This window comes from Gymnogyps californianus, chromosome 2 (assembly GCF_018139145.2).
Source record: "Gymnogyps californianus isolate 813 chromosome 2, ASM1813914v2, whole genome shotgun sequence".
NCBI lineage: Eukaryota > Metazoa > Chordata > Aves > Accipitriformes > Cathartidae > Gymnogyps > Gymnogyps californianus.
This window is the reverse complement of record NC_059472.1, coordinates 114,073,322-114,217,500: the sequence shown is the minus strand read 5'-3', so window position 1 is coordinate 114,217,500 and position 144,179 is coordinate 114,073,322. Positions and strand designations below refer to the sequence as shown.

General features: G+C 43.3%; 1 protein-coding gene across 1 annotated transcript; it reads left to right on the top strand.

Moving 5' to 3' along the window:
* The first annotated feature begins 89,155 nt into the window (after nucleotides 1-89,155).
* On the top strand, nucleotides 89,156-123,990 carry TBX20 (T-box transcription factor 20). Its single transcript, XM_050892075.1, has 8 exons — nucleotides 89,156-89,290; nucleotides 91,377-91,611; nucleotides 92,963-93,127; nucleotides 98,338-98,446; nucleotides 104,047-104,205; nucleotides 107,850-107,926; nucleotides 119,553-119,662; nucleotides 123,630-123,990. Exons 1-8 carry the CDS (start codon nucleotides 89,164-89,166, stop codon nucleotides 123,968-123,970), a joined length of 1,323 nt encoding a protein of 440 aa, XP_050748032.1. The 5' UTR covers nucleotides 89,156-89,163; the 3' UTR covers nucleotides 123,971-123,990.
* The last annotated feature ends 20,189 nt before the right edge of the window (nucleotides 123,991-144,179 follow it).

Genomic DNA, 144,179 nt, shown 5'->3' with positions numbered 1-144,179 from the left:
TCCCCTTGGAAGCCATTTATTTTCCCTCCATATGCACATCCCCCACACTTACTCACGCATCTATTTAATGTAAATAGAGTAGGTAGGGAGATAGCTGTGAGGCAGAATGTTGTGTTTTAAAATCATTGGAGACAGCAAAGTTATGCTCCCTCTCTTTAATAATAACAAACCAGTGCTTATAACTCTTATCAAGCAGTCTGCGCGACGTCTGCATCCTTTCACTAATTTCAACAAACCGTCCTGAGGAGTGGGAAGATTAGCTGTGGGGTTGTTTATTCTCGGTGGAGTTATGGCCATGTTCTCCTCGAGTGAGAGAGAGAGGAGGAAAATAAAATCTTGTTTGTATCTATCTCATCTGTCCTGTGTTCCTGCAGTGGGAGAGAATAACGCCAAGGGATTTAAGACGCAAGCAGATGTGGTGCTCTTCCTTGCGGTGCTTCCATGTTAGGGGGCTTCACAGCCTTTCGGGCTGGCTCCTGTACCCCAGCGGGCACGGCTGAGGGTGAATGGGTCCTGCTTCGGAGCAACTCACACCCGCATCCGCAGCTAAACAATTTCCTCTCGCGTGCGTGTTGCCAGCTTGCCTACAGGAGCCCAACCCCAAGCTCTGGCCCCGTTTCCCTCTCTCTTGTAAGGGAGCAAGAAAAATACTGTGGCAGCCCAGTCCTGGGTGCAAAACTGCTTCTCTCTCTGCAGCCAGAGAAATTGCGGGATGAGGAACGTTACGGCGACTGAGCAACCACTTCATTAAACATCCTACAAAACCCCACAGCGCCCTGTATTAAGTGCATGGCAGTTAATGCCTGTAATTAATGTGTGGACATTAATTACACGATCGGCATTAACAGAAGAGAACCTCTGTTATTCTTCTTTTTTTGCTTTTAGGCTCAAAAATTTACTATTATTTCCTGTGTTTCATAGATACAGATTTAGACCTCAGAGCCTGGATGTTCCTTGTGGTTTTTTCAGCAGGAATGAATAGTTGACCTCTGGGTTTTTTTTTGTTTGATATCTGAACTAAGAAACCAGAAGGAAAAATTGTTCAGGGTTAGCTTTGACTTAAATGAAAAGGAGCTAATTTTCTTTGTGGGTTCTCTCTCACTTTCTCTGTCTCTCTCTCTGCATGCTTATATGTCTGTGTGTGCACATGCACAAATAAACATATTTTAGGTTCTATTGCATGATTTTTGGGGGAATTCTTTTATAACTGAAAAAGTGTGTTTGATTTTGAAACAAAACGGCATTTTGAATTGAAACCCAACTTTTCTAAAAAGTAAAGTTCCTTTTGTAAAATGTATAATTTAGAAAAGAAAACTTTTCAGATATTTGGATCCATTTTTTCTGACCTTATTTGCTAAATTCCGCAGGGTTTTATAGATAATTTTGGTGAGTGTATAATTGCAAGTTTCAGTGATTACATTTGTGTGAAAACTTTGCTAAGACCCACTATGGATAACGATGACAGGGATTCACAGCTATCTTTTTCATGACAGATCTATAGACTAGACAGTGAAGGATAACTTTGAATTCAGCTTTCAAATCACAGGGGAGATTACACTACAAAAAGACATTGTAGACTACATATCGAGGGTGGCAACGTTGGGAGGCAATCTCAAATCAAAAGCTCCTAACAAGAAAATAAGAAAATGGCTTTTTGCTGCTAAACCTACTTGCACACATTTTTCTCTGTGAGCAACCTTGTTTTCCAGTTCTGCATTAGGCACAGTACAGAGTAAACCAAACTTATTGCAAACTTAGCTATAGCCCCGCCAACCAAGTTACACCAGATTTTTGCCAGTTTGAGCCTGACAGTCTCATCTGGTCTCATACTTGACTCCATGGAAACTCCGCCGATGTGTGCACACTTGTATAAGCGAGAGTAACTTTGGTATTCGTGTCTGGAGGTTATAGCAGAAACCTTTGCATTTTTGAGCCTTTTCCCTCTCTGGATTTTGCCAGCAAACAGCGGGAGGCTAGAGGCCACCGCAGACAGGCTCCACGTCCAAGCCCCCAGGCAGCAGCTCTCACCACAACCCGGGCAGGAACGAGGGCCTGGGGCAGGAGCTGCAGAAAGTTTGAGGGGTTTTTTATTCTTTTTTTTCTTGTATTGCTAAGGGAGTTTGTCTCAGCCGTGTTTATCTGGGGTGGAAGAGGAAGCTTGCAGGCAGCATGATGCATGGGCGGCGAGTGCCGGCATGATGTCATGGCGAAAGGCAACAGAGCCCAGCTGTGTCGCACAAGCTGCGGAGGGAGCTGCTGCGGTGCGGGGCGGCCACTTTATCAATTAGGTAATGTCTGAGGGAGATTGGGGGGGAATTTCATTACATTGTGTTGGGCTGTGCCATTGATGTGTTACCAAACATCTGCGAGGGACCTTGCAGTTTCTCAGGGAGCACGGGCTCAAGTTGAGTCATGCCGCCATGACTGAGCAGAGGGAAGGGGTGGGGAAGGGGGAGAGAGATAACTTCCCTCCAAAAAAAAGTCCAGGAGGGCTTCGCCCTTGGTGGACTTCCCATTGAGATCTGGGGGAGATGCTACTCTGCGCATTGTGCGATGGAGACGGCGGGATGAAGTGTTGTTTACATGCACCCGGCTATACTGTGCTGGTGGTGAAGGACCGCTAGTCCTGATGAGCAGATGTCTTTGGGAAGCCCACTAAGACCCTTTGTAAAGCCTTGGGAATCTTCCCCCCCCCCTCTTCTCTTTAGGGAAAGACCAAAAAGCCAAGAGCTGTGTGAGAAACAACATGGAAACACTGGTGCCAGCCTTCCCTTTGTAAATGGAAAGTTAGCAATTTGAAAGCAAACATATTGCTAAGGGCCAGCTCAACGCTCTGTTATCTCTCCTACGAGCATCTCAGAGCCACCATAAATAAATGACCTTTTTCTCCCAATACTCCCATCAGGAAGGTGTGTAAGCAGTCCTCCACTCGCTTCGCAAGACAGCATGCATCTCAGGGACGGTGCAGCCACCGTGAATCACCTCACTGGCAGAAGTGCCAGGTGTCCGTTCACTGAAAAGCATGCCCTGTAGATTTTTCTAGCCAGGGATACCTCAGGATCACGGCTGATTTTGCTAACCTAACCTCAGGGGAAGTGGCAGAGGAGCAGAACTCACTCCCACGGTTCCCGATCCCAGTCAGCACTGGGATCACCAGGCTCCCTGCCACATACATTGAGTCCCAGCAGTGTTAAACGATGCTTCACAAACACATGCGAAGCCATGTGCCCCCACCCAAGAAGCTAGAAAATTGCTTCAATTATGCATTTTGTTCCTGCCAGCTCGAGGAGGACACGTTTTCCCTCCTCCTGAGCACCAGCGAACGCCCAGGCGAGGGGGAGCGGCGTGCCTGGGAGGCTATGCAGGGGCTGGTCCTGCGCCCGCCGAAACTCAGCATAAATCAGGATTAGTGCTGTGGCATCTGGGGAGCTGCGCCAGCAGCGAGCCGACGCAAGAGGGAAATCAGGCCTCGCAGAGCAAGGCTCCCCGAGTGACATGTTTATTCCTGCCAAGTTCCCATCTTTTATCCCCTAAACAGAGCAGCCTGGTAAGCCTTTCTAAGTCTCTGGTATGCTAAACTGATACGGGAGCCCTGCTCTCGCCCCACTGGAAGGAAATGTGGTGGAAAGGGACTGGCGCTACATGTTTTGGCATCGCCAGCCAAGGCCCTCGCTGCCCATTCAAGCACCCTGAGGTGTCCTGCCATGGGGTCGGCTCTTTTTTTGGCCCCAGGCGCTGCCTGCAACCTGCTGATGGGGAGGGAGGAGGGGAGGGCGATGAGAAACTGCTGAGCGGAGAAAATGCAGGCCTCCTCGTCCTCCCTCCTCCCCCCCTCGCCAGGGAGCAATTGATTTAGGAGCTTTTCTTAAGTAAAAATTTCATCACGAAAGAGCTTTCTTCTGAGAGCCGCTGAGAAATTGTCTCGCCCCCTCTCTCTTGTTTATGTATATATATATGTATGTTTGTATGGAGGAGGAGGATGCGGCTTTCCTGACCCAGGTGGCAGGTACTTGAACTAATGGGTTTATTTGCTATCCTTGCCTGGAAAACAATATGCAATCATAGGGCTTAAGGTGGCACAAAAAAATGACCAAAGCATCGTTGCCGAATGTCTGAAAATTCCTCATGATGGATTACGAGGGATAATAACCTTGACCTTTCCTCCAAGGCTGGGAGGAGCGCTTAGTAGGTAGACAGCAAGTAGGTTTCCTAATGTTTTTGGCATTAGAATTTCAATAAAAATCAAGTAAATCCACAGGCTAAGGGCTACCCTTAAAATCCATGGTATTACTGAGATGATAGATAGGTTTTGGGTTGCTTCTGAATCCATGCTTATCTTTCTACATTTTAGACACAGGACGTAAGCGCTGTGTCCTGAGTCTTGTTCTTACGTGTGGATGCCTGAGCAGGGCCCTTCTGAAGCACCCAGATGTCCCACCAAGGTATTGGGGGACTCTGCGTCCTCTCCCGTGGAGTGCTTCGTAGGGTCAAGGCCTCAATGCTCTGTGTTGCACCATGATATTTAAAATATATTTCTAAAAATCTCTTGGAAAAAAGTGACTTCTATTGGAAAAGAACATGTCAAACCTGTAAGTGGGTCCAGGTCTACAAAACGTGAAGACATTCAAACTTCCTGCAGTGATTAGGGAGGTCTTGCCACACATAGAAAACTACCCACTGGGACATTAGTGGAGATACTCAATATTCAAAATTATAATAACAAGTTACAGGGACCCTACCCTGAACTAGACCCAGTAGAGCTTACTGGAAAAATAGGAGTTTTCATTAGAAAAATCTCCATTTAGAACATTTGAAAAATGGGTGTTTTTCTCTTTGGCCCCACAGGAAAATTAAGACAATTTAGACTGTGGAAAGTTCTTCTTTCCCTTACCTTCTTGTGGTTTTCCAGCACTAGCCTAGCAGACAAGAGTAAAGAAGTACAAAAAATATTTTTTCCCATTTCATTTTATTCTGTTGTTCTTTTCTTGCTTGAAAGAAGTCTCAAGGTATTAATTCTGATTCCTTGAAGAGAAAACGCTTTAACTGTTCAAAGAAGATGTTTAAACCGGAAATGTTAGTCTCTTTGTTAAAGCCTTACATTAAAAATTTATGTAATTATCTGCTTTTCTAGATAAAAAGAAAATAATCAGAGCAAAAACCTGCAGCAAAGCGAGCGTGCCATCAATACTGTGGAATGAACATCTTCCAAAATACCAAGTAATTTCAGAGCTTTTGGAAGATGAACTGTTTAACTGAACAAAGAATATTTCCTGAAAGAATTCATTGTCACTTAAGCCAGATTTGTAAGGAAAGCATGCCATAGAAAATGGCTTACCTCCAAGGTCTGTGCACAAAACACAGAAATAAAATGCACTACTTCTTTGTCAGTAATTGCTAGTTTAAGACAAAACGGTAGTACCTAGTTTATCCAAATCATTCTGCCTTTGTAGATGATTGTGTAAATGTATTCTGCTTTTTGTGAGAGTTTTAGGGAAGATGAGATTTAAATTGACAGGTAATGTACGCAAGTAATACCTAACCTGCAGCTCTGCTAGGAATGAACTATTAATGACTCTTTACAAATGCCTGGATATTGATACCAAAAGGTAGCTGGGACTAAAGCAGAGCACCCCCAAACAACAAGCAGGGATTTCCCAAAGCTCGGAGCCCTCCTTTCCCTTGTCTAGCACAGAAATAGTGGCAGCGGCTGCAGCCACCCCCCTGCATAGCTCTTTCCCTGCTGGGGTGAGCACATGCAGGTTTTGAGTGCACTTAGTGACTACTTACTTAGTGAGTATTTATTTAAACTGATCTGCTTTTGTAAACTTTCCTGGCAGTAAATTCATTATTTGAACTAATTGAGGAGATTAAACATAAAAGGACCGTGATACAGCAATTCGCTAATGAAGACTCATGTTAGGGCAAGAGTCTGATCTTCTTTCATTGTGAAGTATCGACTCTGCAGGATATCAGCTCCTACAAAACAAACCAAAAGGGACTGCAGAGCAGCTTACCCAGCCAGATGTTGACTGAGACCCCGGGGACCAGCAGGACCAGGAAAAGACATGTTAGAGGGCAGTAACAACATTTGGAAATGGCAGTTCAGGAGGTATCATCTCAGAAGAGATGGATGATGGTCTGAAAGACTGCCTAAAAAACATCTGGGAGTAGATACATATGACCCTGGCATGGCTGCATGGGCTGGGAAAGGAAGTGAGCCGAGGAGAAAATTGTAATGATTTTTTCCCAAAGAATTGCCCTCTGTCCTATCAAATTGACAATCAGTATTGATACCTGGATTCAAATACTAGGTTCAAAACTTGGAATGAATGTAAGTGATGAGGATTTCTAAAGTTGTAGAAAGGAAAAAAAATCATAAAGCAGGGAAATCGGGGGATTTGTACATTTTTCCAAGTGACGGACCAAGAATCTCTTTGCTTCACAATAAATTTGGTTCTGTTTGATTCTTTCCTCTCTAAAAAGCCCTGTCAGTAAGCCAGAATCAGCAAGATTTTCCCTCTCTCTGCCCTCCTGGGGCCTGGGTTTCCTGATGAACATGTTCCACTTGCAGGACTCTCATGTTCCACTGCAAACTCTTATATTTGTGCTTTCCTTGAAGATCACAGGAGCCATGTGGACTTCAGAAATGCTGCTCACAATAATAAAGCTGAGCAACAGAAGGGTTTCCAGAGCATGGGTCACAATTTGCTGTACTCTTGGTTTAAGAACAGTTAATCTAGACATCTCAGAATAAATATTTCTTCATCTTATTGCACAACATTCAATATGCAAACAGTTTGCACACGCATAAAGAAAGAGATATAGGAGCAGCTGATATAAACAATCCCTTCCTACCCGCTGCAAGGGAAAAGCTTGCACAAGCTCAAAGACCTTCCCAGCACTGCTTTCTTGACATGATTGCTCCTTCTCCCAACCTGGTGCTGCTCATTAAGAAGTGGATAGAGATTCCCCTGTGTCTGGGGACAAGAACTGAGAGCCAGGAGACACCAAAATGCCATGCCAAATCCCTGTCCCACCTGACCCAGGAGAAAGAGCATCTGCTCCAGGTGTCTGATTGCATCAACACCCATCACCTGTAGGAAAACTCCCACCCAAAGAGGAGGAGAGGGCCCTCCCTGCCTAGAGCTGGCCAGGAAGAAAGCAAGGCTACAAGAAGCTTGTGGTGACCAGCCTTTATCTTGGCCTTTGCTGAGAAAAGCTTTCAGGGCTTTGTGGAGCTAGATACTGAGGTGAGGGCTGCCACATGTTGTGCACAGGGATTTGGTGTGGTGGGTTCATTTGTCACTTTTGAGTATGAGCATAATGAGTGACAGCAGTGTGTTGGTCTCCCTCTTGTACAGGATGCCTAAGGTATATTGCATGCATGCCTGGTGTATATTGTTCTACTGTGCTGTTACTATAGCTGAACACAAACGGTAATATCAATGTGTTATCCTCCTTGGCCCTGACTTTGGTGCAAGTGCTAATGGCCACCTAAGGTGTAGAAAAGTAGTAAATGGTCCATGAAATGCTACTTGCCTGCTACCTTCAGGGATGGGGAGCTCTCTTGCGTACAGCTCTTTAATCAGTGTACTATTGAGTACTTGGGTTAAGCTGGTCCTTTGTCAGCCTTACTTCAGTCAGAATTAGGTCTTCTTCATTTAAATTGTATTTTACACAATGCAGGCTTGAAACTGTAGCTGGTCCCTTGCAATTTGTGTGAAGCTTGCTGGTGGTAGGTAGGACAGCTGTGAAGTTATTTATTTTCCAAGGTGACTTTCTTTTTTTTACCCTAAAGAAAGCTAAATATTGAGAAGAGGATAAAAAAAGTCTCCCTTATTTTCCTCCTGTTCTCAGAATTTCCAGAAGTCCTTTGCCTTCCTGGCCATATCTGCCCCGTGCCTTGAAATGCTTTTGCCTATTGGCTTGTGTGTGTGCGTGCACATATGCCTGCTGCAAATTTTTGTGTGTGCATATTTATATCTTGGTGGCTGTGTTGCCAAGGAGCTCTGAAAGAAAGCAGAGCTGAGATAACTTCTAATCCACCTTTCTGTGATAATGTGGCGCAAGTGAAAAAAGCCAGGGGTCTTTCTCCACTCTAGCTATGCTCTACGTTTGGTAGACTGGGGCCTTTAACAGGCACTTGGGACTTTGCTCTTTCTCTCTCTGTCTTGGGGCTAGTGCTTGGCAGGGGAGAAAGCAAATACCTGGGCAATTGGAAACTGTAGGCTTTTGCTTGAGGAAGATTTAGAAACTGCATGAATATTTCTGGTTGGATCTGGACAGATGGCCACCATCTTGAGTCATCTGTGCCTGCTGTCAAAGAAGTGCTCTGTTTAGTTTTCCTCGTCCATCCTTGTGGAAAAGGGGTCATGGAGTTGGAGGGGTGCAAGCCCTGCCTGAGCTGCTGTTGCTTTCCTGGTTAAGAAAAGGGACGGACACAAAATGATTGTACCATCCTTCCGTAGTTCCTGAGATGTGAAAGTCCCTCTCCTTGGTTTCTGTTCCACCGGAGAGTCTCTGGACTGTTCACAGAGGCAGCAGGAATCCAAAACAGCCAACGACCTCACGGTCCTTCCTTTCAGCATAGATTTTTGTTGCTTTTGCTCAAAGCAGAGCCTAGACTTTCCCTAGCTGGGAGAGTGCCTGGGCTGTTGGACTGTCTTGTAGTTCTGTGATTATTCTTCCTGCCTCTCAGAAACTTTCCTCTCGCGTAGAGATAGCCATGCTCAGACTGCAACGCCTGATGCTTTTCCCATACCCTCCTAAAACAGGTTTGGTTTTGGAGTAGGCATTTTCTGATGAAAGTGTTCCTCATCACAGAATTCCTGACTTGGCTCCTTCTGCATTCGTTACTTGTACATAATATAATATACTTGCTGGTAGCGAGGACTTGCAGAGCTGTTTTGCTGATATTGCCCCTGTGTAGCAAATAGAAAGAGACAGTTTGACAGAGAATCTTTGGAGGATAATTAATTTTTCATTTTGACAAGGGTTTCAATTAAGTGTGTTAGTCTTCTTCATCTTCTGGATATTATGAATAATGGGCCAAATGTTCCCATGGTGTAACTGCATTAATGGCCTCAAACAAGATGTAAACATATGCAGCATCTTTTGAAGTTTTGTCATCCATAGGCTTTTTAGGATGTTCAGTGCTTTTGCCTTTTCCATCTGCATTTGTTATCTGTTGAAGTTGGCTTGGCTTTGTGGAGTCTTATTAGACTCCAAAGGTAGATCTAGAATATGGAATGGCCACTTGGCATCTAACTTGTAGCATTGCTGATGGGATGATACTGTTCTGTAATTTTTTAATGTTTTTGAATGGATGGATGCCAATACAAAGGCAAGGCATCCATTACTGGTCAGTTTATTCTCAACAAAGATGCAAAGCAATGAACAAGCACAGGTAATAGTTTCATTGCACAGGCTATCATGAGGCCTAGCGCAAAAGACCTCAGCAAGGCATGAAATGGATTCCCTATTTTGCCATTATATAGTACTATTCTTGATATAAAGGATATTGCTTTCTTGAAAACATTATGACTTTTTCAGATTGAGAGAGCATGGGTTATTTATCATAAACATGAGTGACTAATTCTGCCACTTTCTAATGTTAGGGTATTTGGCTTTGCAGCCTTTCCTTTCCACCAACATGTCATTTGGGTTGTATTTTCCTACCCATATAGCATTTAAAGCATACTGAGAATAGTAAAATGGGATCATGTACCATTGCACTGATTTCCCTGCCTGCTCCCTGCAACAGGAGTGGGATCTGTAAAGTCTGTGCAATGGTTCTTGCACTAGCTGAGCTCATGATGTAACATACAAGAGGTCAGAGCTCTATTACTGCCATTAGGCTGCTAAGGGCACTAAGATGTTCACAGGCATCCCCTGACAGGGGAGGAAAAACAATACTTTGGGGTGCTGACTCCAGGCTCTAGCAGGCCAGTGTGGCTTCTCTTTACCCCTCCTGTTCCAAAACTGTTCCTTCCAGCTGCTGCTCTTCCTGCCTATGTGTCCACATCTGCTCCTGTCTTTCTTGTATCTCCTTTCCTATGCGCTTTCTTCATTCATCTGAGCTTCACCTTCCCCTCTCCTTCCTCCTCTCTGCTTATTCACCCCTCTGCACCTTTGTCAGGCTGCTCTCATTCTTCTCTGCCAGAGCATTAACAAGGGAAGCGGAGGGCACAGCACAGGCAGCTTCCCTGCTGTCAGCTCTCCTGTCTGGCTCCACGGAGGCCCCAGATAGACAGGAGAAAAGACTGCAGGAAGAATGATTGCAAGAAACATTTTGCTTGGCCCTTTAGCCCTGGGATGTTCTGTGGAGACAGCCTAATCCTGTTGAATGCAAGAACTGAGGGAGGTTAGAGCAAGGGACCATCAGGGATCTTTGCAGACAAGCTAATAGGTTCCAGCTGAGCATTTATGAACACTAATTTATTTTTGCAGAGGCTTCAAATATGGACAGAGGCAGAAAGCACATCCTTGATGAGACGACAAGCTACTTCCCAAATGCTAAGCCTCCACTCTCAAGCACAGGAGACCTCAGAGCTCTGCACGTGGCTGAGATACCCCTTCACCAGCTCTCCATCACCAAATTACAAAGTTAAGGGAAGTCTTACCTGAGGTGAGTGACAGAAATACTTCAGGATGGTGAATGAGTCAAAACTGCTAGCGAAGTGAGCCTCCCGCTAGAAAGGCAGCCTATGCACACCTTCTGATATTGCCTATGGGAGAACAGGAGGAGAATTATTACTATTTTTAATTCTCTGCATCTTTGTGGTTTCAGCAACAGTCCCTTCTCTATCATACACACTCCTTGGGTTTTCTGCTTGTTTCTCTTTTTGAAGCTGGTTTCTAAGATATCTTAATGCCCATCCCCCAGTTTCAGGCCTTCAGACGCTAAGGCAAATGATGCAACTGCTTTGTGCCCCTTCACAAGACTCTGGTGCTGCTCACCTGCAGGATGCTGAGCTCCCTTTCTCCTGTGGCTCGCACATAGCTCTTGGGACGTGACCAGCGCCTGCTTGGTCATCTCTGAGCCCATGCCTGTCTTCCTGCTCTCAGGTGAAGCAGCTGTGGTGGTGGTATCTGAAGTCCTACCTTGCTGCTCCTTCAGGCTTTCTTCTCAAGTCCTCTGCTTAAGTCTGATACCCGAAGTTGTCTATTCATGCTGCTCTGCCAGTTGATGTGCTCACAGGATGAGAGTGACTTTTTGTGGTGGATATTACAGGGTAATGAGAAAAGGTGGTGCTACGTGCCATCTGAGCTGGGTCTTTTGCTAACCAATATATTGCCTTGGAGGTACTGTGAGGGGCTGGCAGACTCTTACCTTTCCGGCTGGGAGTTTCAGAAGTCCTGTCTCGGAAAAATGTGGCCTTCTCAGGGGTTCCCATGGAGAGCTGAAGTCATCATGGTCTTTGCAGGGCTGTGAATCATATTGGTGTCACTCAAATATCTAAGTCAAGGAAGCTGTGACACTGCAGGCTCAGATCTGGAACCAGGGTTCTCCCCCTGGCATCTCTTTCTCCAAATCTGCTCACTTTGCTCGTGGTTTATGGGATGGATTCTAGACCACAAAAACTTTCTGAATGGAAATCCTGAGTGTATGAATATCTCTTACGTTGTGTTATGGAGCCTTTTGTACTGGATTAGTGTCTGAGCCTGCTCTGTGCCTGTTCATCAGAGAAGGCTTTTTATTTAAATAATTGTCCCCAGGATTTGTCTTAAGTGAGTAGAAATAAACATGTGCAGAGTTAGTAGGGGAACCCATTACTGTCTTGAATGTGCCATGCTGGGTGTCGTGAGAGGAAGAGCAGAGCCTGCAGAATGCCATAGCTCCACCATCTTCCTCCAGGATCATCTGTATTCTGGTGATACAAAAAATATATCATTAAAGATTAACTGAGTGGGCAACTATGAAAAATGAGGTGTTCAAATATTAAGAAAACCATAGCGAGAAAGTGGTGTTAGACTTTGTTATAGCTGTATTGCGAAGCAAATAAAACTTGTATGCTTGAGGAGAGTGCTTTAATGTGAAGAGATATTGTCTTTAGCTGAGTGATGCTTAAGTCCACTTGGTAAGACAAAAACCCTCAGATCTGCAAGAACGAAAAATTAAGAGTGTGTGTGGCTATATAATAAGTTTTTCTTGCAGCTGAGTAGTTGTAATAGAGTATCATGAAGTAGAAAACTGAGTGTTACATATTTTAGACCAGGATGGGAGAATAGTGAAATATTTATTAGAGGCTGGACAGTGGATCTATTTAGAAAAAAAAGAAAAGCTCTCCTTGGAATTTGTTTGACATCTGCCTGGTAGCTGGATCAATTCCTGCTTTAACAGCCCACACAGAGTGACACTCTGCAAACACAACATTGTCACCTGAACAATTCACTCAACAGCTCGCTGTGCTGTCAATCAGAGCAGACTCATTTCTCTTCTGAAAAAAATTTTTTTATACCCCCTCATTTTTTTTCTTTTGTCTCCAAGCCTTTGTTGATGTTGACAGCTCATCCTTTGGCCATCATTCATCCTGGCTACTGCAAACTTTGGAGAAAATAAAAACCCTGCTCCCCTAATCAGATTAGAGGGCCGGCAAATTGAATTCAGCCCCTCTCAGTGTCCCCTCAGCTGGCTGTCATTAGGAGCAAAGGCTGGCCCTTGGCAGAGGTCCAAACACCAGCTAACTGAATTTGAGATGCTGGAGTCCTGACAGGCCAACGAAGGTAATTGAAGAGCTGTGGGGATCTTGTAAAATTTCAGGCAGTGGGGATTACACTGGGGGGGAAATTTGGGACCCATCTGTAAAAAGGGACAGGGCACTGAAAAGCAGCTCTCCTCATTAAGACTGGCACAGATGAATAGAGGAAAAATAATGCAAAAATGAGGTTTTCAACATACTGACTTGTTTGCCCCCTTCTCTGCCTCTGTCTTGACTGAATGCCCAGATCTAAATATCATTGATTGGTTGTAGTTCAGAAGTGTCCAGAGGCCTCAGGCGTTGTGTAAACATGCTGAATTAGTAAATGCTGTGTTTGAATAATGTTAGTTCTTAAAATATTAAGAACCGAAAAGCAAGCCTACGAACTCATGTTTGGATTTATTTGCTGGAGTATCTTATCCTGGAGTCCTGTTCTCTTCCCTCCATATAACTTAGCCTTTCAGTTCAAGTCATCTTGCTTCAGCTGGGACCAGCTATCTCCCAGCAAAACTCTGTGTTGTCTTGGTCGCTGACATCTCTCCTACCATCACAATTTACTAAATATACCAAGGCAGAGGGAAACTCTTTTTAGCCAGCGTTCCAGCACTTGTAAAATGTTTACCAGCTTGGTAAAAATGTTTTGGGTTTTATCCACGTGCAAAGATGTTCTGATGGGGAAAATATTAATGTTCTGCTCTGTCAATACTTGTGGATTTGGGGTGCTTTTAGAAAATTGTCCCACCAGAGGATAGACACTACAGCTCCTGTAGATATGCCAGTGAAATACATACATTGAAATTATGAGTTAGCACTGAGAAACAATGCTGCTGCGCCAGGCTGCAATGGTTGCAGCAGACAGGCCTTTATAAAGGAGCCTCTGGGACACCTGATTCAAGCCCTGAGAAAGCAAGACTGGCTTCAGAAGAGCAAAGCTGGACCTAACTGGGCTCCTGAGCCTTTTTTCATCTAGGTGCAGCATGCAGAGCATGGAAGAGAAGAATCCCATTGTAAAAATGTCAGGTCTTTTTAAAAAGCTCTAAATTCCTGCTGAAATGTCTAGGTGGACCTGTTGTGCCCTGGGCACAACAAAGTAGCACAAAGTGTGGAAGCAGATGCCTTCCCTATCTGTGCAGCTTCCCCTTCCACAGAGGAGCAGGCTGATCTGATTGCATGTACCTTTGATCTGCTTGGTATCGCTTCAGTTATTGATATATTAATTGCATCCTTGGTTAAAAGTCATAATGTTCATAGCTTTTAAAAGTCCCTCTCTTTCCCTCCGCCCCATCCCCCAATAGAAAGATGTTTTGCAAAAGAAAACTCTGTTTCTAGGACTCCAGGGCTGACACTCTCTCAGGACACTTCATCTGTTTCTCAGCCCAAGCCCAGCTCTATGCCAGCTACGCAATTGCAGCTAAGCTACTGGTGCATATTTGGTCTCTCACCATTTAGCATTGTTATCAGCTGCTTCAGCCTCCCATCCATCATTCAAAGTACAGTTTAGGAAACCAGAATAACACAATATACATTATAGGCAACCTCCAGCTTCTGTAGACTTGCATAGCCCTAGGGAAGTCAAAGGAACTATGCTGATTTGAAAAAAACAAAATAAAATTCTAAGATCTTGTTCTGTTCATGCAGCAGCAGTATTATAAGTAGGACCAGAAGTGTAACCTATTGCTGAAATTGTTGACCAAGGTCCAACTCCCACTTGCTCAAACTTTGCCAGGTTATATCCCCTTCCAGTACTAAATGTTTGCTTTGGACTGGCTTAATATGATAATGGGGGATCTAAGACTTTTAGTTCTTCTGATCATCTGTGTGGAAGACTGTATGATGCCACATGATATTCCCGGTGTGCGCTTCCTCAGCTCTCCCTGTGATTTATAAGAATTTAGCAATGTTCTTCTACTGATGGCTGCTGCATAGCTGGGCATATACCCTGTGTACTGAATGGGCTCTGTGCAAGTGCACAGACTTAAAGATGATGTAACGTATTCGCACCCATGGGCTGATCTACGGGTCGCAGGGTAGCCATGGTTCTGGCACTTCCCAGAGTGCCAGTCCCACTTGTGAATGCTTAACTCCATGATCCTCCTCATGTCTGTTTCTTTCTATTTTTTTACTTTAGGATATGGGGTAATCTGTCGTAGTGAGGGGCTGAAGGGACGCAAGAAACTTGTTGGCTATCAGTTCAAGAGGGTAACTCTAAATAAAAACAATTGGAAGTGCTGAAGTTTGCTCTCTCTCTATAGGGAAAATGAGTCTTTCTGGAACATCTCCATCTATTGTAGGACATCTGAATATTCTAGGTAAAAGTAAAGGTTTCTGGTTAGATTTTTATTCTATTTTAGATTTTGAATTTATTCTGACAGTGTAATTAAGAATATAAAGGCCAGCTTTTTTTGGCAGGGATGGTGTGGAAAACAGCAGCTCTTTGCCACGGGTTTTACTTTGGGGGAAACATCTTTAACACGGTATATGCAGAAGCCATACGACCTTCATCAGTAGTAGAAACCAACAAGGGGCATTTCGGGCAGCTTTTAATGACCTGACAGGACAGAGAAGTCAAGTCTTCAGAGCTTAATCATCTGCCACTGTGAATCGCTGGGTTATGTGGAAGCTGAATTCTGCTAAACATCTTCAGTATAGACACAGAAGCCTGTAGATAGTCCCAGAAACTCATTGATTCCTCTTTGTTCTGATAGATCCAAAATCACTTCAGGATGACTGCAAAGGTCTCAATGTAAGTTCAGGTAATCCTTTCTGGTGAAGGACAGCCATGTCCTTAAATTTACCAAACTTGAAAGCCTGAGATATAGCATTGTACTGAGTGCTTTTCAATACTCAAATATGAGGATTTGCTCCCAAATAACAACATGCAATAATATCCCAGAGCTTATCCCTGTACTTGAATGCACTGTATTTAAAAAAAAAAAAAAAAATACAGCTTTTAAATCCTTTGGTGCTCAGACTCGAATGAGAGTCTGCTGATAAACTAAATATAGTTAGCGTACCCTTTTGTGCTGTTGAGGCCAGACTGTGTGACTTCAAACTATCAAATTGCCTACCTCCATGCTCCCCATAGATTGCTACCTCCATGCTCCACTGCCTTCCATAGATTGTACTCTACATCTAGATGAGCACTGTTTATCTATTGCACCATGTACTTCATACTTCCTTAGAAGAAAATCCTTCAGTCACTATTAAGGTTTTATGTAATAGGCTGCCATATAACTGTAAAATATTATTTGGGAAGACCAGTACTCAGAGCATAGAGCAAAAGAGCATTTTTTTTTTCTTAAACGTCAATATTTTTCCCTTTCAACCTTCTCCAGCCTCCTACATTTAGGTCTGCAAAGAGCAACAGCCCTTTGAATGATATGAAGCTATCTCTACCCCTTCAATCCATTACTACCACAAATAAAACCACTTTCGAAGGTGAAACTGTTGGTCAGTAATGGCCAAACTTGAAAAGGGTGCATGGACGTAAAGGAACTCTGGGAGGATTATGGCTGGGGTGCAGTTGCAGTGCCCCTGTGGAGCAAAGGGCTTCTGCTAAGCAGAATGCAAATGCAGTAAGTACCTGGCTGCCCCCAGTTCCTCTTGGCCAATTGACATACATGTGTATCAACTGGTGTATATTTGGGTTGTTTTTGTTTTTTCTTTGGACTGGTTGTGATGTGTGAGATCTCTAGCTCAGATGAGGTGAGTGCAGAGGGTTTGGGGATTTTTGTGTTTCTGACTCTGCTTGTGGAGCTGCTTGTTGTCCTGAAGTGCTCCTTCTTCTCTAAAATGTACTCCAAAAAGAGACTTGTCAGGAAGCTAATCTGTCATGAAACTACCTCTTCAGCAAAAGCTACCCTAAAGAGGAAACCGAAAGTCACTTCTTCAAGGGTTGTCCTTGTTTTCTAATCCCTCTTTCAGTTTGCATCTTCTGCCTGCATTTTTCATCTTCTAAATCTTGAGGGATACCTCATCTTATTATACTACATTTCTAATAGGCAACCTCTCCAAAGTGGCCTTGTGTTTGTTTGCTGTACAGCTGAGAGTGAGGCCTCACTTTGTCTAATGGTTTAATTATAATGTCAATGTGGATTCATTAGCATGACAGCTGTCACTGTAAATGGGTGAGCCGGGAGGCTTTTGGACCCCCTGGGGTCAGGGTAATTGATGTAGTGAACAGAATACTGTATTCACTGAACAATGGGACGGGTCTCCATTCTGACCCGGGAAGGGCAATCAGTGTAAACGGGGAATCGATAGCACCTGAATTTTCATCCCTGATCAGATTGATTCAACCATGTTAACCTCCACGTGCAGATTATGTTCTGCTGGAGCCTGGGTGACTCTAGCACACCCTGAAGGAGGACGGGCAAATGCTGATGCTTTCATTTTTAGTATAAATCTTGAGCAGACGCAAGAGCAGCTGCAGTTTTGCTCCACAACTCTGATCAGAGGAAAAGAGGATCTGCCCAAACATCTGGAGGCAGTTCTTTATGTTTGTTTTGCCATTGCTTCCCCAGCTCTTACTCTTCTTGACATCTATTCCACAGTTAGTCTTCCCTTGCCAAGCCTGCCTTTGGAAAATCAGCTAATAGCACAGTACTGCTCACTTTCCTTAAAGGATTTTGCCCATGGAGTAGCACAGTATTCATGCTGCCTTTGTGGGAGTTCTGGTAAAGGTTTGTGCTCTTTGATATCTACTACAGGTTTGTTCCTCTGCAGGTCCATCACAGATCTTCTGTTGATGTCTCTCCAAATGGAGTTTGTCTCATGCTGACAATTGCTTCCTGTAATATTTGCTCATTTGTTTGTTCTTGTCTGTTCAGTGTTACTTGAACATTTGACCAAATGTATAAGCAAAGAAATATTGTTGGAGACTGCAAGGGTTAAGAAAAATAAGGTGTTACTATGGACTCTGTAGGTGTTTTCTGGAATATTTGTAAGATAACCTGAATACTAAATTCACTCCTCTAACAATGGAAAGCATCGTTTAGGTCAGGTAAAAATAAGTTGAAGTGAAGAAATTGAATAAATTATACTTAAAGGCTGCAGTGATGCCACTGTTCTGAGGTATCTTTTCTTTCTTCCTTGACAGGGTAAGAAGTGCTCATCACCTTTCCTTCTTTCACTGAGAACAGGGAGAGGTGTACAGAGACTTTCTTCTGTCTTTCTTACAAAAAACCCCCATAATTTCCCATGAAAATGGAATATTCTTGTTTGAAATCATGCTGAATAATAAAAGTTAGCAGATGCATGGCAAGACTTTTAAACAGCTGAGAGTCTCCTTTACCCTCCAGCAGCCGTGGTTCTTCCCGCAGCAGGGAAGCTGTGTTCATTTGGGGGAAAAGCACACTCCAGCACGCATGATTCATTGCCATAGCCATGCACCAGCTCTGCTTATAGTTAAACTTGAGTTTTGGTCTCCTAAGGCTGACCCTTCCACAACTAGCTGAAAGCCTAATGTTGGAGAGCCCTGCCCCTTGCTGCTCCCTGCCTCCTCCAGTGCTCTGGAGCCTGGGAGACTCAGATGTGCTTACAGGTAGCTCAGACTACATGTCTGGAAATACAGAACACAGATGATGGGTGCAGGAGAACTGTCTGGAGGAAGAGAGGAAGCCCAAATACTTGGAGATACAAGTAGACAACTAACACCAGTACTGGGGAGGGCTGGTTGAAGTAGAAACTCTGAGGCCAGCAAAGCAGAGTGCAACAGGACTTGCTGACACTTAATGGACGTTAAAGTGCATAATGAGATGGGAAGGGGAGCATGTATGCTAGCGTGTGCCGAATGACCACTGTGTCACTGACTCTTCTCTCATGCTTAAGGTTGCTGCTTTAGCCAACTACCAACTAGCCCAAGGCCCTTGCTCTTGAAGGAACATCCCTCAGCTCCCTTGGTGGGGGTCACACACTCCATGCAGTGCAGGGCTGCAAAACAGAGCAAAGCAGGGGGGAGAGATTTGTTGTTAGGGGCTTCTATAAAGCTCTTCCAGCAACCTGCTTGTAAACACACCTGAGAGCAGGAATTGCATGAGGAATCAGTATACTTAAAAGAAACATTTTTCCTCGGTTAAAAATAAATTACACGGAACTAACATCCCAAAATAATCTTAATTTTGTATCTTTGGCATTTTCAGGCTGTCTTTACGATTTCTTAGTCTGAAGAAGCTCAAATATTGCTGGATGCTAAGACATATAGTGCACAGCTCTTTCTTTGCCCTCTTTGAATGTTGTCACCATGTGCCAAGATCTTTCTGCTCTGCAGGGACATGAGGAGTTTTGATTAGGGGATGTTGACAACTGGGGAGAGGAGGAGGACAGCAGAGTTCTTCCTCCCCATAGCCGACCAGACAAAGGTGGGATTGCTGAATACCACAGTTCCCCTTTCTACCTGTCACGCTATTCCTGTTAAGCCTGTACACTTAAGTACAACTGTTCATAACACAAGAAAGGCTGTACAAAAAATTCCCTTCCCAAAGTTGGGATTGTTTGTTGCTTGACAAAAGTCACTGAGAAAGGCCAAAAAAAACCCCAGAGCCTCTCCTACCTCAGGATGCTTAACTTTTCAGGGGATGGGAGGGAAAATTGATTGTCTGAGATAACCAAGTATCGAAATGGAAGTACTATATCTGGGATGACTATGTCAGTCCAGTCTCTCTGGTGGACTGCCCTGGCTCAGTGATGGGGGGTGTTTCACTTTGTTAACATTGTCTTTAACTGCTTATTATGCTGGCTTTCAGGGCATATATATAGGGTGGGTAACTGCTTTTGTTAGTTGGAAGTGTAGTAGCAGAACTAGATTTCAGAAAAAGTAATTCACGGACAAGAATATAGATACCTTCAGTAGGAAGCGATGTTACATGAGGAGTGCTGAATTTAAACCTAAGAAACAGCAAGTATAATTGCCCTCTAATTGAAGGGGGGGGGAGAAAAGAAAAAAAAAACAAAACCACAACAACAAAACACAAAAAAACAACAAAAAAACCCAACCCCAAACCAAAAAAACCACCCCCTTCTTCTCCCCACTCAAAACCAGTCCCAAACCCAAAATCAGCAAACACCTTTTCCAGACACTGGGAAGAAGTGACAAGTGACACTGCAGTTAATTTGCTACAGAGGAAGGGGAATCACTGCAATAAATGAAGATCCCCAAGCATGCGCAGAGCTAATCCAGTGCTGGGGGGATCATTGCTCTGTTAAAAGGAAGCAACTTCCATGATGAAGCCAGACTTGTAAAGTCATCAAAAGGGCATTCTCTGTGTCTTTTCCACTGAAGGTACCGACCTGCTTGGGTTTAACACTGTACATTGGAAACTCATGTTTAAGATAGATATAGTGGATATCAACCTGCACCTAGTTAAAACGTAAAAGAAAATTATTAATATTGATAAAGGGTAGAGAAAGGAGAAAGTAGGGAGAGAGGGCACAATCATATTGACTCCTGAGGAGGCTTGTGTGTGCACATGCACATGGTGTCGCCTGTTGGTTGCAGAAGTGCTTTTAAAATAATGAAATTACTTCCATCAGAAGGAGAGAGATGCTTGCATGATATGGGTTTTGGGGAGGAGGGAGGGGGAGCAGGGAGGTTTGCTTTTGTGATTTAAAAATATCTATGGCTGTATTTATACCAGCCAGGGAAGTTGTGTTGCCAAGTCTTTTAAGGCTTACAGAGGAAATGCAACACAAAGCAAGAAAAATATCTGTGGAAGCACTTTAGAATGAGCTCCAGAGGAAAAAAAGAAGGAAAAAAAAAAAAAATTCCAAATGCTGCATACTGTGTGGTCTTTAGAGAACTGCTTTGGGGGAAGGAAGAAGAAAGGCTGTATAAAATAAAAATGTACACACATACACCTCTTGGTAAACTGGCCTGAAGGTTGTGACCAAAAGCAAGAGACTTTTGAACTTTTCATTTTATTTGTTTCTGGAAAGAAGGGAGAGGGTCTGCTGCAATAACCCTCTTCCTATGTTTGTATTCCAAATAGTGTCAGGATTACAAAGAGCATACAGTAGGAGGAGATGTTTCATTTGGGGAAGAAAGGGGAGGAAGGGAGAACCCACCTGTGAATAATTTCCAATTCAATTAGTGTTTGCTGAGTAAGGTACTAAGAAGCCTGGGGACAGGTCCAGTGGGTTTGGTGATGAATGGCTCAGCTAGACCCCTCACATAAATAGAGGTGATAGAAGCAGCCCAGACTTGGGCTAGGGAGGTTTACAACTATACACCTGGTAGCATGAGTACTGAGAGAAAGCAGTGGTGCACTTAGTGATAGTGTAGTTGCCTCCAGCTTTCAAGTATCAGTCTGGGACATGGGGGGCCACACAGCCAGGTAGAGACCCGTGTGCTCTGTGTCATTGGGACTGTGCATAATGGGAGAAAGTCCCTCCAACAGCCCTTCTGCCTTTTCCCATCTCCACTAAACCCTTTTGTGATTCATAACCACTTTCTTCTGCTGGTTTTGGTACCAATCCAGGGAATGGTCTGGCTATGGATGAGCAGTATTGTATTGGTCTGGGTACCCCTGACAGTAGATGCATGTTTTTGAGAACAGTGACCATCTCAAACAGTCAAGAACAACTGGGCAAGTGAAACTTCTGTGCTAGAAGATCCTAACTAAAACATTTTTCCTCCACAATGGAGTAAGGTGCCATCTCTAATAACTAGATGTGGGCACGAAGTATTTTTGTAGCCTCCTGAGAAACTGTAGTAGAACAATTATTTCTTTAATGACACTTGCTCGTATATGAATTTGCGCTGCAGAAAAGAAATAATATCAAGTGAGTTTTTCCTCAGCTTGCAACCATTCATGGTTTCTCCTCTCATCCTCCATGCAGCTAGCCATCAGCAATAGAGCCTGCCATAGCTGATAGCTAAAGGAGCTACTGCGTAGCTGCGGTGCTAGTGGCTCGTGTTTGGCATTTGCTACCCAGGGTTCTGCTGTGCTGCCGATCTGTCGGAGAGGATAATGTGAGCCGCAAAAGCATGCCTAGCAAACCAGTCCTGTGGACTGGTCACCTCAGTCCTACTGCTTCAGTGTTCGAATACTAAGTTGAACGTACAGCTGACAGATCCGTTTTCTACTTTGCGATCCGTTTTCTTCTGACAGAAGCTGTAGATTTAATGTAGTATGTGACCTTTTTTCTACATCAAGCGCCTAGAAAAACATGTTTCCAGTGGTAAGATGGCCAATGTAATTGCACATGAGGCATAGGCAGATTGGCAAGAAATTCTAATTAAAAAAAGGATGTTATTCAAGTAACTACTGAACAGTACAAAAAATAAACTGACCTTCCTTTCTATTCAGGCTTCTTCTGACACTGTGACCCTTATGTAAGGGACTCTTGCAATAGCAAAATCTGTATTACATCAATATGTCACAGTCTCCCTGCCCAAGGATCTGGAGATGACATATGTAACCATATCTAACCTTACTCAGAGCTGGTGTAGACTCTCTGTTAAAAATAAAGCTAAGACCTTCTCTCCTCAAGTCCTTCATTCTTCCTTAAGAGTCCTGTTTTTATTTCCCCCTTTCTCCTGCGACTGCTAGGCAATCTCCCTGAAATCCTGGGGACTGTCAAGAGAAATGATGACATGTCTTCTCTTGCAAGTAGACCAGAAGTCTGCAGTGGCAGAGTCAGAGCTGATTACCTATCTTATCTCAAGTCGCTAGTCTCTAATTCAGGCTTTTTCAAACAACTACCAGTCCTGTTTTTTTCTGAAGCTACAGGTTAGTGTTTAATGTACTACTTTTCTGGGTCTTTGCCTATCAAGTCAGAAAAAGCCTTTTGCCATTTTGATCCCAGCTGGGAAGGGACTCAAATCAAAATTCAAAGTCCAGAGAGCCTGGAAAGTGAGAGGGTGAAGGATGGGGGACACTGTCTGTCAGTCAGGACATCTTTTTCTTGTAACCACCCCTGAAGCATGACAGGCCATCATTTATCAAATAGTAGATAAACTTCAAATCAAACAGAATTATGTTAAATTAACTTGAGAGGTTCACTTTGTCCTTGACCAGTGAGCTGGTGGTGATTATTTTAAAATGTGTTTATTTTTTTGACGTATAAAAGTTGGAGAGATCCATGCAAAAAAAGAACCATACTACTGAAGAAAGTCTTCCTTTGGCATTAACCAACTTTCCTCGATCATTGTGTTATGAAAGAGGTTTCAGAGCAGTCCAGTATCAAGACCTATCCATCCTCCATGACCCACAGGCCACCCCACAACGACGACAGGCAAATAGTGTCTGTCTGCATGACAGAGTACCACCTTACAGACATTCAGAGAGTTTAGTTCAGCATTACATCTTTTCAATGCCACAAGATAAGCAAATTGCTCTACAACTTGTAAGAGAGCTAAGTGTAGCTTGCATGGTCTCATTTTCAGAAATTCATGGTTATGGGTTTAGACTTCCTGGTGTGGTCACAGTCTGGCTGCTTAGAGAAAATGGTGTGATCAGTTGCCTTTTTTGATAGCATCTACCTGAAACACAGAAGCTGGTATGAAACAACAGGCAGTATGGTGGTCTACAAACCTGTTGTATGAACCCGTGGGCTGCAAGGCTAAATTTGGCCCAGTGCGTCTTGGTATCTACTTCTTACTGAAAAGGAACAGTCCCTCCTTAAAAAAAGCTGGGGGGCAGGTGGGGGGGGGAAGGGAACTGCTGGTGGAGCATGGAATAATTTTGCTTACCAGGAGGTGATCACAGATATTTCCTGCTGCTGGTCCTAGATTATTTCCTTATGTGGTAGTTCAAAGATGCTATGAAAACAGTAAACCAGCATGAGCAGTTTGGTTAGCATGATGAGCAAACTTCTCTGTGCATGCCGGTAGGAAGAATACTCTAACCTCTCCAGGTGATGAATCTTGAACTCATGCATCCATGATGCTACAGTCAGCACAGTGTTGCAGCAGCTTACTTTGTCCTGCCTTGCTCATGCACCAGTCCAGCTCCCATACATGCTGAAATCAAGTGATTCACTGTTTTTTTCTGAAAGAGACATAATTATAAAATCTGCCCTCTCCAGCTTGTTAGACTCAGGCATGATTGTGAAGTCTAGAATAGAATACAATATTTTCAGTTGGAAGGGACCTACAACAATCATCTAGTCCAACTGCCTGACCACTTCAGGGCTGACCAAAAGTTAAAGCATGTGTCATGGTGTCTAACAATTTTTTCTGGTACTAGTTACTGCAGAATACTGCAATCAATACAGTCACTAAAAGAAGCTCCATTGCAGAATGAAAAACATCACATTGCAAAGTTTGAGCAGAAAATTTCTCCAATGCAGATATACTTTTTAGATAAGCTAGGCTGCACCTACGTTAGCATATCAGTGTAGGGCAGGAGCGCTTTTGAATTCCATCTCCCACATGTCCCCACTTAGCATGCTTTGGTTTGTCCAGGGCAGTCCTGGAGGTCACAAACTGTGTTTCTTCTGGATGGACTGAAAGCAGAAGATGTGTGCCTGATGCGCTCCAGCTAACGGGTGCTAAGTCTGGGGGAGCTGGGCGAGAGCCAGGCTGAAGCACCTCCTAAGCTGCATGCAGTGTGGAAGTTGGGTTCTCACCACCACTTGCTTTGCTCTACAGATCCCCTCCTACTGCAGTGTTACTGCTTGCTAATGCAGACCTGGCCTTAATTTTCTCTAAGATTTTAACTTGCGGTGCATGTTCCTTTCACTTGCTTCAATTTTATTGCTTCAGTAATTTCACAGATCATTGAAACTTGACTGTCTCAATCCGTGGGTTGTTTTTGGTTGGTTGGTTTAGGCTTTCAGTGGCTTCTGGGGTTTGGCTGTTTTTTCTTTACCATACTTTTACCAGAAACTGGACATCATCTACAGCTTGTTTTGGAAGCTTATCAATCTGCTGCTTCTACCACGTTTCAAACACTTTAATAGCTGTTTCTATATTGTAGTATATGTTAATCAGTCAAATCTGCTCTCTATATCTAGCACAACATTTTTGTCTGCAGGCCTATCACGTGCCCAATTGTGCAGGAAACTTGCTCAAGGCAAAATCTCTGGTCAGGCAAAGCCACAAAGCAACTTAATGGTACATTTATCTGCTGATTTTTTTAGTTCATATAGAAAAAGCAAGGCCTGGTGGCTCTTATGCACAGCCTGGTTTTGTAACACTAGTACCGTCAGTTTTGTGGCTTCTGAGGAAAGCTCTACGGTGATCCCAATTAAATACATTTTCTGCTTAATGTCAGATTTAAAACTCATAATGATGTGTAACATAAGATTTATTGCTGTGTTTGCATCATTATTTGATTTATTGTGATTTTACAGCGTTGCTCGCTAATTCAGTATTGGTGCATGCATAATGGGTGGGATTTTCAGTAGGGACTGCTATTAACCTAACCCTTTTTCTGTTGAAGTTTATGTAGGCTTAAATCTGCTCTTAATAAAGTGGATGAGTCTCACTACTGATGACGAGGAAAGAGTCTTACCAACAGTCATGACTTTCTCAAAATCTTTCTCATTATAAATATAGATTCATCCTGTTTTCATCCCCAAATAAAGTACAACCAGCCTTCTATCCCGGTGTTGACCTACTTTGTAGCTACTACCTGTGTGCGCTGCTGTGGTACAAATAATTAACACTTCACATGTGTGTAGTTCTAGCTGTTTTATTTCAAGCAAACAATCTAAAGCCTACGACGTTTGGCTTGAATGCTCTTTTGCCAGTGCTGGCGTATGTGCAATATTTTACAAGCATGCTACTAATCAGCTTGTCCTCTGATTTATGTTTCATTATCGAGAGAGCTGAAACTGTTTAGATAATTCATGAGCAAGATACTGATGCTTTCTGTTAGTGAAATAAAAAAAAGATCTATCAGCATGTAACATGACTGTAAAATTAAGCACAGCCACAGCATCCCAAACCAGACCAACTGAATCATTGCAAAAAATGCATTCGAAACCAGCCTTTCCCTTCCAATTCCTGCGGTACATCAGGGAAACTTTCAGCCGCTAGCTGGTAACAATAGCATCAGCTCCTGACTAACTGGTGGGGAGAAGGAGAGGAAACCTTTGCATTTTCACAGTGTTGAGACAAAAGGAACATGACTTCTTGTAAACGAAATTAGCTCTTGATCCCTGAGCTGTCCCGGGACAGATTTGGCATGGGGTCTCTTGCCATCGTAGCGCACCGTCCTTACTACACACTGCCGCGTGACTGCTGTGCAAAACACTTTCCACCATAACGCTAAATTTTGTTTTTTATGACAACACCTACTAAGCTCAGAGAGGCACCAACTTGCGTCTGAAGCACAAGCAGCTAGTTTCTTGGCCTCTGCAGTGAGCCAAAGCCAATCAGTGCCTTGGACGAGCCGTCCCCGGACCAGGAGATTCAGCACTTGCCACTGCTCTGCCTGGCCGCTGATGACAGGTGCCTGTCACTCGGAGGGCAGATAACGTGCCGGGGATGACAGCTCACTGTCCCCACTCCGAGCCAGCAGCACCCTGGGGGCCAGGCGCATGGTGCGTCTCACCCCCATCTCCTCTGGCACAGCTGTATGGGGAGACTGCCAAGCCCGACTGTGGGATCAGGTGCCTGGGGCATTTCCCTCCTCCTTCCAGGCGAAGGAAAAAACATTGCTGATTTGTTTGGGTAGTCCCACTTGTACCCAAACTGTTGCTCTTACTGGCAGGAGCCCTCAAGCGACCTGGTTATCTTTATAATGACCTTACTAGTTGGACGACACGTTGTGCTTGCCTAAGGACCTAAGGTAGTTCATGTTTTAGTCGGCTGGAACACAGGTCTTGATCCAGCCCCTAATGGTAAAAGGAGTATTGATGTTTTCAGGCTAAGACCTTGAGATACCAAAGATTTTAGTACAAGTGTGTATCCTGATTGCACTTTCCCTCTTCAAAAAAACCCAAACCCTTTAATTTTCTCTGTCTTGTTCTATTTACCAGAATATCTGAATGCTTCCTCATGCTCTCAACCGTCATCTTACAGATGCTAATACAGTAGTTATTCAAAGAATTTCATTGGTTCATTTGTTAGACTTCAAGATTTTTGCTGGAGTACAGAAAAGCCGAGGTTTATATCTTGGATGCTGTACATAGGTGACTGAAAATGGATCAGCTAGTGTCTTGTTATGCTTTATTAAACCTTTGAGACCTCAGATGAGCTTGGGTTGGAGAATACGGTACAAGGACCATGCATGGAGTGAAGACCCTTCTTTTTGCAGCATCTTGTCAAGGTGTCTTTGCGCCATTACAGATCATGTGTTTAGTGCCCGGTGTCATTCTTCACAACCGCTCTTCAGAGTAAAATTCCTGCAAATTAAATAATCAAGAATAACTCCAAATGCACACTGATCTGAAGACAAATGATCCTTGAAATCACTGGGTATGAGATAAATATCACAGCATGTGATACAGTCAAGCGCTGAAGAAAACCCAACGGCCACCATGTGCTTAAATAACTCAGAGGATGATATGCAAATTCAAGCTAGATGTGTGAGGACATGGAAAGATAAGTTGTCACTAGGAGAATGGTAACCTGGAAATTTGTAGGAAAGTGCAGGGTTGCACCTGCTCACGCTTATATTGCACATTTCTGATGGAAAGAGGTAGGAATGTTCTTTTGGCTAAGAAGCGATGAATTCAAACATAAAATTAAAATCTGACAACTTCTTATAGAAAAATTCACCCTATGCATCCACTCTCCCGTGTTTTCTTGCCTTTCCTGAGGGTTGGACAAGCACTACTAGTAGATGCTAGCAAATCAGGAGAAATCCCAGTGTTGGGCAATTCAAACTACAGGAAATGTTGGTCATAAGCACTCTGTTGATGTAAATATGCAGGTCAATGCACAGCTGAGAAGTGCATTTACCCGCACTGTTACAAAGACAGGAATTAAGCTGTAACAGTAATGAAGACATTGGAGGGGTTCTGCCCTCCTGAAATCCCATGCTCTTGAGATGATGGTGCTGCTGTGCTGGGTCAGAGGTGTAAAGAAAACCCAACCTGCCTGGTGGGGTTTGGATGTCGGTTGCTGAGGCAAAGGCCCAGAGAGGTACTTGATCTTGGACCTAAGTGTGTAGGAGCACCTGGGATCTAGCTCTTTGCTTTCCTACTTGGCTGCAGGAGACAAAAACACAGGTTTTGAAAATGGGTGCAAGGGTAACAGTTCAAGACCTGCTTCTTCTCGTGGTGGAGTCAGTTACTGTGCTCTGGGTGATGTGGTATAGTTTTCTCACTCAGTAAAAGAAAAGTTCAGGCTGCTATAGCAACACAGGTAGTAGTCAGTTCCAGTTACCGCACATGTAACTAGCTGAGGTCTGCAGCTTTTCAGCCCCAAAACACATAGCTCCTTACATCGCTTGGCGCATTACGATCCTTCTGACCTTACCAGCCCCTGCAGTCCCTTTGGTGAGTACGTCTGCATTTTTTATTCCTTTTCTTCCAGCTAAAAACAACTTGAAAATATTTTGGCACTTCCTCCTCCGCAGTGAGAATTTGGCCGGGGTCACTCTGGGAATAACTATCAGCCACTTGCAAAAGAGCCCAACCTCTCTGAGCCTGCCTGTGAGCCAAAGCTTTTATCGGGGAAAGTTTAATTCTCTGTAGCTCTGCTGTGACTCCTTTTCCCTCTTGTTGCCTGTGCTGGGCTAGATGGTGTGATTTAGGACTGACACCTGGGAAGGTGGGGGTGAAGGCATCTTCCCTGAGGGAGGTGGGCAGGGAACAGCCTGGGTATGCTTTCTAGTCACACGCTGAAAGGATGTGCTGGAGAAATACAGCCAGGAGCTTGGAAGAGGAGGGGTACCTTCACCTCTGCGCTCCCAGCTATGGAGGAGAATGACTGCTGCCCTGCCAGGGCTGCATGGGTCGCCTGCCCCTTCTTCCTCAGACTTCAGCTCCCCCCTCCCCAAAACTCATCTTCAAAGTCCTTTGTCCAGTTGCACAGAGAAAGCCGTAAATCTGTACCCTTGTTTAGTGTGGCATGTACTCTGTCTCTAATCCAATTTCCCTTCTGTTTGTTCTCTGTACAGCCTCATTCGGCCTGACAGCTATTTAATAAACCTATTTGCTTTTCTTTGACATGAGGCAGAAGTGGTGGGTGTTGAAGAGCCATAAGGCCCTAGTGGACAATGAAACCCTTTCCCACTCAACACTCTTCCAGCTCAGCACAGATAAATTGTGTAGAACTGGGAAATTAACCCATCCTATCTTAAAAAAAAAAAAAAGGCGGCATTCACAGGCTGGTCTGCAATCGATTCAAGTTGGTTGATTCCCCCTCATAAATGAGAAATGCTCTCTCTGTCTGTTGGTGCAGATCAACAAGGTTGTAAGATGATTGAAGAGGATCGTTTATGCACCTTCTGGCTTCTTCACCTACAAGAAAGCAAACCATTCAGGAACACTTGCATTTTAAATAACATCCCACCTAAGATATGACGGAACTAATTACTCTGAGAAGTTTAGAGAAACTAACCTGTTAATTTACCCTCTAGGAAGATGTATTACAAAATGTCCAGCTTAGAAACCTTTCCATTTGGTTTTCATTTATCATTTGTGTGCTCACCTTTCTCTGCATGCTTCTCCCTTACTGTAATGTTAGCATGTGGAGCACTGCAGCAGGTATCTTTCATGCAGGCTCAATTTGCATGCACGTCCTCTCCTTAGGGAAGGGAGGAGAAAAGGTAGTTGGACCTTTTATGGCACAGCTGGAAGACACACAGACTCTGCAGTGGTGAAGATGATAGAAGATTAATATTTAGCTATATAGCTACATTTAGGAACAAGAAAGATTTTTCTTCTGATGAACTTAAAAAAAGAAAAAACAGCAGAAGTTTTAGCTTACTAGCACTCTGCATATTAACTGAGGCTTTCTTGGTCTTTATCTCTTTTAATGATCTGGCATATATATATATGTATGTATGAAGTTCAAATGTCAATGACCTAAATTCCAGGGTAATGGAAAAAAAACAAATGTGGATTTTGAGGCTGCTTTTCTTTTGGATCTTGAATATTATGTAGACTTATTGATGACTAAATGACAGATTAAGCAAGTAGAATATTCCCTGCCAATTATTCCAGCTATTTAACCTGGCTAGCTTTTCTTAAGTGGACTTCTGTATCGTTGCCTGTAGACTTTCATTTTGGAGCAGGGCCTTACTGAATTAGATGCTGTATAGAGAGGAGGTCTTTCCCAAAGAAGCGACACAGAACATCCACAAGGAGCCATTCATCTGACAACCCAACCTGAAACTGATATATGTTGTAGTTACGAGGTTACTAGGAATCTGAGTGATGCATGGACTTAGCTACCGTTCTCCTTTTTTGTTTTTTATATATTGCATCATTTCTGATAGGCAATGAGCAAATTAAATATCCTTTCCCCATGTCTCTTTAAACTAACACAGCAGGTATTTTGATTCTTTTGACCTTTGCTTCAAAGCCACGTGTTCTAGTCTCTGCTTGCTCCCTCTATGCCCTCTTCTAGACCCCCCAGTCCACATCTCTTCTTGAAGCAGACCGCTAGCCCCCATACGGATTGCTGCTGGAGTAGCAGAGGAACGTGGTGGTTCAGAAAGAGGAAGGTGCCCTAGGAAAAGAGGATGCATGGAAGGGTCTAGAGGCAGAAGAGGGTTTTAAGAGAATTACTTTCAGCCCAGCTTTCCCTATCCTGGGTCCGTTTGCTCCTTCCCTCAAGCTGTTATGCATTTTGCCTGCACAGCTGAGAAATTTTTACTTTTGCCTGAAGTACTGCACCTGATACCTAATGCAGTACGCCAGTGGAGCATTACCAGGGGTACAGAGGGCACAGCGATGTGCCAAACAGTCTGCAGAGGCATGCGTTGCTGCTTCCTGAGTAGTCATGGTCAGCTGTAAGTCCCACCTTCTTTCCCATCAGGCTGCCCCAGCAGGTGTTTCCCAACCTGCATTTGCAACTTCAGTTGTTCCTGAGTGCAATGTAAATTGCCCTACTGAGATGTCATAACAACCCTATTGATTTCAAGAAAAATAATATTTTTAAGAGTTATAATATTGTAATCTTGCTTGGCAAATGATACCAATAGATATGTGTTCAAAGCAGCACCAATACTCTTCAATGGCATTGTCCCTGACACTTACTTTTTATAGCTAGTCTCAGTCCTAGAGAGGATTTGAAAAGACACCTGAGAAGTATTCACTTCCAAATCCACAACTACAGCTACTCCAGGACACCTTTTTTTTTTTTTTTTTTGAAGTTGCTGACTTGCTTCATTTTTATTGCGATGGGGGAAGGTCAGCACCAGCGGGAAGGGGTAGCGCTGCTCCCTGATGTCATGCGGGAGTTATATCAGCTGTGGCAGCACCTATCCGCAGTGAAAGGCCAAGTGGCAAGCTGAAATATGTTAGAGAAAAGACTTGCTGGCAGATTGATGGAGAACGCTGACATATTTCTGTAAACCACAATACAAAGGGAGTTAATCAAGATCAGGAGTGTCCGTCTTCTTGAGAAGTCGTTTCCCACCTCGGTTAGCTGGTAGTTTAGGCAAATGTACACAATGGTTAGCCCCCCTCAGTCTGAGTGATGCTTTCTTGAGCAACTCTCATGCTCCTGCCTTCACTGAGCCTCTCCGTGATGGTGCTGCTGGCAACTGGTAGACTTTGTCACCAAGCCAATAAATCTTTATTGACAGGCTTAGCTTCATGTTTGGTTCAAATAACGTCCCCTCTTAAGGCAGAGAGGAAGAGGAGGAAATATCCAGGCCCAGCATGCACAATGTCTATCAGAGGGTTGGCAGGAACTTAATTTCTCTTTGTTACATTGATTGCCACATTTTACGAGGGAGCCTGTGCATGTCTCTGTTGCTGGATTAGTCTCATTTGGGATGTGCTTTTTTCTCCCCCTGTTTGTATGCTCATTTGGTGTTTCCTCTCCTGGCATGACCAATGTCCTAATTCTGCACTGAAGTCTATGTGAGCTCTTTGAAGAAAAGCAATGTCTTGTACAAAATGATGGAAAAAACCTCCAAAACTAGTGATCAAGAGGGAAAAATGAGCCTTCAGGCTTGTAAGCCTAAACAAAGGCAGGCAATAAACATGTGGTAGAAAGGGTTGATTTCTTTTAACCTTTTTACTGTAGTCTCTGATATTATCCAGCATAGGTTACAGCCCTTTTGTTTTTCACTCTCTGGATTTGGCAGACCTTTGCTCCCAGGCTGCAGTAATGTGTTTTTTTCCACTGTCTGTTCTCCAGTTTTTGGTGTCCCTCGGCATAATGAAACTCTGTGGATTTTCTTCCTGCCTGACAAATACCCTGTTATTGTTTTGGACCACACTGGAGAATCTTTACAGTGAAAGCTCTCAGTAGTAGCATGCGATACACTGACAAATTAAAGTAGCACGTCTCCAGGCCTAGTTTCTTTACCTTGCAAAGAGCAAATTGAACATTTTTTTTTCTTCCCTTGGATCACCCTTTGATGTTCCAGAACTTAAACTAGAGCAAAATCACATTTTTCCTTCCTTTTCCATCCATAATGGGAATTCATCCAGCTGTGCTAGGTGAATACTCTGGGTGAATGTTGCAGCTAGGCATAAAGGCTGAACTGGCTGCCAGCAGCAGGCACTGAGACTGATCCACTCATATAGAAGGGGTGGTCTGAATTACTCTTATCACCCTAGGTGAACTGAGATGCTTTAATAGTCCCAGGTCTAACTCAGGCAGCTATCGTAAGCAGCCTGCCCAAATAACTCATACAACTACTTTTTTAAATTGCTAGTCATCAAATTAGGAACTGTAGAAAGTGATATGAATTCAGTCAAAAGCTTCCTCTTTCCTACACCCTATATTTTGAGCTATTTCGTTATCAGGTATAAGATAGGAATTAGTAAAGTCTACCTGGCGGAAAACTAGCTTGTAAGATAACATGTTTTTGTGCTGGGGAAGGGGTTTGTGGGTCTGTTGTAGGAGAAGCTGGTGCTGATCTCTTATCTCTGCGTCTCTGGGAAATGCTGCACAAGGACAACATCAAGGTATTGCAAGGAACAAGTGTTTTGCAAATGGGGATGTAGAAAAACACTGCTGTGGCTGTGACAGTACGGCGTCTGTCCTTGTGACATTGATGGCTCTACAAGGGATGTCCTTGTGCGTGTGTGTGGCTCCATTTGGTATCTGGAGGAGCAAAGGGGCAAAAAATCTCTTCTATCCTGCACATGGTGCCTTTTTGGTTGCAGACCATAAAACAGGAATACCATCTTCTGGTGTTGGGCCCTTTTGAACGATGGATTTACACCCCTGTGCTGAGCTTTCTTGGTAGCACGGAGAACGTTTTGGCCAGGCTGCTGACAGACATAGGGGTCATGGAGGTGGTCTTGCAGTGAGCAATTCAGCCATAGCGGTGCCTCATTAATTGCCACTGCTAAATAGGATCGGCGGCCCTGGAGTCTGCAGGCTTGGCTCTTCCCTTCTTTGCACCACATGGGTCAGGAGCCACTTCACTGCGGTTACTAGTGACACCAACATAACAGTCGCCCCGAGGGAAAATTGGGCCTCGAGTTTATTTTTCCTTAATGAATTCTTGATTGCCAGGTCAGGGAATATTTTCCGCCCCTAGCGCCGGGGTGGCGTGCGGGAGCATGCCCCTCTGTCTGCCCGTCCACCCGAGGGAAGACACCGAAAACACCAAATTAATTCTGCCCACCTGGAAGAGCAGCTCCCTGCCAATGAGATTAAAATATCACTGGCGCTAGACGTTAGTCCCAAGCATATTTCTTTTCTGTCAGCAAAATATTCCCCTTTTGCCCTCTCTTATCTCCCAACTTCTCCTCGTTCCAGCCCCAGCGCCTTGTTACGGCCGGGAGTGTGAGGGCCTCAGATGAGCCACCTCTGTGTCCCCCCATCCCACCTCTGCCCCCCTTTCAGGAGGTCTCGGCACTAATTAGAAGTGTTATTGCATTGCAAAGGAGCGGCGTGGGGCCGTGAAGCATTTGGCACGCCATGGGGTGAAGCTGCCGGGGCTGCGGTGGGTGCCAGCCACGGAGGATGCTGGCAGCGCCCCGCCATGCCTGCGTGGATGAGACAAGCCTCATCTGGGGCTGCAAGGCCATGTGGAAACCACGTAAAATTCAAAATAAGCCCCTTTTCCACTCTCTTTGTGGGCTAGAGGCAAGCAAGCTGTTTTCTGGTACCCATCGAGGCTGCCTCGTGCCTGGTGCTGCATGAGCCGGGCGTGAACATGTTTTGGGGACAACCTCTGTGCATCAGCAGGACAAAATTGTCACAGTAGCTTGCAGGAAGAGGAGCTCAGCTGAGAGGCGTTTGATTTGTGCTGGCAAGAAGTGGAAGATATAAATGTTTTCATGAAGAGACAGCAGCACACGGGCGGCTTGAAAATGCAGGCCTTGGACTCCAGAGATAGTTTGAACTGGGAATGAAACTTTTGAAATCCTTTTTTCCCCTTCAGCCATTTCCTTGTTAACACGTTGACCCCAAAATACTGGCAATACTTGAAAGGGCTGGCACAGCAGCGCTCAAACACAGGACTCTCTATTATTTCAAATTTATGCCTTAGAGCAGCAGAGATTCAGCTAAGCCTTTGAAGCATCACGTAGCCTTTTGCTTGAATCTCTTTCTTCTGTTGGGAGGCTCTTTGGTGGAAGGCAATAACGAGGATGGCTCAGATGCCGAGAGGGACTAATGCAACGTTGCAGTTGGCAGAGTTTCTCTCTGCTGTAAAAGAAAACTGTCTGCTCGATGCAATACCACCGCAGTCCTACAGGACATCAGCTGTATAGTGATTGTGTATTGTTATGTGCTAATAGCATTATCCCAAGGGGACTGTTAAACAAAAGTATATGCAGGTAACTTGAGGTGACTCTTGTCATCATCAGAAGTTGAGTGTAAAACGTTTTAATCTGCAAGTGTAAGTTTGCAACCCTGGAAAGCAGTGACCAGGATAATGCTCTGGTACGCTTCTAGCAATTGCAAGGGGTCAGACATTCAGAGCAAGATTCAAAGATGAAGATACAACAACCTCAGACATCAGCTTAAGCCCCCCCATGGAGTTTCCTAATGTTATCTCCCCCGAATGCTAACCTCAGGCACCCCGTATTTGCCTTTCCCACGGTATCTAGAGAAGCAGCCTGGGGAGCAAGGGATGAGGCTGCTCTGTCCCGGAGCTGGACATCGCGTGCTGCTTCCTGTTGAAGCAGCGATGCCGTTCTGCTCTGCATCACCCTTACCTCGGTGCCCGACCCAAAAAGAGTCCCTTGTGGTTTGGCAAAAGGTGAACTTTGCAAGAACCCCTTTCATCTGAGAGGGCTGAAGAAGTTTTGCAGCTTGGTTTAACCGAGGCTTTTGCTATCAACTGGCAGAACTTGCAGCCTTTTCCTGCCTGGCAGTTGCAGACAAGGAATTGCTGATAGCCAGTCTGAAATCTGTCTCTTGCTCTGAGTCGACTCCATAGCTACCTTGTCTGGCACAGTTATAAGCTCCGGGAGATTTATATATTTAAAAAGGAGGAGAAAAAAAGAAGAAAGTCTGGCCTAACCTCAGAGTCCTATGGGACTGTGAGAGGAAGCAAACTGGAACCCATTTTCCTATTTCTTTCTTGACCTTATCCGAGAGCAGCCAGCCTATCTGTAAGTGGCAACTGTGGAAAATGTGCTCTGGCCACTTGGTGTGAAAGATAGGCAAGGCTCCTAAAAAATCTTCTCCGCAGCTTATCACCTTTCTGCTGGCTCCACAGCAAACTAGTGCCCCGGTGCAGAAGGAAACTGGCTGTCTGTAAGGCTGGACAGGGCCTCATCAACAACTGATAAGCTCCCCTGTGAACATTCAGGCTCTTCAAGGTTTACTGTCCTTTCAAATACCACAGAAGCTCTAGCTGGGCAGATTCGTACACACACACGTATACATCAGTGCAGCAGATATTTAATGTCATGCATCTGATTCTCCCTCGCTCTTTCTGCTATTTCAGGGATACTACTCCTGTTTTGTGTGGATGTAAATGCAATAGGTCTGCGTAGCATGCTTTATAAAGTTGGATAGGGCCATTTAAAGATAATTCTCCTTCTAGTTCCCTGGTCTTAGCACAAAACTGCAAAAATTCACCTTGCCACTAAAATAGTAGTAGGAATAGAAGAATTGGGGGAGTGCACATTGTGGGAAAGAAAACAATACCCGCAAACAAACTGAGGCCTGGAAGTTGTACAAAAGGTCTAGCTTATTTTAAACTGGGCCAGGGAAAGTGTGATAAGCCATTGCCCAAGTTTCTTTTTCTGCTATAGTTTGTGTAAAAGCAGAAAAGTAGCACTACAAAGAGCTGCTTTTTAGTGGAACATGCCTGCCCAGTTTGGGGAAAGCAGTTGTATAGCAAGTTGGCAAAAAGCAGATTAAAATGTGCTGTTGTGTGAAAGGAGCAGAGGGGTGCAAGGAGACAGTAAAAAGGCAACACACTCGCTGAAGTTCTGATTTATATTTTGAAGAGTAATTCTGTAAGAGAAGGCTTGATTTGGTCATGCTGAAACTTAAAGTGAGCTAAAAAGCAGCTCTGTTGCTTTGGCAGCACTTTATATGCCAGTCTTTGGAGTTACCACTTTCAAGCCAAGGTTCTCTTCATGCAAAAGGCTTAGACAGGCACACTTAGTGGACAACTGTAAGTTATCCTACATATACGTGACTACCACTCTCATAGAAAACTGCAGCAGACTGGAGCGTGGTGAACAAGAGGGCTGGCTGTCTTTGGGGGAGTCTGCTGAATGCACTTTGATCAAATGCTTTAAAACATAGTTAATACACAACTGATTTATTCTCACCAAAGCCCAGAGCCTCAGGGTTTCTCTCTGCCATTTGGCTAGGGAATTATTTAGATCAATGTAACTTATAGATCTGAATATCTAACAATTAAACCAATTCTGTTCAATAAACAAGTAAACAAAGCTACAGCAAAAGATGTAAGTTCCCCATAGGGCATTTTCAATGTTAGATTGCCATTGGAACCACAAAGCATCAGACCTCAGAAGTTTTATGCATTCAGATCCAGAAAATGCTAGCTGGGATAGCCAGGTACATGACTTTGTGCCAAAATATGAGTATTTCTGTGCTTGAGATACTGCAGATACTGGGTGTGATTAGTTGTTAATGAAGAGAACAAAAAAATGGAAGAAGGGAAGAGAAGATCATTATGTGAGATGGAAACCCTATTGGGCAAAGTTTAGTCTCAAAGCCAACAGTCTTTGTGCGCCAAGAATAACACTGTAAAGAAAAAGGACACAGAATTGCTGATTATTGCTGGTATTGCAATGCCAGCAATTTTTGTATGGCTCAGGTAAGTAAAGTATGTGTCGATCCTTTTCTGGTTTGAGGTTTTTGTTTTAAACCCACCAGCAAAAGGCATTCAAAGCTAAATGGCAATGTATTTATCTGAGAGGACGTCTAGTAAAGAAGCTGGGCGAAACACAATGTAATCACTGGATAAAATGGATCTGCAGTTGCACCATTAGGGCACTTCAAGGTGGTTTTGCAAAACTGCTGTTACTGTCCCTCAGAAACCCTTGCTGTTAGGAAGATGGTGAAATTTTAGTAAAAAGTGTTTATGCTCCCACTGTAACAGAAGCTAACACAGGTGTGTGTATATATATATATTTAAATGGAATGCAATCATGACAAATAAGGAGATTGAAGAAGGAACTGGAAGGTTAAACTGAAGTGCATGGATGTGTACTTCTGTATTACGCACAAAAGGGATATAATGTGTTTATATTACAAATTAGGGTGGTCAGTTTTAACAGGTGATCTTTTTAGACTTTTAGAAACAATTTGGCTGTTTTGGCTGTATAAAGAAGCAGAATAACAGCTGTAGCTGTATGGGCATGTTGGCTTTTTTTATATGTGATTAAAAAAAAAAAGCTCAAGATCTCTCTAACTCTCAGAGTGTACAGGTGCTCCTGTATCACATTAATGTAAAATAATGTCACACTGAACATCTTTATTCTATATGGGGTTTTGTAGATTTAATTCAGAATAAGGCTTGGCATCGTGGCATGTAGTCATTGTTTCAGACGACAAAATCAGTCATACAATGATATCTCACTGATGAGCAAAACATAAGTTGAATGAAGGTAGAACAAGGAATCCCTTTTAATCCCATGTTAAATAATCACCATACATAAATTTTCTAGCTGCCGAAGGATCAAAAGTTGGTCCTTGTCTCCACCATTTAAAAGGTGCATTCGTTTTCCTTGGTCACCACAAAAACTACACAAGAGCATCTGTTACCTACTGGAATTATATGGTGGAGGGAGTTTGGGTTCAGCCCCTTCACCATTATGTTTGTTAGGTTGGAGTCTTGCCAGAAACCTCTGGGAAAACACTGGGAGAAAGACCCAGTCTGTGCTTCAGGGTTGTAAAGCTGGCTTGCTGCTGGAGCGCTCAGTAACCCAAAGTCTTGGTGGATGCCCACTGGCAAGCACCATTTCCTAAAAATGTGTGGTCCCTCCATCCTCTTGAGACTGGGGAAACTCTCTCTTGACAAACCTCCCACGCTTTGAGCCCCTCCTGAGTAAGGGAGCTGCTCACCCTGCAATGCACACCATACATACCACATGGGCGTGTGGTCATGCTGCAGTGCGATACAGGCGACGCAGGCAGCCGAAATGGTTTGGATCCTGACTGCCATAGATGTATGTCCCTCCCTCCAGGACTTGCTGTGCTAATTAGGGTCACATGCAATTCTCCAGCAAATGTTTTGCTGGCTTTAATGCTAGAGGAATTGTCTGGTGGTGTTTTCAGGTCATCTTTCCCTGTTTTTCCCTATCTTGAAAAGCTCCAGCTTTGCATCTCCGCTCATTTTTCTCCTATGCATCCCCTACCTGGCCCCAGCTGGCATCTCTGTGGTCTACTTTATGCACGTAACACAACAAAGTAGGGAAAGCAATTTGGGCAGCCAGGCAGCTTTGAGGTTACTTGTTAATGCATCTATTTAAAGCTTTACTTCTCGCAGATGTAGGGAAGCTTATTGCCATTCAATATAAACAAACATATCCAACTCATTCTCAGAGACAGCCCCATCGAATCAATTCCTGTTAAGCACTTGCCTGCCCTTGTGGCACCAAAATAAAAATAAAACATAATTAAAAAGCAGATTAAGCCAAAAAGCTTTATAATACAGGTTGCAGCTTGCCAAGCGCGGCCCCTGGCAGATTTTTAGGGGCAGTGAATTTTAAAGGCCAAGGGCCTTGGCTGAGGATGTTTTGCCATGAGCCTGGAAAGCAAGCTGAACTGATGCATTCGGTCTGGCTGCTGGGAGGAAAACCATCCCTCCAGTGATCCACTGCCCCACAGCGAGAGCGGTGCTCTCAAAAGGAAAACAAGAAAAAGAGAAGAAAAGGAGAAGTTCAGCACTGCAAATTCCCCCCTCCCCCTTCATTTTTCCCCCAGTTGGGCAACAGCATATGGGGAAGCTGTGAATTTGTCCTCTGGCTGCTAAACTACTCCACTTCTCCCTTTGGACCAGTTACAACATTTATGAAGGATGAAGTTTTATAGAAGAAAATTGTCCTGCTTCCTTAATGAGGGTGATCAGTGTGTCTGCTGCTTTTTAAGAAGACAATAACTTATTATGTTAAGTCTGTGGGATGTTTTTTTGGCTAGGGAGAGACGTTGTTCACTGCAGACATCTGATTGTTTGCTATGGTGTCCTGCCTGGTGTCAGGAATGATGGGGATCTGCTGTTTCAGGGAGAAAGGCACTGCTGAAGCAAGACTGATCTGTCAGCATAGAAACCCTGTAAAGTGGGGCTTTATCCAGAGTCCACTGAATAGTCCCACTGGTTTTAATCATACTCAGAGGACTGTATCTAATGTCCCTTGAAGCAGATGACTCTTCCTAATTAAATTAATGTATGCATTGTTGCATTTGTGTGAGACTAACATGCCTACATGATATACAGTGAAGCAAAAGGGCACACACATCTCCATTACCCCTCAAAAGCAGATGTAGTAATAGGAATAAGTAACTTTAATGTCTAAACTGTACTTAGTTTAAGTACATAAAATGGCCGGAGCAGGGACTAGTCCTTTCCTCTGTGTCTGCACAGCCCCTTCCATGATGGGTGCCAGCCCCAACAGGCAGGCATACATGATACTGCGCTGCTGGGGGTGGAAGGGGTGTGCTGGTTGGGGCGGTAGGAAACGAGAAAACCAAGGGTCTGTATTCTACTCTTCTTTCATCACCTGTCTGTTTTCCCACCAGCCAAGTTAGGAGAAAGTCAAGGGCTTTGATTGCTGGGTATATTCCATTTTCATTGTTACGGGAGCGTGTTTACATGTAGGAGTGTTTAAGGTTGTCTGTTCTCTCTGCTTCGTTTCTCCAGATGAAATGTGGAGTCTTTGAAAGCACAGGACATGGTTTTGGGGGGATTCAGAGAAGCCAGGTGAGGCTCAGCTTGCTGCCTCTTAGTAGGCCCTTTCCCTGGGGTGCAACAGGGTGATGTTTTACTGCTGCTTGGCTCTGCTTTAGCGTACTGCTACCTCTGTATGCTTTTCTTTTGTAGAGTAATGCCGGTGAAAGACAATGGTCCATTTTTTAGTGTGTTACAATAAATAGAGAGCAGCTAAAAACAGTCTGGTAGTGGACAGAGTGAAAGTAGTTGGTCAGGGTGAGTGGTGAACCCAATTTTTTGGCATCCTTGCTTTCAAGAAGAACACAGGGCTGGAAGCACAATATTAGGAGTAGTGCATCCTAGTCCTAGCTGAGCATGGGCAGGTGACCTCCTCTGCCTGCCCCTGGCCCACTGAGATGAAGGTATCTATTCATCAAAGACAGGTTTGGCTAATGGTAGCCTAGCTGCACTGTAGTCACCTACAGTGACTTGCACCTCGCTTAAGTACCTATGGCTCCTGGAAAGTAGATGCAGAGTAGGAGCAGGACATCTGTGGAGATGCAGAGCAAGTCAGTGACCAAATGCACAGGGTGCTGGGCAGAGATTTAGGGAAGTCCAACATTTTACTCCAGCTGCTGCCACTCTCCTGCCATGGTCCTGTGAGAGGCTCAGCTGTTTCCTCCCTCGTCCCACCCTTCCTCTCTTTTGCCCATTCAGAGAGAGAGGCAGGGACTGGAATAAGCAAGTCTTGACCCTGCTGGTGCTAATAATAATAGCAGCGATGACAGTTCAGCCCAGCTGACACCCTGTGTGAGTTAAGGTAAGTGTGAAGCCTTTGTATGTAGGAGTTGGACTGGGAGAGGCATCCTCCCCGAGGATACGTCTTTTTAAAATACCTGGTGCTGGAAGGAATCTGGTGTGCTCTGAAGGCAACATGCTTTGGCTGCTCTGAAGCATTTTTACGAGGCCTGGGATAAATCAGCTCTGGAAAGTATGAGTTAGCAGTAATCAGAGGAGGGAGGGAGTTCTATCCAGGATGTGGGAACTGCTGCAGACTGCAGCTTGCTAATGCGGTAATAATGCGCCAAAAGAGATTTCTGTGGGTCCCACGGCAGTGGTCCTTCGCCCCCTCTGCAGAGAAAAGGCAGCACATGGCCCTGGCACCCTGGGGAGCTGATGGAGGGTCCGGAGCTGCCCGTGCCCGGCAGCTGCCCCATTGAGGAGGAGGGCTCCTCTGGCTTTGGTTGGTGACTGTGGGGCTGATGCGCTGGGCTCATCACTGAAAGGGTCAATGGGGGCAGTAGCAAAGGTCAGACAGGAGTGAGGGGAAGGAAGAACAGCAGAAGGAAAGGAGTGGTGGCAAGTGTCCAAATTCCAATATAAAATCAACTACATTCACACAAACCCCCAAACTGACACGTTCCTAGCATATTGGGCAAATATTCAAAATACAATGGTGCTGCCTAGGCTCCACTGGACTATTGAATGTCAGGGATGAAAAGTTTGGGATCTACAAGGTACCTTGATTTACATTTTTAAAGGCATATGGATACTGCCCAGCTAAGCAAAACCCATGCCCTCTTTTGGGCACCCAGTCTCTCCTGTGTCAGGAAATACACATTGATTGCGCTGTAAGGAGAGCACAGCTGATGATGAGGATGCTCACTGCAGAGTGGAGAGACCTGTCTGGTGGTGTCCGTGCTAGCGTCTATTATACACAATGTGCTGGGTGGTAGCAAGGAGGGAGCAAGAGCCCCCTTTCTAGAGTAACTCAGGGCTTGATGCCAGGGACTGTGGTCTAGCTCACCCATCCTCACTGCCCATGGAGGGGTTCAGCAGGGAATGCTGGTCCTTGGGCTTCCACTTCCTTGGGCTTCCCCCTCCTCCAAACTTCTCGCAGACAGGGAAAGTGCCAGTTCCTGGTGCTTGAAGTCCGAGCGCCCTGGGTCATCCTGTCCTACAAAGCCCCAAAAGTTTGTGGATCCAGACATGTATGTGCCTAGGAAATGTAAAAGAGCTCCAGCTGGAGCCCTGATGCCAAGTGATGGCCCCGATGCACATTTGTAACTAGCTGTGCTGAACTGTAGGCCAGACCTCTGGGAAACAGGGTGATCACGTACCAGGGGAGCTATCAAGGAAAGCAAGCTGTGACAATAATGTTTGGAAACTACTCCAGGATGAAAGACATGCTGCAGATTAGGTATCTAATCAATCTACCTTTCCACACTGAGGCCATCATCTCAGGCCCCAGTTTCTGCACAAGTTAAAGGATCAATGCATTCTTCAGGTAAATCCCCAACCTCTTTGCTATAGCCCTGTGGACTTTACTTTTATTTCGTTACTTGTTAGTGGCAAGCAAAGCCACGTTAATTCTATGTACATGATGCTGAACCAGATTCCTGGTGAGATAAACTTCTGTGGCTTCGCTGATGCAGGCCAGCTGAGGATTTGGTCTGCCGTTTAGCAAGTTTTTATGTGAAAACACTATTTGGAAGCGCCCTTTGATATTTCCCTTGGTGCTGAGCATATTACATAGCAGGAGTTATCTGAAGATTAGAGTAGAAGTCAGGATTTTTGTGCAACTCTTACAGCTGTGTTCTTTCTCTCACAGTATAAAACGCATCTGTATCATTTTAGTTTTGGAGCAAATGTAGGCTTTATTGGACGACGTTGTCCGTGCTGGAAGGGAAGCCATTGGGGACAAGGAAATTTCTGCTTGTGTAACGATTTTGACATGTCAAAATTGCAACTCTATCAGTTTTGGCGAGCGTGACTCAGACCAGCGGTGACTGGAAGTGGAACGTGATAATTATAAGGAAAAGGCCTGGAATACAACAAGATACTGCAGAGCGACAGGCAGCCGTATGGGATGGGGAGGGATGGGGACACGGACGCGTTCCCTGCCGGCATGTGGGATTCAAGTGGGAGAAGAGCTGATAAGTCCGCTGCAGCTCCGCCACTCTGGGCTGCCAGCGTCAGAACGAATGGCAAAATAAACATTTCGGCATGTGCACGTGTCTTCCTGGTCTGGAGATACCCTGCGGTAGATTTAATTCATTTGGGGTAAAGTTATTAGGGTTTCTTTAGAACCACAGACTCTGGAGCACAAATAGCCTCTTCAGACAGAAGCGCAGTCGCATTTACTCAGTAGCCGTCTCTTGTGTAAAATGACTGAAGGATGTAAGTGTTCTCAAGTGAGGATAATCTGCACTGGTACTAATCATGCAGCATCACCTTACTCCTTTCAAAGTCCTCTGGTTTTGGTTCCTGTGGCTTTAAAAGAGCGTGTTTCAAGACCTTTCTTGCTAAAGACCCATAAATTACTTAAGCAAGGTCACATGAATGTGGTTCTTTGCATGCTAAAGCGGTTGCAAAATAAGCATCTTCAGACCATAAATATGTGAGTTTAGGCTCATCCTGTCTGAATTTTAGACCACGGAAGACCTGGGACACTCTGTAAAACTACCAATATTTACATATTAAATAGAGAGTCAGTAGCCACAAAGAGTAAGTAGGATAACTTAAACAAGTTAACTAAACATCAGGCTCAGTCAAAATAACAAATTAATTTCTACAAGGCTCTGTTAATGAAGTATTCAAGGACAGGAACAGAATTAATATCAGTTCTTAGATCAAAGCTGGTGTCCTCCTCTGCTGGAATTATAAAGTTTATTGCTAGAAGTAGTGATACAATTTTGTAAGGTATCTATCACACTACCTTCTGCATGCCATTTATCAGAAATAAATTAGCATTATGCATTGTTAATAAGGTATATATTAGGTGGACTGAACCTTGAAGGAGTTGTAAGTAAATAAGGAATTTTAATTGAATGTGGATTTTTCTGGTTTGGTTCAGTGGCAACTCGTATTTGACCTGGCAGTTCAACATCTTTATCTGTGAGTTGAAGTAAAATCATAATCTGGACATAAGGCAAAGACTGTCTGAATGGTAAAAGTTAGGAAGACTAAGCAGTGATATAAACTGGTCTGAATGACTTGGTAAGCACAGCCCAGTGAAATGAAGTGGTACAGTTAAAACACCAGTTTGTATACCTTAGAATAAGAAATACAGACCTCATCTACAAGAAAGGAGGCTGTACCCTCGAAAACAAAAGGCTCTACTGGTTATATTGGACCAGAAGGAAAGCAGGGGATTGCAGTGTAATACTCCAGTTCTCTTTGCCAGTAATGCATGCATGAATAAAGACGTTACTGAGCTCTTCTGTGGTTGGGACCGGTGAGAACGATACTGAAATACTGCAGGTTCAGCAAGTTCTGCTTGTAAGGTGTATTCCCAGAGAGCACAGAAACAGCTGTAACACAAAATCAAGGGTTGGACAGAAATTACTTAGATGGAGCTTCTTATGCGTGTTTATCCTCCATAAAGGTCCTCCAGAGAGGCGTCTTCACGGGAAGAGAAGGTTGAACACCAAAGGGCTTTACAGTCCAGTGAAGCGAAGCATAACCTGAATCTGTGGCTGGAAGCTGAAGCTGGACAAATTAAGCTGAAAATAACACGTGTTTTTATTAGAGTGAGCCTAATCACTGGAACACACTGGGAGCGGAGGGGAGGGTGGATTCTCTGGCTCCTAAAGTCTTTACATCCAGACGGATGCCTTTCTGGAGATAGTCTTTAGCAAAACACAATTTATTGGACTCGATGCAAAGGTAACTTGGTGAAATGTAATGACCTGTGATATATAATAGGTCAGACTGGATGACAGAGTGGCCCCTCCTACCTTGGAGCATTACAAATCTATGAACACTTAAACTTTAGGAAATTATGACAGCAAGCTGTAATATTTTTCTCTGCTGAGATTTCTCCAAAGCTCCTAAATAAATCAACTTATACTTAGCTTGCTAACCAGCATGGTGCATGAACAGATTTTTTTTTTTTTTTAAGATATGTTGGGGATTTTTTAATCTTGTTTTTTGGAAGAATGGTTTATAAGATTTCTTTTTTTTTCTTTTTAAGCACATTTAAGAGGCTCTAATGCTAAAGCTTTCCAAGAGCAAGGAGAATCCATATGTTGCACATTAGGCCTCACCAAGCTATGTCACTTCTGTGTGTTTGGCTTTTCAAAACACTTCCTGTAGCAGTTTGCACTTTCCATATGTCCCTATATTGGCTCTAACTTCAACTTTACCATGCTGTAGGCTGCCCATACTTTGTCACAAATTTTGTATAAAACATAAGATTTTGGCAAAGCAGGCTGATACAAGAACCATATTCTGATAAGAGGGAGCTGTTAATCTACACACTTCTCACAACGGTGGCTGGGGTCAGGAATCATCTATCGCATGCTTTCCCTCCTCGTTTGAAATAATTGATTTGGCATTATCAGTAGAGCCGCACTTCTGAGACTGTGTGTCTTGGAAGCTGCTTCTCCACGGCAGCCTCTCCTTGGAAGACTGTGTGGGGAAGAAGGGATGCTAAATATAACTAGAAGAGAAGGTATTTGAGTCCCTCATTGAGGAAGCAAGTGCTTAACTCTAAACAGGTGCTCAAGTCCGTCAATGGAACATAAATAAATGATCTGCAGAAACTTTGCAGCATATACTTAAACATACCCCTGTGCTGCCAATCCTAATGAGTTACGGCTTCAGTCTCCTGAAGCACTTAAGGAGCTGTGTAATTCAAAGTGCAGGAGAAGTCCCTTGACTTTAATGAGGTTGTTTGTGTACTCAAACCCATCCACCTCCTAAGTGCAGAACTGGAATAAAGTGCCCTGAAAAGCAAAAGGAATCAAACTGGGAGAGCATGGTGAGCACACACCACTTATTTTGCTGTCCTGTATGTGCTCATCACAGCAAATAGATCCACAGGTCTTGGGAAGGATGGAGGAGTGTGAGGCCTTCAAGTGTGTTTTTCTTTTGGGAAGAGTGGAGGGGCTATTAGAGGAGGAAAAAAAACCCTCATATTTAAACACTTTACAGCAATTTCAGGAGTAAATAAAAACCTAAATCTTAACCTGGTGGAAACAAACAGGAGTTTGCCTGAGATACTCAATGATTTAGCTGTAAGCAGGGAATGAACTGTCTCCTAACTCCTTAGGCAATGGATTGATGGTTGTTTGGTTTGTTGCTAAATAGGCAACAGTCGTTGATTCACTTCTTGTAATTCTTCCCTTGTTTCTCCTCTCTCCACCCTATAGTTAATGTAATTATTAAAAAAAAAAAGTAAAAGAAAGTTTAGCTTTTTTTTTGCAGAGATTATTACTCCTAACACTGCGTTAACATAATCTCACAGCTGACTGAACACTACCCTCTGACCTTTCTTTCCTTGGGGACAAACTCAGGTTTAATTGACGTTTGTGTCTGTGGGCTCTGCTAGGGAGAGATTAGCAGTGGCTTAGCTAAGTAGTATTTAAATGTTCACTAATGTTCCAATGGATTTGTCAATTACAATCTTATTAAAAATTGATTCAAAGATTTCACTTTTTGGAAAAAAAGCAGAGATGTCAGAGCTGATTCAATTTCTCAAAAGGATTAAAGAAAAAATCAAATCTGCTGTTACGATCTTTTCAGTCATACTAGAAGGCAAGGAAAATATTTTTAATTGTAAATGGCCCATATGTTTCTCAAGGTGCAAATATGTTTACTTGTTGCTGGGTTGAAAAATTTGAGGATGCACAAGATCTCATTAGGACTATTTGGAAATATTCACACTTTAATTAGTTGTGTTGATGTTCTACTCTTCCAACAAAACCTTTATGGTTTGAAATACTAGAAGAATCTTCCTGATAAATTTAACACATGACGTTAAAATAATTCTATTTGTAATACAGGATATCAATCTCTTTAGTGTTGCTCACGTTGTACATGGTAACAACTTCCACTCAGTGCACTGAGTGCTATCTATAACAGTTTTTAGCCAAGGAGTTTCAATTTCAAACTCAGTCCACAGTTCATACAGTAAATGATGAAGGCAGCTTCTGGCTGTGGAAAATCTTTGGCTGATCAAAACAGGCACAGCTTTTATAAGCTGAAACCCTCATTCTGACTTGGTGGATGAGGGGAGGTAACATAATAAGATAACTTGCTTTGAACCAACCTTCTTTCAACCCCTTTCCACTAATGTATTTCAGCATACAGAGCAAGTAAGCAAATATATTAAAGTTGGATTAAAGTTTGAAATGTGGTGCCCTAAAGGCAGTCTTTAAAGCCATCTCGGAAGCCATCCATATACCCTAAATACACTTGATTTGACTTTTTTTTCCAAAGATGCCACGGTATTACAACAACCCAGCAGGTTCAGTGGGAGTTTCAGCCACTTAGGGGATACACACGCAGAGGAATCTGCAAATGAAGCTAGTTTATTTGGAAATGTAACTGTGGATTTGGGAACTTGGGAACTGTGAGGAAATATTGTCACGTGCGTTAAATGTTCAAGAATACTGGCATGATGGGGAAGCCCTAGTTCATTGACCTTCCATGACAGCTCTAAGTTGAGCAGCAAGAACGTATGATTATTTTGGGGGGTTTTTTGGCTCATGATTTAAAAAGGAGTTAATCTGTATCAGCACAAAATTGCTTTGTTTACTGCCTAATGAACAACTAAGAAAAGATGCTTTGGATTGAACTAGTGAAGAGAGTGTTTTTAGGTTAACCTGAAACAAACTGACATTTCATTTTCAAATGTTTTTTTTAAACTTAAGCAAAGAAAAGGTAGCCCAAAGTGTCAGAACAAAACACATACTTTTAGTATTCTTTTTTTCTAAAGCACTTAGAAACTAATACCAATTTCAGAATTGTTGTAATTTACCCACATATTTTTCTTCTGGTACTTTTTTTCTTGCTGAGCTCTGTTTCCAAGAACCTGTGTCGCTTTTGTAAAGGGGCTGTAAATTCAGAAATGCCTACATGATTTCCAGTCATCCCTGCCACCCCCAAGTCTGATGCCACAGTGCAGACACACTGACTCATTTGGGTCCTAAGGGTCAGTAGGTAGTTTCCAATGGGACTTCTTGGGACCTCTTGGGACCTCTCATTAGAGTAGAGAGGTTTTCACTGAATTTATTAGAAGAAATTCTTGGACTACAAAGGAAGAAGGGAATCACAAGAGCTCCTCTTCTCACCCCTGAGCAGTGGCGCTATCTCCCTCCTTCTCTTCTCCCATCCACCACCTTTTGGGTGTCCTCTTCCCCCACTCCTCTTCACCCCTATCTCATGGCCTCCTTCAGAAAGGGCAGTATGCTCAGGCTCACAGGATGCATCAGCAGGGGTGTACGTAGCACACAGGGGGTGCAGACCTGGGGAGACCCAACCCGGAATCACTAAAACTCTCTGCGGTCCCTGACCTGGTGAGATACTACGCTCTGACCTTTCCAAAACATCCCTCTGGATCCCAAAAGCCATTAGTTACAGTTATCAGTGAAAGAGTTTGGTGCTGAGTTTGAGATATCAAACCGGAGACAAGGGGAGAGCAAATTCAGAGAGAAAATCACCTCTGCATCCTACGGGGCTGTCTGGCATCGAAAGGCTCCAGCCCTTCTGCTGGAAAATGGATGTCTGAGGTAGTCCCAGGACATCACCCTGCCTCCCCCAAACCCTGATACCGTGGGTGTTAGAAAAAAGCCTTGATAGGGGGAAATGTAAACAGAGAAAGACATCTGGGGACTGTAGCCTACAACTGTGTTTTGGCACTGCGAGCCAAACTGCAGCCTTGGCGCTGCAAGGAAGATATTTGCTGGGGTCACTGCTCGCTGTGGGCAACCAAATGGGGGCAAGTATCTCCTGTCTCCACTGGCTGCTAGGGGATGGGAGCAGGGGCGAGGGGCAGTGGCATCACTTAGCAGCCCAACCAGGTTTTGGGGAGGGAGAGGACACCGACACCAGGCCATGGCTCTGATTGGAGTCATCAAAGGGACACAAGCCATCCCCAAATTCACACACTGCCTCCTGATGCTGTGAGTGCCCAGGCAGAGAGCCCAAACCACTGCTACCGCATCCCCGCAGGAGCTGTGGGGCTGGCGGGATGTCATATCACACCCACGTGTCTTGCCCAGAGCCTGCTGCTGGCAGGGGAGGGATGGCAGGATGGAGCAGGGCATCCTGACCCCCTGCCCAAACCCCAGCTCAGCTTATCAGTGCATCATTATGGGGTGGCAAATGTGGTGTCAGTGGATGGAGAGCAACTGTGTATGGCCAAAATGGAAATAAATGGAAACGGAACAACTTTCTGTAGCAAGTTGACATCCCTTGAGAACAGGTAGGAAAGAAGGAACTAGACTAATTTTGGTTTGTTATTGCTTTTATAAAAAGCATTTGCTGACAGTAGTAGGGCATGTAATGTCTGTCTCTACTGGATTCTCATATCTGTTCTGCTCATTGCCTTACAAAATAATAGAGACTCACCATAATTCCTTTTATCTTGATTTTTTTTTTTTACTTGAGAGGCCAACGTGGCCTTGCTGAAAAGACAGGAGATGGCCATTTTTGTTAAAAGTGTATGCTGAGGGAAATGAATAATGAAAGTATCAGTTGTTAAAAGCTAGATAGTTTTTATACTGTTTTGTCATCTTTGTTCCCCAAAATATTTGTAGTATAAGGAAGAGCCAGCCTACTTCCTGTCTTCTTGCGTAATATAATGTATTACCCTTAATGCTTTGTCGATAAGAGATGACTGGCCAGAGTTCATAACAGTCCCACAAGAAATGGGTCACTCTATCCTGAGACTGGGCAGGAGGGGGATGACAGCTGCATGAGGCAGCTTATCTGCACAACCAGAGGAAACTGATAAGGTTATATAGCCAAATTTATTCCTAAGGAATAAAAACAGTAGGTATCCATGTAGCCTAAATCTGAGCGAGTAAAACACCGGATTCCAAAAAGGACATACAGTAAGAATGTATTGAATTAAGTGCCAAATTGTGTGTAGTATCGATTAGCTAATTTAACTGACACATCTTCAAGCGTACTGCCCAATCCTTTTTTACGGCTGAAAGCTTTGCTTTTTGGTTCCACCAGGCCATGGCATGGAGCCCTACTGCCCAGGTCAATCTCTGCTTCTGGCAGCTATCAGGTAACACGTGCAATCAAAAAATAATCATTGTCCAGTCTGTGGAATTAAACGGAAAAGGTGGAAAGACAAAATATCCCTTCCTGCCTTTCAGTGAAGCATGGTATATTTTTAATCAAAGTCTTTTAGATACAAAAGCAAGCACGTTTCATTTTGTGAAGGCAACAGGAAGAGAGAAAGCAGGAAGGCTAGCGAAAGGCTAACTGACAGATAGGGATCACCATCCTCTTCATTTTTGAATGAATAAGTATTGTAAATGACATTGAAGTAAACCTGAAGTCACTTTTATTCACTGAAAGCCCAGCCCAGAACACTGAAGTTATAAACTCCTGGTCAATTAAATTGGCTCTCAATTGAAGCAGGCTTCCTACGTGACTTTAAACGAAACTTAAAAATCATCCTGAACTAGAAATTTGACCTGGAATATTTCAGTCTGTTGACATTTGTGAGTGCCCGAACAGTGGCCTCCTGCGTACGAAAGGTGGGCAACCCCATCTCCGACATACTGCTGTGTACACACGTGTGCACCAAGTGCAGGGTACTGCATGGAAATAGACTCAGCCAGCTGAAACCATATGGTGCGGGGATGAAAGCTCATAAAGGATGTCGTTATTTTAGATAATTTCACAGAGATTTTCTGCTTGGCTGAAGGCACAAGGAAACTCTCTTGCTCAGTGTTTTGCACAGCCAAGTGTTAAATCACCTCATATCAGAGCTGAACCTCAACCTCATCCCTGTTAATCTTCTTGATTGGTTAAGTCCTTGCTTTCTGTCAGAAGATCTAAAATCTGAGTGTCAACGATCAGCACGTGAAGATTTTCCAGCAGAGAAGAGTGCCCGCCTTTTCCACCCCCTTTCCTCTGCTGCTGAAGGGAGGGAGCATCCTCTCTGTTATTTGCACTCCACTGTTTGCTGACTGTACAACCAGCCTGAGCTGCAGGTATATCCTTCTAACACTCACTCCCCAGCTGAACGAGGCTTTTTACTCATGTACTCCTTATTATTCACCTATATCAAGTAGTACTGGCCAGGAAAACTACAGACTTCCTTGGGTGTGTGAAGATACCAGCCCTGAGAATCTGACATCGTTGTTAAATGAAAATGGTGCTATGAAGAGAAAACAGTCTTTAATCCCAAAAGCCAAAGGTGATTCCAGCTCTTATTTGTATGTCATTGACAGAATTTACCATTTCACCAAAGGCTAAATCCTGGTCTTTAATGAACAGGACCTGGTTTTGGCTCCTAGGTGATTGGCCACCCTTGTGGTTAAGAGATGTCCTCCCTAGACTGTGGAACCACTGCTGCAACCATCCTAGGAGTCACACTGTGGATCTGCAAGGTGAAAGATTCCTCCCTGCCCACCTCGCACTGGCTAATGCTTCACCCATCCTCAAAGCATTCCATACAGGGCACCCAGGTTGCCTCCCAGAGAACATAACCATAGCAGACTCCTGCCCATGTTGTGGGTCTTGTTCCCAACAGCAGAGGAAGTGACATTCAATTAATTACAAAGATGTTTTCTTCTTACATCAGACTTCATGCCTTCTTGTCCATCAAATCTCTTAGCCAGCCACTCTGTGACTTAAGCATGCTGTCTGACTGGCACCTTAGCCACAGGGTATTATTTCAGTTTTCTAATGAAATGACTGAAAGATTTATAAAATGAATCAAGAATAACAAAAAAGGTATGGTGAAGCATGAACAGGCGAATGAATATGGGCATTAGGATGATTGATAGACGTGTCTCAAATACTCATATCAACAAAACTTTGGTGGTGTAAACAGACCATTAGCAAATAAAAGCAGGATGCTAAAAAGGTTAAAGAGGACAGCCACTCAGGAATCAAATGAATGTTTGAAAGTAAGGTTTTGCAACCTGGTCAAACAGACTGGAAAGAAACATCAACTCCCAATACACAGCAAGACTCTCTGGGACCACTCTTGTGATGTGCAGCCATGTGAGATTCACTGAATGCAGAGGTTCATCTATGCAATTACTGTGCCTAGTGATGATCCTACTTTCAACCACAGTCACTCCACTGGATGCCTCGGTGAATAAGGCTGCCAGAAAACTTGCTTACACAGTGTGTAGAGCACCGTTTCCCTCTGTGGGCTCTTTCTTGCAGCTTATCCCCACAGATCTGACAGAACCACAGCGGAGCTTTTGCAGAGTAGCTTCAGCCAAATTTGGAAGGCATGCTTCTGGTTAAAGCTGGGATATTTCACGCAGAGGATAATGTTTGCACTGAATGTCAATGCGCATTTTGGTTTGGTCAGGATAATGCCTAGCCAGTGACCTTATTCAGCCCCAATTAGCTGATAACTGCCAGGGAGTCGCATTCCTCATTGTTAGGAGTGAACAAGGCAATCATGGGAGAAAGGTAGCAATAACAGGAACAGCTAATTAGACTGTGAGTGGTGCACAAGGCAAAGAAGGGAGAGAGATGTGAGAGTTTCTAGATGGTCTGGCTGCCAGCTGAAGATGAAGTAAGGATCTGGAGCCCAGGACACAAGCATAGGGCTCCAGTCAAGGTTCAATTCCCTCTGCTTCTACAGCCTTCTCTTCAAAGCCCTTCAAGCCCATTTATGCTTTGCAACACAGCATCCTTGCAGCGATGCTCAGATAGGCACAGTCTCTGTGGCACAGCACAGCGTGATGCAGAGGTGCCAGCTCTGGTCCTGAAATGACGGTGGCCGGGTGACCGCAGTGCCCTGCCTGACCCCACCGCTCCACTCCTGGGGAAGGCAGCGGTCCTTTGCCGGCAGCAGCCCAGTGCTCTCCCACAAAAAATAGTAGTGCCCTTTTCCCTGTGCACTGGTGGCACTCAAGGATTGATACCACAGGGAGATCCGGACCTCGGGTGTTTTGGGGAGATATTAGGAAAGTGGCATGTTTTGTGGGAGCCCATTCCAGCACCTTCAAGAGATGTGGAGTTCCCTTGGGGACTTTGTGTCCCGCAGCATTTTAGTATCAGCAGCACTGATATTCCTCAGATTGGAAAAACACTTTCTGAAATACACGTTTTGAGGTATTTTTCTCTATTAAATATATAGATCTGTAGAGCAAAACTTCATTTGGAGAACCTGAGGAAACTGTTCATACTGCCAAGATTTCTAGATGAGGGGAAATACTTTGGTCTAATCCTATTGCCACAGTCATGCCTTATACTTCCTGCACAGTCCTTCCAATTCTAGTTTGTTCTATGTCACTCAGGAGAAAAATGTATACTTATTCCAGCTTAATCATGCCTACAGAAATACCTAATCACAGTAGTATAATTCCACTGAAATTATGAGGTTACTGACATGCCTCTCTACAATTCCCTTACCTGCTTTTTTTGTGTGCCTGCAGAAGAGTCACTAACAAGGCATTTTTTAAAAATATTTGCTGTGGGCTATATCCCGCTCTCACTAATCTTCCTAAAAATCTGGTAATTTCTATTAACGTTGTTAGAGCTGACCTGGACTTGTATCTAGGCTGGATAATGGAATTTGACCCTCTCCATCTATAGGAAATGTGGTCTTCCATGTACTGCTTCAGGGGAACCGTATTTTCTGAATTGGATGGTGGGTATTCCAAGTGAAAATTATTGATTTGCTACTGCTCAGTGCCCTGCGTGCCCTGCTTCATGGGCCAGTCTCTGTGCATCACGAGAGACTGGGGATCCAGCCTGGAAAGCATCGATGGTTGAAATTGCAAGCTCTGTGAGGCAAAGACTATTTTTTATGTAAGCCTGCACAGGCTGTAATTGGAGAGGATCCCTGATTTTAGCAGAGAACTCGGGGCATTACTGTGAGACAGATACAATAAAGTGTAAGTCGTTAGGCAGAGAAGATAAAGCGCCACTTAAGGAAACCACTGACAGATGGGAGTGTGGCTCTGCAGCTCCAAGCAGGGAGAGGGTTGGGTGCTTGCCTCTTCTGCCGCTGAACCTCCTCACAATGCCTGAGAATAAAAGCCTCATGGCATAATGGTGGTGGTGATGACAAGGGTAATAAGACTCATGATAATAAGGACAAGCAGGGTTTCCATTTCCATTACCAGAGCAATCGATTGGGGTTTAAGTTTTTTTCTTTTTTTTCTTTTCTTTTTTTTTTTTGTCTGTGTCATCTAAAGCAAGTTCTGTAAGGGCCACGAGATAAAACCCTGAAAAAGGCCTTTAAAAAGGTCTTTGGAAGCAGTGTGGAATTTTAAAATCTAATCTGTAATTTAGAGAATGAAAACTAATATAATTGGTGTACAGTCCCTTTCCATTAGGAGGAGGATACTGCCGAGTTGTTTCCTCTCAGTATATGGTAGATTAAACACACAGGTGAATTATTTTCTTTTTTGTAGTTTCCCTCTCTGGGGAATCTGTGTTTGCAGAGTAACAGATGCAGCTTTTGGCCTGTTACACACACACATATATTTTGCTCTCCAGGATGGAGAGAAAAATTGCTTGTTCAACAGAGATAGTTTTAAAGCTACTATAATCTTGAAGCTGCCTACTTGTTTGAGAAGTTGTGGCACCTTGCTGCTCCCAAGAGATGTGGGCTGGAGCACCGGGTGGCCCCCCCCCGGCACAGCAGGCTGGCACGATCCCCCCTGATCCCCCACAGCACTCCTTTGCCAACTTCTGCAACTACCAACCCTTGCAATAGATAAATCAGCCTGGCAGAAGATTAACTAAGAGCAGACCTCTGTGCTGCGACCACCAGCCTGGCCTGGCCTCAGCTCGAGCCTGGGTGAGCAAGGCGCGGGTAGGGACTGTGAAGGGAAGAGGTGATGTGCGATGCTTGGGGCTGTGGAAGCAGCCAGGGGTTGTCCTGGAGGGGCTGCTGGCAGGAGCGTCGGTGTGAGCTGGGGGTGGGGGAATAACCTGGCTGCTGCTCAAGGTAAAATCACGTTTTTCCTCTCCAGGAGCTTGGAGCCAAGGCTGAAACTGAAGTGCTACAGAAATAATCCTTGCCCAGAGCAGTTGGCTTTGTTTCAGGGTTGAAACTGTGAGTCAAAGATGCTTTTATGTCAAGGCTTGGTTGAAATCACTCACTGTGGTCTGTTTATTTTAGCCTGTGGCTGGGAGGAGTGCGGTTCAGATGGGTCGTGATACCTGGGAGCTTGAGGATGAACTTTGCTTCCAGACCAAAATGCCTTCTCTGTGCTCTGCTGCCTGTTGCTCACGTCTATGAGATGTCTCAGGTAATGCCTGTGTACGTTGCAATGCTCTGACTGCGTGTCACACAGAAAGCAGTCATAAGCTGTATCTTGTGAGGGTTCGTTAACGATGCAGCTTGCTATGTTTTCTCAAAAATGTGATATACTCATCCATCAGTCACGTGTCCGTGTAGACAGCATTGTATCTGGAGGAGAAAACTAGCAATCATTACTTATTTTTCCTCCCTCCATGCTATCAGCTGACCAGATTGTATCTGGAACAGCAAGCCTCAAGCAGATGAAATGAAGGAGAGGGAGGGAATTATTTGCTAAGTAAGCATCATGTTAAAATAACCATCTTTTCTCATTACGGTAAACAAGAGGCAACCTTTGTTAAGGTGTGTAGTTCACGCAGGACAGGGCAGACATAATAAATATTTGGTAGCATGGGATTTTTCCAAGTCACAGAGAAAAGAGAGTGCTTATCAGCTGAGAGAGAAAAGCCAAGAGGTGCAGTGGGGATCTTGCACAGACAAATAGAAATTTTGTCCCTAAAACAGAAGATCTGACATGAAAAAAACAGTACTGAAAGAAGCTTTGACATGAAAGCATTAGGTGTAAAACTTGAGGCACTTATGCAGAAAGAAAGGCTTAGAAACAAGGGGCATTTGGTTGGGAAGAGGTATATAGCGTACCTATAGACACAAACCCACATTACACACGCCTTCCACCTCATAACCCCCTTACACACCTAGAGGACTGCCTTGCTGCCTTCCAGGAGATCAGGAAGAAAATCTACAGCCCTTGAAATGGAAAGCTTAGAGGCTGGGATTTCAAAAGAGCCCAGGGAAACTCAAAGCCTTGCTTCGATTAAATTCCAATAGGATTGTTGTGCCTCCATCAGTTGGATGCCCCTGGAAATCTCAAGCTGCAGCGTTTTATTGAAACCTCTTACACACATCAACAATATGCTTTTGCAATGCTCGTTAAGCCTACGCTTTTGCAACACGTTATTTTTTCCCCTCTATGAAACTGTGACTTAATGCATAGTAATGGCATGTCAAAGGCAGCATTACAGCTCCAGTCTTGAATGCAATGCTGAGTCTCCTGTCATGCATGGAATGTAATTACCATTAAGGTTGAAAAATGAGGGAGATGAACAGTAGTGGCAGTTTTTCTCAAGTTTACATAAACACTGGCTGCAAGAAGAGGGCAGAAACATTAAAATCAAAGAGTTCCTGTCACATCAGCGCTTTAAATCTCTAAGCGGCTCCTTGAAAATCATCTGGCCTCGGTGAACACAAACAACCGATAAAAGCTTCAGTTAAGGTCTGCTCTTATCTGCTAATTTCAGGGCAGTCTTGCCCTTTACCCACTGTCCCTAGGAAAGTAGCGATTTTGACACTTTCTCTCGGCTCGCTAAACTCTCTGCCTTAAGAATAATAATAACTAGCTGGAAAAGAAGTAAAAATGGGGTTGAAGGTGTTTGAAGAGGAAAACCCTGTATCACTCACTGAGCAGCTGTGGGGAAACACTCCCCGCGCTTTGCCTGTGCATGCTGATAGTTAAAGACTGGGTGATAGAGGATACCACTCATCTCATTTCTAGGGCTGGGTGTCATCTCTTGGGCACAAAGCACCAAAGCCTGACCCAAAAGATCTCAGAAACATGGGCAGCACCTCTCTCCCACCAGTTCCCGAATCAGTCTGCAGGGTTCATCTCCTACTGGAAGCTCCAGAAGACAGGAATGCCTTGGGAAAGAAGAAGTGGCAGAGATGTTTTAAGGTTTTTTTCCCTCGAGTCGTGGGGGTAGTTCTTTCCCTTACTTGCGCGGAGTTGACAGGCAAAACGCAAGCCCGCAGGTTTCAGGTTTCATTAGGGACCTGAAGCTCTCAGCAGGTTTGCCAGAGGATGTTTCAAAGGTACCTTTTCTGCATGAAACTGGGCTGATTTATTGGCTCTGTGGTTTTATTGAGCGTTTTTGGCTTCTGTTTTCTCTTCTTTTTTTTTTCATGCGAAACCTGATGGCTTAAGCTGGGATTTGTTTTGTGGCTTTGATGAATTGAAGTCTCCTCATCCTGCCAGTCTTAATGGAGCAGCGCTGTAAAGCACTTTGGGTTCAAAACCCCACAAAATTCAGTGCTGGTAGAAAACGCAAGTCGCTCATGTCTGTGTCTCCTGGATTTTCTGCCTTGCTCTCCCTCTCCTTTCTCGGAGACCAGCTCTGGGCATCGGGCTGGAGCCATCAGCAGGCAGCAACCCGAGCTAACTCGGCCTGTGTCTTAGCATGGCCCTTTCGCTCCCCTAATTCCTGTTGGCTGCTTCCCATACCCAGCAAGAATGGGAGCCGTGCCACAGAGATACCCCTGTCAGAGCCTCATCATGCTGCGATGGAGAGGAAGAGAGAAAGAAGAGGGCAGGAAAAAGAAGGGAAAAGGGACACCCCACTGGCAGTCTGCTCTCCAAAACCCTGTAAGGTCTTCATGGAAAGAGGTAAAATGGCGGTCTTCTCCCTGACAGCCATTTCCTGCTGCCATTGCAGTCACCAGTTTCAGCGCTTGCCTGAGCTTTTATGAAAATGGTCCTCTTGGGTCCAAATGGGCTCTTCTCATCTTCAAAACTGAGTCAGGTTAGTTTAGTCTGTGTGGAAATTGTAACCAGCTGCAAATGGTTTATCTACCAGCGACAGAAGAAACAACAAGAAAAACAAAGAATAGGAAAGTTTAATGCAATCTCACTTGCAGGTTTTGAAACTAGTACTCATTTGCCACAAAATAATCATGTGTTTTTATAAATATCTTCTTTTTCATGAAAACATTGCCTTTTGTGGCAAAAGCATTTTTCTTTACAAAGACTTCTCCCCACCAGTGTCTTGCTCAGCATTTGTTTCTGAGCTGACAGAAATTTGTAAACCCCAAATATTCCAGGGAGGAAAGAGGATTTTTTCCCCACCTCAAGTCTTCCAGCTGAAGGTTCTAGCTGAAGCCAAACTGAAGATTTCTTATAATACAGCTAAGTCTTGAAATATTTCCATGCTCTTCTTTGCTTATCAGAATTTGGATCTCCAGATGGGCTAGAGATTCACGCTTGCAGAAATCCTCTCCACAAAGCACAGGATGAGTGCCGTGCCTCATTTCTTATTCTAAAAAAGGCTATAAGCCCTTAATTAATAAACCTTTTGGGGTCTGTCCCATGGTACCCGAGTGCAGCAAGCAGAGCAAGTCTGGGGATGGTCACCAGGCTGACCCAAGAGCCCAGGTCACTAGATGAGTCCATGGTGATGAGGCAGGTCCACAGCCAAGCCAGGACTTCTAGTCCAGGGGTCGGGGACAGGGATATACGAGACCGAGCACGGACGTACCAGCGACGTAGCTCAGGCAGAGACCAGGGGTGGGAGCCTGAGCCTCAGTGCAGCTCAGGAGGGAAGAGGAGACCTGTGGAGGCTTCTCAGGGCCAGACCCCCAGGATGGAGCAATCCACCCAGGGCCCTAGCACGGATACACTCATTCTTTAAAGTTGTGGACAGGTGTTTGCAGTCCTAAACCCTGGAGAATACTCTCAGTACTATAAATCATTCAGGTATTCATGTTCCTCAGTGATAGCAATCAATATGAACAACTTCAGTGTTCATTGCCGGTGCTCTGGCAGGACTTCATCTAACCTTAACCCCAGTCAGGTGGGGGAAAATGCCATCTATTAAATATTAACTTAATGACAGAGTTGGAATAAACGTATAAATGTAAAAACCGCAGCACTCAAGTGGATTTGAAAACACCCCAAGGGGCAAGTATTCTTCAGTACAAGTGAGACAAAAATTGAATACTCCAGAAATGGTGAGAATGTTCTTAAGAGTACAGTCCTTTTTGCAGTGTCACACAACTAAGCCAGACTTTTATCAAACCACTCTGGTGATAAAAGCCTGGAATTGAGAAAATCAAATAGAAAAACTAAAAGTGGGAGGAGGGTGTTAATAAAGTCTAATGTGTAACGTGCTGTGTATTACTTTTTAATCAAGTTCTATATGTGGCCACAGTAAAGAAATATGACGAGATTCCTCCGCTAATACTTCACATTCTTATTGGTGGTCTTATTTATTCATGCTGTGTTTTTCTGAATAAAAGCACAGGGGGTAGGCGAGAAGAGGTGGGAAAAGCGGAGAGGAAAAAGCAGAGACCATGCTGGAAAACGAAAAACTCCTCTGAGTATTCATCCTTTATGGAGCGCATTCTGCATTTCATTCCATGTGTGAAAACAAAATGCAGTTCTCCTGTTCCCCAAAGTATCAGTGGACAAAATGGGTTTGACTCCTTTAAATATAATGGAATGAGATCATTCAGGGGTTTTTTTCCTCTTTCACTGAATTTTTCACTTTACTTGTACCCAGATTAATTTATGCCTCTGTTTAGTTGTAGACAATTTGGCCATTCAGTTTTGATCATCATATAAACCTTTGACCCTTGATCTGTTTTGATATGTTTAAAGAGATATGGTCTAGCAGCTAGAGAAGGTGTTATTTTAATTAACAGCTATATAAAAAGTTCGGAACTTTCCTAGCACAACAGTTGCAGGATTTGGACCACTGCTTCAGGGTTATCTCCGCCAGCTAGAGTGCAATGCATACAGAAGGATGCATTTCACTAGCTACCTCAAGCAGAAAGGGATAAGCTCCAAACTAAAAGGAAACCATTATGCTGAGGATGATTTTTGCAGTCTTAAGGATAGCAGATGACACAATTTGCATGTAGTATCTCAGCAATTAGGCTCTGTAGCTTTAATCAGACACAGAGAGTGAGTGCAAAAAGAGAGATTTTACGCTTTGGTGTGTTTCTTTGAGTGAATTCTCTCCTGCCATGTTAAGTGCTTTCTGGATAGCTTCTTGCAAAGGTTAGAGTGATGGAGTTTTACTGGTATGCATATTCAAAGGAGGCAATTTAGGAATGACTTTGACATGACTAAAGGGAAAATCCCTTTATGAAATGCTAGAGATGCTTGCACATTCATTGTTCTAATAAGCAGAGATGGTACTGTGTGGCTTGTCTGAACAAATTAACCCAAAAACTTGTAATTTCTTCCACTCATATTTGTTGGTCTGATAAAGGATAATATCTCCTCCTACAAAGATTGCCAAATTAGTACAGTTCAGGCACTGAATATCAAACACTGGCAAAGGACTTTGTGATAACTGAGAGAGATAACCTTCTGGAAATAAAGGCAGCAACACAAAAGGCTGTTAGATTTTTTTTTAAAGGATGAGTATTTTAAAGGAAATTATAAATTACCAGCAAAACTAAACTGTCTTTTTCCATATTTGTTTCATTTGGATTTATTTCTCTATTAATCTGTATGATGTTTTAAAGAAAAGACATCAAAGAATACAGTGGTCTGTAATACCACCTATAGATAAAACCACAGAACAGCCCCTTTGCTGCTCTGTGACCCTGCTTCAGCCCAGACTATTGTCCAGCCTGTTAAATGCCGTGTCACCTGCATGAGATTGCTTATGGCACAGGGCACTCAGCTGCAGCATTTTTTTTCGCATACCCTATCTATAATTATCTTTTTTGAAGCTGGGTGTGACATTGCACAGGTAAGATACTTCATCACTCACAAACAGCTGAAAGTTATTATTAAAAAGTCCAAGTATACATTATTTGTCATTTTATCTAAGGGTGAGTGAAACATAAATTATACAGAAACTTAGAAAAGGTTCCCTCTCTCCCTAAAAGCAGTTTGCACAAACGTCTATCTCCTCAGTTTCCTGGGAGGTCATCCCTATCTCACAGTTTGGAGAGGTGAAATAAGTGCAGCTCTTTTAGAAGGAAGAAACAAAGTCAGATTTTTTGGTTCCACAGACAAGTGTCCTCAATTAACACTGACAGCTATTTAATTTCATTTAAAGTAGGTTGGTTTAAAATATGATTCTTATCTCTCCACTGCAGGATGGACTAAGTCTCTCTTTTAGAGTCACCCACCAATGGGTATTAGGGGAAGTCGGTTACATTTCTTTCTACGGAAACCTGAGCTCCATTAGCAAAATATAGATTTGAGCAGATACGGACCCAGCATCTGGCCTCTTAGAAATAAGATAAAACTGTGAGGAGGGAATTAGAGAAGATCCAAAGCCCATTTAAATCAATAGGGAGGCTCCGTAACCTTCAGCAGGTTTTGGATCCCACTCTGAGAGAATAGAACTTGTTTACCATAAAGGAAGAAATCATTGTCAGTTCATTAAGGCCTTGATTTTGTTTTTCTCTAAAATCTCTTATTTCTCTCTCTAACTGTAACTGGCTGTCTTAAAGAAAACAGGCAGCAAGTGATGCCATGGTGGAGAGGAGTGGATATTGTCTCCCCTAAGAGGGATGTGCCTAATCTTCTAACGTACTGGTCCCACCCCAAATGCTGCTCAAATTTTAATTAAACAATGTGCTGCCCTATGTGCTGATCTCGGGTTGGTAGCATAATAAAACCAACTACTGCAAAAAAATTATCTGTTTTGAAAATGTCTTTTCAAAGTCATGGATGCTGATGTGTAGTGTTTTGGTTAGTTCAGTTTTGTGGGTTTCTCATTTCTCAAACTTTTTTTTTTTCTTCCTTTTCAAAAATTCACTAATGTTATTGGTGGAGACTTTTTGTTAAAACACAAAAAAAATCTGAGGAAGCATAGGGTGGAAAGAACAACAAATACCTTTCTTAGCCAGCTCTAGACAGGCCTTTAAAAAGCTTTAATTTAATGAAGTGAGAACAGATGATGCTGAACTGGTTGCTAAGAAGGTGTCATGTAGCATATTGGGTTATATAAACTCGTTGTTTGTGGCAATTACAAGATAGCTTCTTATCTCTGGGGATGTTTAACTCCTGAAACATAAAGCTTGAGAGCACAGCTACTAAATTAATGTTTATTGAAGTCTCCTGGGCAGTTTTACTGAGCTATGCTCAGCCAGAAGAAATACCCAGGTCCTAGGCCACTGGTCATTGTATGTGATGGCCTCACAACAGCCCCCTAAGACACCAGGAAAGCTATGAGAAACACAGTCTCCATTTCTACCAAGATGTGGGCACCACCGGTGAGGGTTCCAGCAAGCAAAATCCACTGGGTGGTCTCAATCTAGACCACAGTTTGCCATTTGAGTAGTCCAGTTCTAGGTGGCAAAGCGGTTTTTTCTCTATCGCTAATGAAGATACAGAAGAACAGCTGCAGTACTGCTTCAGCTCTTCTGGATAAGTGAACATGGTGAAGCTGTCTGCCACCATTCACAAATAGCACCTACACAAACCTTAAAATCAGTACCTAGCATCCCTTCACCAGGTGTGGAGCTACCACACCTGTATACAAAGGCATGCCTCCCTGCATAGGAGAGCATACTTGGTGTGAAGAACCTACTCAGAGCTCTTAGGTGCTCCTAGTTTCCTTCTAGGTACTCTTGGGCAGGTGTTGACCTTGCTAAAACCAACAGGGAAGAGTGATGTGACTGTTTCCTGGTTAGTAAGTGAGTGGACTGTTTTGCTCCTGTTCAGTTGGAGGTCCTTGGGCTGAGAAACAACTGCATTTTCTATGGAGTTAGTGGTATTAAGGAGGGAAGGGCCATGGAAGACCACCACTTGCTTGTTGGAGCTTGTACTGGTGAACGGAGAAGCAAGGAGATTCCTGGAATAACAGGGAAGGGGGTGGGAGCATAACACTAATAACTCAGCGAAATATCTAACTTTTCTGGGAGCAGTCATCTACTTCTACATTCATGCTTCTTGTATGTGACAGGCACTAGCATACAGATACTGCCACCACGCAAGTGTACCCACAGAGCATCTCCAAGGATGGTTATATGCAGGTAACCCCTCCTTGCTATGCTGTTTTTTCAAGCTGGTGCTATGTTGGTCCTCCCTTTCTAAAACTGTCCTTTTATCACACGAGGTGCTTGCAAGCAGTGATGTTATAGTTTCTACAGCTGTGGTTAACAGGCTGTCTAGTGCTCCCGGGAAATGTTGGTTAAAACTCAAGTTGATGCTGTATGTTTTAACATAGTCTCCCATTAATTACATTGAACTGAGTGTAGCATGGAGGTTTTGAAAAGAATTGTCATTAAATGGAAAAAATAAACAATTTTCTGGACCTCGGAGTTAGAACTTTAATTGTATTACGATGGTAAAATCATGCACCATTTGAGGTGTCTCTGCTTTCTAGTCAGAGTGGTGGTCTCATCCAACCTACTCATCTCCCACATTCCTTCTTTGTATATTTTTTTAGGGTATGTTTTTGGGTGAAAGAAATGCTGCTGAAGATAGTCTTAAAAAGAGATTACTCTTTGGTTTTGGTCTGATTTTTTTAGTTGCTAAGTCTTAATTTAAAAAATTTAAAACATAAAACTACTATTAGGATTAAATTGTTTTCAAACTAAAGTATTAAAAGAGACAGTGACAAACACAAACTCTAAAGGGCTGTGGTTGGATTTATATGCTATAGAATTACACTACGTGCCTAGTTGTAAAGATGATGAAGGCTTTCCTTACAATCAGTTTTACACCTGCTTTTCATGCATTTAGTAATTGTTAATATAGGCAATAGGACACTACTAACAGGCTTTTATAGCATCATGTTTAAACAGCTAGGTGGTGATAAAGAAATGGGAAAAATATGTTGGTAAGGGATATAAAAGTTTTTTTTTTTTTTTTTTTTTTTTTTTTACTTCCATAAGCATAAGTATTGCTACAGTGAACCAGACCAGAAGATCCATACAGGCCAATACTCTGTTAGCTGTTCTGCTATGAGCTGGCTAGACAAATAGAGAGGGATCCTTTTTCTGGCATATTTTCCCAACTTAGAAACATCAGTGATTTAAGGACCGTTGTTTCTTGAATATGCACTGATGGATTTATCCTCTACAGATTTGCCTAATTCTTCTCTGAACCTCTTTTTATACTCCTGGCTTTCACAGCCTTCTGTGGCAATAAGGGGGTATGTGGTGAGTTGTAGCTCAAACGAGGTTTTTTTCAAGAGCTCGTTTGGACCAGTTGTCACGTCATACAGATGCTCACTTAACACTGTGGCGCTGGGTTTAAAGGTGGACAGCGAACAAAGCTTTGCCTCTCTGAGCCTCTTTCGCTAGCTCTGCACTGCACGAGGTGTCCCTCCACCTGCCCCAGCACCATCTCCAAAGACAGTCATGGCTTAAGTTAACCCACAGCCGTTAGTTAGCACAGATCATGCTAATCCCCTTTCCTCAGCTTGCTGCAACGTGTGTACCAGGGAGCCCCAGGATGGGCCTGGGGGTGTGGGATGGCTCCTTGAGACTGCAAGGGATGGGAGCAGGTGAAAATGAGTGTTCATCAGCACTTGCCTTGTCACCAGCGCTTGAAAACCCTTTTCTGCACTTGTTTAAAAAACGGTTCCTCGCACTTACTTTATGCTATCCTTTACAATGTAAGGATGGCAGAAATGAGCTTTACAAATAAGTGGTTTTGTATTTTGAACTACTTTGCCTTTTTCTGCGTGGAGATGTTCAGAAGGTCTTCAGGGCCTTAAGCATATCAAAGTGGGAAATGGAGACCGGCTTTTCCAATGTCACAGTAGTTGTTTGTGCTAGTGGAGGGTGGGGACCAAAAGAAACGAACAAACAGACAGCTAAACAAAACTCCCAAAGGTACTCCAAAAATAAATTATTTTAATGATAAACATCATTGTTTCCACAATTAATTTATTATTTCTTAATATGAAATAGTCAAACGTTCATTAAGATCCTTTTGTTAAAAGAAATGTTACCTTTTAGGACATGTTCTTTGTAGAGATTCACATACAAAGAGTCTGCTCACAGCTTTTACATCATTTTGAAAGGATCTAAGTATAGAAATCCACTCACAACCCAGATTTCACTTTGCAGTTATCAGGGCTGGGGCGGGGGTGTTTGTTGTGAACACCACAACATGTTGGTTTTCTTTGAGTATTAGTTAAGACCAATTGGGGTCAAGGGGGAATGGTTATTTGTTTTGGTTTTTTGCAAACTGTTGTTTTGCTATAACTGAAATGCATGCATCATCTGAGTTAGACTGGTAAATGATGAAATGTTAGAATTTCTTGGATAATGGGAAGAAGTTTTTTTACAAGACAGTGCACAACATGAAAGATACCTGAAACTGCTTGGGAAATTCTGACAGATCTAGCTTATGGCCAAGAGATGTTGGAAAGGCTAAGATACTTTCAGCTTGTTAGAGAGGGAGAGTGTCCTGGTAGTCCAGTGCAAGAAAAAACTAGATGGAGTTCTGTGTGTCCTGGACTCCTAATGAGGGTCTGCTTATCTCAGCTAGAGATAATCCCATCTCCTCCTGATTCAGCATGAGAGACTGGGTGATGGGAACTCATAATCTTCTACTTCTCAAACCTCCTGTCCTAGAGTTCAAGTACCCCCAGTGCTTCTAAGGTCTCTGACACTTTTCCAGCACGTCGCTCCCGTTCTTCAAGCTCCTTTCCCATTCCCAAGCTGTTCTGACCCAGAACTACCCCTTCCCTCAGAACTATGACCTTTCATCACCATCTACCCCAAAGTCCCCTCAATCCTCCCAACTCCCTTTCCTCACCTTACCCATTTTGTATTGTGGCAACCTTTGAATAAAATTGTTGGTAGCACTGTGTTTGGTTAGCTCTCCTAGTCTCTTCCTCTCTCTCCCACAGTGATTATATCTGATGACTAGGTTTTCAAGTATTCACACCCAGCTGTCTACAAAGGGAGCTGTTACATGTTGAAATATTGCTATAAACCTAGTCCAAATAGGATCCTATTCTAATGAACAAAGGAAAATGGCATGAATTTCCTCCTAATAGACGAGCGATTGTGAGTTTGGGTGTGTGTACTCGTGAACATCTGGTAAAATGCGATTTGGTGATGAAAGCTTCCTTCACATGGTCAAGTCCCAACAATATCACCCACTGTTTAGTCTAAACTTTTATTTCACTGAGTGCTACACTTTTGCTTTCAGTGACCTTGTACATCAGTCAGAGGGCATGCCACACACACTGCTGTTTCCACTCTGAATAGGAAGGCTGAAGTTGAAAATTTCAGGTTGGAGACTCTGCCGCCCCGATGCTCTGTCCCCATTGTTGTGGCTAAGGTTGTTATTGTGGAGTAATTATTATGTTGACAAACTAAGCACTGGGCCGATGACCTCTGCAATATCAAGAGCACTGTTTTCATGAGACTCATTTCAATAGACATTTGCAAGTGACCTCAAACTGCAGCAAAGATATCCTGCTGTTCTTTTGTGTTTTAGATGGTCTACATAGCGCGTGCATGATGCTGAAATAGATTCCTTCCACAATGATCTCCAGGAGATCTTGATTGTTGTGTGTGTTCTGATGTAGCCCTAATGATGGGACCTAAACTGTTCTTCTCAAAGCTGTGTCATAATTGCACTTTATTTCCCATCACCTTGTTTTGTTTCATGTATGTGAAAGAGGGAGAAGAGGGGAAAAAAAATACCATGCCATCTATACTCTGGTGTTTTTGTTATAACTGTTACCTTGAACTCTGGTACGTGAAGAGTTGTTGTTACAGATGTAGGAACTCTAGGACAGGAGGATACCAGCATCCAGTGCTCTGTCTTTTTGCATGTGTGCTTCTGATCACTTGATGCAACAGAAGCTTTTACAACCATACAGTCGTGGCTGCACTCAAGTTAGCTGTACTACTCAATACAGGCTGTTGGGACATTATCCAAACACATGGGAATAGGATGCAAGTAACTGGTTCTTCAACAGATGAGTAGGAGATTACCACTGACTCTTAAAACTGCTTCAGAAAACTAAGAAAAGCCATTATTTTGTATTTAAAAGGAAAAGTTGAAGGGTCAAGACGTAACGTCTGATTCAAGGCTTCATAAGGGCTCCCTATGACAGGATTTGGAATAAGGTCTTCGATCTGAATATAGACTTGATGTAGGACAGTGCCTTCTAGCATTCTGCAAGTCCCCTCTTTTGTTAGCCAGCACTTCTTGAAGACATGTGGGGACAGATGTCATGGCTGAACAGTGGAGCCTGCTGCTTTGATTTTGAAAGACTGTATGCTCAGAGGGAATGGGTACACCAGGCATGACACTTTGTGACCTCTCTCTTACATGCCTATTATTTTTTTAAAGACTTTTCTGAAATATATTGCTAATGCACCTATTGATAAAGTTCTGTAGTAAAGTCTCTTGCAAGTCTGTGCTGATGTGAATGCAGAGGAAGGTGTTGATGAGATAATATTCCCCTATTTCGACAAAGTCTAGACCACGAAATGTTGAAACCCCATCATTTAAATGACAATAGGGCCTACTGCAGATGCAGTCAGTGACAACGAAGCTGTTCTGCTGCTAATGTGCTAAAATAGAAACCCTGTGCTGTCAAAGTATGAAAGCAAGGATGTTTTGTTACTTCCAGTGTCATGACTGAGAGGTGCCTGAGGTGAATTCTTGCTTGCGCTATTCCTTTTGTTCCAGACCAGACAATCATCCATAGCAGAGCTAGAGATGGCAGCAGGAGAAAGATTGCATGGTCTGTTATATGGTAGGCCTTAATATATATGCTTGCAGCAAGTTTGAAAAAGTCTGCTATTGAACTCCCAAAGGTTGAAAGACCGAGATGACCTTTTTCTCTTGAGATATCACAAGAAAGCAGGACTGGATTAGTCGCCCTCTTACCCACACTGGTATGCTATTAAAACAGCAATGCAAAATTATTTTGAACTGCTCTAGAGAAGTATTAAGAAAGGTTTGGGGTTTTTTTATATGCATTAGCCTCTACCTATGTCACAGATTTTAAATTGGGTTGGACCCGTGACAGTGCTTCGCTTGTCTGGACTCTGTCTCCTTTCTCTGGCTTCTCCCACCTGTTTGTGGAGTGCACTCTCTCTCTTCCTTACTTGGACAGTCTCACTGAAAAGGGAAGCATATCCTACACAGAAAATTTTTTATATGCCATATCTTGAAAGAAAATTTGAAAATCACATTATAAGTGCTGTGTAAAGCCCTAAACCCCTTGTAATTTAGTAGTGACTTTTATCAGGAAGCTGACGTTTAGCATACTGTACTGATTAGTACATGTTCTTAGCGTATCTCAAAAACATTTCAAAAGCTGGAATTTCATAGATCTTCAATAATTGCTTAGTTCTTGTTCAGCCAGTTGAACTTCTGCAGAATTAATTTCTTTGGAGGTTGAAACTTTCTATCTGTATCCCTCCCACTTGCCTATACTTCCAGGCACTAAGGTGGACAGAAATATTATCTGTGCTGTGTCCAGAAAAAAGCTTTCCAGTTGTCCAAATTCTACTGAGCAGCAAATTAAGAACTGGAAGATATGTAGGTGTGTGCGTATGTACCTATGTAGAACATATTTAATTGAAGGATGTCGGACAAAAGGAGCTGAGCAGATGACAATCACTACTTTTTCCAGTAGAGATCCAACAGAGATTTCCAGTAGAGATCATTGCTTGGGGTTTCTTTTCTTCTTGCTGTTAAAATTACAGTCAGGTCTTGTTCGCTCTTTACCTCCAAGACATGCTGGATAGTTGAAGTCCTTCTGAGGCCATCCTGTATGAAAACAGACCAAGAGAGTCCTCACTTGGCTAAAAAATCTCCTGTTTCCCTCAGATGTCTATGCACAGTGTGGAGGAAAGTCTGTTAAAGTTGCACAACACCAACTTTTTCAAGTCAGGTTCTGAGGATGCTCATATACACATAGGGATTTCCAAGCTGTCTTCCCCTGAAATCACAAAGCTATGGCTTTGCACTCCTGAACTCTTTTACTAAAATTAAAAGCATCAGAAAGAAAAGGGGAAAAAGTCCAACCAACAAAATCGAAATCTTTCTTCCTTCTTTTGAAGAGTTGTCACGCCTCGATTGTAAATTAGAATTTTAGGACTTTAGAGGGGAATGGAGCATTTGGCTGCCTCATTTCATGCTAAATCAGAAATAGCATAAGAGAGCATTTATTTTTCAAGGAACGGAACGGGGACTACTGCCCAGAAAACTGCCAGTTTTCTCCTGCCTTTGCGGCCAAGCCCTTGGGCCTCTTTCATCTCAGACCCTGCTATAATTGTAACACCTGCTCTGGAGCTACACTGAGAGCTGAGCCGATAAAGGTAGCAGTTTGCAGACCTGAGCACACTGGAGCGCCTTAGCTTTTTGGAAGGCCCTGCTCTCTCTGGCCCAAATCCAATACACCACTTAGACATCTGCTTAACTTTAAGCATGTGAGTATCCCCTTTGAAGTCCTATGTATATTGTTTTGCTGGACTGAGGTCAATGAGCTCAGTACCTTGCAGGATTGAGCTCCTGAATGTCAGATTTGATTAAATGCTCCCCCTCTCTTCCCCCGCCCTCTCCTACCATGAAAGCCTGACCAGAGCTAAAACAGCCTCAGGAAAAAAAAAAAAAAAAAAAAAAAAAGGCAGCTGGTGGGAAGTGAGCCTGGCTCAGCTGTGGTAGCTTGGTCTTAAATTGTTGCAGATCTAACCAGAAGAAAAGCAGAGCAAAAAAAATCCAGTCGGAGATCTGGTTAAAAATTAAACCTTCTACACTTTCCTAAGGGAGCTGCAGAATCTCAGCTAGAAGTGACTGCTTATCGATCATGCTGCCTTTTCCTCCTCAAACTCTTCGTGCTGTTGCTTCAAGAGTATGACCGCGCATTTTATCTAACTGCTCCCTGTTAATTGTGCTCCTGCTTCTTTTTTCCTGCGACTCCCAAATGTGCTCTCCGCAAGCGGAATGAACCGCGCTCTCTCTCTCCCAGTCTGTTCCTTGTCAATTCGCATCAGTTTAAGGTCAGGAAAGCTAACGGGGAACAAGGCGCTGCAGCATTTGAACTCAACCTTGCTTTCCCAAGGAACAAACTGACAATTAGTACAGGGATCAGCATCAAAAAAGAGCAACCCAGCGTGAAGCCTGTCTAATTAGTCATATGAACGGAGGGCTTCCCCTCCACTTCCTCGGGAACACATGCCTGTCAGATCTGATACAAAGAGACTTCTCTCCCTAACATAATACTGAAATCAGGTTGAGAACAGGTAGCCCTGGCTGAATCGCTTGTTTAAGCAACAGGAGGCTTAGCTGCAACATCTAGTTGCACGCCTGTATCCACAGTTGCAGCGTGCTTATGACCATGTGCTTTGCAAGTGATTGCAGGATGTTTCTTTCCTTGCAAAACACGGGGTGGGGGGGAAGGCGTTGATCTTGTTGCTAATCTTCTCGATTTAATAACACTTCTTGTTTAGATGGAAAAATGAGCAAAGGGAAAAATCAGAGATGAAAGCTGAATGACAGTCTCCTAATCTCAGAGAATTGTACTGGTTGAGAGACTCCATGTGTCTGACTTCTCTTTTTTTTCTTCTTTTGTTTTGCTTTATGAACCAAAACATGCATTTATCTCCTACAATCTGCAAGACAAAATAAGTAGCAGTAACACTTTGTGATTACTGTTAATTTTGCCATAGTATCTGGATAGTGGCTAACAGCTTGAGCTGAAATTAAGATCCTGTTGCATTGACTGTGAAGAAAACCAAAGCTCATGCAGTCTAACAGTTTGTCTATACAGGAACACAAAGAAAAAACAAGCCAAATGAACTAGAAGTGTATATTTCATGATTAAACTCTATTTAAATTCCTGAGTCAAACTCCTAATTCAGAGTTTAAAAGTCCTTAATCTGATTTTGTTGAATTCATTTTGGCAGTGAGCAAATGAGATGAAATAAAAACTACCTTAAACGTGTCCTGGAACTTTTCTGATGTGGGCTGCAGAATATATGTGGCATGCTAGCAATTCTGAATTTTCGTGTTGTTGTTGAACACAAGGTATGTTTTATACTGGCATGGCTTATTTCTGGAAGGAAAAAGGAATAAACTAGTCGGATATAATGGGCTTTTGCATGGAGGTAAAGAAACATCTGCATAAGGGCTGCATGCATATAATAAGTAAAGAAACCCACCACCACTGCCACAGTCTTCTAAGTACATCTGCTGGGTCTTCATGATAGTGATGTGTTGCAACAAGTCCCTTGGCACTGGTTTCTGTACAGATCATAGCCTAGATTGGGTTGGGGTTTTTTTTTTCCCCTTCTTTTCTTTCTGTAGCCAAAGTGCTTTATGCCTTCGTTTCACTGACACGACTGTTCCATCAGACAGAAACTCTCTGTTCCTTCTGTAGGGGCTGCCAAACAGCCATCAGAGAAGCTTTGCTCCTGCAAGGTACTTCAGGCTGTTTGTTTCCAACAGGAGACTGACAGCTGCATCTCCAGATGGGGATTCCTGGCATGGCAGGAGAATGCCCGTACCAATCCAAGCATCTGTATTCAGGTGGCTCCTTTGTTTATTTACCAAAAAGGAGCATAGATGTTTTCTATTTGATACAGCACTGGGCTGAGTCTCAGGAGACGTGCATGCACTTCCTACTGTGGCATTTACCTTCTGGTACTTCAGAGGACAAAGCTGAACGAATTTGTGTAGTTCTTCCTTTCCTACCTATCACGATAATACGCTTATTTGCAAAGCACTTGAGTTGTACCACCAAAAAGTGTGATAAAAGGCCTTTTCATCATTACTTATTGTTATTACTATTAATGCAGAAGCACTGGCAACTGTAGCTTCAGCTAAGCATGAGCTCACGGGGAGCACCACTGCACCTAAGCAGAAATGCCCAGGAACTGAGACTCTGCAACTGAGGTCTTTGTTTCCTCACATACCAGAGAAAGGGGAAAAAAGAAGAATGATTCCTCTGATATACTGAGTGATACAGGAGCAATGCCACATGCTTGCCAGTGAAGCTGCATCTCTTTAGTATTCAGATGAGCACTCCCTGCTTCCTTCATGCAGATTCTCTGTGTATTAATTAACTGAAATCAGATGCTTGGTGCTTTTAGCAGCTTGTGTTTGAATAGACACTTGGTGGCACACTTTCTCTGAAGAGTGCTGTGGGATAATGTAGCTGTTTTGCTGGAGTCCCTTTTTGTTATCTTCCCTTGTCCTTGGCATGGTGTGTTCTTACAGGCTGCCAGCCTTGTCCTCTGGCTTTTGCAGCTTACCTGGAGAGCAAGGGCAGCTGTTTTTAAGAAACAAACAAACAAAACGCTTCCCCACAGATCCCTCTTCAGCTCCTGAGAAAGAAAGAGAATCGACAGCTACAGTGTTCTGCAGGTTTCAATGACCATCTGTGTGGTCCAAGCTCTGCTGAATTTCACTGTGTTCTGGGATTGCTGGAAACAAAGTCCTCTGGTGGACTTCTTGGTCATCCCTTCCTACTACTGCATGGCTGCTTTCTAGAAGGCACAATACTATTCAGTATTTGCATATACTTAACAAAACACTGTCAGCTTTTGCATTAGCTGGTCCTGGTGATACATATTTCTATTACACTCACACATAAGGAGGAATCGCACTGTATTAAAAAAAAGGTATTTGTACAAGTAGTAAGAAGATAATATGCTTTATGATTTTTCCTCAGACAAATATTCATGGCTTATGAATGGTATTTACCCTGCTGCCCTTGTTATATGAATACTTGCCTAATACTATTGCTCAACCATAAAGCTTGCATTTGCTTCCAGCAGAGTTCAGTGGCGTGAGCTGGCTAATACCAGCATCACCTCTCTGTGAATCTGCATTAATGAGTCATTAAAAGAAGAATTGTGCGTACATTGCCCTGAAATTTTACAATTTGACATGGTACTCTGTTGCCTTCCTGTGCTGGTTGAAGATGCTGGTTGAAATGTGGAAAAAGTATGGGCAGTACCCAATGTCTGTTCGACTTAGAGCTCTGATCATCTTTTCCTCATGCTGCTTCTACCAGCTGGCACTTCAACAATGCAATGGACTGCACAGGATTGGGCACAGGGCCCACTAATTAACCAGCACTAATGACCACTACCAAAATCTACTGCCATTAGAGCACAACTGTAGAGAAATGGCCATGGTGTCAAGTCTTTCATATACTTAGCCGTGGACAAGAACTGAGGGGGAGGGGCAAAGGGAACAGTGGGACAGTAGTATGTTACATGTCAAAGATGCATGTCACATGATGATGAACTGGTAACTGGTTCCCTGGTGCTTTTTTTCCCCTCAGCCCTGCAAGCAGTACTTTAATTAAACAGGCTAGTTTTCCAAAGCCATCTTTTCTGCTCACTCTCCTTACTCAGTGTATTACAGCATTGGCTGCTCTGCAAAGCTCTGAGGACTTCTGTGAAGAGGAAAAGAAACAGCAGATTTGGTTCCCAAAAGCTCTAAAGCTCCATTTGAAACCAGAGAGCGAGTCAAGCCTTCCCATCATTCGCATGGGAAGGTTTCAGATGATATAATAGTATCTTTCTCATCCTTTACAGCTCTGGTTCAGGGCTGTTAGCCATTTCAGCAGTGTCCCTCTGAGGGAACACTAGCGATGCTGCTGACTCACAAAAGGCTCCACTTCCTTGACACATTGCAGTGACTGCAAAGAAAGCCTTTCTCCATGTGAGCCATGCTGCAGCTCAGCCTGGTTCTCATTATGTTCCTCTCCATACCATTATACTTCTGCATAGACGCAGTACCCACCCAACTGGGGTCACGTCTGCTGCTAACTATCTGCTGACATATTAAATAAGTTATATGGGTTTCTTCACTGCTGCCAAGGGCAAAATATTCCCACTTCTACAGTATTTCATTATCTTCTTTTTTTTTTTTTTTTTTAACCAGATGCTAGTCAAGCTGCAAAAAGCAGGGAAAGTTCCTGAAGTACTGTGATCTTACCTTATTAATGCTGCCTGTTTTCCTCCCCGGAAGGATAGGATATGAAACAACGGGGAAGCCAGGATTTCTCTACTTGGGTCTTTTGCTTTTTGCTTCTTCCTGCCCTCACCTGACGTGGACGCTATGCAATTTGCTTTCAGTATCTCTTTTAATTGAGAGAGGTCCAATGTAATGAGTCACCTGCAGGACCTTCATCTTCACCACTGAACACATGGGCAGTTTGCAAGACATCTTAATGTCTCTTCCATAGTTTTTTGACCCCGAAGCACTGTCTTTGTTTATATAACACAAAACAGATACGCTTCGTTGTTGTGATATTACCATGAGGGAAACTATGCTTGTTGCCTGTTTCTTAAAACTGGCTTCCTTAAGGAAACAAGGCTGAAACAATTCTGTCTGTCCGTCCCACCCCTCCTCCAACAAAACTTCTGAACTACTTGGCCAATTTCAATTTTTCTTAAAAATAAGGACAGGATGTCAATGATATTAAATGTATATTTGTTTTGTGAATATAGACAGACTAATACAGGAGGCAGAGATTCTCTTTATGCCTCCAATGATGAAATGGTGACTTGGTTCTCTTTCTTATTACATAATTATTGACATCGCAAACTTTATCACAAGACATAAATTCATGGGTGACCAGCCTTCATAGATTCTGCTACTTTATGCAAAGTATTTCTTCATGTCCCCTTCAATAGCTGCTCCTGAGAAATTGTACCTAAATTTGCACATACTGCCTGCCCCATTGTATCATAGAGGAACAGCCTGTTCCTCAGTAAACCCAGTATGGGGCAGACCTATTAGTAGCCTTGTTCCTCAAGCCTAGGAAGTGGGTCTGGTTTCCCAACACAAAGATTTTTGTGCGATCTGACATGTTCTTCCTTGCTTTGATTACACAGGTTTATGCGATTATTTCATTTGTTATAATCTTCTGTAAAAAAAAAAAAAAAAGAAATTTGGTAAATTCAAATTATACCAGAGGGGCTAAAATTAACTTTAGCTGTGTTGCATGTGCTACTGGCTCATATATAATAGTTTAAACCTCTTCCAGTCCCTGGCACTTGGATGACTAAACAAGCTTGTTAGGAGGTTCACCATAAGCCTTCAAACAGGACCACACCTAGACACGTCTAAAGCTATTTGGTATCGGCGTGGCACGTTAATATAAAGTCTGCTGAACAGATAGTAAATCTGGTTTCTGTCTTTCCTCTTAAGAAGGTAACCCAGCTTTTGTAAAATCTGGGTTCCATATGCAGAGCCAGCTATGAAGTCTTTCCTTTCACAGGAAAAGCCTGCACCAGTGTCCTCAAGTTTCGTCAGCTCTGTTATGTCTCTCATGTCCCTTCCTTCCTCCCCAGGAGATTCAAAGTACCAGTGCTTTGGTCCGGCCTGCCTCTTCTTTGCTAGAGACAGATGATGATAAGTAGGTTTCATGTCCCTGCTACCTGTTAATAAACAGAGGCTCAGGGATAAAAGCAATGGGCATGTTGCAAGGACCTAGATAAAAAGCCCAGTGAGGAACCGCAGCTTCTGGTGTCAGTTGTACAAGTCAACGAAGAAAACACGACCGGGTTACGGACAGCCTATTGGTATAATTCACTTCTAGTTTGGCTGCAAAAGAGTTTGTTGCAATCCTTCCCCCTGATTTATGGCTCTGAGGAGAGGTTATTTTAAGATACCAAGAACTCAGTTCAGGAATATGGTTAACTGCTGAAATGACCCCGTCTTTGCTAGATCATGTATGGCATGTTTCCTGCGGATAGCTGAGCTAAGTTCACCAGTGACTCTGAGTGTTAGCAAAGCTCCAGCTGAACAGCGGCTTAAGAATATAAAATGGTGACACACCGCAGGAAGAACATTGCAGAATGATCACTGTTTATTAACTCCTCTGGATCTGGGGCTGAACGTGATGACGTTTCAGCTTTACCTCAAAGCTTATGTGCTCTGAGAGAGAGCTGGCATTTCACAGCAGAAATTGCTTTTCTTTAAAAAAAATTTAAAAGTAAAATGAGAACCAAAGTGAGTTACAGATGGCAAGGACTGTAGGCTGCCAGTGATGGCCATGAGATAGTATTCAGATGACCTAGGCAGTGCTTGAATAAACCGAGAATTCTTTTGTTTAAAAAAAGACAGGAAAGAGAAAAGATGGCTTTCAAAAGGGCTAACCCTTCCTTTCTTTCTTTGCATGTACAACCTCCCTTCTCTACCACTGTAGCTCATGCAGCTCTCACTTAGGTGCTTCAGATGCACTCAAAAGTTGGTTCTTTTTGGTTCTCAATTTTCTGTGAAAGTCCTCTCATTCCCATGCCAGTTGGTTCTCCAGCCTTCAGTGTGATGCAGCTTTAAGAATGCACACTTGTGTCAACAGAAGAAAAACAGGGTAAGCAACAGGGATACATTAGAAATCCCACTCTCTGTGCCGTGTCTGCTTCTCCAGCCCCCATCACTACCATCTACACCGCTGTCGGTGGGACAAGTGCATGCTGCTCCTGTAATTCCACCATCACCACCATTGAAAGCACAACAGACACAGATTTTCAGGCAAAAGAGCACAGTCTAGAGACAGACAAGAAATACCAAGGTTAGCATGTTATTCAAAACTGTATATACTCAGGTTTTAGTGGGGAAGATCAGCAAAATAATGGTGACCATTGTGTTGTGCTTGTGACTGCAGTCTGTACCCATTCAGTCTTCCAGTGCTCAGGTCACACATTAGAGAGGGATCGGTCACTGTGGATTAGCACATGTCATCCATTTTAGTGACAGCAGAACTAAGTAATACTCCCTTTCCTGCAGCAGTCGGTGGCTTCTCTAAAGACATTTCCAAATTCAATTGCTGTTGGGTTAATTCCTCTTCTCTTATATCATACTGCAAACTGGACAGCTGCCTCAGCTGGTGTCTGAATCTTCAATAGAGAAGAGGTCAGCAAAACTATTTTTCAACATTTAGCAGATATCTACTGAAACTGTCAATTTTAGAAAGCTGATGGCAAGTTGTTTGACAGATGCCAAGTGGTAAGAGCCCAAATATACTATTGGGAATGTTTATTTGTGGGCATAATCTCCCCTGTCAAACTGAAGAAAAGGATACCATGCAGGTTGCAAATATTAAGTGACATATTTCATACGGCCTTTCTTTTGCTGAAAACATAAGTGCATGTTAAACATAGAAGTGCTCTTCCCAATCCCTAGGAACACATCAGTGCAAAAGGCTCACAACCCTTTGAAACTGAACTTAGGAAAGAAAGTGTTCAAACATTGGTTGCTTTGATAACAAAAATATTTAAAAAGCTCTCTGAAATATGACCTAATTGAATATGATACTGTCATCGGCTGTTAGTGAGTAGCAATGCCAGCTTTAAGAATAGACTCTGTCTTTTCCTTTGTGAAAGCTCAGACAGAGTCTACAAATCAAGCTGTCTTCCAAATGCCCTGTTTTATAAGCAGTACTAATATCAGCTCTCTATATGGCGCTTTTAATCAGCGGACTCCAAAGCCTCTTATGCAGCAGGCTGGTCTCATCACGCTTGTTTTTGGGCAAAGCAAAGCAGGAACGTAGAGCAGTTGCAATTCTGGGCTAGAGTCTAATAAATTCCGGTCTCATGTTCTAGTTACCATCGCATACTGATCGAGACCAAACGTGGCATTGCCAAGGAAGGGTGGAGGCATCACCTGAGGTACAAAGCTGTCATTACGGCTGTAAAAGTTTAGCCGTGCTTAAGCCACTCTTTTTTTCCCAGCAAGTATTTCCACCCCTGGGACTTAATGCCAAATCTTCTCAACCCTTTGGTCTTAATTTTCTTTCCATTACTAAGTGTCAGATATGTCTGTTTATTTTCCCAAAATTAACCTTGGTTTTCCCTTTTTGATATAAAATACATGTTTCAAAGTACTCACTATATTATGTCCAGGCTTTCCACCCCTCACCTCTGCTACAGCCTACTGTACACCATTATCTTTCTTTTACAGTGCCAGCCTCGGTTTTACGATCCGCTTAGTAAATCTATGTAATTTATTCTGGTAGGCTAAAGGGAATTTTCTTTTCGATTCTTATTTATTCTAGGCCTTTTTAGGATATCCACACTAATCACAGTGAACAGTTTTAGTATTTTGTGCACTATATGAAGGTAAATATCACTTTCCACAGGATCACTTACATCCAAGTGTTTCAAACCTAAGAGACAAGGTTTGTCTTAGCACTGGCACTCACAGAATTCCTGGTGCAAGAAAGAAAAATGTATTAAAACATTGCTTCTTGTACTGTACTTTGGCAGCTGTCTTTGAAAGATGCACGACAAGGTTCTGTACTCCATACTTGCTCAAGAGTTTCTGTAAAAGAAAGAGGAATATAGACTTAGGTATATAAAAGGGGGCTATGCCATGGACTTTTAAAGAGAACCCACTCATTTCAACTTGTGTGAGACCTAAGCTCTTGGTCAAATCCTTAACTTGCCAAAAAGTGACAATGTAAAATACGTTTTTAACTTGAAATATATTATTCTAACCTATTTTAAATAATAATTTCCATTAATGGAAAAATGTTTCAATTAATGAAAGAGATTTATTATTTGACAAATATTTTTTTACTTTGATTCCACGTACCGATGGAATTGCAGCCCATACCTTCAGGCTGATTTTCATCAATCCCTTAATCAAAGAAAGATCTATGAAAGAGAAAAAGAGAGAGTGTTTAACCCTAAATTTAAGAGGCTACTGTGGAGGCAGAGTAAGTCGCTGGTTTGACTGGGCTAGGCTTAGCCCAGGCCTCAGCAGTGGCTAGGGGTGAAGACAAGGAAGCTAATCAACTACTAGCGTAACTCAGGCTGCCCTTGCTACTAATCATCAACTACATTGTGGTGGGATTCAGCTGTATTGGGTAACTATAGACATATAGAAAGGCTGATTCCTGCTCCGAAGACCTCACAGCCTCGTCAGAGGCAGGGGCAGGCCAGTGGTGGATGGAGGGGCGGGTATGCCGTCTTCCTCTCCTGATGGTCGCCTTGCACAAGAGGAATCCCTTCTGCCTGGCAGTCTTTAAACAGCTCGCCATTTACCTTCCTAATGCTCGGCCAAAAGAGCACACTGGACTGCAAAAGTAGTTCAATCCTTGTGTAATAAAGAATCATCAAAATAAAAGCCTGGGAGCGGTGATTTCTCTGCCGTGGAAAAAATAAGATGCATGATAGGTAGTAAGTGGTGTCTCTTTTGGTGGAAAGGAGCTGTTTTTACATCTTTATACTTCCCATTGTTTTTGTCCCTAAAATACCCAATTTACATTTGCATTTATAAACTATATCTATGATTATATTTATTGGTTATTTACTCGATATGTACTGCAAGATATTATTCTATCAGTTGAGTTACGTTTGCTTCATCCGTGTTTCACAGTAACAGCAGTCACAATTCTGTTGAATTTTGTAAACCTTTCCAGTATCTCAAAAAACTCAGCCCCACTTTGTATCCTGTAAGAAGGCTTGAGGCTAATACATTATTTACTTTCATTTAGCCATATTTTAAATTAACAGGTTTGGGCACTACAAAATTCTAAATGTTCTTCATGAGCAAAAACTACACATTCATTTATATTAAACATAAACTGTTATAATCTCGTGTCTGTCGTAGGGAAATGTTAATTTCTATGTCACCCAGAAGCCTAACTGATTTGTATTTTCACTACCACAATTGTTATTGCTGAAAGCTTTAAAATCAACCATGAATACTGTACTACAGTCAACAAGTTAAGCTCTAAAACCAGCCTAAAAATCTCGGAGAGGCTTGGTAATGTTGAACTGAAGTATTGGCTCAAGTTCTTCTCTGATCCACGCTAAATGAACTGTTAACTTTAAAGGGGCCAGATTTTCACCTCTGATCACCTGAAAGCTGATGGCAACCTACCTGGCTTTTAGCCACATTTTATGGTGCAAATTCCAGGTTGATTGGTTTCCTCGCTTTGATATAAATAATGGAAGCAAGCTGGCCACTTCTGCAAACCCGCGCTTAGCTCGCTTAGCTCGTACAGTTGTCTTCACGCCGCCGAAATGAAAACCCTTTCGGTGCCAGCCTTCCAGCAAAGCGTATGCTGAGAATTACACTAACTTGTGAATTGCTTTCCCCCGATGTTATTTACGACCACGTTATTTCGAATAAGCTTAGTTTCCCTCTGCAAGCTTAGCTGTTGCCAGATAAATCAGCAGCATGTTATGGGTACTGAAATATGTTTTCCAAGCCCTAATCCTGAATACTTTCGAAATTGCAGGCTTAAAAAAAAATAAAATAAAAAAAATTCCTTTTCATGCCAAAACACCCCCAATCCTGTTCCCCATACTGTTAAAATAAGCAAAAGCGATGCCTTTCACCACGCCACGGTGTGGGAATGCTTCTCCCTCCGTCCTTACAGTGTGGAAATAAGCCAGAAATATCTGGCAGCCCCGCCTGCGGTGCCTGATGGGGTCTGGCAGTGCGGCCCTATCTGCGCGCGCTGGGTTCCTGCGATCATGGCTGTAAGGCTTCAGACAGCAGAAGGCTGCTAGAGCAGTTTCTTGGTGACAGCAGTGCTGCTCCCAGACCGTATAACACGCTTTATTACAAGCTGCTCTCTATGATCTGGGACAGTTGTAAATTACGGCGCTTCTTCTCACTTTCTGAGCTCACTAGGCCAGAAATGAAATCTTCTTTGTTCTACATTCACCTTATATCGCCTTGTTTTCTAACTTTTTTCTTTTCATTTTTTTTTTTTTAAACTACCATTTTCCTTTACATCTACCAGGAGAGACGTGGGATACAAAATGTAGATGCATCACTGAGCAAAAACGGAAAAGCATCCAATACTGAATTTTTTGGAAAATGGCTGATAGTCTTTTTTTAATTCTTTCGACTGCCGGCCCTCAAAGCCAAACTCGTTGTCTTTGGGCGTATTCCTACTGCTGTATGTTCACAGAGGGAAAATATGCAGAGGTCAGCAGTTTCAAAGGCAGTCTCTAATTTTAGGTTCTTAGCTTTGGATATTTTGGGACAAAGCTTTGGACACAACAAAAGAAGTGTCAAGGAACTATAAATCTAGATGAAGTAAGTAACACCCAAGACATCTCAAACTGGAGACCCAAAACCAGAGACTCTTCTATTTAAAAAAAAAAAAAAAAAAAGTTTTAGCATTTGCCAGAAAATGTTTTTTCTTAGTCCTTGAGGTTTCTATCCTTCCCCACACTTCCCGCTATTCCTATTTTCATATCGCCATTACAGGCAACTCTGAAATTCTCCTACCAATCCAAGGCCTGCAAAAGTCAAGGGAAAAAATTGCCCTTTCTCATAATGTGCATGTGATCATCTTAAGATTGAATGCTGTGTAAAGTCTGAGTTTTTTTTTTTAAACCAAAAAATGCTCCTTGAGACTTTTTTATTTAGCTGAATGTGTTCTAAATACTTTTAATTAGCAATGTATTGTTTAGTAATATCTTTTAAATATGCAATTTTCAAAAAAATTTAAACAGCAAACAAAAGACCTATTTAAATTCCAATCGCTTAATAAAGCTCAAAAGTGCTGATTTATTAAATAATTTTTTGAAAATTAAATATGAAATATGGAAAAAGTCAAGAAGGCCTGAAAGAAAATTAAATTAAAACAGGTTCACTTAAAATACATGTCACAGATACAAACAAAAAAAAAAAAAAGAAATTAATATTGTTTCAGGAGCTCCAGTACATTTTCCAGGCAGTCCCACTGCACAATCCCATCACTCGGTAGCTAGAGATTTGCTTCAACCAACAAACAGTTGCAGGGACAGCTCTCCTGGAAACTGCAAGCTCAAAATTTAGGAAGGACCGCTGTACCTGATCAAAGGAGAGGGAGCCATCGCAATCTTGCAGTCTGCCAGGAACTGCATCTTGATTTCCATCTTCAAGTTGAAAGTCAAGAATGAGCTCGGTTCCGTCTCTAGGACAGACAAACAGACAGGCGTACATATGCCTGTCAGGTCATGATAACTTCAGTGAGACTTCAAAAGTCATGAACTAGAAGAGATTTTTCAGATGCTCTGGCAAACAGCTTCCACATCACTGACATACATTTTTACATCTTTAAAATGAGCACTGAAATACAAAAGTCTTGTTTTCCACTAAAATTTTGGTCCAAAGCAGTAGTTTCAGCTTACAGTAAATCTTGCGCTGTGGCAGACTGTGGGTTGCTTGTATTGATTCATGGAAGGCAACTAAGAAAAGCACCACTGGGCAAGTTTAAATGTATGGTACTGCAGACGTATGTGTATAGATACGTATATCTACACACACATATTTTTCATGTTGAATAATATTCCCATCCACTAAGTAAGCAAGTCACATTTTATGGTTTATAAAATTTTGAAGTGTTCTGAAATGCTTTTGTGTGTAAAGAAATTAAAAATGCTTTTTGTGTAAAGAAACCGGGCAAACAGATCCTTTTGCACGCCATTGAAACGCAGTCCCCTCCAACGAAATAGCTGGACTGTAAATAGAAAATTTTGTGTTCTCTGATTTTTTTTTAAGACCTCTGAAGGAGCTTTTCTGAACCTATCCATCCCTCCAACACGCCAGCCTTTCTGCTTAGTTCTGCCAGTTAATTCAATGCATATTTCCTCTAACTCGGCAAAACAGGTGGAAGGGCTCTTAAGGACCTTGGTTTGAAATTGAGCATGAAATGGATGTATAAATATAGAGCGTTAAAGACCGTGTGGCTTTTCATAACACCGCTGACTATTGTTTTAAACCCCAAAACCCAAAGCGGGTGCTTGGTCACTGCAGGCGCGTGGTGCGTTGCATAGGTCTTGGCTGTTCTGTGTGCTGGTGGGGGTGACTTGTTTTGCTTTCGTTTTCAATTAAATGATGTTGGAAAAGCTGAGCAAGACAAACTTGCATGTTAATGAAATTGTTTTTTTTTAAAAAAGCTTAAAAAAAAAAAAAAGGCTCATGACTTCTCGTACATGTGATGTGAAAGAGGGCAGAGGTCCCTCACTGCATGGAGGCAGAAAGGCCCTGCTGCCTCTCCCTACCCCATCTCGCCATGGGGAGCCCAACCTTGCCCTGGACCCCCCTCTGGTCCAGGGCAGACCCCCCCACACCCACCCACTGGGGCGGGATGAGATGCTGGCCGGCCGCCGTGGAGCATCCCTTTCCCAGGGGTGCAAGCGCCTGTCCCCGCCGGGGGGAAGGAGGCTACCCCCCCGGGGCAGGGGGAACCCCTGCCCCGGGGGGTAGCCTCCTTCCCCCCCGGCGGGGACAGGCGCAGCATCGGCAGCCGCAAACCCCTCATCCCCTGCCTGTTTGCTGCCTGCACTCGGGGAGGCGCGGGCGGCTGCGGAGCTGCCCTCGGGGAAAGCAGCCCGGCTGGCTAAAATGTGCTGCCTGCCACAGGGAGAAGTAACCGCCTTGGATAACGACCTTCGTGGATAGTCGGGGTGCTAATAAGCTCAGGCCGGAAAAAAAAAAAACAAACCACGTTTCGTGCGTTCATTGCAGCTTTCCCGATGGCTAATCTTAAAACCTAAGGAGGTTTCGCAGTATTTGAATTAAATGATGACGGCCGGGGTCTTGCGCTGCTTGGTGGTGCTTCAAATTATAGCTGCAGAGCGTTGGGAGTACAAACCCTTAGTGAAAATTTCGTCAGCTTTTAGTGACGGTTTTAAACCGAAAAAAAAAAAATCTGTGAAGTACCCAAACTCGGATTTTTTTTTTTTTAATAAAAATGTCATCGCTTCCATTAAGCGTAAACTTTATGTTTACGTGGAAAATACAGTGTATTTTCTGCACATGAAAGGGGCGTTAAAGTCTAATCGCATCCAGCTGACGTGCCGATGTGTGCATATACATATCGCACGTTTGAATAGGTGTTTACACGCCTATGGATGCACCTATACTCGCACGTTTGTAGCGTGTGTGCGTGCGCTCGTAAGCCTGCACCAGAAGCGGATTTGCTATATGGCTCTGGATCAGGATGGATGTGTTTAATGATCCTCCTGGCTGCGAGATCTCCTGCGTGTGTGTCTGTCCGTGTGTCTGTGTGTGTGTTGAGCTATGCCCGGCCGTTCGCGCTCTCCGTGGACAAAGACGTCTCCCGTTCAGGAGTGCAGCAGCCTGCAAAGTGTGAATAATTTTCAGCGAGGAGTTACACTAAGTGGGAAAGCTTTTAGCACATTATCCACTGGCAATTGGACTATAATCTAATTGTCAACCCTCGGGTCTTAATAGAGCCTTTCTTTTTCCGCCATTGGATTTGCATCTGGGAGATGCCTAATGGGTTTAAAAATGCCTCGCATTTTGCTCCAGTAAGCCACCTTCTCGGTGTAGGTGACATTGAGATGTTTTCGTTGTGAGATTGGATCTCGGGTACCTGGGCTTCTGCCTTGCTGGCGCGGCTCTTTTCGTGAAGGGAAGAGCGTGAAGCGGCGGCGAGGGGGGAGATGCCCCCGCCGCAGAAATAGGGCTGGGAACGGGGGTCGCTCCGAAACCGGGGAGCGCAAGGAAAGGGTGAATCCGGCGGAGAGCGCGATATAATTATGTGCAGCAGAGGAGAAAGAAAGCCTGAAAGCAGAGCTGGTAATCGCGTGAAGTTGCAGAGGAGCAAAGCCGGAGCCGGGGAGCCCTGTAGCCATCGCTTTGTAAAGTAGCGATGCGCTCGCAAGGCATGAACGGGCGCTCTTGCGACCCTGCCCGAGGGAATAAACGCGATTCTTTACATAGGACAAGCTGTTTTCATCTACGGGGTGTGGGGGGGAGGATAACAAGAAGAAAAAGATTTTAACTCCTCCCCTCCCGAGGCGGGAATGCGTTCAAGCCACAAGCAGCACCGCGGGTTACCTTGCAGCGGGCGGTGCGGGCTGAAGGGTCGGGCACCAGCTCCTGGCAGCACCGGGCGAGAAGCGGTTAGGATGGGAAGGCGGCAGTGAGGGTCTCGGCAGCGGCACCCCGCACCCGTAGGCTCCCCTTTAATTAAAGGGGAGGGGAGGGGGATGTTCTTGCCCTCTGCACAGGCGAGGGCTTCGGAGGGGAGACGGGGAAATAACGGGGGAGGAGGGGTGGGATGCAAATGCCAGGTTATCCCAAGGGGCGGCCGGGAGAGGAGCGGGTGTCAGCTCAGCTCGGTGCTCTGCGGGGAAATAGCAGCCGGGGCCGGTTTCGGGGCACAGCCCCACGGGTGCCACCGCGGGGCTGCGTACAGATTTGTCTCTGCGCCGTGAAGTGTGCGGCGTGGGGGGCTTCTGCGAGAGAGAAAAAAAAAAAAAAAAGAGCGGTGTCCCCTCCATCACTGCGCGAAACAGTTGCTTGAAAACGGAGCGTGGTCCCCCGCCCGGTCTGCGCCCCTTTCCGCACACCCCGCCCGCCGGGGCTGCCGCAAAGGCGCGCAGGGCCGGAGCTCATGTCACCCCAGCAAAGGTGCACCTGAAATCATCCCTCCTGCTCGGCAGGACGCTAGGTTTCCTGGCGGGTTTCTGCAGGTTTCTGTCCCTCGTGTCTCGTTCCCGTCGTGATTTTGGCTAGGTGAGAAAAGGGCCGGGGAAGAAGCGGCGTTCATCGTTTTCACGGGATCAGCTTTTCGCCTTTGCTTTTCAGGGATCACAGACACGTTTTGGAGGGGGGCTGCAAGCTCCCTGTTTGACACCTGACGGTGAAACTGAGATCTAATCCTGATTAAAGCTGGTAACTGAACGAGCGCGACGAGGTATGCAGCGATTACCCGCAGCGATTACCCGCACGCTGGTTTTTGCCAGAGCACAAGACAGCAAGGAGCTTTTTACGCAAAGGAGGGTGGAAAAAAAAGGTACTTTGGAAGCATAATGAAGCCTAATGAAATGGCTCTGCCATTTCATACCAGACTGACACTAGCGACAAACACATGGATTTGCTAGATAGAAAACAAAAACTCTGCGGTGTAGATGGCGTGTTCTTTATATGCGGATAAAGAAATAACGGAGGATTTAATTTAAAGGGGTTCATACAAGGCAACCGCCCTGCTCGGGCGCAGCAGGGTTTGTACCTCTGCTCTCGGAAGCGGGGTCGGTACAGCGGGGACAGCCGCTCTGTGCCCGGCTGCGGCGGGGACCGGCCGCTCCGGCTGGCATCCCCCGGCAAGGGCGCGCAGGGGTTTGTCAATGACATCCCCTTGGTTGGGAAAGCAGAGGGGGACCAAGAGCACTGGGGTAGTGGTGTGTCCCCTCGACACCCCCACCGCCTCTGAAAGCCCCTCCATCCTCGGAGAGGGCCATGGGCAGGGGCGGCAGAGCAGCCCAGGTGGAGCCGGTCTCTCTCCCCTTTCCCACTCGAGTCCCAGGATCCGCGTGTCTCCCCGGCTCGGCCCCGGCGGGGGAGGGAGCCGCAGCGAGGATTAGGCGGCAGGAGCCAAGCCCCATTCGTTGCCCACGGGGGAGGAGGGGGTGCTCTGGACGTCTAGACAAGGCTCATTTCCTTATCGGAGGCGGAGCGAGGGGAAAACTAAGAAAATAAAGATTCTCGTGGGATAGAGCGAAAGCTTGCATGGCTTAACTGAGCAAAGAAGAGCCATCCCGTGTTGGACATACCCCGTTTAAAATAAAACAAAACGAAGCCCACGGTTTCTTCCCACCCTGGTATTTGATCTCCAAGGTACGAGCAGGGACCCGCAAGCCCCCAAGGCCGGTCCCTCTCCCAGGGGAGCAACCCCCTGCCCGGAGGCGATCGCCAGCCCCGTCCCCGCTCCACGGCCGCGCCGCGGCCTCGGTCTCCCCCTCTCCCGCGGAGCCGCTCCGCTCCTTTCCGCGCCCGGCCGCGCCGTGCCCCCTCTCACCGCGCAGCGCTTCCCCCCGCCGGGGCCGAGTCCTTCTCCCCCAGCTAAAGGCAGTGACCGGTCACCCCGCGGGGCTGGAAATCCCGCGGCGGAGGCAAAGCAGAAAGGGGTCCGGGCTTTGCCGCAGCTCCCGGGGCTGAGCCGATCCCCGCATGTCGGTGTTTTCCAGCCAGGCGCGGCCGGCACCGAAATACCCACCGCCCCCCGCCGCCCCCCGCCCCTGCGCCCCGACGGGCCGGGCACGTCGGGGGCAGCCCCTGCTAGGGACAGGTATGTTACAACCTGGCTGCTCGGGGAGGGAGATAAGCAGGGGGAAAGGGAGAGCTTTGTTTTGCAGGATCTGCGCTGTTACTTTGACGGGAGCTTGGCTTTTTTATTATCCTCATTTGCGCGGCGCATAGAGGAGGTAGGAAACCAAAGGGGACTTAGGCATCCCCACCACTACCACCACCACAGGAAGGGTGAAGAGAATAATCCCCCAGGCTAATTGTACCCTCCCTTGTCTTTCTTTTCAGGCAGGCCGGACCCTGCTTTTCAGGTAGGGCCAAGGGAGCACAGGGCCGGGACCCCGGGACCCCCGTCCCGCCGCCGCCGCCGCCCCTCGCACGCCGGGAGCGGCCCCAGGAGCGGGGCTGCCCCGCAGGGAAACCAGGCTGTTAAAAGGAGGGATGTCCCTCGGAGTAAAGCGGTAAAGCGGTTTGGGGGCTTTTTGTTTGTTTGTTTGTTTTCTTCGGGTTGATGTCGGGAGAATCGTTCGTCTCGTTTTCGCTGTGGGAAGAGGCGATGCTTCGTGAGCTGACCTTGGCGCTGCCGGGTCTCCTGGCTCCCCGGCCGCGGGGGCTGGCTGGGCTCTTCCTCTGCCCCCCTCTCCCCCGGCTTACCCCTTAGGCAAGACCGGGCCCCCAGACCACTGCGGGCCACACTGAAATCCTTAGCCCGCTGCCAAACGCTTCAGGCGCTTCTAAATATGCACGTCCTGTTTGTGATAGAATATGTGTATATACACACACTATTCTATCTATATATTCTCTCTATTAGCAAATTCAGGTAATAAAAGGGCAAACCGCGGCTGGTCCTCGCTCATTTCAAAGCGATAAGGCACTGTCTCGTGTTGCCCACTTCACTGGCTGTGAAGGGTGACCCAAATAATTGTTTCTTCGTATTGATTAATTCAAGTTCAGCAGGGATAGGAGTGGCACAGATCTGTACCTGACCGGGGGTAATCCTTCCAGCAGCACGCCTCTTGGCACAAACCTGCGTATTAAAAGCCCCTCGGATTCTGTTCTAGGTCCAGAAGTCGGAACTTTAGTGACAAATTTGCGTATCCTCTTGAGTCGTTTTAGCGAGCGAGTATTTTCAGTCCTCTTTTTATTTAAAGGACGTTAGTTAAATTCCCCGCTTTTTTATTTATGGGAGGGTGCTTACATGATGTGTTTAAAAAAGTACTGGCGAGCAACTTACTTAAATCACTGCCTTGGAATAATCTGCTCGTTGGCACCATCAGCCCGTCCTGTTTTTCTCTCTGTCTTAAGTGCTTGATCAATACCATCTAGTTTGGTGGAGCCGATGAAACGGAGTTGAAGAAAACCGTGCGATCAGTGGTCCACGCACCGGCTTGGCGGGGACGGGAACCCAGCAAGGGTCTCACCTGGAGTCGGTAGGGGCGAGTACATCTGATTGGGATGACAATATTTGGGATCCGGTGCAGGAAAACCAAGCGCACGCTCAGCCTTAAGGAACCTTCTGTCCCAGCAGAAGGCACGCAACGACGAAAACGGCTGCTTTAAATGTTGTGGTCTTTTAAAATTTGAATTTGAAATAGAAAATTGACACACACGCGCCCGCACGAGAAGAAACAACAATTTCTTTTCCTCCTTTCAACCATCTCCCCACTGATCCTCGCCTCGACAAAGCGAATAGCCTAAGGACCTTCTCGGGAGCATCCCCGGCTGCATGGCCTGCCCCCCCCCCCCCGCCCCCCCCCGGGCTCAGGGGAGCGCTGGGGGGGGGGGGGAGGGGGTCGCGCACCCCGAACCGCAGCCGAGGCCTCGGCGGGGACCGGGGCTGGGTTGCCCGAAGGGGGAGCGGCGGCGAGGAGCCCGCCCGAGGGCCGGCCGCCCCCTGCCCACCCCGCGGGCGGGCAGAGCCCTCCCCTCCCTCCCCTCCCTCCATCTCCTCCTCCTCCTCCTCCTCTTTCCCTCCCTCCTCCTGCCCGCCTCCGCCCCCTCCTCCGCGGCCGGGCCGGGCCGGGGCCCTTGACGTGTCCCGCCGCCGATTGGCCGCCGGCCGATAGGATCTCCGCGGCCCCGCGTTAAGGCGGGGGAGCGCGCAGCGGCGGGCGCAGAGCCGCCTCCCTCCCTCGCTCCCTCCCGGTACTCCCCGCCCGCCCGCCCGCCCGCCCCGTCCGGGCAGCGCCGAGCCCAGCCGCGCCGCTTCTCCGCCGGGTGGCCATGGAGTACACGCCGCCCCCCAAGCCACAGCTTTCCTCCCGGGCCAACGCCTTCTCCATCGCCGCCCTCATGTCGAGCGGTAGCTCCAAGGACAAGGAGTCCCCCGAGAGCACCATCAAGCCGCTGGGTGAGTGGGGACGGGGGTGACCGCCGCGGGGCGCGGGGCTCCCGTCCGTCCGTCCGTCCCCGGAGGAGCCCGCTTTCCGCTCAGGCTCAGCCTCCTCAAAGCTCCGGCAGCCGGGTCGGGCAGCGGCGGGCTTCCCCCTGCCCACAGGTTTCCCCTGCAGAAGGAAAAGCCGCACCGCGAAAGCCTGTTAAGTCTCCTCATTACCCACCGTCGTTTTCAGGCGAGGCTGTTTATAGCATAAACCAGTTTCTAAATTCCTCCAGCTTAAATGACGCCGTTTATTTATCCAGCTTCGCCATCCGTAGAATAATCTCGCACCCTAAGGTAGTTACGTTTCTCTTCGCTGGTATGAAATGAACCTCTCAAATATTTATTGCAAATCATCTATGGTTTTGAAGTCAAGTAAGAGAATCTCCGGTATCGTGCCTAGGCTTACAAGGGGTAGTAAAACTTGTACGTAGACCTGAAAACCCCTTCGCTCCACAGCTACCCGATGTAGGCTCCTATAGACTGTTTTACTTTACATCGACCGGGAGGATTTTTGTAGTAATTCCTCGCGATTTTCGCGTAAGCGATTTCGCTTCTGTTCGGCCGCCTCGATTCAGATTCCCGAAGGCTTTTAAAAAACATCAGCATCTTCCCCTCCTCGCCCCCAATTCCTGCGGCTTGTGGTCCCTGCATGTATCCAAGACTTCGCAGAAAATTACAAAAAAAAAAAAAGTATTAAGCCCTCAGGGCGCCCATGAACAAGATTACATTCAAGCTCATAAGAATTTAGAAAAGGCAGCTCTCAGCCTCTGCTCCATCTGATCAACTGACTCGATAGATTTCACATAGTCCAGAGATTCATTGTAAACTTTATTTTTCAGTCTAGGCAATCACGTAGGCCGGGAATGTTGTAGTATTCCCGTTTGATGTATTTACACGGTCTTGTGTTAAACGTAGCTAGTTTTCTTTTTTTCTTTTTTTTCCCCTGAAAACGCTCGTTCAATTAACTTCACTCTTTTTTTTTTTCCCCCCCAACTCATTCCCCCACGCCATTCAATTAGAAATCGAAGGGAAACGACTGCCTGTAACTCGGCTTTTATTAACCGGAGATGTGGGCGAAATCTTCCTCTGTAGGGGCAGGGCGCGTTTATGCGCCTCCCGTTTCTTGGCGGCGGATCCGTCGCTGCATCCCGGTGCCGCAGCACGGGGCCGGGGCAGAGACCCCCGCTCCCTCCCCTCCCCTCCTCTCCTCTCCTTCGGCCGAAACTCCCACCGGAACCGCTGAAGCCCCCAAAACCTCCCGGGGCTTGCATGGGCGGCCAGCGCCGGCGGCAGCTACCGCACCCGCGCAGCCAGCGCCTCCGCGCAGGTTGCGTGGCCGCACGCAGCTCCCCCGGAGCCTGTTTCTCCAACGGAGTGTGTTCGGCCTCAGCAAAGCGGCTGGGAGGCAGGGCAGACCCGGCTTTCCGGGCGGGTGAGACCGCTCCCGCCGTTGAGTTAGTATTAGGAGCTCGCTTCCCCGCGGAGGAAGCGCGGAGCCTGCGCGGCCGCGCTCGGGCTCCCTCTGTCTTACGCGCTCTAGCCCGCGGTGCAATTTAGGAGCAGCCGCCCGCGGTCCCCCAGCGTGACCCCGGCCCTCAGCAGCCCCTCCGAGCCCAGCGCTCCCGTTTTGATGAGAATTAGTGACCTTCCCATGGAAACCCTCGGTTAGCAGGGGGGCAGCGCGCAGGGCCCGCCCTGCCCCTCCGCGCCCCGCGGAGCGGGTAATAGCCGGGCGGCGATGCGGCCGGCGCCGCGCTGCTCCCCGCCGCCCCCCGGGCATCTCTCCCCGGGTGCCTTCGGGGAGAGGCGCCGCTCCGGGCTCTTCCCGGAGCTAATCTCCCAAAATCACCACCCCTGCCCTCAAATGATGAGCTGACGCCTAAGAAACAGCGCGGATCTGCGGGTGTGCTGGATCGGAGCGGGGGCAGCTGAACGACAAATGCACTTTTTTTTTTTTTTTAATAATAGTTTTTCTCGGCAGTCGCCCCGTCCTGGCTGAATCCCCTCTCTCTTTTTTTTTTTTTTTTTTTCCCCCCCCCCTCCTCAAACCCTGCAGAACAATTCGTTGAGAAATCCTCTTGCGCCCAGCCTTTGAGTGACTTATCCAGCCTGGACCCTCACGGGGATTTTAGCACCAGCCCTTCGTCCCTGTGCACCGAGCCCCTCATCCCCACCACCCCCATCATCCCCAGCGAGGAGATGGCCAAAATCTCCTGCAGCCTGGAGACCAAAGAGCTCTGGGACAAGTTTCACGAACTGGGTACCGAGATGATCATCACCAAATCCGGGAGGTAAGGCTGGGCAGCCCCGCGTTCCCTCCGGGCAGCTTTCTAAAAGTGGCTGGGGGGGGGGGGGGGGGGGGGGGGAGAAAAAGGCAAAACAAACAAAACCCCACAGTTTTTATTGTGGGAGGGCAGCACGGATGAGCTAAGGGGAGGAGGAGGGTGAAGCCCCTTAAGTGCCGCCGCGCTGGTCAGCAGCCCCTCGGCGGGCTCAGCCCGGCGCTGCGCGGCCCTGCGCGCTGCGGTGCGTGGAGCCCCGCGGCGGGCAGAGGGAGCGGCGGCCGCTGCGGTGCGCCCGGGACGGCAGCGGGGTGCGGTGCGGTGCGGTGCGGCGCGGCCGGCTGAAATCACACCGGGGGGTAGAAATGTTGTTTCCCTAACAATTTGGTCTGTAGCTAAAAGAAATCCTTCGTGCGGCGCAGCGATTTTGCGGGGCTGGGTTGTTACAGACAGCAGGGAAACGCGGGGTCGTGGGGAAGTAATTCGGTCAGGGCTTGGTTTGGTTTGTTTTTCTTTTCTCTCGGTTGCAAAAACGTGCAAAAGAATCCCGGGCTTTCTTGTCACCTCAAACCATGCCGTTTCTTCACTAAAGCTTTTGGGGTTTGGGTCAGTCACACGCAGTCCGCAGGAGCCAAATGTCTTGTCGGGTTTTGTAATTCCCCAAAGTTATTTGTTATTAATGTAGTTCCCTGACGATTTTTTTTCTAACGAGCTCTACCAGCATGTGTTTTAAAAAATAATTAAAAAAAAAAAAGTACGTACAAACTCTGCAATTTGAATTTCAAAATTTTAAACTGTTTAAAGTTATTTATTTTTGGTCTACAGCATAACCTTACATTTTAAAGTTGCGTTTTGTCAAAATTTAATTGAAGAAAGGAAAGTTTAGTTTTGAAAATTCCTCTCAAATATCATGAGCAGGCTTAAAAGAACATGCATCTAAAATATGCGAGAATAATAACAGAAATAATTTCTGCAATATTTCCCTAGCACTAGTATGGATCCCATTAAAAAAAAAAATCGATGTTTCTAAGGACTTATGTACCTTAGGTACAACTATTTTCTGAAATCGTTGTGTACTTTTAATTAACAGGCAAAAGTACATTTCTCCTTTACTTTTTCACTTCTACGATTTTTTTCTTTTTGCTTCCAAAAAACCGTTCTGATTTCAAGCTGTATTTCTGTGCATATTAGAGAGATACACAGGATTTAACTTCTATCATGCTGAAGCAGAATCAATAGATGCTTTAATTATTTTTTGTAGGTGGTTTAAGTATAATTCTTACTTTTAGCAGCTTTTCAGAAGCTCTCTTATTTCTGTTCTCCATCCACCTATTTATTTTCTGATTTGCCTTTATTTCAGGAGAATGTTTCCTACAATCAGGGTTTCCTTCTCGGGAGTGGATTCTGAAGCCAAGTACATTGTGTTAATGGATATTGTTCCTGTGGACAATAAAAGATATAGATATGCCTACCACAGGTCTTCCTGGTTAGTGGCTGGAAAAGCTGACCCACCGCTCCCTGCAAGGTATGCAGATTTTACTGCTGGTCTTACTTTTATTTTCTTTCTTTTTTTTTCTTTTTTTTCCTTCAAGAAATACCTGCTATTAATCTTTCCACACTGTTTGCAAACAGTGCTCTGAGACTTTGAGTCTGTGCTCAACAAAGTTGATTGCAAAACTCTGATTAATTTCTGTGATGCAGAATCGGGCCTCAAACCTCTGCCTGAGGCTTGATTTATACTCAGTGTTCCAAGGCATGCAGGATTTCGCTAAACGCTTTATATATATATATATATTTTTTTTAAATGAAGTTTGCTTCAATTGAGATAAGAAAGCTTTAAAAAAAAAAAAAAGAAAAACAGATATTGATTTTTCTCTTGGGTTTGCCCCCCTGCCCCCACCCCCCAGCATTTGACCTCATAATTTAAAGCAATCCAAGCACCATCAGCCAAGTCCAAGTAGAAAAACTACATTACAGTTCAGCGCTGTTTATTTTCGAAATTATGTTATTCCTTGATAACATATCCAGCGTTTGCTAACTGATAAATTTTATCCTCGCTTTTAGTTGTCTCTTAGACAGCAGGCAAAGTATGGATCAGTTTTACAGCACAGAGATTTTTTTTGTTGTTGTTAAGAAATCATGACATTTTCTGAGACATTAGGAAAAAATCAAGTAAATTCCCTCCCTTTTCTATACAGAAACAAAATGCTGTAGAAAATTAATTTGTAAAATCATTCCGTTAATGTAATTAATGACTGACTCAGCATTGGGAAACTGAGGCTGCAGCACTAGGCTATACGGCAGGAGGGCACTTCAGAGGAGACCCACACTTGATTGTATTCAGCCCAGCACTTCAGTACATACTTAAGTCCCCAAGTCCAGTAAAACCGAAGCACATGTCGAACGGCTTTGCTGAGTCAGAGCCGGAGATACGGAAATAACGTGGATGCCTCTCTGGCTTCAAAGAAACTTTTTGTGGAGGGCTCTACGCAGGCAGACAGATCCGCTCCAGGTGGCTTAGCCCAGGGTTAAGAACTTGCTTATTACAGAGACAGAAGTTTGAAGTGAAACACAAGAAATGGAAGCGCATTTTTTCTGTGTGTGAGTATAGGGACCAAATCTTGTAGGCTTTCCTCATATAAATAGTTCAACTGAAATCTTGCTGACTGCTGATCTCTGGAAGGCGGCTCAGGGAAGTAAACAAACAAAAAGCGCATGCAGAGAAGCTGTGATTAAAGACAGCAACCTAGGAGTTATGTCGGCTTTGTTTTCATGGCCAAAAACTCCTTCTTGCAATGTGGTTAACGTCTGAGGGCTTCATTTGACGTATTGTAATGGGCACTGATCAAAACCCAAAGAAAAAACACGATCCTGCTCCAAAGGAGTCAGCATCAAAAGAAGAAATAAGGGAAGGACAGAAATAGTTTTAAGGCAGGGTTCTCCCCTTCTTATTTTTCTGTTCGAGTGCCTTTTGGGATACCTTTAAATAGCTTGCTAATTCACACTCTATCTGGCATAGACTAGTTCACTGAGGAAATACAAGAATATGAGACAAGAGGTTGATCCTTGGAATAATTAGCAACTGCCCTACTGAGTGTTTTAGAGCTGGGGTCAAACCTTCTTGGAGTTTAATATTTATTATCATTGTATTCTGGTAGCTCTTTGAGGTCCCCATTGGATCAGTGCCCCTGTGTGCAAATGTGTATCTGTGCTGTTTCATTTTCAGGATGTTTTGCCCCTACGTGTAAATGTATACCTTTCCTGTTTAATTTTCAGGATGCTTAGCCAAAAGACCATTGATCATAGCACAGGCACAGATTACTTTTTCTTTGTATGAATGGTACTTACATATACATTTATACACTTTCTCCTTCTTACGCTCCTGTTTGGTGAGAAAAAGGATGTCAAGAGGTTCAGCGTGCCAATGTTTGCATTACTAGTGTTTTTTTCTGGAGTGTTAATGCATCTTTTTGAGGTGGGAGGCCTCAGTCTTGCTCGAACAGGTTAAAAGTAGTACTCCTCCCATCTTGAAACAGGTTTGGTCCTGCTCCAGTAGCAGCAGCCCTTAATGAAGTTATGATTTCTTGTCCTCCAAACACACAGTTTTAGTTCTCCTTACTTGAGGAGTGTCAGTGAGGGGCGTATATGTGCTCAGCGTCTGGGCGCTGGTACCAAGGTGCTAACTCCCCATGCACATCACCGCCTGCATCTGCGTAGGCACAACGGCATCAGGGGAATTATTCAGGAGTCACGTTGTGCATGGGTGTAAGACTTTGCAGGATCGAACCAGTTAGATGTTTTGCTCTTTCCATTATAAAAATAACTTTCAACGCTAAGACAGCTTTTTTTCAAAATTAATAAGTATTCTGTGATTCTGAAAGATTAGCCCTTCGGGGAACTTTCTATAAAAAACAGTTTTATCCCTGTCTTCCTGCTGTCAACGTTTAAGACAAGTTTATGTTGCAACGAACACTTAAATAATACTTTTCAGAGAGTCTTTTGTCAATCTTCTAAAGTGCTATCTGGGAATAGAATTCCTATGTGATATTTAATGTTTGTTCTTCCAAATTGCTAAGACTGTGTGAAACATCAGTTTAATAAGTTTCAGCATGTACCTTTATTTGCTCTTCTTCCTTTTTCACCTCCTTTCACTCAAAAGTCTTTTTTTTTTTTTTTAACTGTATTTGGCTACAATTGTTTGTTTAATGAAATTATAGTGTTTACATGCTTACAGAGAACTCTAGGTAGGAAACCTTCAAAAGGTATTAGATTTTGCAAATTATTTGAGACATTAAGGTAATTAAAAGCAGCATGCACGGGGCTTGTAGGACCAGACCAGCTGTTAAACTAAATAGAAGGAGGGCGGTGTTGCATTCCAAAATATGCAAGAAGGAAGCAGTACCCAAACCTTGCATATATCATGAAACATTATATACTGTGGAGCAAATTCACATCCAAATATGGCTCCTAAAGCCTTTGTGAATTGAAGCGAGCAGCCCCTCGCATCTGGCCGGCCTTAGGCAGCAGAGCCCGCACGAACTTCTGGGGGAGCCTCGTGTGCTGCGCTGGAACGTGCACGTTTTTTTCTCTAACCTGTTTGCTCGTGCACGCTCATGGTCTTGTCGACGACTTCTGCTTCAGAGGGCTATACGTCTAGCTTTCAACTCTCTTCTCCGAGGCATACAAGCTCAGGCTGTAGGAGAAACATGCGGATAGGTGTAGTTCACCAGGTGGAACCATGTGTTGCAGTGGGATCGACGGCGTGTAGCAAATCAGTAAAGAAAAGCAAGGTCTATTAATACACTTATGTAACTGATATTCAGGTGCCCATCCTTCAGTGATTTTCCCGTTAGCGCTCTGCTAACATCCAGGCACTTCGTAGTTTGAAAGCAGTGCCAAGCATTAACCTCCTATGGTGTAAAACAATTGTGCTCAGCTTTTAGACACGTGAAGATCTTTACTTGTTCCCCAGCGCATATTTGAAATAGTTTGGCTTTTTGGTTCCAATCAGCCAAACCTTGCTGAGCCTGACACTCTGTGATCACAGTAAACATTATTAGCTATCCAGACATTCAAAATCAGGAGTCAGGCTCCAAAAAAAAAAAAATCATAAAACTGGCTGAAAAGTTGCAGGACACTTTTGGGACTCTTTTTGTTTTGCCTTCTCTAATTCAGGGCTCTGAAGATTGAGGTTTTCAGTTTTTTACAGGAAGGCAAAGTTAATTTTCATGAGAGGTAAAATTCTTTTGACATAACAGGATTCCAGGTCTTGGGTTTTCAGATATATCATAATTTTTCATGAGCCTTGCAGTGTGATCAGCAGAGTCGATAGCAGTGAGGACGCCTGTATGCTAGGAATATTTTATTGCGACAGGAACCCTGGCTCAGCATCCCTCCCGTGGACATAGCTATACCAGCCAAGCTGTGCTTTGGATCAACGTAAGGAAAACATCCTGCACATTTGAAACAAGCTGTGCTGGTAAAACTTTAGTTTCATTGTGTCTTGGGGATTCTGCTGGCAAAAACGGAGAGTGCAGGATCAAATCTCCTTCCTCTTTGAGCAACAGAGCTGCGCTCCCCGGAGTCTCTAGTACGGGCATTCCTTGATTAGGGATCAGCATAGTCTATCAGAGAGTTACGCCCTATTTAGTGGTTTTTCCATTCTCCTCTCGCCTAACCAAAATCGTAGCTCAACAACAACAACAACTGTTTATCTTTCTAACCTGGCATCTCAGCGCTGCCCCACCCACCTAATGGAAGAAATCCATCCGTGTGGCCAAAGATGTCACCCAAAATGAGAGTCAGGCCCTCAGCGAGTGATAACCAACACCGACAGAAGCAGAACGGGTCTGGTTTGCACTAGCTGAAGGTCTAGTTCAGCTCGTAATTCACTATCACAAAAGAACGTTTGAGTTAAATAATTTTCAGCAATACATTATTCCTATAAAATCATTGTTTTTAAATAGCCTGGCACTTGTAATTAGTCTAGTCATAATGTATATATCATTGTATCTACATGTCTTCTGTGCTTCCTTTTCTTCTGCTTAATTTCCCAAGTGGTGGATTGTTAATTACAGAGCTGCAATTAATTTTTCATGTCAGGCCACTGTGCTGGACTGCAGCCTTCAACCTCTTATAAACAGACGTCACCACAGCTAACGTGTGATCGAGTGCAGGTTAAAATCATTATCGCAGCTTAATGTTACATATAAAGAAAAATGCATTTTTATCTGCATTCCCCCATTATCTCTCTAACGACACCATGTTTTTTCTCTCAGAGCTGTAGTCATTGTTATTTTAAGTGCTTGTTAGTACAGCTGTGGGGAAAGACATGATCAATTTTTCATTTGGGAAAAGACACAACAGCGAATGTTAGTTAATGTCTCCATTTTAGATAACTAGATAAAATAATAAGTATGGTTAGAGAGCAATCTAGCACTCGGACACAGTATTCTTCATTACGTTCCAGTGAATTAAACAACTCAAGTCATCTGCTTTACTGTCTTTCGTTAATGGTCGTATTTCAGATGTTCATTAATTTGGGGGAGATTGTCTTGTTCGAGTAGCAGATCTGTATTACCCTAAGCTCTCAGGAAATCCATGTCTGTGAAACCACCGCATATCCTGAAAGCAAGATATTACCGGCTTTTTAATTTCATGCAGAGGTTGTGCCCACGTGCAAACCAAGGGGTGAGATTTTTTTTTATGAGCAGGCCTTTTCCTTGTGTTTTTTAGGTTGTATGTGCACCCTGACTCCCCATTCACGGGAGAGCAACTGCTGAAGCAGATGGTGTCCTTCGAAAAAGTCAAACTCACCAACAACGAGCTGGATCAGCATGGCCACGTGAGTAGCCCTCCTGGTGGGAAAGGGTAAAGGAACCGCCATAGGGGAATCGCTCGCTTGTGCCACAGGGCTAAGCTTGCGGGAGAGAGACTGTGATGGGGAGAAGCTGCCGTGGCCCCCACGTTACACCTCTCTTGGCTGGCCCATTGTACTGCAGTGGAGGAAGATGCTGCGTGAAGCTTCAACACGTTGGGTTTTAATCTCTGTTGTTGAGGAACAGGTGACTTCAGAAATGAAGTTTTTTACCTTTCATAAAGTAGAGCCCATGTCAACACAAGCATTCAAATTATGCTCCTACTGCCGTCAGAGGCAGGATGACCATAGGGGAGAAGTTCAGGGTGGAGTTGAGCATCAAAGCATGGGAGAGGAGGGAGGCAGGTGAGCTTTTTGTTGTGCTTCTGCCTGCGTTTTGCTGTGACACGGCAGTACGCTCTACCATGTGCACTGGTTAGCAAGCTCACATGCTTTTCCATGTGTGCTTGGAAGCTCCCTCTCATTACAGGCAACCTATTGGGGTTGAGTCCATCAATAAGTGCTCTTTTACTTCCAGACTCAATGCAGCATGGGCACAGAGTCACCAGAAAATACTGGTGTGACACCAAAACAAAGGCTGTTGAATTATAAAAATAAGTGTGCCTCAGTTGCCCTTGAAATAACTGTAGGCTATCTGCAAGTTAAGGTGCCACAGGGTGGGCTTGGGCCTCTAAAGGAAACAGGTCCCCACTCTGATTGGTACCAGTTTGTTTTCACAAGCCCTGAGGCTGGAAGCTGGTAAATAGAATGCAGAGCTGCTGGCCATGGGCTCCCGCTATGCTCCATCAGCGGGGACAACTCCTTTAGCTACCTGACTGTCTAACGGTAGGTGGTAAGAAAAAGTGTTGTCCGTCCTGCCCCCTCCCCAAAAGTGCCTGTAAAGTGCAAGAATGGCTTGGTAGCACCTCCAAATTGCAAAGGAAGAGCTGGGCTCGGTGGTTCCCCAGGGGAAGGCTGAAGGAGCAGGGGGACGGATTTGAAAGGGCTGTTGGCTGAGAACGGGGCAGTTAAGAAGAACGAGCATAAAGGCAGTGTTAGTAAACGAGGTGTCGGGAAGAGAGGAATGATTTTGAACTCTGAAGCATGTGTAGGGGTAACTAACCTGTAAAGCTGAATAATTGTGGCATACACGGTATCAGAAATCCCTCCCCTAGTGTGATATTTATTGCCTTTTCAGACTGTGTGAGACCGTGGTCGTTTGCCAGAGCTGTGTTCTGTGCAAATGCTTCTCATCTGAAAGAGAATTTTTACTTATTTCAAGACATAAGAATTGAACCACAGCCATGATCATTTAAAATACATCCTGGAAACAACAACAAAAGTAGTTAAAAAACCCCCCAAAACAAAACAAAAGAAAGCCCAGATTAGATGCCTCTGTGTTGTTCTTTTGTAAAGATCCATCTGAGGGTATATTTTTCTTGAATCCAGTTCCCACTGTTGTTCCCTTCCTGACTAGTGGAGAATGTCTTTTTTTTTTTTTTTTTTTCTTTCTCTCTTTTATTTCATAATCTGTAGAAGGGCAAAGCTGAAGATTTGTGGGCTCTATCACCGAGTGATGATAGAGCAGTATACGTGCGCATTTAAAAAGAAGCATTTTTCATCATAACAGGGGCCATGTGTGCCTCTAATAAAGGGCTCGCAGCAGTATATTGCAAACTAGTTAGGAGCGGTGCAGTTCCCAGAAGCCCAGACGAGTATAAAAAAGAAGTAGGTCTGAGAAGCTGTCGGGAAGAGAGACATGTGACAGAGCAAGAAGACGTAATTGTCTCAAATACAGGCAGTAGGAGAAAATGATCCGTAGCGTTTGAGATGCAGCCTCCCGATTAACTTTCCACGAAGCGGCAGAGGTGGATCCCATTCTTTACGCAAAGGCTTTGGACAGCCAAAGTCGATTGAAGTTTTGCATGTTCAGTTAAGAATAAGCCCCGAAGGCTTGATCCCATGTTGAGATTTGCGTGACAGGTCTTACGCCTTTGCGGAGCACTCCCGTGTTAATATTTTGTGGTTTTTTATGTTCCAAATTAGGGTGTCAGGTTTTATATGCTGCCTTATTGAAGCTATGTAAATACCACCATTAGATGCTTAGTAGAATTAAGGAAGAAATTAATTCTCTGGAGCCTTTAAGGAGGGCTCACTGTGCTATGGCCAATGGCATTTCTGAGCTCCTGTGTACTCAGAGAAGGGGAGAATTGAAATGCCTCCTGAAACCTCTCCCTTCAGTTTGAAAGAGCCATTCTTCACTGACAAGATCTTTTTAATTGACCTGCTAAAATATTAATTATGTTTGATAAGGCATGTTGGTTCCTGAGGAAGTTTTAATGACCTAAAAGACACCTTTAAATACTAGTTATAGGTAGAGAAGCTGGATCCAACCTGATTCCAGTTTGTTCTAGTTGCTTGCTTTCTCTGTCCTCCAGAAGACAGTTTTGGTTGTTAAGGTAATTGTGGTGTTTTATTTGTAGAGTGGTTCATTTCCTGAAAAGGAATCTGAAGAGAAGAGAGGCATTTGTTTATTCTAGCATTTGTTTGTTTTCTCTTATTCTGAGACTTCTGGAGTTGGCAAGCATCTCTGTTTGTGTATCTTCAGCAGCATGCATAACCCCATAGCTACGTAAATTTTCTCCCCAAGCATCAGGCAGAAGTCTCATTTCTGTGTGCATGACATACAGCTTGCTCCATGGAAACACTTTCAGATATCCTTACCGGAGGAAGGAAATGGCTCCTCGCTCTGGATTTTTACAGCTGAGCGAGTAATTCCCACTTTTCTGGTTGTGGAACATTTATGAACGTGATTTTCCTTCCAGATTTCTGGTGATGTTTTTCACAGAGACTGCTTCTTTTAGGACTTTTTGGTTGCACTTAGTTGGGGTGGCATTGTTTCTGGTTTATGGTGAGGTGAACCATGAGCGTATACATTATCGTAATTGCTTTTCTGGCATTTATGATAGCAAAACTCAAAACACATGGATGTTTGCAAAAGCAAACACAGAGGTGTCAACATGGCCAACAAGTAACTGTGAAAGCGAGGGTTTCAGAATAGCCACAAGGAGTTATGCCCAGGGTTTTTTTTAAAGTCAACCTGGCAGAATTTAGGAACCTCCATGCTTTTAGAAAGCAAACTTTGTCTGGTAACTCTCTTCTTCGGTGAATATGGAAGCTGCATTCACAGCATAGTTCCTGAATTCAAAGTCACCTCGAGGATTTTGCAGCTGGCATCCAGATTGCCTCTGGTGACTGGTCTGTAGCCAGTGGGAGCCAGATGCCTACAAACCTGCCTGACCTTACAGCAAACAGGATCCTGTAAGGACAGATCCTGGTCATCACCCTGCTGCAAGCTGTCAGCACGAAGGCAGATGGGATGGCTGGGGGCCTGTGACCACGCTGTACTGCCAGTAAGCGTGTGCCAGGGGGCTGCCATAAGTATATGTGCACCTGATGTTTCTGTCAGGGCACACCAGTGTGAGTATTGCAGAGCTGGCATCAGGGATTTTCTGATAGCTACGCTGTGCAGGTAGGGCACTGCTTGGACTTTGAGACCACGCTTGGGGGCTGCTCTGTGAGGTGCACCCCGTGTATCTAACTCTATTAGGCTGTTTTGATGGTCCTAACATAAGAAGTCCCAGGGATATTAAGGGGTATCTTTGCGCGGTATCCTGCTGACTTTAACATCAGCGAGTACCGCAATGTCGGCAGCCTATGCGGGGATGCAGGTGGAGCGCTACATACACAGATCCTCACGAAAAGAAATAGTGACCTTAACCTTGGCTGTGGGTCTTTTGTAACCTCCTGGCTACATTCGATACTTGTTTTGTACCTGAATGACCCGACTTGCCTCTGCTGGGAACGCGCAGGGTAGAGCATTGTGGCAGGGGATGTTATCCATGTGCACTTTTGGTTTTGGAAAACTTTCATAAAGGATTACGTGGTCTTGTTTGAGAAATGGAGTTTCTTTATCACAATTTGCATTCACAGAGGAGTGAAAGGAAAGGGCATGTGTGGGAGCTGCTCTGTCATAGCTTTTTCCTCCTTCCGCTCGGCTGCTGCTCAGATGTAATGCCTTGGAGTGGATATCGCAGCCATGAAAGGCAATGGGAAGCGCCGAGCTCTGTGGGCCAACCTCTCAGTAAGCTCATCACCATCCATGCACCGTCCTTTAAAATGTATTTTCCAGCTGGTTAGAGCAGCCCAAGTGACTAGGATGGTAAGACAAAATTTTACAAAGAGAGGGAAAAGTGCTGAGGTTATTAAAGGCAAGGTCAATGGCCGTTGTGTGTGCGCGCATATATAAAATGGTGAAGTGATTTGAGAAAGGACCTGAGCTGGTAAAAGCGGACCTGCAACACTTTCAGGACGACGGTTCCTCATCACTGTAATGACTTTCTGGTTGCTGTGTGCCCCCCTCCAAAGTCACAGTGCGAGTCTTAGCAATATTTGGCCCCAAAGGAGCAGCGAAGAAAACGCTGATGGAAATTTTAGGCATGACAAAGCTGTCTCTAAGCTCTCCGCTCCAATGCAACGTGCAACCTTTCTCATTGACTGAGTTAGCGTGAAACACTGCACCACTTCTGCTGTGCTTCAGCTGAAGTTAACGCTTCCCGAGGAACGCACATTAGCTATTCCAGATGTACAGAGCTGACTGTAACGTCATTACGGCCCCTGCAAAATAGAACCACCCACACCATTGTCAATTTTGTCTTGTGACTGTGATTATATCCAAAACAAGGACTGGTGCGAGCCCAGCTCTGTATTTAATTCTTATATTGTAATACTGTGGTTAGAGGCAGCCAAACAGGCCTCCAACCAGTGGTAACTGAAGCAAGTGGGACTCTCGGTTTGACTCCAGTGAACGTTGAAATGGGTTAGTTGGTACGTTAGGTTTAGAATTGCTTTGGGAGCTCGTGAACAATTATTAATGAGGATAAAATGGCAAAACCTGGTCATTTTGGGTTTCTGTACTGGTTTTCTTCCTTGCTCGCATTTTCGGTAATCTGTGGTGAAGAGCGTCTACAAAGTAGTTTACTGTGGCAAACCTTTAAAGCAAAAGGGTCTGGGGAGTTTTATTTTTGTTCAGCTGGTTTGTGGTGGTGGTGGCTTTTTGGTTGGGTTTTATTTTTTTCTGTTTTTTTGAGAGGTTCCTGGCTGTTTTCATTCTGCACCTGCACATTTTTTCAAGTGTGGATTCTCAGTCACAAGCTTTCAAGAGTTACATATTTACACTTGCAGCTGACGCCTGCAAACTGGGGCACATGCTAGCAATAACAAATTCTGTATGTAAAACACCTCACCTGTAGGAACAGGTATTTATGCTTCAAAAAACATGTGCTCACCAGTGGTGTAGGAGTGAGAGGAAACTAGCTCCTGGGATGCCTGCTTTTCCACCTTCATTTTCTGGAACTGCCCAAAAGAGCCGGAGGGTTTGCTCTGAAAATCAGCCCCTGGCTAGTTAGATTTCAGGTGTCTTCCCTGCAGTGTTAATTAGATCTTTTTTTCCCCCCTACGGTTTTGTAGACTTCGAGGGTCCTGTTAACCTTCCTCTCAGGACAGTGCCTTGTCACTCTTTCTTGCAGATCATTTTGAACTCCATGCACAAGTACCAGCCAAGGGTCCACATCATTAAGAAGAAGGATCACACAGCTTCTTTGCTAAATCTGAAATCGGAAGAGTTCAGGACATTTATCTTTCCAGAGACAGTTTTTACTGCTGTTACCGCCTACCAGAATCAATTGGTGAGTACAGTTGCTAATTTCCACGGATTAAACTGAATCCCACCCTGCTGAAAACTCCCTTTTTCCCAATCTAAACTAGGAAACTTTCTCATATAACCTACCTATCCATGCCAACGTCTGTAGTGACTGTGCCCAATCTAATTCATATTCAGGAGTAATTCTTACGTATATGGGTAGTACTACTAACTTCAAAGAGCCGTAAGGATTATTCATGGGAGTAAAGATGACATGAAAGAGGCTTTCATTTGTCTTCCCTTCTGTCTATACAAAGCTGTTTGCATATTATCATTTAGTCCTTTTCTAATTATAGCTCATTAAGGAACTGCTCTTATTTGCAGTGATCTTTCACGCCACGAGCTATTAGGTGAGAGATATTCTGGTTTGCACGTGATGATTTCATGGGCTTAAAAAGTTGACTAATTAAGCTGTAAGGCTCAAATGTAAGGGAAATCACTCAGAGATATGCTTTTCTGAGACTGCCCAGATTACATCCAGATGTTTGAATTTCAATTTGCATGCCATTGAATAATATATACAAAATGGAGGAGATCATAACAATGGATTGCTAATGAGTAATTTTAGGAAGTATATAAACAATCGGAGAGCAGAGGCTGTGCTTGACAGTGGATAGTGCTTTAATATTTAAGTCTGTGGAAATACGTTGTTGACTTCAGTGCGATTCAGAGTGTGCTTTAAGGGTTTAATGACTATGGCACTTCAAACAAACAAAAAAACCCAAACTCTTTCCCGCTCTAATTCCCTCAAGTTAAGAAAACTATAAGTACTGTCCAAACATGGGCAGGGAGCATCACAGGGTCAATGTACCTGCTGGATTATTTAAAAAAAGTCTGCATTTCTTAATACGAAGCAAAAGTAATTAATTTCTAAATGCTATGAATAAAATGAAACTACTGCATGGGGGCCAAAGAAGCTCTGAAGATAATAGTAGTAGTATTAAGTCGGTCCTTATGACAGACCCCACATCCCGCTTTAAGGCTTTAATATCAGAATGTATTGTTTAAACTCAGGTTTGTATCTGAATGCTGCAGAAAATGCATTCAGCACCTGGCAATCTCAAGAATATAAAGTTTGGACAGGCAGTTAGATTTTTTTCACCTAACTTTCTGTAGAAACCAGCAAAATAGTAACAGGCACAAAACCAGCTAAACCTGGAATTTATTTCTGTAGGATGGATTTGTGTTTACCAATGATACTTACACCAGAGATGTTTCTAAACTAACCTTCCCAAAGCACATACATTGAGTCCTGGAAAATTTCTCAATGGAACATCTCCGGAACCCCTAGAGGTTGATGCTGTCATTTTATTTATGACTAATGAAAATGGAGCCTTTTTTCATTTTTGCCATTTCTTTCAGAACTGTTTTAAGGAGGGATTGATTGCATTTCTGGAGGTTATTAGATAAAAGCTAAATACATTACACTTTCAACAAACTATCTCATAATTTAAGATTTAAAGGGCATGCATTTATTTAAACAGTCAAACCACTGCCACAGAGTTGAATTGTAGGTCAGATTTCATTTTAAAATGCTTTCTAGCAGATGTTCTCTGATTGTTTGTGAGACAGTCTCTCAGGAAAAATATGGCCATAAATGATTGTGAGTCTCATCTGGCTTTGGTGGATACAAAAAGTTTCTCTTGTGATGTCATACCAAATCTTTATTATTAGGAAAATGGAAGTTTGATTGGTGAAAATACGCTCAAGAGATGAATAGACGTCCTTATTATTCTGCAGTGCAGTTGGCTCGGTGTGTTGGTGATCTAAGTTAATGGAACTAGTTAGAGCTTGTCTTTTTTCAAGGTAGTTTTCAGAATGCTGCCATAAAAATGTTCACCGTACGTGAGGCACTAACCCGCCACTCTTTGCAACATCACCATGAGTCAAGGGCTTATGGATATCTTGGGAGTAGAACGAGACTGTAACTAACTTGCTGAGCTGTTGCAAGGTCCTGTGACAAGGCTAGTGTTCAGGGTAGTTTCCACCACTTGTACCTGCATGATGAGACAGCCTCAAACCCTCAGCCAGCACTAAGGTCCCATGCTGTTTGACCAGCCCATAGGAACAACCAGGGAGCTGCAGCACCTCTTACGTAGTGCCTCAAAGAAAGGACCTTCCCCGGAGAGCTTGCCCCTGTATGGACCCAAAACGCCGGGCAGGGAAGGCAGCAGCCCAGGGGTGCGGTGGGTTTCCCAGGGTGGCAGAGCAGGTGGGTGGCAGCCGCTCAGCGCATTGCTCATATACTGCAGACCAGTAATTAAATACTCAGGTTTTGTCTTTGTAAGCCTGTCCCTCCCTCTCTGTGTTTCCCCCCCAGAAGACCTCTTTCTCAGAATGAAAAGTTGGGTTCAGTTGTCTTTTTTTTTTTTTTTTTTAAATTTTGGAGCAGAAGCCACCGCATTTTGAAATACCTTTGTTTGATGAGAGCATTTGATTGTTTGAGCATTTGGAAAAGATTGCTTTTTCTTTCTGAGTCTCGAGGGCCAGCTATTAAAAATGAGGTTGTGGCCTCTTCAATACAGGTTTTTTTTGAGGAAGGCCAGGCTGACATAGCTGCTCAGTATGAAATGCTGAGAGCTGTTGATTTTCATGGGCTTCAGCTAGAGTTGGTGGCGTTCACTGCCTTGCAGGACAGTTCCTGTGTTGTCCCTCGTCAAGCTCTAACTCCTACTTACAGTTTTATTTTTAATTCTTGGAGTAAGTATGGCTGGAAAATCTGAATAGTATGATGATGTCTCAGGTTTTGTTCACCAAATCTCCTTTGGCTGGACAGCTAGAAAATTTCACAAGGGCAATGGTGTATTTTTTTCCTGCTCCCAAAAAACCACAGTGGAAGCCACCACCTATGCCTGAAAAGTTTCACTGCAAAGTTAAGTGGAGCCCTGCTGCTTTGGGGCAGAAGGACTCCTGATCAGTGGGTTACTCTGGCAGAATGGAAAGGCTGACAGGACGCAGCGGGCAGGTTTGTAGCTGCATTTGAAGAAGGGAGGAGAGTTTTGGTTGTAAGATCTCTGGTTTTCCAAGACTGTGATGGCTTTAATGGCGTTACTCCTTTAACCCAGGCTCTGTCACTTTAAATCTGAGTTGTCCCCACATTTTTCCTCCCTCCTTCCCTTCCTCAGCCTCTTTCCATGCAAAAACAGTTAAACTGCCCCTATGTGATGGCTGGTAGGTCTGGCTGAGAACATTTGCATTCCAGTAAAAAAAAAAAAAAAAAGGTGGGGCTGAACTGAAGCAACGTCTTCAGAGCAGTGGCTCCTAGTTTGGGCTCGTATTAGTTGATGTGCAGCTCCACCAACGAGGCTCAGATGTTAGCAGGGTGCTGTGTGTGGCTCATGGAAAAGACAACCTGATTCATGCTGTTAAAGTATTTGGAAGCAGTAATGCTGTATGTGGGTGGGTTCCTCCTACTTTGGGTAACATGAAGGCTGAGCCCACTGTGCCCTTCGGTCTTTCCATTGCCATATGTGTAATACACCCTGGTTTGCCTCCCCAGCTTTGCAACATCTCAAGAGGAGCATGGATAAAATTAGCAGTGAAGTCAGGAGGATGGATTGGTTAACACTTTGTACGCTGCAATACCTTAACACTATATTCATGTTGCGTTGCTCTTTTCTGTGTTTCCAGATAACCAAGTTGAAAATTGACAGCAACCCTTTTGCTAAAGGATTCCGGGACTCTTCCAGACTCACTGATATCGAGAGGTAATGGGGACTTTCTGTTTACTTTCCAAGCAGATAAGATAAAGAGAAGAGAGAGTTTGTAGGAAAAGCATCCTTTCAACTCCTGAGAAGCTGTGCATTTTAACGTTATCTTGTTGCATATAGTAAGCCTCCTCCACCTCCTTTAAAAATACTTATAAACTTTATGAAGAAAGAGTTGTTTTGAGTTTTGACATCTGTTCCAGTTGAGGCCGATATATTCATCTTCCTGAGGGGGCTTCTTGAAGGAGGGAGATGGTCAGTTTTACAACTTCAGAATGAAAAGCTTTTTTCTTATCATGCCATTTAATCCTATTGAGGACTGTGAATTGGGTCAATGGGAAACAAGGGCAGTGGTCCTGTGAAAAACATCTTTATAGCTCCCCACTGCTCCACACAGTGGAAAAGAAAGAGGGGAGCTTCCCAAAATACACTTCAGCAGTCCCAGACACTGAAGTCAGCAATTATTGCCATCAGGACGAATCCCATAACTCCCACTCTGACGACAAAGATGCCATTTTTGTTTCACCAAAATTGTACTGCAGGCTGCATCAGGGGAAAGCTTTATCTGGAAACTGTTGAGTTTTGTGTGTGTACAGCTCATTATAAGCAACTGCTGCCATAGGGACAGAAGCATTAACCCACAGTTGAGTAGGAAATAAACTTCAGTCTCTTGGTAGCTCTCCAGTGCGTCACATTTTTATGATATCGTGTCAAATAGTTTGGCAAATGAAGCAAATTAAGCTGCCTGTGTCCTTTAGGCTGGAAGAGAACTCGGTGGAGATGGATATAGCACATCCAAATTTTTCTATGAGCACACAATCATGAAAGAAAGTTTGGAGAGGCCAAAACCCTCCAGGCTCCTATGTGGGGATATCCAGATGTATCTGTGAATCATCTTTCACGGGTGCATATAGGGGACAAACTGCTCAATGAAGTCATATCCATACAGCTACAGAAAGTCTTTACAGCATTTCAAAACTTCCATCAATCTAAGCAAGCCCATGGATGGGAAATAGTGGTATATTTTATACCTTACTAGTGACTGGATTATTAGTGATCCGTTGAGTAATTGGGTAAAAGAACAGTAATTTGGGGAAAGCAAGCTTGTAGACTACAGTGCACACTTGCAAAGTTGTTAAAACTCGCTTCCTAAGTGAAAGCCTTCCTTGAAAATTGAAAAAAAAAACCAAAGCAGATTTAATTAAAATAGTATAGCCTGCTGTATTGACAGAGTATTAAGATAAACAACATTCAAAGCTTAGGTTTGTATGCAATACATAGTCAAGAAAGGACCTGTAGGAAGAGAAGAGACTTTGATTTTCACATTTCAGTTTCCTTGTTTTACAGACAGGCGACATCTAATGACACAGCTTTGCAAGGGCTGAGAGAGTCTGAATAGATAAGCTGGGAGAAAAACTTAGTTACCTCTGTGCAGATGAACCGACTATTGTGGTGCTGGATACGAAGGGAATTTTTCCAGAGGACATCTTGTTATAACAGCACATGCATGGCATGGAGTCAGAAATGCTGAGCATAAACCGCAGTGCCCTTTTGTTTATTGATAAGTGTAAGAATAGAGCCTGAGACAGGCAGCCTAGCCCAGAAACGTTGCCATGAAAGATAAGGTAGCAAAATGTGAAACTTAAAATAAATACAAGAAACAGAACGTGAAAAGTATTGAAATGATATTAAAACTCTGGATTTGAGAGTCCAAGTTTGCTTAAGGTCTTATTTTGACTTAAACTGGAAAGCTTAGCCCTGATTAGGGAACAACAATATTTAAAAAAACCACAACACATCAAGTAATGAGATAGCAAAAGTGTAACACGCAAGAGGGCTGGTAAGAGACTGTTTGAGAATTTCCTAAGTTATCTGATATGGTCCAGAAATACCAAGGGTTTTATTCAGTTCCAGCATTAAAATATTCAGGCAGATGAGAACGTCATTCTCTAAGTGCCCACTGGTTCTATAGATTTCATCTTAGTGCCAGCAAAATTGCTTAAAGAAATCTGATATAAAGCAAAAGAAATAGATATGACAACAGGAAGAATTCCTTGCTTGATGTCCATCGCGACATGCATTACAATACGTAGGTGATACATTGAATAGTACCGCATGACTCTTGCTCAGTTTAACTGGAAACTTAGTTATTTCTATAAGATCCCTGTCTGAGGAAAATATTTATTTGCCAGGGAAAAGACTACGCAGGCCAAATGCACATTGGCACAGCTCTTGAAAATCGAATAGTTATCTAGAAGCTGTGAAAATACCTTCCAATGCACTGCTTCCTAAGCAGGCCTGCATACAGCACGTGCATCCATAATCTGCGGTGCTGTGCGGTGATTCTAATGGTCTCCTGTAAAGCATCCTGTGATGTTAGGGCCAAGAGAGCACTCATTTATCGCGAGTTCCAGCTTTTCCGAATGACCTAAGTAGTGTGAAAGTGTACAGAGCTTTGTATTTCATTTCCAGGTATTTAAGCCTGCTTTTTCCTAAACAGCCTTTGGGGAGGGAAACAAATCAGATCAATTGATCTTTAGAGACCTAAAGAAATTAAATTAGTCTGGAGTCAGTTACTGCACTAAACCATCCAGTAATTGGATTGCTCCTTGTAACTGATTGAAAACAGCCTCTATCTGTAACAATATAGGGAGCTTTTCTTTATAGTAGATCTGAGAGAAAAACACATCTTTTTATGACATGATGACAGAAATTGCACTTTTTTAACCTAATTGAATATGATTTTATAAATATGTGACTTTAACGATTTCAGGCTTCCCATTCTAGATTTACGATCCTTATGTAGGAAATTCAAGCTGCAAATGCCTTTAGGATTAAATCTGTTTGCATTATATGTGTTGGAGTTAAAATAATATATGTAAAGGTAGTGAAATTTGCAAAATAGTAGAGGAGGTAGGCAACAGCAAAGATATGGAAGTGCCTGTATTTTCTTTTGTTCCTGTCTAAATACCTTACAATGGTTTCCTTGTACTCATAGCTATATATGCAAAGCTTTTAACCATTGAAAAAAATCTGTGAGTTTGGTATATATCGAATTTTCAGTAGGATGTGAGATTCCTTGCACAATCAACTCTTTCCATACATTACTTTTGGTAATCTATTTATGGCAATGGGACAGACTTTATCTGGGGCTACTGTGATTTAGATAAGTTGCTGATTCACCTTTTGATCTTTCTATGTGGTATTTACATTTCCTCTATTATAAAAAGGCTCCCACAGTGGTTGTGATTGAAAAACTGAACATTTAGCAGCAATTGTCAGAATGTGGAGCTTAACATACTGTGGTGTTGACTATGGGATGCCAAATGCAGTAATGTGGATGATCATGATCTTTTTTTAATGGTAACCTTTGTGAAAAAGACAAATGCATGTTTTATAATGAGCAATTCACTCTGGAGATAGGCTTTAAGGGAATATTTTTATGCTTCTGCTTAAGAAAAACTGCCAAAGCCATAAAGGATGCAAAATCAGAACCCAACAGATTAATTTTTTTATCTTGAGCATGAATTTATCTTTTGAGTTGTTGTGAAGAATTAGCCTTTTAAAAATAAATAGGTAAATAAATAATACCATCACAATTGAATATCATGCAAACAATCCAGTGAAAAAGCTGATCATTAAAGGGTGTGAGTAAACAGAACTACTGAATTGTAAAATAATGATCAAACAAGAATTGACAGATCATAATCATGATCTGAACGTTGCTTGTCTATTTGATCCAGTACGTGATAGGCAAGTTCAGGGTGTGGACTTGTAACTATTAAAGAGAGCTAAGCAAGTATACTCATATGCACAAGTCCAATAATGCTTCTGGGAGGTAGCTACATACTTCAAGAGGCAATATGGAAAAGTGTGGCTGCACACTCAAGTAATTTTTAGGCAGAGAAAGGAAGGATTGAGGGATGGGAGAAGTAACAGACCTGCATCCCAGCTAGATTTGCATGGTAATCAGATTCTGAATTTTCCCCTGAGGAACTTCATGTCTGAGATGTGGAAATACATTGTACCGGCTTACAAGGCTGAAAGAGAAATGGATGCTAATGCCTGGATATGGGCACTGCCCTGTTGAAGTAGCAGTCAAAGCCATGTGCTTAATGATATGCTGTCCGCAGCAGTCCTCTCTCCCATCCCCTCCCTGCTCACCCCACAGAGCTGCCTTCCTCCCCATTCCCACTGCTTACTGCTGGTCTAGAAGATCTTCCCTGACTGTTGAAAGCCCCCTATCAACAGCCAGACATATATACTCTCTGCGACCTACTCCCATGTCCATGGTTAAGTAGGGCTTTGTCGTAGTTCTCCAAGTCAAACTCCCCAGCTGATCTTTCATCCTCGGCTAGTTCTCCGTCTGAGAATATCAGCAACCAGCCATGGGAGATCATCTCCGATGTTTAGGATGGGAGAAGAAGTGAAGTCCTGAATTTAGGGAGAAACACCAGGGACTCTGGTGCCTAAATGCCTGGTATCTGGTGCCATTCCAGATGTGCTGAGGTTACTCCAGCCTCCAGCTGCTGCTCTAGAGGGGTAGACGGATTGTCTGTATTTTCTGCATCGTCCCTTCCAGACCACTGCAGATGGCTTGGATGTCTTAGGACATCTAGGAAGCACTATCTGTCTACATTTAGACACCTGAAGCATTCCCTTCAAATCTGGTTCCTCCGACTCTGCTTACTGTTAGCCAGGCAACTGTTCCTTTTCCCCAGCAGAAAGCCCTCCATGCCAGCTAAAACTTCTTCAATTCCCAAGCATTTAAGCACTCATGCCCTGGCTCATTTTCCACTCAGGCATTCTGTTATCTATCTTTTTACTTGTGCAAAACAGTATAAAAATGTTTTATTTTGCTAGTGTGTTCCACTCGCCTCGTGCAGGTGTAGTGCATGCATAAGGGTAGGAGATGACGTCAGATCAGACCCACGGTTTCCACCCCAGATGAAGTTTTCCAGGGACTTCCCCCAGTCTCAGTTTCACAGTACTGCTCTGTCCTCACCTCTCATCCTGTGCCTGGCAGTCAGAAAGAAATGGTTGCAGTCACTGGGTGAAGTGGAGGTCCGTGAAGTTGGTTATGTTAGAGTTAAGTGTGTCACCATATTTGGTGAAAAAAGATACAGAGAAAGAGCTTTGCTATACATTTGCAAGTGTGTGTTTTCTTCCAATTCAGAGAAGAGAAATGTAATTTTATCTTTTTTATTATTATTCTCTGTATAAAGATGGCTGGTTTTCTCATTTTTATTTGCAGTTGAGAGAAGTGGGGTGGGTATATTTAATAACCTCGTGCTCCTTCTTCATAAGTGTCATTACTTTTCCCATGTCATGGCTTCAGCCAGGCTACGTCACTTCCATGCATATTATAGCTCTTCCAGAATTGCCATCAGTAGCCAGATGTTTATTGCGAGGGCGCCAGTAAACACCACTTTGGAGATACACTTGTTCTTTCTCCTGCAGTCATCAAAACCTAGATTTTTCATAATTTAATTCTCGTTTCCCTTCTTTCTTAAAATCGTATGTATTCTTGGAGTATTGCATCTATCCAACACTTGCCCAATAGTTTTGACTTTGTGTGAAAGTGTTTGGTGGTTCTGTATTAGCTTTCAGGACAAATTAAACTTCAGCTCACATGAGCCAATGTAGTCTGATGGGCCCTGGTTCTTCCCTGGTCAGAATTGGTTCAGTTTTAGTCTAAGCCGTGGAACAGAGCTACTTTGTTGTAGCTGAGGATTTGGTCTGTACTGTGTCAGAGCTGAATTACGTTCCTATGGTCAGCCTGTAATATTTATCTACCAGTATAAGAGCAACTATATGTAGCAAATTAATATGTCTGTATGTTTGTGCATGTGTAAAATAGCAACTAAAAGCCACAGGAGCATGAAGGCTGAGTGATATCTGAACAGTGTTTCTGACAGTGTTTGTTGTTCACTCTTAGCTGCTGTTATGGAAATGTATTTGTCCTTGCTGCTGTGTTGGGTTTTTTTTTTTGTTTGGGTTTGGTTTTTTGTTGTTTTGGGTTTTTTACAGACTTGTTTTTAGCACTTGCGTCTTGGACAAATTAGTCATCTTTTCCCTTAAAAAAAAAAAAAAAGTTCGACTATAGTGCAACTTCCGACAAGTTTATTTTTGTGCCTTCTCAGCCCATTTATTCCATCTGTCTTCACCTCACCTCACTTCTGATGTCTTCTGTTATCTGGGCTTTCTTCCAAACATACTAACTGGCAGCTACAAAAAAAGGAAACCTTTGAAATGCAGAACTGAAGAAGTCATTCAGGCTGCAAACTGATAATTCATACACTTTATATCCTGTTCTGTATTTTTCTTTGTGTTGAACTGAATGGCCAAGCAAAACATGGTTGTCAGTTTTATTATTTTATTATTTTCCTTCTGTTAATTTTTTTTATTAATATTGCCTTTTTCTTGTAAAGAAAAAAATTAAAAAAAAAAAAACCAAAAAACAAACCCCATGACACCAGGAACAGGGAGCAGATTCTGAGGATATCCTTACCTTTTTGCTTACCTAGCACTTGGATAGTAAGGGCAAAAAGAGAAAACACTAACAGGTTGCTCAACTCTGCTCTGAAACTTGTACCTCTTGTAGCTATTCCTGAGACAGTAACTTCTGCAGAAGATATGAGTTCAGAGTGCCTGGCTCTGCCACCTGCTCGTTCTCACCACAGTCTGGCTTTTGCACGTTGTCTTCAAAGGAGGTTGAACCTGGCTCCCAGTGGGATGGGTGGCTGCCTATTACTTCAACTCTATCCTCTTTGGAGCCATGATATAGTTCTAAGATGGATACTAACCCAGGCCTGGCTCCAGCAAGCTAGTTCTGGATTAGCTTTTCTAACACCTTCTGCCAAAAACAAATATATTGCCTCAAGCCTCCTCGTCCCAAAGGGAGAAGGTAGGCTTCCTGTCTCCATCCCCTGGGCACGCTCTCTGCCAAATTCAGGAAAACCCATAGCTTCAGGTGCATGCAGGCATGTAGCAGCATCAGTGTTGACAGTGCATTGTGGCCAGGTGAGCCTTCTTCCATATCAGCAGGGCTTGGGGTCATCAGCTTCAGAATCAGGGTCATGGTGATGTGGCTGCTCTGAATGCACAGCTGAAGCAGAGTAACAGCAAAAGGAGCAGAAAAAATTACATGAAGAAGCATCAAAGAGATGCCTGCTTCCACCTACAAAGAAGCACTGTTCTTTCATCTTGATTAAAGATCCTACTCAGGGTAATCTGGGACTTTACCGTCTCCCAAGAGAATTTCTGTAATCTGGGTTGACAGCAAAAGGAAGTGAGCATCATCACGCAGGGCCTCACTCCTCAGCTGCTTCCCAAGTCAGCTCTGTTTTCTGCCATCTCCCAGTTCATATCCATGGCAAGATCTTGGGTTTAGTCTGTAAAGTGTTAGTGAATTATTTGTCAGCTACATCAGGATTTTCCTGTCTACTTTTGATCCTCTGAGACTACTCTGCACATACAGGGCACTGTTAACTAAACAAGGCCAAAAACTCAGCTTGTAGCTGCAAGACATAAAGCATCCTTAGCTGGAAGTTTAGTTTTGGAATCAGTTGGCAGCAGGGACAAGAGTGAAATGTCTGAACATTTGTCAAGAGGTTAAAACCTGCAGAATGGCAAGATGCTCCCTGTGCACCCTAAAACCTTGCTAATTGATAAATTCTCCCAGCCCTTCACTTCCTTTGATTCCTGGTTCAAAATTCGCTGTTTTATTTCTTGCACAAAGGAGAAAAGTGCTTCGTTCATAATAAGCAGAGATTTATTGACAGGGCTGGGCTCAAGGTGTGCTTCTGTCAGAATGCAGATCATTGGGATCAGCCTGAGCTCCTTTTCTCTGTTACCTCTCCTCACGTTTGTCCTGCCTCAGCATCTTCTCTGTGGGTGTGCTAGTCAATAGGAGCTTAGTTTTTCCCTCTCCATTTGACACACGGTTCTTTCTTCCTTTTTCTCAAACAGCTTCAGCCTCTAACTTGCTCTTCTCCAGCGTGTCATCTGCTACTATTATCCAGTTGTACACAGAGCACAGCTTAATTATAGTAATATATTATGCCTATGTCCGTTTTTCCCCTTCTCTGGGTATTTACAAGATATCTGTGAGTTGAACAGCAGTCTGGAAGACTGAAAATTGTTGGTAGATCATACAAAAGAATTTGTCAGAAAGAAGACATCTTTCCTTTATCCAGCTGGCAGCTTGTGATCTCTCAAAACAAAGTTTATTGCTAATAGAAGAAACTGTGGACTTCTAAGATATATTAAAAGGTAAAAAGTGGTAGGTCCGAGTATTAGATAACAAGTGTCTCATCACAAACTGAGTAACAGAAGTACAGAAGTTGAGCATTGAGTAACTGGAAGTCACTTTGTTCTTCAGCCAGTTGAGTGTGGATCAGCTCTGAAAAATACTAAAGGAAAGCTTTAAAAAACCTCCACCATACTCTTCACTTGCTAATTTTTTTTTTTATGGAGCAGAATCATAAAATGGCAAATATTGATTTATTGTTCAGTAACTTATAAAATTATTTACATAAATACTTTGAACCATATTGAGATATCTGAAGATGTTGCATACAGAATTATAAAGCCAGAGGTTTAAATTAATGTTTTTCCCTCTTAGTATTACAATATTTTGGGACTTTAAAAAAATTTGTTTTATTGGTCCACTCTACAGAGCACCATATTCTGGATATCCTAAACAGTTCACACTTCCATAAACAGAATTTTCAGGAAGATTTTGAGATTTAAGTCCTTTTGGCTCCTGTTGAAAAAAGGGTATAAGCAGGAACCTGTGTTCCAGATTGCCAGCTTTGTTCCTGCATTTTGAACTAGATTTCACAGCCACTTAAATCTTGTTGTTAAAGTTTTACTTCCTCCTACACGCCTACTTTGGAGAAAGTCCTAAAGTACCTCTTTCTTTAAAGGGTGGAGGAGGTTGGCCTCCTCTTTCCAACCTATGTGGGAAACTCCACGTTTCCATAGATTAGATGAGTTGCAACCCCTTTCTTCTCCAAGAAGACTTGATCTCAGGGTGGTGTTCTCTGAGCATGAAACATTTGAGCATGGTGCAGAGGCCACCACCCCTTTCCTTTGAAACACAAAGGGAAGGGAAGATTATCCCTTAGGTCACTTGTCCAGGATGGGGGAGACCTGAGTGCAGACTTGAGCTCCTGTTTTTCTAGGTGGAGGAAACAGTGCTTGGTGGGATAACTCAGAGATATACTTCATGAGTAGAGAAAATATACCACTTCTTATGTTTCTTTGTTCCTTTTGCACATTTAGGCAGTTTCCTGTTCGGCCTTTTGCATTTTGTAGGTCTGTTTGGAGGTTTATATGCAGCATGTGTTGTATGTGGAAAGAAGAGTGTCCACCTGAAGGCTGTGGGGGCCAGGTGCCTAAGTTCTGGTGTGAATCTCAACACTTTGTGATGTGAATCACAGCCTCAACCTCTAAAATGAAAAATCAGTAGATGTGTTGTGATTATAGCATAAGCCACCAACATGGTTAGGCAAGATAAGCTTATACAGTTTTGAATATTAAATCCTAGCTGCACAAAAGGAACTGCTTTTGTGAAATTAGTTGCTTTCCCTGATCCAAGTTTCCTCATTAGACCGTTCCCACTGCCATAAAAACCTTTGCTTCTTGTGCCAATGAATGAGATTTATCTTCTAAAACCTTTAGCATACTACCTGCAACATTACAACGTTAAAAATAAATAAATAAACCTACCACATAATTCCCTGGTTTCAAACTTTGCAGATTTAGGGTTCACTAAGAAGTCATCTCTCTTTTTCCTTTAAAAGAAGACAACCATATAGAATAATAGAGTTCTCTGTCTAGCATACAAACCCATCTGGAAAGAATTTAGTCTGCAATAATTGTGGGCATTTGATTTAGCTTTAAATCCCTGTAGGTAATACAAATGTAAATTTATTGGGGTGAGTTTATCCCCAAACTGCGATTGGATCCAATGTTTCAGAGATTAATTTGGCCCACTGCACTAAAACTAGAGACTGCATTGTTTCTGTTGCATCAGGATATTACTACATGCTGTAATGTCTGTCGTTATAGGCAGACCTTTACTAGAAATAAAGTCAATAGAGACAATGCAGGCAATCACCTGAATCACATTTATTTTTCAGACCTTTAAAGATTAGTAATTCTTTGGTTATGAATACGTTTACAGACTGGTATCTAAATCACTCAGACAACTCTGGTCTAATTCATTATTCTGTTATTCTGTACTCATCTGAGATAGTCTTTTTGGTTAAGTACGATTCTTTGCATTTCACATTCTGCTTCAGAAAAAAAAAAGTTTCAAGAGGCATTCAGCACATAATGTAAACAATGCCATCTGTCTTTTTCTTTGTAAAATCTTCTTTGAGATAGCCCTGATATGCCTACTGTTTTCAATCACTTAAAAGGCAGTAATTCAATTATATCATCCTCTATATAGGAACTGCCATTGCTTTCAGTCCACTTCCAATCCTGACACAAGTAAATCACTTTGATAAGATCCCCTTTTTATTTATTATTTTTCTGAGGAGACTAGCATAAGTAATGATGCCAGTGATAGACCAAGGACAAAATGACCATAATGGGCTTTCTGTAGGAAAGGAAAACATGTGCCATTGTGATTTATCATGTTACTTGGAAAATGTTTTTCCTTGGAATTTCTGCAACGGCCACGCTCTCCGAGTGAAGGGCATTAGCAAGTATGAATGGCTAAATGGTAAATTCAGACAAAACCTTCACCGAGCAGCAGATTTAAAGAGCTATTGCTACCTAGATTTCTTAAACGGGAACAGAAGGTCAAAGCCATTTTGGAAATGTGCCTAGGTCGTATTCATCTTTGGTATAATGCCACCTACTTACATGGAAACACGCTGGGAACGTGTAAGGTTGGATCTTCCTTACAAACTGCTATGGCTTATCGTGCAGATATGCCTTCCTTCTATTTAAAAATTGTTTGGGTGACTTCAGTGCTTTGTGCCACCAGTGAGGCGGGGGCCTGGCAGACACGTCTAACCTCCCAGAATAGACATGGCACGAGATCGGTAGTATCTGTAGACTTCCTGCTACGAACTGGCTTCGACTCTGATGCTGCGAGAGCATGGTTAGAGCTGAGCTGTCTCTGGACACATCTGTCTCTTGCCCCTGATTTCAGAAAAATGGGAGAGCGCCAGATGAGGTGGTCAGGTGTGATGTGAAAGCTTGTTTGAAAGCAGCTGAACCACAGGTGTCTCTTTGAACCCAGACTGGTCACTCAGCACGAATAACCCCAGAGCTTGCGTTTTCAAATTTGTGAAGAGTGCTAGTCTCATATTCCCTGTCTGAGACCACATCCAGGAAACGCAGTGGGAAGTTCTCTACTTTGTCTGCTGAAGAAGCAGCACCATGCAGGTAAGAGGTGATTGGCAATGTTAAAACACCACAGGCCAAGTTCGGCATTTCCAGTGACATGCTATGAGGTAACCCTTTTGTTAAGTAATTTTGGAGAGTCTGTGTGAGAAAGCTCTGATCTGGACAGGGAAAAGGCAGCATGTTCATTGTATTTAACCTAATGAATTAGGAGGCTGTTTAGGATCTTATTGATATGGTATGTTGTTTCCTTTCACAGAGAAAGCGTGGAGAGCCTTATCCAAAAGCATTCCTATGCCCGATCCCCCATTCGAACCTATGGAGGAGAAGATGATCTTGGAGATGACAGCCAGGCAACACAAAGCAGAGGTAGGAAAATGTGCTCATGAGGTAAACTGTGGTGACCTAGTTATGCTTGAGAAAAGGAGGACCACAGTCAGTATTGTGTTACTCCGAAGCATTTCTCTGGTGTGTCTCTGCCATCAAGTCCTATAATGAAGAAAAATACTTGTTACCTTATGGCTCTTCTGGACATCTGATATGCCCATGGCACTGGTGTGGGTGGCTAGTTCAGGAGGCAGCTCTAGAGATGCCTATACAGCCTTTGCCAGCGGAAGAGAACTCTGCTTCCTCTTCAAGACGGCTGAAAAACAGGCGACTTCATTACCGTGGCGCTGAGAACAAGCTAACGCTCCCCATCCCTTGGCAGGACTTACTAGCTGGGGCTCAGCCCCATTTGTAAAGTACCGTGTAGATGTGCCGTTTGCTGCCCCTCCAGCCTTCTGTGAACAGAGGACTTGGTTCTGACCATCTTCAACCAGCCTGTGGTTAACCTGCTTTGCCTCTACAGGAAGAAAAGTCCATAGCTCCCTGAAAAATTGATGTTTAATTGTTATCTCTTGGTCTCTAAAAGGTGCTTTTCCTGCTGAGGCAATTCACCTCAAATGCTTTATCAAATGGTTTGTCTACTTTAGCAGTCGCAAAAGTAGTAGCAAGGCAGAGTTGTTCTTTGTGGGGATACTCGCTGGACAAATTGCATCTGTCATAATTTGTCACTGGAGATAGATCTCAAACCCATCCTGTGGGATCGCTGACTAGCATAAACTTGTGTTGCATTATACTTTGCATGTTGACTTTGTGACCTGCCTGATATGCAACAGCCACTTGAGGTAAAGCAGTTCTATCTGCCTTCCGACTGGCAGTGCCCTTGTCTTGTCCTCTAACTTCATACAGTGTTGCTAAGATAAGAACATTATTTCTGGTCATAAGCTCTTTGGACTTGTGCAGGGAAAACACACTTATTTTTAACCATGAGTTGCTCTTCAATAAAATGTGATTAGGTGGGCTTGTTCATACACGTCTGTTCCAAGAGCAGTTCCTTAGATTGTGGAGTTTCTGGAGCAACTCCTCAGCTGGTACGATGCCATCCTTCCACATATTTCTGGGGGATTACCTCGCTTCACGCTTCAGCTTGGATACTAGGTCAGTTATTGCTGAAGACTGTGTTAAATTTTCCCTTGCCAGAAGTGCTCAGAGCAAGGCACCTTCTCTCCAAGAATTCCATTTCTCTCTGGTATGATGTCCTCCTTTGGGAGTGACAAAGTGAACGAGGTGAACCTCAGTATGAGAACTGGCCTTTAGAGCCTTTCTCTTCTGAAGAGAATCCTGAGGAAGGTGTCAGAGGATGAAGGAATAGTTTATTAAAATGAATTTTATGTATAATATATACAGGATACAGTTCTGCATTTGCTTGCAATATGGCAAATGAGTAAGTGAGGAAGATGATGAGTTGTGGCAACCAACTTTTTTCTAATCTGGGAGCCATATGCTAACATAGGACATGATTGTTCTGGGCAACCAGAGGCATGCACGGAGGGTAAAACATACTGCTCTTGCAGATGAGTACCTTGTACTGCCTTCACTCTCTATTTAGGCCTGGCGTCCTTAAAAAAGGCAAAGTCCTCCAAGATATGAGGAGAGAAAGAACGATCTTATTGAAACTCCACAGACATTTTTAGTTCTTCTGATGCATTTGAAAACTAACTTGCATGCAAAATTGAGGAGTGTCCTTCCATACGTGTGAGAGCTGACAGACAAATACAAACATGCTGCTGGGTGGTGTGTGTTATAAGCTCTTGGAGGCCTCAACTGCCTCAGAATTACTACAGCACATTTCCTTGGTGATGGCAACTGTAGTATGTGAGACTTTTTGGAGTACTAAGTTGCAATTAGAGACCATTGCAGCTGGAGGAGGAAAAGGCCCTTATGGAGGTTCCTCATGAGAAGGAATCACATACTTTGTTCTGTGTAAAACAAAGAAAGTCTATCACTGCTATTTATTTCTAATTACATCCAGAGCATTCTCATCTCAGCCAATTTCAGCCATTGAAAGATGGAAGTGGCTAGCCTTCAGTAGTATATTTATCACAAGAAATCTGTTTCCAAAGGAATTAACAGATATGAAATATATAAATCCAATTAAAACTCTTTAATGCATAATGTTGGGCTGCCTGTGCTCCAGCATCCACACACAGGATTCATGGTAGCCACCTGGAACAGAGCCAAATGTAAACCACCTCGTCAAATCCAGATTCGCATCCCGCTTTCCCTGTAGTGCAATAATGCTCAGATATCCTCTGATTTGTAAAGGGTTTTGCGCTGGTTTGTGAGTATGATGTTATCCTTATAGTTTGGCTCTGGATCCTAACTTCCCAGCAGTTAGGATTTGGTTCAGTGGTGGGGTCAGGATTTGGTTCAAGTCCATTTCTACTGCTGAACTGACACAATTTCTCCTTCCTGTTACTGGCACGTTTTACTTGTTTCATTAAGCAGAGGAGGAATTAATCAAGAGTAGCTCTCTTTCTGATTTGAGAATATATCCCTAAAGAGATTTATGATTTTTTTTAAATAATAATTTGCATTTTTTCTTTCTATTGTTGTTTGCTTATGGTTTTGTTTTGAGTACATGGCTATGATTGGTTAGTATACATAATTCCAGTAAGTTTACCTTGACAGATGGATGTCTTCATATTTTTTCTTTTCACTGTTTGGATGAACCTATCTTCTAGAATCAGATTTATGAAACTAATACCTGTTGTAAAATTTGTTTTCTCAGAACGTTTTGCAATACTGGCTTGAAATGGTATTTTCCCAAATATTCTTGCCAGTAAATTTATTTCTTAAAGCAAGAAACATTTTCTCAATGGACAAAGTTGGATAAGAAAGAAAATACAGAAGAGACAAGAGTTGAATTACTGTTTGAATAGGAATAAAAAATAAGAGTTTATTTATAGGATTTTATTGTATTCCCCGTTTCTAGAAATCAGACATCTGATGATGACCAGATGCACAGAGGAACTGCAGAGGTGAAGGGCAACATCGTCACCAGATTATTTGAAAATAACCATGTATAATTATCAAAACAAATTATTCATTGATTTCCCAAAAATTTTACTGTCAAAATAAAATAAGTAATTAGTTCTAATTTAAAGACACCATTTTTCCTTTTTTTCTGATTTTGCAATCTTCAGAGAAAAAGTGTTTTAAAGAGGTGGAAGATTTGTGAAAAGAATTTTTGGAACTTTTCAGATTAAAAAAATACCAAAGAAACCACTTCCATTTGATCAAAAGTAGATAATTACCCTGGGAGCAAGTTTTTAATATTTTTGTGCATTTCACTTAAAACCTCACACCTCTTACTATGATTTATCATCAGTGTTGTTTCTTAGAGCACTGTACATAGATGGAAAAATAAGAAATGTTTTGACATTTTAGAATTTTTTGTTCTATATTTTGGAAAAAGTCACGTTGAGTGAAAAGATGCAGTGTTGACAAGTTTTACTGGGGTAAAAAAAAAGAAAAACTTGTAGTGCAAATTACATTTTTCTGCATTTTTGCCAGACTGAAATTTTAGAAAAAAATAACCAGTTCTACTGAGGATCTGATGTAAAAAGCTACAAGCGTGTCTTCAAAACAGAGATGTAATACAGTGAGATTCCACATCAGAGTAGATGCTTCAGTGTTTAGTGGCAGCATTGCAAGGTTCTTCAGTGTTTAATACCAAAAATGTCCAATGTGCAAAGGCGATTTTACTGTTCAAGCCACTGCAACCAGCTTCTTAAAATGGAAATTTGTCTAAGATGCAGTGATAAAGGACAGCAACTGGCAAATAATAATATAAAGAAAAATACAAGGAGAAGTATTTGGGGAGTATTTCCAATGACAATTTGTCATTAAAATTAGCCTTGCTGTGAAAGACTTTTTCTCCCTTTTTGCTATTGTACCAGCTTTGCGTGTTGCAGTGCACACGTCAGGCGTTCTTTCTCTTTGCTTGCAGGGTCAGCCTTTACAACATCGGATAACCTGTCCCTCAGTTCCTGGGTATCCTCCTCAACCAGTTTTCCTGGATTTCAGCATCCACAGTCTTTGAGTGCCCTGGGTACCAGCACTGCATCCATAGCTACACCCATTCCTCATCCAATCCAAGGATCTCTGCCTCCGTACAGCCGCCTGGGAATGCCTCTTACACCCTCTGCTATAGCCAGCTCCATGCAAGGTAGTGGCCCTACTTTCCCTTCCTTCCACATGCCTAGGTACCACCATTATTTTCAGCAGGGTCCTTATGCAGCTATCCAGGGACTGCGTCACTCCTCTGCAGTGATGACGCCATTTGTATGAGTGATGTAAGACAAGAGAAACACGAGATTTTAAATGTGCAAGTTTGGTATGAAAAATACAAGGGACCTTCCTGAAAGGCCTGTGGCAGGAGTGCTGAACTCGTAACAAACCAGCTAAGAAAATGCATTATGGATATAGATTCCTCTGTTGAGGGATCACAAGAAGAGAGCATGCAGCTTGGAGCTGCTCACAGATCTATGTGTAACACAGCCGAAATGGATCTCAAAGTTCCCAGGATTTTTGGTGGCGTGCAGCTTGTTCCAAAGGTGCATTATACCTAGCGGAAAGAGATTATGTTTATGCAGCAGTGTACAAATTAATTGTGTATAGGTCTTTTTTCATATGCTAGAAGAATTCTGAAAAAGGCAATACTCTTACTCATCTTCATCTCTTTTTGTGACTGATGAGCATCTAAACAGAAAAATGTATTGCTATAACTTTGAGCATGTTTTAGGCTATCTCAGCACACATTTGCTGAGAATGGGACAAAGTGGAGAAGACCACTGTCCTTTTTAAAAGACTGGCTTATATTCACCAAAAGCAGTATTTCTTAGTTGCTACTATAATCCCAAAGAGAAAATTATTAAGAAGTCTGTCTTTGTTTCTTTCTTTCTTTCACAAAACACTTATCAGTTCCAAAAAAGAACTGTGTTACAGGACTGTAGCAGTAATGATGTATTCTGTCCTTCAGTCTAAAAAGATGTTTGTCCTATATCCTAGGAGGAGCAATTTAACTGTCTATTAAGGTATGATGAAGGAAAATGGTGATTTGGGAAAATCTGTTACTTAAACTTAGAAACCCAAGATATCAAATCTTTAAATCAATGCTTGTTTGCTGCTGCGCTTGCCACTGAAGACCTGTTTCTAGCTGCAAATGTGTACCAAGTTAACTGAATTTCAGGCTTGATCAGTCTATAGACTCTCTAGATCAAACTATAATCGATGGACTGGTATAAGATGAGTGGCATTGGAGTATCCTTCTACTTGTTCTTGGGTTTTGTTATGGCTGTTATTATACAAGCTCTTTGGCCAGGAAAATGAGGGTTGTACTGTCTGTTTTTCCACACCCCAGAAGAATGGTGGAGTTTCCTTGGGAAAATACCAGTGCAGAACTTCACATGTAATTTTTTTTAATTCATATCTTCCTTTTTTCAGTTAGTAATTAGGGTTCTCATTCAAAGTACTGTCCACTTTTTCTAGTATGTTATGTCTGATGCAACAGAGGAACTGTAGAGGTATAAGAAAAAATGACCTCTCTGCAGAGAGCTAGCATGAATCCTTTGCACTGCTGAAAAGAGTACCAGTGCGATGCTGGCTTTCTGCGTGGCGGGAGCTGGGATTTCACTGTAAATAAGAAGTCAACACAGAGTTTCTGGGTAGAGTTGCATCCAAGTTACAGATGATAACACATCTGCTGATAAAAAAGAACTAGCAATCCAATCTCGTATATTAAAGATTTGTGTAGAGCTGGAACACAGAATGGAAAACAGACATTTTTGGCACTATTCTCCTCTACTTTTGACCAGTGTGTGTTGGTATCATATAGTAAGAAGCAGAGTGCAGTAGACTGAGTCACCCACCTCCCATCTCTGTGACGTGCAAGGCAAGTCACGCACCCTTTTTTGTCCCATTGCCTGATCTTACGTGCCCCATCACACAGAGCAATGACAACCTCCCAGGCTTTTCCCAGTTTCTACTGTAGGCCAGTACTTGCATCCCACAGATAAGGGCCATCTTTTTGCATTTCCCAGTAGCTGACTAAAATCTTGTCAAATTGGCCATTTCAATCATGTCAGCTATCTGCAGTATCATCCTAATTTCCCTTTACTCACTGTTGGACCTGCTGATAAAAACTGACCTGAGGCAATTTGCAACTTCTGTGCTCTGGATGTGAATGAAAACGAACTTTTATTTACAGTTTCTGAGTTCAGAGCTACTAGAAGCAGTTCCATAAATGAATATAATGAGTCAAGCTCTGCAGTATTTAAATGGCTTAGAATCAGACACTAAATTTGGCTTGATGTATCCAAATACTAGATTTTGCTCCAGGCTATCAGATTCACCTGAAAAGTGCATGTTGCAAGGCTGTGTCTACTTATGACCTGTTTTGATATAAACCCCCCATTTTTCAGGAAATTAGATGATACTGGCCCCACAACAACATAACTCTTTAAGTACATCTACAATTCCACAGAAATGAGAATTTCAGGGGAGATTTGGAAGAAAATTTTAATCCCTCTCCTTCAGTTGCATGACTTCTGTTAGAGTTATATGAAGGCCCTATGATGATGTGCACTAAAGCCTGTGGGGAAATTCTGTTTCTTTTATCTGTTTCCTTCTGCAGCTCCATTAACTTATCTGGAGTTGCAGGGGATATGGTTAGGTTCAGAATTCAAGCCAGTAGCTTTAATGCTGATGCTTCCGTCAGGAAATAGTCAAGTAAGTAGGCAGCTTTTACACGACTCCAGAAATAAGTTTGGAACAGGTAGGCTGATTTAGGCGTGCTTTACAAGTCACAGAAAGCCTGCTTGTACATTGATCTGCCCTTCCTTCGTGAAGCAAATTCAGAGAAATAAACCGTACAATCTCTTTTAGCCCTGTCCCAGTCCCTGTTCTGAAAACACCAATATTTGGCATGCAGAAATGCCCCTGATACTCTTTCAGAGAAAATTCTCCAGGCTCTTCCTGGAGAATGAAACTGGGTTTTGACAACATCATTTACAAAAAACATTAAATGAAAGACAAGTGCTTTTCACTATGTATAAAATGTGATTCATATCTGAAAAAATATGGCAGTAGACTGTCCCTATATAAAAACATGACAAGGCCAATTCCTCATCCAAATTCTCCATGATGAGTTTCACATTGTAGATGATGCAGAACTATCTGTCAAAATCCACAGCTTGATTTTTCCAGTCAGATCAAGTCTCTCTCAGTGTGCTCATCCCTCCCTGCGCTGCTCTCTGGCATATGCTGCTCTCCGATGGTTTCATTGCTTTGCATCAGAAACCCACTGGGTTTCCCCACTAATGCAGAATCACGGGCAGATCCCAAGCAAGGGAATGAAGGCAGCTTGTGGGAGCCTTCCCCAGGAATAAGGTCAATAGGTATGTCCAGTCCTCACCTCCTCCTCTTTGCCTTCACAATTCTACCTCCAAAACCACAGAGACCGCAAGAGGCCCAATGAAGAGATCTTGCCGCCTCGCAAGGTTTCTTTTTCCCTCTCCCTCTCACCTTCCTGTGGGCAGGGGGCAGCATGGGAGTGATTCCAGGGATAAAATTCCTGCCCCACTGAAGTCAGCCTCAAATTTCTTGGCTGTAATGGAGACGGGATTTCATTCAACATTCTTACCTAAAAATAAAGTCTAACTGTAAGAACAGTGACTGTAGTGACAGCAACAATATAGGAACTCTACAGAAAAGACTAAAACCCAGCTACAAATCAGCTTTAGCATCGATTTCATAATTGGAAGAAAATGAATGTAGATTTGTAATCAATTGGCTAAAGAGCGAAATCGCTCTTCCTAAAAAAAATTATCTGTACTACTTTGACAATAACTCAGTAATTTGTTTAAGGAGTTGCTGTACTGCTGTCAAAATTATATCACTTTCAGGACAGAACATCTGTTGCTGGTAGACAGTCTAGGAATGCCAAATATAATCTAGAGTTTATTTTCCAATATAATTCACATTTTATATGCCATGAGAAACGCTCTTCACCTTTATGAGCTCTCTTGGCTGAGCAAACTCATGCTGGTTTATGTTGTTGGGTTTTTTTAAGAACGGTGGAGAGAACATGCCTGAATATGCTTTTCAAAGAGAATGATAAGATTATCCTCCAAAGTGTTACAAGTACTTTTGGGTGTTTTCTGGATTACCCTTTTATCCATAGATAGTCAACAGCCTCAGGTCTTTAATCCAACAAAAGCATCCCAAAGATTAACAAAGCTGACTTAGATGCATTTGTCTGAATTTTTTTCTTCTACTTTTGAAGCCCTGAGAGAAGCTAGACATAAAAAATATTTTAAATTTGGCTGTTTGGTTTGCAGTATTTCTTTATATGGCCTGAGGCACTGTCAAAGACAGAAATTCAATGCCACTGGGTTTCAGTGGTACTCTTCTAGGTATAAACTGACAAACAAGCATAGATCAAGTGGTTAAAGGTACCGAGTTTCTAATGGAAATGCTTCTTCCTGAGTTCAAAGATGGTAAGTTGTATGATAGCTAACATACTTGGTAGTACAATCTACAAAATGCAATTGCAAATTTTCTCCCAGAAGGCTTTACCCGTGGAGGCCGGGACACTGCATGAGTGTGTACACATAAGAAGATGTTGCCGCTTCCAACATCCAGCAAACACTAACCGGCATTTGAAAATGAACCTCTTTTAAACTGAAAACATTTGGGCTGGCAACTTGATTATGCACTACATCCTCTTTATGTGTGTGTACTATAGGGAAACAGAAATATCAATGAAAATTATTGCAAAAACTTGGGGAGCTTTCCACAACTGTAAGTTAATATAAATTGTGGTAATTTACCCCCAGATAAGGGGTAAAAGCAACAGTGAGATCAGTATAACACTTAGGGCTCCTTATCTGGGAGGGAGTTATGGCCACAGCGCTTATACTCATCATCTGCAGATGGATGACATTCACTCGCTGCAAGATTAATTTTGGTTTTAGTGAGATCTTATTCTCACTGTTCCTTACAGAGTGTTTTCTGCTGCAGGAGATGTGGTTTCTTTAGTAACCACTTACTTGCTGGCCAGAGAATTTATGTATTACTCTGTAATAAACTGTCCTTGCATATAGTCTCTAGTTTATCAAATGACAAATTCTTTTTCTTTATTTTATCGTTTTAAAAGAAAACTAAGCAGTGATTTAAGTAAACTCTGAAGTAACTTTTTATGATAGTTTAAGGACAAAAAATACAGTTTGCTGTATTTTACCTTTAGCACATTTAAACAAGCTAATCTTTTTTTTTTTTTATTGTACCTTCAGAAACATGAGGAAAGATTTGGTTTAAAAATAAGGAAGGTGAAAAACTGGATGTAACCTCTTTAACAGAATGTACCACAGTTCTGCTGTTTGCTGTGTTGACTTTGTTGTTTATAATGCATTGCGTGAGCACATTCACCATGTACTGAAGTGTGTGTTTGTGTGTATGGGGTGGGGGTAGGGGGAAATCTTTTTATGGAAAAAGAAGTTATGAACATAAACTATGAAGCAACATCTAATGAAAAGTTTCTTTTTAAGTGCAATATATTTATTTCTGCTAGAAATATAATATCAACATTATGTAATATTTGAAGCATTAAATGTTATTTGTAAACAGCTTAAAATTATATATATATCACAAAAATTGTACAGAAGTGCAAATGTGTGGATATTCAGTTTCTTTCATTAAAATATTGGGTGTTTTGATATATCATTCTTATTTAGCCAAATCTTTCTGCTTCTGCTGTTTTTCCTCTAACCAAGTCATTAGAGTGCAGTGGAACCAGTGACAGATTTTTCTGAGAGCGCACAAAACTCGGTAGGGCTGCTTACCTGCAAAAGCTGGCCTAAATCTTGGATCCATATGGAGTGATAGTTGTACTGTAGTTAAATACAACTGTAGTTTGCATATAGTTACACAAATGATTTTTTCAAAGTGCTTTGCAATCACGTTCAGAAAAATTTCTGGTTTTGCCACCGGAGCCCAAATAAGTGGCTGAAATATGGGGTTCCCAGGATCCCCAAGATAATAAACAGAGACCTAGGAAACATAGTCTAAGAAGAAAGCAGAAAGGAATTAGATCTGTTTAGTCTGGAGAAGTGAAGATTGTGGGAAGATACAATAAAGTTTTCAAATGTACAAAGAATGTAAAGAAGCGAGGAATAAATTCCTCTCCACATCTGCTGCAGGCTTTTATTTAATGGGATTTTATTTCTATTTTAATAGCATATATTAAAGCAAGCGAGAGTTACCTGAGACATCTAAGATATTCAAAGAAGAGGGGGATAGTGCAGCACAGCACTGGATTGCCTAGAGAAGATAAGGAGCAATATCTATCACTGGAAGTCTTTAAGAACAGGTTGAACACGTATTAGTCAAGAATGATGTGATCAGAGCTAATCTTGCCTTGGGACAACCAAATGATCCCTTGAAGTTCTTCCGAGCTTTCTATGAGAGCCATCCCTTAAAGCAGTTTCTGACAAAATCCTCATGTTACTCCCAAAGTTTTTGTTACACACCTGTAGTTCAGCTTGTCCTCAAATTGAGATCAGCTGCTGGGTCTTTTGCAGCTAGTTCACAAGAGTCGCTGGCTTACAAAGAAACTCAATGTGACAGAAGAGCTGCAAGGTCCTACTGAACAGCAGTAGCATTGCCTTAATTTGGTTTTGTCTGTGAATGTAAGCAAGGAGAGAACAGCCTGAGGTAATTCAAATCCACTTTTAACTATGCTGAGTTGCAACCATGCATTAATGTATCTCTTTTACATTTGGAATATATGAAAATGAAGACAGATCACTAAGTTGGTAACAGCATATGATGCCTTTTGTCTCTGTATTATATTTTTATGTCATCTTGTTAGCAAAAAACATGTATTCTCTCATGGATATTCAGTGCTGTGAAAATCTTTTGCTTAACCTCAGGCTAGGGGGCTTTCTTGATTACATGCAAAACTAAGCGCGTGCATTGGCACTTTCCTGAATCAGAAATATGGGCTGTGTGCTGGTTCAAGATACAGTTATGCCAATGGTCTCACTGACATCACTAGGCTGGCTTGCTTGAAGTTAAATCAGTGCTTAAGTATTTCAGTGGCTCTGCAACTGTAAAACTCCTTGTGCTTTGTAGAATCAAGACCTTTGGGAACAAGTTGTCCGTGCAACAAACACCTGCATAATTGGAGCCTTTATTTGCTATTGTCCAAAGAGAAACCAGGGGATTAAATAAAGTGAAGATTCTGAACTGCCTCCCAGTAGCATTACTCTGAAGAGACTGATGAGTAGTCATGATGACTGTAGGCTGCCTTGTGCTTCACATTTAGAAAACAGATTTATATCCAAATTATCTACCTTGGAGATAAGCAGTGCAGAAAACAAATTATTTGGAGAGTGATATTTTCTAAACTTCCTGTGCAGAAGCACGATGAACCACTGATTTAATGGTATGCTAGAAATACAGAGTAATAAATGATATTTTGAATCATGAGTAAAAAGACCATTTCAAATGCACATAAAATACTTAGATTATACACCATCAGTTCAATATATGTAAACTAACAACAATCAGTAATGATAATTCTAAGACATAAGAAGAATTAAACTGTCAATGGTCTAATGCCCAAGATCCTTATTATAGTCATTGATATCAGAGTTGGTCAGTGAGGCTCTAGGGACCTTTGTGGGAACTACAGAAGCTGGTCCTTGTTCTCCACAGTAGTAACCAGAGGGACTAAGAAAAACCTATGGGGATGCCTACCAGAAAAGTTTGCCAGAGAGGGTTTTTTTGAAGAGTAGGATGATAATTTCTCCCAATGCAGAGAATATTAGATAATCCACCACTGCAGCATTTTTAGCGCTGTTAGTATAAAATGCAGTTTTACAAGCAAACCCAGCAAAATCTGGTATTTTTAAGGCTTTTTAGGTTGGAAAACAGGTTTAATGCAGGGACCACATTGACTAACTAATTTGTTGAATTAAAATCAAGCAACCATGCTGAATCATTCTGGTCTATTAGTTGACTTTGAATTGTTTTTATTCTCGTTGTGAAGCCTGCCAGGAATATGTGCAGTAATTTTTGAGTGGCTTCAGGTTTCTGTGCCCTACAAAATCTCCTGGTTTTGAGTCATGTTTTCACCGACTTCATGAGTACCTGCTTCAAAGTTCTGCAGTCTCCTGTATTTGGAGAAGGGTGGTTAGCAGAAACGGTGATGAGATGAATGATTGTCCTTCAGATACGCAAGGGGCACTCAGCTAGCTCCCTGTCTGTTTTAATTCAGCCAACCATTGCAGGGGAATAGCTCCAACAGTAAGATGAATTAAAGAAGGGCAAATGCTTGCAACTGGATCTGTAATTGATGATATTTAGAACAAATAACCCCCCAAAAGGTGGAGGTGATATAGTTCCTTGAACAGCTGCAGCTTTTCTCTGTTTAGATGCTTAACTTCTGGTCAGTTGTTCTGAGAGATCCATAGAAGGGATGAAGCACGTAGCAAAAGATGTGTGTCTTTTACCTGCGTCAGAAGTCTGTTATCTACTCTTTCAGAGGCAATGCATTCATATGTCTTTGTCACCTCAAACCAGAATTATTATTGTGCTCTTTACCTGGATCTCTGTCTTAAGGCATCTTAAAGTGTCCTGAAAGCAATAATAGGGAATTGGAGAAGTTCATGATGTCTTTACTTACAGTCTGCACTGTCTTCCAGTCAGCTTCTAGGGACAATGCATACCATAATTTTAACTATAAAATACTAAATCATTCGGCTATTTGGTGTCATTGGAATCACTTTCTTTCTCTTTGAGTTCTGACGGAGCTGGAATAAGTTCTGATTCTTAAACTGGTAGTCTGTGCTTAATAGGGGCTGCTGGAATTGGACTACCTTCAATCAGGGGTCTTTCTATTGAAAATCACTCCTCCTGTTCTGTCTGTACCTGCATTTTCATATGCTTTTATGAGACAAAAAATCTATTGGTCTTCACTGGTGTTTTCTGGTGTGAAAGCTGAGTGTGGGAGACAGCAGTTTTTTTCTGTTTATCTTACTCCCTGTCTTAAAGTCATGGTTGATACATAGTCACAAATCTATTATTATTTCTTCCTGTGCTCTCTCATGGATCAATCCCAAGGCAGCCAAAAGAATTAATTTTTATCTTGATGCAAATCATTGGCTGTAAAATTTGCATTGATAATATCTGAACATGTACCCAGGGCTTTAGAGTGGCAGGCTTCAATTACCTTCCCCTGAATGTCATAGCTTTTAGACTTGAGACACCAGTCATACTACTCATCTTCAATGATATTACAAATAAGTTAGTAGTACTCAGGAGATTTATCAGCCTGACTTTATTTAATCACTCCATTTTCAGTTAACATAGTCACCCCAAACAGTGCATTTCCAGAGGATGATTAGATTGTTTCAGATGGTTAAAGACTTTGGCCTTCTTTGCTCCTTCATTTTACAATGCACTAGGAACCTCGTGCATTTTTCTATGAACATATAAAAGTCTAACACTTGTGCCCCCTAATTTCCTTTACAAGGCTTTAAACATTTTTCAGTTGTTCTTAAATGAATTAGTATGTACCGTATAGCCTGCCTAGCACTTAAGACAACTTGGCATGGTTTCCAGTAGTTCTGGACGGACAACTACTTGTGTTTACAGTCACAGAAAATGTTTTCCTTCCTACATGCCTGATGAGGAAAAAGACTAACAAGGAATATTATAGGCTGAGATTTCAAAACCATTATGGATGTAGATGTATAGCTCCCACTAATTTTAGCAAGAATCACGCTTCTAAGTCCTGTTTTGAAAGTCTTCACTATAGTGTTTGCTATTTTGAAAGGTTTATGGTTTTTTCAGAGACCAGCCTAAATGTTTTATCATCCTTTCCTGAAACAGTATTTTAAAGCTTCTTTTACTCCATGCCATAATATCATGCCTTTGTTCTCCTGCTCTTTCAACCTTGGCCAAACTGTTAGAGAACACATGGATACTTCCTTTTTATTTGCTACCTCAATAATAAGAGCACTTATCTAAGTTGCAGAGGTTAATTTCTCTTTTTTTTGTTTGTGGGATTTGGGACATGTTTGTTTTTGTGGATCCTCTTCTTAGGAGCTTAGTTCTTTTATGCTTTGCAGAAGAATAGTCTATATACCTGTCTCAAAGGCAGAGCTGCCATCTCGACAACATAGGTAAAACTGAATTTTGCTGTCCGAAATATGAGGGATGGCCTAGAGCTGTCTTGCCACAAAAGAAGCTGGGAGAAGTCAGAATGTAAAATTACACGGAGGAGCGTAGGATCAGCACACTCCTCCCGCAGCCAGCAAGCGATGCCTCCAGCCCTGCTCCTGAGCAGCTGCTGCTGCCCTGCATCTTCAAGTTCCCCCTGCAGCAAAAGCAATACATTTTGCTCTTCAGGGCTTTGGTATAGGCAGCAAAGCAGGCAGCAGGTTTGGGACTGGTCTGTCCCCACCTTGTCCGCAAACATATAAACACACAGACTATTTGACGTTGAGGAAGTGCCCTGTCAGCTTGCGCCTAGAGCCTCTGAAGGCTGTGGCTTCCCCTAGTGATGTAGGAGCCTAGAAACTAAGATCTGCAATGTTCAAGTCTCTCTCACACATACAAAAACTGATGACTTACTTACTTAAAATATTTTTAACACTTGTATTATTCTGGAAACGTGAATCTGCAATGCAGCTGTGATGAGACGGACACTTTCACCAGAATGAACACACTGGAAAAACTAGAAAGACATAAATAGCAAATGTCCGGATGCTACAGTAGAAATAGATTGGAAGCTGATCATAAGATCCAAGTGGGTATTTAGAGTTAGTGTAAATAGAAATACCAAATTAAGCAAATAACATGTAATTTTGAGATGAATTGCTCTATGTGCCAAGCATAAAACTTTGCACTGACTATGCACTGTATGATAACAGGAGACCAGGGGAGACATTTTAAAACCTAAAATCACATGAGAAATTGCAAACCACAAAAAAGAATACTTTACTAAAAGTCACACGTGCAATATGATCATAAACAAAACTGCAGTATGGTTAAAGACAACTGTAGCTTAGGAAGAAGGTTTCCATTATCAGGTAACCTGAAGGAAAACCAGATCGTACATCCAAGTTTCAGCTATACCAGATCCTGATTGAAAAGAATGTTAAAAATCACCCATATAAGCATGCCTAAGCACAGGAAAAATGAATGCTTATCCTAATTTTTGTGTTAGAATACACTGCTAATTCCCTGTTTACTGCTCTGGTTCTGGAGTATGTCCACATAAAATAAGTTGCATGGCTGGGGCTAAACCAGTTATTCAAACACACAAAGACAACAAATGGGATGACAATAATGGATTTCTGCTTTATCTGTGATTCATGACAAGGGCTGAGCATGCATCCAGATGGAGAAATTATTCAGAGAAGACGAAAAAGACCCCAGAAAAGGAAACGGAGAACTGTATATCATCTTCATTTAAATAATGAAAGCCATAAGAATTAATAAGTGCACCAAGCTGTTGGAATAAAATTGAGAAAAGAAACAGAGCTCTGCAAAATTTCCCCCACCATTGAATATGACATAAATAATCTTAAAATGAACAATGACTTCACTTTTGTTTCACTCCACTGATCACTGATCACTTCACTGATGTTGAATTAACAAATGCCTTAAAATAGATCGCTCCATGTGAAGTCGCTTTGAAAAGTAGCACTTGCAAGAAGCATTTTAAGCTAGTGAGGAAATCACAAGTTTAAAAAAAATGCAAGCCTTTGCAAAAATGTTACATGATGGTCTGCACTTTTGCTAGTAAAGAAAGCAATGATTCTTAAACATGATAAAGTTCAGGCATAAACCTGATTCTATAAGTGCTATGGACCTCTATGATGGAAAGGACCATAGCAGGAAGCTTGGTCATGAAACACGAATGTGGTTTCAGCTATTTTTACTGGATTTCTGTATTTATATCTACAAGACGTTATAAACTAGTTGTTTTACTTTGCTCCACCCAACCTCACATGTATCAGATATCCAGATGTAGAGCTGTAAGGTACAAGACTCATTTTACGTTTGAATATGGGATGGCTGCAATCCCCATAATCTAATTTTAAGACTAAAACATTTCATTTCAGCCTTAGGGCACCCTTTTTTCCCCCCAAGAGACCCTCTGATTTTTCTTTTGTAATTTTGTTGTGAAATTTTTGATGTTTCACTGTTTTTATTAAAAGCATGCCCATAAGAAAAAAAATTTCATCAGAACCCCAGCTTCCATTAAAAAAAAAAAGGGGGCAGGGGGGAAATAGGTGAAATAAAGCTGCTCCAAAATTCAGGATAATAATTTCTAAACCACCTTATGATTCTTGTTAGGTCTTTTTTTTTTTTTAATATTTGGGACTGGAAATAGCAGAATAACTTTTGCTGTTGTTGCTATGCCAGCAAATACATTTATTTCTAACATAATTTATTCCAGTTACATAACCAAAATAAACAAAAATGGCAAAGTGACTTTTTGCTGTCACTCTTTACGCAGCTCTACTTAGGAATCTAAAATAATGGGCTTGTGAATGTTTTTTGGTTGGCTGATGAACTGGAAAAATAGGGGAAAATTAATTCAGAATGAATTGAAAATGCAAAAATTTAATTTGGGGGAGTATAAAGGGCTGATTTAAAAGAAGAACAAGAAGAACCATGCATTTCAGGTAAATGCACAATGTTGTATGCACTGAAAATATTTGACTGTGTCTTCAGGTTAGTTACCACTCTTCCATAACTTACTTATTTACATCGGTTTCAAATTGAAATATTAAAACACTTTATCACCTATCAAAATAACTTTTTTTTTTTTTTACTTGTGATATAGTTTCCTCTTTTTATTTCCAGCTGAAAATCATTTGGTCTGAATTAGAAACTCATTTCAGTTTCCAGGAACCAGATCTTTCTTTTGACAAATTTACTCATCACTGAACTTCTTGGCTGTGCAGGGTCCTAAGTCACACTCCTTCATTTGAATATCTAATCTTTACATTATTATACACTGCCCCTCCATCATACTTTTTTATTGCTAGATGCCAAAAAAAATCCCAACAAAAACCCCACCCTAACACAAAATTGCAGTCCTGACTACTGTAAAGGCTGAGACAATATATAACTTCACCCCCTCTTCTTGGGATAACTTCACAGCTTGGGATGCTGTGATAGATTTAGACCCTTTTTTGCACGTGCAAGATCAGTGCTTTGAGGGCCACTGCTCCTTCCCCACTACCCTGTATGCCACACGATCTTGCATTGCGGAGTGCTGACTCTGCTGGAGGATGGAGGTGCCCTACATGGCCGAGCTGCTGCAGCCCTGCCTGTTTCCACCAGCCTCCTTTTACAGGTAGAGATGTGGTTCCCTCCTGCATGCTCTGCTTGTGGTCAACAGCTTAGACCACTCCACGCCACAAGCCTGTTTCTCTGCCATGCTGCAGCGGCTGGAAGCTTTGCATTGTACCGAGCCCACCTGATGTCCATGCTGATGTCCATGTGTGCACGCATACAGTTCCTGGCATGAGCGTCCCCTCACAGCACAACCTTGCCGTGAAACTTTAAAGCTCGGGGAAATGCTTCCAGCTCAGGTGCCACCACCGAGGAACCTTTTCACAGGGAGTAACTCACCGAGAAGGCCACTGCAGGGGAGGATGGCGAGTGCTGCACTAAACGGAGGGCAGCCCACCTTCGTAATTTCTTGTCAGGCGTCAGTGAGTTCCTCTTTTTCCTGACCTGTGCCCTAGCACTCAGCCTAACCTGAAGCTACGCGGACACAGCCGCAACTCCCATCTTTGCTTCGGATCAAAGCCTAATGGTCTTCGGGATACCCTCTCATCCTTCCCCTCCCGTGCTTGGATACAACCGCAGTTACAACGCCACCTGGAAGAGAAGAACGTCTCTCTCCCAGCCCGGGGCCTGCGGCCGCCTGTCTCCCGGGCCTCCGGTGCCCTCTGCCGGCGGCACCGCGGCAGCCTGCCCGGCCGCCACGGCCCGGCCCATCCCCGCAGCAGCCGCCCCCCGGCCGGAGGGCGGCCTGCTGCCTCAGCCTGCCGTCTCCTCCGGGAGGCATAGGGAGGTGGGGGAGCACACAGGGAAAGGGGAAAAAAAATCAGGAGGAGGGAAAGGGGGGGGGGGGGGAGATTTGGTGTATCCAAAATTTTCCCGGTGCCCCGGATGCCGTTACTGGTGTTCCCCAAATTCCCTTGTTCCTGCTGGCCTCCATCCTCTGATCTCAAGCCCCTGCAACAACAGTGTTGTTTTGGTTCTTTCCCCAGGAACGTACTCTGTCACTGCTGCAAAATTTCATTGTACTGCTTCGACCGTTTTTCAGGCAGCAACACCCATTTTCCCCCTACACAATATGTAACCTACAGTCTTGAGTATATACCTAGCCTTGAGTATATCTTCTCAGATTTTCTACCAGGTCCTCAGGTGCAAAATCCACATGGTGAGTGAAAGGGTGCTGGCCTTCATCAGCTATCTATTTATGTTTCTTAAGTTGATTAGGCTTTTCTCTGGTTTGTTTTTATCTCGGTAGTTTTGTTTGTTTGTTTTCTACTTACTGGTCAGATGGCATCCAAGCAGTTGTAAACTGTAATGTCTTTTTGGATTATGGATGGTAAGATATATATAGGTTTTTTTTTACTCTCTTATTTTCAGCAAGTATTAGTGTTGTCTGTAATAAATGCTATCTGAACAAGAGAAAATAATAAACTTGTATCCACATGCACTACTTCTTCCAATTTCTTCCCGGTAGGCAAAACAAAACAAGTGTACTGGTCCATATCTTAACAAAGAAGTTATCTTTAAATACTTTCGGAACATGTACTCAACACCATACCAGGCAGAAAATACACAGCCTGATTTTCATTTACACAAAAGCCAATTTATAATGCTCGGGAAGCCTTGCAAGGCTTAAAGCAGATGTCTGCACCCACTTAAAGCTTTCTTTCCACACCAGAGTTGTGTAACTGAATAGTTGTTCAGGACTTGCTGTTGCTGAACCGGGTAAGTGTGCCACACCTAACACCTTACTCAGGGCAAAACCGATGTAGATGATCACACATTTGCATAAAGACGCATGTATTTTCTTTTGTGGCAATGATTTTCATAGATTTGCAGACCTTCACTTCGAGTCTCAGAAAGCTGACAGCGAGCTATAAAGAGACCTTGTGATTTATTCGCTTGCAGTGGTCTCAATACTTTGTCCTCTTTTCCTTCCACTGTTTGCATAGATCTAAATTGTTATTAATACAGAAGCCATCCGAATACAAAAACACACCCTACTGTTGTAAAGTGTGACTGTTGAACTAAGTTGAAAATGGCTAAATAGTAAAGAATCATTTGGTATAATTAGACAAACTCATATATGCATATACAGAGACTTATTTCTGTAGGTAACTGAGTAAAAATCATGAGCTTAAGGACTTGTTTTCATATTTAATCATCTCCATGATTTTGGATTCTATGTTCAAGTGGACACAATGAGAGAAACGGATTCATCCCCTGAAAGGGACGAATACAGTCTCTGCTGGAGGATCAGAATGCCTCAGCTGGACTCCGTAGTGAAATGGGAATAAATCTCTTTCTAATGGAAATGCTGAAGTCCAGAGCATGTGTCTGCCATAGCCCTGCCATCTGTGAGAAGTAAGACACATGCTTGACTGGTCGTGGAGTTTGAATTCCTCCTTGTTCTTCCAAGCCATATTTGGGGAGCTTTTCAGAAACAGGAGGGCTAAACCCCAGGGAAGAAGATTCCAATTCCATTTGTGCTAAAATTACAGGGACTGTAAGACAAGGATAAGGCGTCTTTGAAGAGTAGAAAGAGGACAGAAACCTGACAGTATCTATTGAGGTAAAGCTTACAACAGGAGAAATGTAAGAAAAACTTGAAGATGCAATTAGTCTTTCTTCTTGCAAGGTGTCCGTTGGTGTGAACTCCTTTGCCTTCTTCAGCTTTCCTTTCCTTCAAGCACAAGGGGTGCAGTTCTCCTTTTTTCAGATAGCAGTGACTATGAGGAAGAAGGATGAGAAGCATGCTCTCCACAAGACCTTTGGGACTTATTTGTGGAAGCCTTGAGGAGGAAGAGACCTCCAGAGTCAGTTCAAGAGAGGAAGGTAGCAAAAATCCATCACATGAGAGACAGACAGACTCATTCCTGAATGTGGGCAATAGAGTGGATATAATTCCATGAGAAAGCAACATTTATGTATCCTGCGGTAGAGCATGTACATACAAGGATGCCTTCTCAATCTCTTGAATTACATGAAAAATTTAATTATGACTGACTGAGCTTTTATGCATTGCTTCAGAAATGGGAGACCTCAGGACCTCTGACCTATAAGCAGCAGGTCAGGGGATCCAGGTTCTAGGACCAAGATTCTCTCCAGCATTTAGGTATTTCCTTTCTACCCATAGTACTCCTTTAAAAACATATGAAACACTGAACATAGCAGAATCTTTGTTGGAGTTAGGCCTCTGTTGCACTTGCACATTTAAGGTTATTTTCCAATATGGCTTTTCCTCTCTCTTTCCTTCTTTGTCCTCTGATTTTTCATTTTCTTCCTCATTTATTGCCTGCTCCTCTCCAGTCTTGTTCCACATCATACACAGTCCCTATTCTCAACGCTACTAATCAATTATTGTCACGACTCCCTTCCCTCCTTGTTATCACCTCATTTTAGACCACCCACTGTACTAACAAAGTAGATCTGTGGCAGACCCATTGGTGAAACTCGGCTGTCCCTTTAAGACCCACACTAGTTTTCAACTGCAAACTCAGTGTTTCCTCTTTCTTCTCCTGCTCCCCCACCTCAAAACACAAGCCCAAGCAAACGTTACAGGTTTGGTCCTGCTCTTCTGCTTCCAGAGTTCTTCTTCTTCTCTTGTTTTTTTTCAGGCATTGGCAAAACTTGAAGGCGCTGCCATGTATTTCATTGTAGAAGACTGATAGTCTCCGAGTTACATAGAAGCTTCATGATAAACAACCATGGAATGGCAGCTCAGGGTAAAAGCAGCATTTTCCTCTGTATATTAGGAGCTGGGTGGTCTCTAGCTCACAGCTCGGTCAGGGGATACTTGGGATGAAATTTTTTCATAAAGACTCATTGAGGGATTAGCTGGTATATAATAATTAAAAGTAGGGCAGGAAGGGATCTTGAGAGATCATCTCCTTGGCTCAAGCCAAGATCAGTTTATAATTAAACCACCTCTGAAAGATGTTTATCTTATTTCTTTTTAAGAGCCTCCAACAATGGAGATTCTGCAGGTCCTTTAAAGAGTCCAATGCCTAACTATTCTTTCCTTAGAAATTGGCCCTAATGTCTAACCTGACCCGGGCTGTAATTTTAGCCCTTCACTCCTTATCCAGTGCTTCTGTCTCTTCTTGTAGCAACCTTTTGCCTATTCGAAAACTGATATTACATTGCCTCTGATTACTCTTCTCCAGGCTATTTTTCACATCCTCCTTGTGTAGACTTCAAGGGGGTTTTCTGCTGTATGTATGTGGTTGGTGGCGGGGGAAATCTACTTTGCAACTACCATGGCTGATGTAAAATAAGAATGACAGTAAGGGATAAAGGAGATTAGGAAAAATCCCTATCCTTCAGTGGGTCCACACCTTTCCTGAAGTGCAGTGCTCACTATCGGACACATTCCTTTAACTGAGATCTCACCAGTACTAACTGGAGTCAATAGATGACTGCATGAGTGAGATATGAAAACCCTTTTCACATACTCCAGTGTAACATTTTGTTTTTCCACAGCTGTACAACACTGTTGACTGATTTCACTATAATGTAAGACATTTTTTTATCAGTTTACCATAAAGTAAGACTGTCATAATTTACTTTGCATTCTTTCCTCTGCAATTTTTCTAATAATGCTGGCAATAAGGCTTATAATGACAGCTGAAATGTGGAGGTTCATGCTGCTTGCAAAATGCACTTCTGCATATGCATATGGCATGCAAAACGTGAAGTTACTTTAAACCTGGTACAGGTAGTTTGTGAGTTAGTGGGCAGTGAAACTCTTTCTGTTTGAAAAGTGGGTAGATTTTTTTCCAATTATCGCCTCAGCAGATGGGAAAAGGTAAATCTTTCTAAAGAGAAAACATCTTTTAAAACCTTATCACCTTTTTCTGATAGTCATTCTGCATTTCTCTGCTCCCCTGCATGATCCCAACAGTGTGTTCTTGCACCCAAAGCCAGCACTAAGTATTCACCCCATCCAGCATACTCTTCTGCTCTTTGACATCCTTTTCTCCTTCCATTAAGTGGTAATTTTAAAAGCATCCTTCCTGTGAAGTATTTCTTCAGAGAAACCCAGGATTACAAGTGGGCCACAGTTTCCTTGCAGTGCAGCCCTGGGGCTTATTCTGGAGCCCCAGCTCTACTTGCTACCAGTGAAATTATCTGTGACTTTATGATGTGGCAGTTGCATGGAAAAAATGGCTAGATAAAGACAAGTATGTCTGCTACATTTGAAATATGCCTTCCATGCCCAGCAGTGCTGTTTCATTTTTAGTATTTTATAGATACTTTTTATACATACATGCATGCAAACACACACACTTATATATGTATATGTGTACAGTTGGAAGTGCATTGTTTAGTGAAGTCTCCTCACTTTGCTATCAGACTAACATGAGAAAATGAATGCTGTACTATATTCAGGCTTCAGTCCATCATCAATATATACACTGATACATATCACCAATGTAATCTCTCCGGAAGCAAAATCCTCTGAACTCCTACATGTCATGCTATAGGGAATCATGCTGCAAAACCCCCTACCAGGAAACAAGTTGTAGCACCTTGAGGAGCTGGAGTGGTTGCACCTGCCTTGTGAAACAATAAGCCAGCTGCTGCTCTCTGAGCATAATGAGTTGTTCTGTCAAGCTAAAAGAATTTCAGAATATGAAACAAACAGTATATTTTAAAAAGAAGTGTCCCCCGCCTCACATAGCCCCTTCAGTGCTGCCTCCTGCATGCTTCTTAAGAAATGGGCCAGGCTAGGGATTTTTGTTGGCTATAGATGCTTCTTTTGATTTTAATTCTCTTTGCTGAAATCAAAAGCAAGTAGGATTTTCTAACGGTAGGGATAGGGTGGGCAGAGCAGCCTATGTCTTGTGTGAAGGTAAATGGGGCTTTGGGGTGAGAGAGGGAGTGTCACAAGGGGTCTGTGGTTACTTGTGAGAGGTGGGTTGGCGGGAGGGCAGGGATGGTCGCAGGTTCACTTGCAGGACGGTGTATTGGTGCTCCAGGGGACACTCACAGAGGAGTGAAACCACCTACAGTACCCCGCATCACTCATGAAGAGAGATGGTGAAGGCAAAGACAAACAGGAGAGGAGTTTGTAAAGAACACCTCCACACGTAATAGGCAATTTGTATCTGCAGAGTCGGAATGATCACCAGGAGCAATACAAATCTGTGGCAGATGTATTTATGATTTGTACTTGAAACACAGGCCTGGTTGTTCTTACTTTGCATGCATGTCAGAGCGCTTCCTTATGTAGAATTACTCAACATTTAAAATTCAGGTGTGATTCAAGCTCTGCATAGATCAGTGGTTTAATTAAAATTAACAGCAACTCTGACAAAGCAGCCTTATAGTCAGCAAGAAATGACTATGCCCTGGCCAACCTGTTTTCTGTCCAATCAAACAACCCAGATTTGGCCTGCTATTCTAGATGAAAGTATATCTTGAAACAGAAACGGATGTGTTAATTCTGGGGGGGGGAATTGCTCTTTTTAGTGAGTACATATAAACACTTGGCATACTGGTTTTTTAACAGATGATGCAGAAGTAAAGAGGATGCCTTAGACAGTAGAGGGCACTATGACATCAAAAATAAGCTCCAAACTGGGCCATAGTTGTACCTATTTGTCAGCGCAGCCGATGGGACACAGGCAAACGCGTTATTCCAACGGAAAGGGAGCACTATTTGTTTCATAGTAGTTCAAGAGACTAGAGTGGTGATGTGAAAAAGTAAGGGGGGGACAGACTGATAGGCAGTGCAAAGCCATGATGCCTAGAAATGAACTATATTTCCACATTGAAAATTGAAAGAAAGGGATGAATTCCATCAAGTTGTTTGGCGCTGTGGCACACCTTAATGTTTTCGGAACACAGTCTTTAAAGCCTGATTTGGATGCTGTCATTAGCAAGGTCTCAGAATGTATAATGAAAGCACACAAATAGTCAGGATCATGATTTGAGACAGATTATCAAAAAGTTAAAAAGGTGAGGAAGGAGATGAGGAAGACATAAGCTGCTGCTGTTAGTCACCAACAAGGACTCCATATGGGATTTTCAAAATTTTTGTGTGTAAAATTTGTATTACATTTTTAGTTTTGTGGGGGTATAAATTAAAGGGTTTGTAGCCTCAGCATCATTTTTTCTCCTGTTGATAAGGTCTCTGGCAAAAAGACCAGATTTACCAAGAAAGGATGCCTTGCAGCTCTTG

Coding starts and splice junctions, on each gene's coding strand:
- TBX20 (XM_050892075.1), top strand. CDS start 89,164: ATGGAGTACACGCCGCCCCCCAAGCCACAGCTTTCCTCCCGGGCCAAC. Junction 93,128..98,337: donor GACCCACCGCTCCCTGCAAG/GTATGCAGATTT, acceptor TGTGTTTTTTAG/GTTGTATGTGCACCCTGACT. Junction 98,447..104,046: donor AGCTGGATCAGCATGGCCAC/GTGAGTAGCCCT, acceptor TCTTTCTTGCAG/ATCATTTTGAACTCCATGCA.